The 143,477-nt window shown below is 43.6% G+C and overlaps 4 protein-coding genes and 2 long non-coding RNA genes across 17 annotated transcripts; 2 read left to right on the plus strand and 4 right to left on the minus strand.

Moving 5' to 3' along the window:
* Positions 1-5,715: 5,715 nt before the first annotated feature.
* IFT52 (intraflagellar transport 52) lies at positions 5,716-23,061 on the minus strand. Of its 2 annotated transcripts, XM_079980656.1 has the most exons (14): positions 22,906-23,061; positions 21,044-21,168; positions 17,861-17,948; positions 16,664-16,793; positions 15,608-15,683; positions 15,427-15,498; positions 14,083-14,209; positions 12,791-12,877; positions 11,913-11,981; positions 10,723-10,877; positions 9,479-9,566; positions 7,381-7,489; positions 6,784-6,929; positions 5,716-6,050 (listed from the first exon to the last, which is right to left on the minus strand). In XM_079980656.1, the coding sequence occupies exons 1-14, from the start codon at positions 22,921-22,923 to the stop codon at positions 6,003-6,005; spliced, it is 1,338 nt and encodes a 445-aa protein (XP_079836782.1). In that variant the 5' UTR covers positions 22,924-23,061; the 3' UTR covers positions 5,716-6,002. The 2 variants fall into 2 exon arrangements, with proteins under 2 accessions (XP_079836782.1, XP_079836783.1); XM_079980657.1 differs by lacking the exons at positions 14,083-14,209; positions 15,608-15,683; positions 16,664-16,793; ... (1 more) ...; positions 21,044-21,168; positions 22,906-23,061.
* A 2,139-nt stretch (positions 23,062-25,200) lies between these two features.
* SGK2 (serum/glucocorticoid regulated kinase 2) lies at positions 25,201-60,052 on the minus strand. Of its 7 annotated transcripts, none has more exons than XM_079979694.1 (15): positions 59,907-60,052; positions 52,747-52,886; positions 42,159-42,228; positions 40,455-40,509; positions 40,150-40,199; positions 37,959-38,016; positions 37,069-37,152; positions 35,769-35,900; positions 34,766-34,878; positions 33,970-34,006; positions 33,710-33,796; positions 31,911-32,006; positions 30,536-30,691; positions 28,688-28,777; positions 25,201-27,629 (listed from the first exon to the last, which is right to left on the minus strand). In XM_079979694.1, exons 2-15 carry the CDS (start codon positions 52,796-52,798, stop codon positions 27,477-27,479), a joined length of 1,233 nt encoding a protein of 410 aa, XP_079835820.1. In that variant the 5' UTR covers positions 52,799-52,886; positions 59,907-60,052; the 3' UTR covers positions 25,201-27,476. The 7 variants fall into 7 exon arrangements, with proteins under 7 accessions (XP_079835820.1, XP_079835822.1, XP_079835821.1 ...); XM_079979696.1 differs by having other exon boundaries at positions 60,003-60,023; XM_079979695.1 differs by lacking the exon at positions 59,907-60,052 and adding an exon at positions 56,897-57,018 and having other exon boundaries at positions 52,747-52,968.
* A 77-nt stretch (positions 60,053-60,129) lies between these two features.
* Positions 60,130-67,647, plus strand: LOC307218107. Its single transcript, XR_013839776.1, has 2 exons — positions 60,130-60,306; positions 67,483-67,647. It is a non-coding gene; the product is annotated as an uncharacterized lncRNA (long non-coding RNA).
* Positions 67,648-70,815: 3,168 nt separating this feature from the next.
* L3MBTL1 (L3MBTL histone methyl-lysine binding protein 1) lies at positions 70,816-117,786 on the minus strand. Of its 5 annotated transcripts, none has more exons than XM_079979116.1 (24): positions 117,383-117,786; positions 116,719-116,810; positions 115,156-115,201; positions 102,528-102,691; positions 100,250-100,473; positions 99,348-99,495; positions 97,965-98,109; positions 95,098-95,224; positions 94,407-94,494; positions 92,254-92,345; positions 88,051-88,155; positions 86,206-86,341; positions 85,214-85,314; positions 83,595-83,746; positions 81,683-81,759; positions 81,017-81,102; positions 80,454-80,564; positions 80,095-80,209; positions 79,339-79,435; positions 78,709-78,906; positions 77,254-77,300; positions 76,101-76,216; positions 75,553-75,615; positions 70,816-73,234 (listed from the first exon to the last, which is right to left on the minus strand). In XM_079979116.1, the coding sequence occupies exons 3-24, from the start codon at positions 115,161-115,163 to the stop codon at positions 73,100-73,102; spliced, it is 2,535 nt and encodes an 844-aa protein (XP_079835242.1). In that variant the 5' UTR covers positions 115,164-115,201; positions 116,719-116,810; positions 117,383-117,786; the 3' UTR covers positions 70,816-73,099. The 5 variants fall into 5 exon arrangements, with proteins under 5 accessions (XP_079835242.1, XP_079835238.1, XP_079835239.1 ...); XM_079979112.1 differs by having other exon boundaries at positions 76,101-76,258; positions 117,383-117,785; XM_079979113.1 differs by lacking the exon at positions 115,156-115,201 and having other exon boundaries at positions 76,101-76,258; positions 117,383-117,784.
* LOC307218362 lies at positions 109,259-110,124 on the plus strand. The gene is made up of 2 exons (XR_013839947.1): positions 109,259-109,438; positions 109,818-110,124. It is a non-coding gene; the product is annotated as an uncharacterized lncRNA (long non-coding RNA).
* Positions 117,787-137,348: 19,562 nt separating the features above from the next.
* On the minus strand, positions 137,349-143,165 carry SRSF6 (serine and arginine rich splicing factor 6). The gene is made up of 6 exons (XM_079982504.1): positions 142,899-143,165; positions 142,413-142,561; positions 140,812-140,933; positions 140,402-140,610; positions 139,942-140,025; positions 137,349-139,758 (listed from the first exon to the last, which is right to left on the minus strand). Exons 1-6 carry the CDS (start codon positions 143,003-143,005, stop codon positions 139,395-139,397), a joined length of 1,035 nt encoding a protein of 344 aa, XP_079838630.1. The 5' UTR covers positions 143,006-143,165; the 3' UTR covers positions 137,349-139,394.
* Positions 143,166-143,477: the final 312 nt, after the last annotated feature.

The following is a 143,477-nucleotide window of genomic DNA, read 5'->3' on the forward strand; positions in this document are numbered from 1 at the left end:
TAATCACTCATCCATATTATTACGGCATAAGCATTTGTGGACTAGATTGCACATGGTGATAAAGGTTGAGCAGTTGTAAGCAGTGAGGCCAGAGGGAATAAAATGTAAGTACTGTAATAATATAGGGACGCAGGTGGCGCTGTGGGTTAAAGCCTCAGTGCCTAGGACTTGCCGATCGAAAGGTCGGCGGTTCGAATCCCTGCGGCGGGGTGCGCTCCCGCTGCTCGGTCCCAGCCTGCCAACCTAGCAGTTCGAAAGCACCTCTGGGTGCAAGTAGATAAATAGGGACCGCTTACCAGCGGGAAGGTAAACGGCGTTTCCGTATGCGGCTCTGGCTCGCCAGAGCAGCGATGTCACGCTGGCCACGTGACCCCGAAGTGTCTCCGGACAGCGCTGGCCCCTGGCCTCTTAAGTGAGATGGGCGCACAACCCCAGAGTCTGTCAAGACTGGCCCGTATGGGCAGGGGTACCTTTACCTTTTTACTGTAATAATATAATGACAGTTCAGTTACAGCTAAAATGCATGCACAGGGACTCTTGACAGCAGAGGTGAGAGGTGATAAAACAATCAACTTAGTAATGGCCAAATTAATTAACATCTATAATGGGGAAAAGGAAATATGGCTTCTATTCAGACCCAAATGAATGGAGCTGAACTTCTTGATCAATTGCAATTCAGTTGCTTCCGTCCTCAGGAAATAGTTGCAATTACAGTGGTACCTCAGGTTACATATACTTCAGGTTACAGACACCGCTAACCCAGAAATAGTGCTTCAGGTTAAGAACTTTGCTTCAGGATGAGAACAAAAATCGTGCTCTGGCGGCGCAGCGGCAGCAGGAGGCCCCATTAGCTAAAGTGGTGCTTCAGGTTAAGAACAGTTTCAGGTTAAGTACAGACCTCCAGAACGAATTAAGTACTTAACCCAAGGTACCACTTTTAAGCTCTGCTGGTTCAAAGATCCAGGTTGTATACTTAAGGGGAACAAAATTGTTGCAGGGTTGATGGCTAAAACAGTTTCAGGTGGTGTCTTCCAAGCACCCTTGCAAACTAGCTTAATTAGAAAATCAAGAAAGTGTGCCACAATCTGTCATGAGGATTTAAAAGAATCAGCTGCAGTGGTGCTACTTAAGAAGATTGCTGTTTATGAGGGGGGAAAGTAAGTAAAACTCTTAGAAGTGGGTTTTGATAAGTAAAGAAACCTACAGTATTAAAAATAAGTGATTGCCTTTACTAGTTTCTGTTTAAAGGGTTTTTTTTTGGGGGGTGGAGTAAGTATAGCTTAGTAGTAAAGTATTGATATTAAATTAGGAAGCTATCACTTCAGCCCTAAGCCAGCAGAACTTCAGTTTTCTAGTTATTAGCCAGATCTCTTCCCTTGACTCATGAGTTCAGCTGTGAAACTATATTAGCTCTTTCTGAACTGTGTCTATTTTGGGTTATGATCATGGGCCGAAGAAATAACTGCTTTACATATTCTGGGGAGATTGAAATATACCCTGTTAAGTTCTTGACTTTTTTTTTTTTTAATGTCTTTGTCCCCTTGTCAGCTTCCTCTACTCTAGGCTTTGCAGAGAAACTTGCCTTCGTAGAGGAGTATGCAGATTTCAGGCTACTGGGGGGCAGTGTGAAGACTTGGCTTTTGGCTTTGCTGTGTTGCAGGGCCAACCCCCTAGCATTCAATGGAGTGAGGCAACTGCCAATAGGCAGCGGCAGTGGCAAGGTGTCATAAGGCTAGGGCTCTGTGGGCGACACACAGCTTGTCATGCTCCTGTTAAACTAGTTTAGTATAATATTTTCTACATTAGTTGGCAGCGGCTCTCCAGGGTTTCAGACAATAGACTTTTCCCAGCCTTACATGGAGGCCATAGGTTTCAACTCCCTGGGACCCTGGGTGCCCAAGAACCCACAAAATTCTCCATGAAGGGTCAGGGCACCCACAAATTTTGATGCCAAGGAGCATACATGCTGTATGGCACCCACGGCCCCTGGCACCCATGGTCGTGGGGCCAAGTTGGCACTCCTGGTGCAGGCAGCAGGGGGTTGAATTAGGAATCTTCCGTTTGCTCCACTTCTGAGCTCTGACTCCCCATTGCGAGTGTTAAAGCAAGATTCTGCTCCCAGTCCAGTAGTTCCCTGCCCACAGAAAACTCTCTCTCTCTCTCTCTCTCTCTCTCTCTCTCTCTCTCTCTCTGTGTGTGTGTGTGTGTGTGTCTGTCTGTCTGTCTGTTTTGGGTGAATGCCATATTGTCTTTTACATCAGGCAGCAAAATGTTTTGGGCCATACCTGCAAGGTTGGAACAGCTCTGACGCCTACAAAAATGGCTGCCCAACATTGTTTCAGACAAGTATTGGAGCAAACTTGATTAATTTAAACCTAAGTCACAGGAGCCAGCTCCTAGGGGCCGAGATCCCTTCGCCCCCACAATAAAATATTTGAGGGGGCTGCACCCCCAAGTTGATGGGCAGTGCCATTCAAATGGTGTGTGTGTGCCGTGTCATGTGATTATATGGGGCACGGCTTACCTGCCTCCCCACCCCAATATTTTATTTAAGTTGACACCCCTGACCTAAGTCCATTTTAGTGAATGCACATTGTTCCCTAGTGTTAAATTTTAGACTGGAGGCTCTTGATCGCAAAAAACCTGCCCTCTTCGACTTTTAAGTGCTAGATACATAATACCTTCACTACACAGTGGTACCTCAGGTTAAGTACTTAATTTGTTCCGGAGGTCTGTACTTAACCTGAAACTGTTCTTAACCTGAAGCACCACTTTAGCTAATGGGGCCTCCCGATGCGGCCACGCCGCTGGAGCACGATTCTTAATCTGAAGCACTATTTCTGGGTTAGCGGAGTCAGTAACCTGAAGCGTATGTAACCTGAAGCGTATGTAACCCAAGGTACCACTGTAATCCTATACATGCACAAAGCATATTCTGAATAAATAAACTTTGGATCACGCTGCATGATGAAATAAAATTATCTGGCATTAGTGGAGAAAAAGCAAGTGTCTAAATCTAGTTTGTAACTTGGGGTGATGGGTAACTGAATAAACAAAACTCCTTTGAATTCCATCTCCAGGTGCCCCTAGGATTCTGAAGACTGACCTCTTTTCCTTGGGAACCAAAAAATGTCTTCTCAAAACTGTTCTAGTTCTCTGTCACTGAAAGACATATTCGAAAATGGATTTCTGATTGGTGCTTCTGGTTACAGCATCTCTCCGGGTAGCAGCTGTTTCCTAGAAATGAGCAGCATCCCCCAGCCTGATGCATGCGACAGTGCAAGCAAGATGCAGAATGTGACAAAGGGAAGCTCTCTGGCTCTAAAGGCAACAGACTCCTCCATCAGCAGCTCAAAGGAGAATCTGCAGGCCTCATCGGATGCTCTTGCATCTTTCTGCAAGACTCCCACCCAGCCATGTGCCTTTGACTTGTCAAGCTCAAGCTCTGCAAATGACAGCAAAACCAATTACACAGAGGGTGTGTTCCACAATACCAAATCTTCTACTCCATGCAGGGAAGATAATCCCTCTAAACCGACAACTGAGAATATGTCGAAGAGCTCTGAAATAAATGATGTTGCAGTCTTCAAGAAGCCGCCACCACCGCCACCAATATTGGAGATCTCTGGAATACAAGCCACTCTGGGCAATGTACTTTCTCCAGAAGCAAGCTTAGAAGAATTTGGGTCCCTGGGCTCTGTGAAGCTTGATACACCATCTCTGGAGATGTCAAACCTTGCCATGCCTCTGGGTGGTGGTAGTGCTGTGTCTGTTACTATTACAAGACACTAGACTCCTGCACTTTGATCTAATGTTTCACTGGTTGGGCAAAAGCTTCAGGTGGTTTGCACCATCCAGCCGTCTTGCTATGTTTCTTGCATTCTCTTTTTCCAGCTAACAAGTGAAGCATAAATGCAAATAAAGAACTGGTGACATACGGCACTCGTGCTACGTCGACAAAGGCATGAAACCATCTGATAAGGAAGCACCTGGACAACTTTGTCCTTTTCTTGCTGAAGGTAACTCAGAGGCCTGTGTGGTCAACCCTAACTGGTAGCTGAACAGCCATACTTCAGAGCTGAACAAGCTTTAGGGGATGTTTAACAAGCCCCAACAGCCAAGAGGCAACCGCCGCTCCCCCCTCCAGCTGGTGGTAAATGGTTGTTGCTCTGCTAATGACTTGGAAGTGAGACTTGCGTATGCTGTTCAGCTTGTTGCAAGATTAGGTATTTTATGTAAACAGGCAGCACCATTTTTCTGGACAACATTCATACCGTCTACTGTAAACAGAACGTCATTGATTTCCTAATTATCATGTCTAGTCTACTCTGGGCTAGTTGGTACAGTGCCACATGGTTTTTGATCACGTGTAGTGATACCCGCATGATTGAAAGCTTATCTTTTTTCCAGTGAGCACTTTTTCACATAGTTCATTTGTCATGGCTTCCCCATACAATAATCACCTTAGTACAGGGCAAAATGATTTTACACTTTTGCAGTTCTGCTTTGGGTGACTGCCATCTTAAATACAAAGTTAAGTTTACACATGCTGCAGTGGTTACTGTAAACAGAGGCCTGTTCCCACTAGAAAGAGAAGTTAAGAAACATATTGCAACTGTTATTCTAAAGCCCATTATCCCAATTGCATATTTTGAGGTGTGATGTCAATAAATTGTGCTCATCTAAAATGTGGGTTGCAACATACTTGTTCCCCCAGCCTACTTCAGTCTCGGTTCACCCTTCACATCTATTTACTAATTCTCAGGGGATTGTAATAATGGCAAGTGGATCATAACCTCTAGAATGAGTCTGTGAAGTGTTCTTCAAATTGGCCATACTCTCAAGATCATAGCCTTAGTAACAGAACACAATTCTTTTCATCTTTTATGTTTTAGGTTTCACTACCGTTATATTTTCAATTATCTCTCGAGGAGGGACTGAGGCTTGACTGACCAAAATTGCCAAAGCAAAATTCCATATTCAAAGCATCCTTTTGAAAGAGGCATCTTCTTCTTCTTCTTCTTTTTTTAAGAGGATCAGAAATCACCCATACTGGTGAGATGCCATGTATGATTCAAATCTAAAAGTGAGAGTTTATAGATGCAGTTTACAACTTTGTAGCTTTCCAAGTCTTAGTATTCACCCTGCAAACTTATATCATTATGTTGCTAAAATGCAGCAGTTGGAATGCGCATCTTTTGATTTCTTAAAATTGTATGCATTTCTCATGGCTTTTGACGGTTACTTTTAAGTATTCTAAACTCTTACAGTTTTGCCAGCTCAGCAATACATGCATCTGTCAAGGCAGATGAGTAACATTAATGATCTGAAAAGGAGCAAGTGCCCAGATGAGGTTGGAAAAACCACACACAGTGGGGGGGGGGGGGGAGACATACATTTGCCTTTAGAATATACCCTCCTAAGCATCCTCTTCAAGGCAATTGCTAACTTGCAAGAGGATTTATAGGACATGGTTGCAGCAGGGGAGCTACAGTAAAGACCAAACAAGGCCATTAGTCAGAATGTGCAAAATCTTGAGTAAAAAGGAGCAAGCAAGCTTGTGACAACACCCACCCTACTTATAGGTATATGCTGTTTGTTGTATAGCCATGCTTTTACATTCTAGAAGATTATCTGCCTCTTCCCCACTGTATATGCATACTGTATTAATCCACACACAGAGATGCACTGAAGGGTGACAGCTAGAAACAAGAATTTTAGGTTGTACAAAATGTGATATTTATTTGTTTATAAACAGAAATATTAAATATGGAATGCTTCATACATAAGAAATTATCAAAATTATTGCTGCCTATAAGGCAATCACTCACTAAAACGCTTCCGCGTTTTAGACTATCTACATATTTGTAAGGTAACATAGGGTACAGAAAATGGCAGGAAGAAGCAAAGCAAGCCAGTTTATTGAAGAAAAAAATCCAAAACAAAATAAGAGAATCTGTTCTATTATCCTTCCCTGTGACATCAAATTTCCTTTCAAATATTCAAAAGCCACCCTGGAATCCAGCTTCACTTGTATCAATATCGTGCTCCTTTAAAGAAAAGAAAAAGGATATTTGTCAATACATACAAATGACTCTAGGCTCCTTTGCATTTTCAGTGTCCAAAAGAAAATTTAAATGGTCTTGAAGGTTTTCAGCTCCTGGACTTTATGGCCCAGGGTCGATAGAATGTTCCCAAACTCTTGCCCATGTTTAACAGATTAGGAGCACCCTGAAGGCTCACACACACACTTCTTCCCCACTCTTCTTATGTAAATTCCTCTTCCTATTTGCATAGCTGACTATCAATGTCCATAAAAATGTTACCACTAACCAGTTTGTAGTCACAGCTAGAAATGGGATTGCAAACTCTGGGTTTAGACAGCCCTGGTTAGCATTAACATTGGTGCACATATAACACTGCCCGAGGGTTGCTGCTAAAATGAAGGAGGGAATCTGGCAGTCAAGGAAGGAGGAAGCATAAAGTCTAATATGCTCAACTATCAACTAGGTATTTAATATTGCTTTCTATAAGGAGCACACAGAATCACAAAAAAGCTAGGAAGCATTCTCTCCACCCATCTTTTTTTTCTTCTGAAAGAGGTGTTGGAACAGAATACTCAATTAGATAAAGCTCAAGTCCTATTTTATTATTAATTTTGATGTGACGCCTCCTCTATAGATCACTGAGATAAGGAAGGAGTCTGCTTTCCCAGAAATCTGGCTTTCATACCTTCCCAATGATCACTGGACAGGGCTTCAAGAAAAATGTCCATTAGTTTACCTGATTTAACTTCTTGAACTCAACCACTTGGAAGAAAATGTGCTCCAGGATATGTTTGGCATCTTGCTGCTCCTTTGGTAGTTTATTAGTTACCCCTAGGATGTCCCCACATTTTCTTACATAGAATTCCAGATCATCTTCAGTGCCTAATAAGGACATAAAAGTAGCATAATACACACAAAATTTGCCAAACCATTTAAAGATATTATATGGGTTTCCACAAGCAGAGAAGGGATGCAGAGCCTATATGCAGCCACACATTACTAGACCACAGGATCCTTCATCTCTGACCACTGGGGCTGGGCTGGAGGTAACTGGTGTCCAATAACATCCAGAGGGCCACATATTATCTATCCTGATCTAGAGTACCTCCATTAGCATGAGGAAATAGATTTAAAAGATCTGGTTTTCTTAACAAAATGCAAAGTATTTTGGAAAAATTTTAAGGTATGCATAATATGGAGGACCTCAGTAATTTTCAGCTTTCTAAAGTGTGCCCTGAAGATAAAAGTTTGAGAAGCTCTTCATCTAGAAAGTTCCCCTGCCCATCCCACAAATAGTTTAGCAATCCCAAGTTCAAATGTTTGCACTACTTACATTTGTTTGTTATTTGAGCAAGGCGAGCTTTCTCAGAAGAGAAAGTTTCATCCAAATCAAACAGGTCCAGGCTGGGAGGAGGCAGCTCTCTGAAGGCCGGTGGAAAAACCTAGTAAAGATTAGGCAAAACTTAACATGCTGAGTCTGCCCATACTTGTTCAGAGTAAAAAAGCATTGGTGCAGGCTCTAATTAAACTACTCGCATGCTGTAATCTTGTTTATACTATGTAAGCCTCAGAAAGTAAACTATTCTGTTTATAGCCCCTTCAAAAACATATACAGGTTTGACATTTCCAATTTCTACTTTGGGAAAATCAGTGACATTCAGTTTAAGCATTTTGGTGAGAGGAAAGCAAGCACCAGATTACTTGTTTCCTAACCACAGGATGTCAGGTCTTGGAAAAGTGTGTTCAGGGCATAGCCTGAATTGAGAGAAATGTGATTAGCTGCAAGGACTGGACACATAAAATAAGTTAGGCTGTCCATGTAGGGAATTTCTAACTTTGAGGAATGATGGGCAGAACATAATGTCTGGGTTAAACTTTTCCTCATTTTTTACTGCCTTCCTTTGAAAAATAAACTTTTGGTCAGCTACAACAGTGTTTCCCAACCGGGGCCCATATGCCCCCTGGGCCCTTCTATTTCAGGCGTCGGGGAAATGGCTTCCTCCCCCCCCCCCGGCTGTGCATCAGAAGAACAAAGCAGTTAAAGTCCCTTGCAAGTTTAAGAGTGTTTAATGATCACAGACAAATAAAAAAACAGCCATTCTCAAAGTTAAGGTGCTGCCAATTAGGTTTTCCTCCTACTTCCACCCCGAGCCATCCTCGTCACTTCCCCTTCTGGCAACCTGGTCTTGCAACCACTGAGCCTTCTGCGAAGTAACCTTATCAGCTCTCTTTGCCCTTGGAGAGAGAGGCTGGACAATTTCCAGCGAAGGGGAGTCAGTTATCTCACTCTCTTCCTGTTCTGTTTCTCCGTTCCCCACTCAGCTCTGCCCAGCTTTTGTCTTCCGAACTATGTCCCTCTGCAAACCAATTCTCTATACGGCTCTACTGTTCCTGGGCAGCTTCAGGATCCTGGTCAGGAGCAGGAAAAGGGAGAGGTTCCCACCATTCCTCATCAGAGCTGTAATCCTCAGTCTGGTCTCTGACACCCCAGGATATTCCAAGGGGTCCACAGGTGAAAAACGCATAAATGGGACACCATGGCATGAGACTAGGGAGCAACAGAGGGGAAGTGAAAAGTGAAGAAAACAGAAAAGTGACCAAGAAAAGAAAAAAGAAAACAAAGAAGTGAAGAAAAGAGAAAACAGAGAAGTAGAGGGAGCAGAGAAGTGACCGTGATTCCCAATGGATGGAGTGCCACCCGCACTTTGCAGCGAAGTCGCTTCCAGTTCCTTCTCCCTCCCACTTCCGCACTCCACTACTGCATGCACCAAGCTGTCCACATGTCGTTTGTCACAGGCAAGATGCGTGGCTGCAGCAGTGTTAGTGTGTGGGGGGTGCTGTTTCTTCGTGCAAGTATTACTGTGAAAGGAGGCATGTTGCTGCATGCAATTGTTACTCAGCCTCACGCAGAATCGGCTCAACGTAATGGACAGAGGTGATCTTCAGTTATCCCTCACAGCAAAAGAACCAGATATAAAAAAGCTTGTTTCTGGTCACCAAGCACAAGGGTCACATTGATCGAGAAATACTTAAAGTATAATTTTTTATGTATTTTGTATAAATTATAAATATATATATAAATATAACATGTTCTATTTACAAACAAAACATCTGAATAGCTACCCTTTCTGCTAGTAGGACAGGGGGGCCACAGGAAGGAAACAAGGTCAGAAGGAGGACGCGGTCGGAAAAAGGTTGAGAAACACTGACCTACAATTCACAGACCTGCTTCAACACACATTGAAACGTTCAGTCATTCTGCCAAGATGATCTGCCTGATCCTCTCTTCCTACCCCGCAAGCCTTGAACTCTTCCTGCACTATATATTGTGTTGCCTCTTCTGTTTCTGAAATCACCCAAGACCCATCTGTTCACCCTACTCATAAATGCTTGTAACCTTATTTCCTTCCTCTCCCAGGACAGTTACTTACAGCTGGCTGAAGTGCAGGCAACGGAGTTTCAAACTGAGGCTGAATTAGTTGGAGTGGTTCGTATTTCACATTCAGCTGCTCATAAGACCTGCAACATATAACAATGTGTAAAGTTTGCAGCATTGGCTAAAGGTTTTTTGCTTTGGAGTTTTGGCATGTGTTAACAACTTTTACTATCACCACGAGTCCAGGATAGATATTAATTTAACTATGCCAAAATTATAACTAGGATTAGAAGTGTACATGGGCAAAACCCCAAATTTAACCACCTTCCTGCTGATGGTGCATAACATATTGAAATTCAAGTCAAAGTACGATACTGAACTAGACTTTTAAAAGACATCTGAAGGCAGCCCTGTTTAGGGAAGCTTTTAATGTTTGATGTATCACAGTATTTTAATATTCTTTTGGGAAGCCCAGCCAGATGGGTGGGGTATAAATAATAAATTATTATTATTATTATTATTATTATTATTATTATTATTATTATTATTAAAAATGCTGAACAGCTTGGGGCCATGTTATATGAAGGACTGCATCTGCCCATATGAACCTTGAAGACAACAGCATCAGAAGCTCTACCTCTGTGCCACCTTTAAGACTGTTAAGATTGGCGAACACCAAGGATAGGGTCTTTGCAGTAGTGGCCTTCTGTTCTTTGTAACTCCCAAAGGATACACAGTGGCCCTTTCAGTCCTGGCATTCAAAAAGACTTTAAAAACCCTACCTGTTTCAAGTGGCTTTTACCTGATGCACTTTGCTGCTGATTCTATTGCCTTGTTATATTCCTGCCTACTGTTGTATATTTTAAATTTTTAAGAAGTATTTAACAAAATGTATTTTTATTGTAATTTAATGTTTGTGTTATTGTTCTCCACCTTGTTCTCCACCTTGAGAGGACTCTGTCCTCAAAGAGCCTATAAACAATGAAAATAATGCAATGAATAGGCCCTAAAATCTATTAAACTAAAATGAAGAAGAAAAAGACACTGACTTGGATCCAGACTTTGCTGTCTGCAAATGGAAGATCTCCTTTTGTACACAGGAAACTTTTGATCAGGGGTGTGTGTGTGTGTATAATGTGACTTCTGGTGATTCTCCCAGCCCCCTATCCTCTGGAGCAGAGTTTCACAGGGTGCAAAGTGATGGGGAAAACTGGTAAAAGTTGCCTCCTCACTCCTGCTGCTGGCAACAAAATCTGGATTCAACCCATTGTTTTGGGAAACATAAATGAGGTCACCAACTTGATGATTTTCGGAAGTGCAGTGGTATCCAACTGGTAAATAGACATGTCAAAAAGTGTTGTGAAGTCTCGTGGATTTTCATCTCCCTCCTGCAGGCAAACTCGCAGTCGCTCTGACAGGGTTGCTATATCTGGAAGCATCGTATAATCAGATATCTGGAGGAAAAGCACACGGAAATTGCTGTGAACAAAGAGACAGCTCACACTAAAAATGGAACCTTTCCAGTGAGCTAAACAACTACATGATAAAAGAATTGCATCTTGAATCATATATCCAAGAAACAATACACTTAAGAGTGCGGATTTTAATTTAGTTTGGCCAATTTTCTAACCGTCATAGTTATGAGCACTTATATACATCTCTTGATATAGGAAACGGATTTCAAAAGCTTCTTCAACAGTGTGGTGTAGTGGTTAAGAGCGGTAGTCTCGTAATCTGGGGAACCGGGTTCGCGTCTCCGCTCCTCCACATGCAGCTGCTGGGTGACCTTGGGCCAGTCACACTTCTTTGAAGTCTCTCAGCCCCACTCACCTCACAGAGTGTTTGTTGTGGGGGAGGAAGGGAAAGGAGAATGCTTTGAGACTCCTTAAAGGGAGTGAAAGGCGGGATATCAAATCCAAACTCTTAAATAAGTTTGGTCGAAATAAATTTATCTTCTGTACGTACTTCTAAATTCACATATATTATGATACCTCTTTATTTTTCATGATAAAACCTATTTGTTGATGGCAGACATCATAGGAAAGAAAATTAACTTTAATTTTTCATCTTAGTGTATTCTTCACAACATGACATTACTACAAACTGCTAAGTAATTTTAAAGTTTGGATAATTGGAAAGTTGAAACAGTGATAGAACCGAATAAACTTTACAGAGCAAGTGTAAAAATTAACAACTCAACTTTTTGTCTTTAAGTTAAGAGTAGTCAATGGGGTCCACTCTAGATGTTATCGAACTCCCAACCCACATCAGTCCCGGTTCCCATGGCCAATGGTCAAGGATAATGGGAGTTGGAGCCTGCATCTAAAGGGCACAGCACCAGCTACCCCTGCTTTCAGCTTATCAAGGCTTTCTTCTTGGCAGGGACAAAAGTAAAAGATGCAAAAATAGAAATTCAGCAAAGTTGGCAGCTATACTTTATGATATACAAAGCTAATGTCACTAAATAATGTTGAATTAGTTCCCCTTACCTCGGGATCTTCTGCATCAATCTGGTTTAAATGGATGTCGCTTGTTGTAAGCCACTGGAACAGTACATCCTAAGAAACCAAAGAGCCCAGTTATAATTGTGGAATTCTTTGAATTATCAAGATTAACAGTGCAAAACAACAACAACAACAACAACAACAACAACAACAACAACAACAACAACAACAGAAGTTCCTTGGCATATTCAAACAATCACACTTAGGAGACGACACATATAGGTAAATTGGCTGGAAGCAGAAAACATTATTTAGAGTAAATGATTACAAGAGAGGTGGTGGCTGCATTCTGATGTCACACTAAACCATTCCTGTCTTGCATCCCTTTCCTAGCCACCATTGGCAACCAGGAATTCTAAAGTGGAACTGCTTCCAGGTGAGTGAAAGCAAGAGAGTGCTCTGTTTTGCCAGCCCAATCATCTTCACTACTGGCTGCAGAGGTCTGTCACCGCCTTCATGGCCGGTATGGAATCTCATCTGGCTGATGAAGCAGAGTGCTCTGTTCCATTTCTCTAGCTTGACCAGCTCCTGCAGCCAATCGGAAGCCGCGGAAACTCCGTCGTATGTTTGGCTTCCAAAAATAGTTCGCAAACCGGAACAGTCACTTCCAGGGTTGCGGCGTTCAGGAGCCAAAACATTTGAAAACTAGGCTGTTCGAAAACCAAGGTACGACTGTATTGCAAAAAAGACTACATACCATAGCGTCCAAAAGAATAAAGTAGCAAAAACTTCAACTTAATATGGTTGAAAAGACAGCTCACTCTGCTGAATAACTCCTAAGCTTCAAATAAACCTGCTCAACTGATCGTTAGAGGGCATACATTATTAAAGTATTAGCAGTGAAGTTGACAACAGAGGCTCACCATAATCTTGCTGTTTTCTTCTTTTTCCAAATATTGGTCACTGAACATATGACAAGATCCTAGTACAGCTAACTTGCCACCTTGATTCTATCAAAGAAAAAATCAGTAGAACACATTCAATAACTTATACTGTACATCAATGCTTTGTCTTACCAGGTGTACTTTTTATATTACACTCTTTAACATTCTGCATTACTTTACTGCAGGATTGGGGAATCTGGTCTGACCAACAGGCCAGATCCCTCTGTCCACTACACCTCACAAGCCAGATGTGACAGGTGACCGTGGTATTTTCCTAGACTGGCTGTGTGGGATAGGTATTGGAGGCACAGTACTACAGTAGCTCTTTGAATTCCACCTCGTGTCTTGAACAGATTTTAGATTTTCCTTCTGATCATTTTCTCTGCCCTAACAGACATTCTACTATTTTCTTCAGAATCCTCTTGCACATGTTCCAAACTGCCAATATCCCTATTATACCACGGTCCCCAGAACTGGACACAGTACTCCTGATCGGGTCTGACCAAGGCAGAACAGAGCAAACTAATACTTCCCTGTATCTAGACAATATATTTCTGTTGATGCAGCCTAGAATTGGCTGGGACACTACAAATTAATTTGTCCAATAAAAGTCTCAGTTTTGAGGACACCATACACTCATATTACATGTTTCTAAGAAGGCATTAAAAGCTCATAGAGTTTATGAATGCACAGACACTACTGGGGCAGAATAAAGAAAAGATAACAAGGCATACTTGTTTGGAATGCCTTTAATAACTGGGATAAACTATGTGTACAAATGTCAAGTTATCTTGTTTTCTCCATCTCAGTTGAATTTGTATGGATGCTTAACATGCTGTTCCCTTTTCCAAATATTTTGGGATAAGCTAAGAAAATAAGTAAGTAAATTCAAATGAACATATTTACCATACATTATTTAAAGTTAGTAAATTACACTAAAAATGAAGTAAAAGTATGATAATGTAAATTTACAACAGGGCCTATCTTTAGTTTTATTCACTTTTCAGCATTTTGTCTTCGAAGTGTTTTAGAAATGGTATAATTATTATTACTAATGACTGATAAAACTGGGGAGGAACTGCAATAACAGTTCAATGTGCTTCCCTACCCCTGTTATAGGTCAACTCTTTTCAAAGGTTCCAACATAAAGGAGCTTTTATCTGAATGCTTTCCTGCTAAAGTTGCACAAGATGTGCAAGTAACAGAAATTATGAACAAAGCTACAAAATATCATGTTTTACAAGTATTTGATGGCTCATGCAGTTATGTACCTTAAAGTGATAAAAAGCCAAGATGGGTCTATTAAGAGGAAAGCAGACAGATCCCGTGGACAGAACAGCCACTGCTGGTTTCATCACATTAAGTGTAGCACCAAATGGATACACAAAAGTGAGAGCCCTACAAAATAGTACAAAGACTGTCATAAGCATTTTCTATATTTCACAGAATTGCAATGCTGTCAAACACAATCAACCATTCTCTTTGTCCACACCCCTTCATGCTCTTCTGCTGGTAGGAGCTTTTTTTTCTTTAAAAAAAGAAAAAAGATACCTTGTCTTTGTAACACTCTAAAATTGTGATGGCTTAGATCCAAAGAACCAAAAGTGGACGAAAAGTGCATTTGTACTGCTCAGCAAGCATTCACAGAAGTCTTCTACTTCTCCCGGGGCAGTACCACAATTTAGCAGAGGTTACAATACTGTATAGGCAACAGACTGAATAAGGAAGGAGAAAGGCTGAAGTTTATAGACTCCAGGCCACAAGAAAGTCTTGAGAAAGAACCTGTGCTTCAAAAAGAGCTTGTGACAATGCAATAACTTCTTGGGATTTGGGTGTCTCTTTTTAAAAACAGTACTCTTCCATTGCATTGTGAGTGGAAGAGGCCTTCCAATAGTGGATAAAGGTAAAGGTAAAGGTACCCCTGCCCGTATGGGCCAGTCTTGACAGACTCGGGGGTTGTGCGCCCATCTCACTTAAGAGGCCAGGGGCCAGCGCTGTCCGGAGACACTTCCGGGTCACGTGGCCAGCGTGACATCGCTGCTCTGGCCAGAGCCAGAGCCAGAGCCGCACACGGAAACGCCGTTTACCTTCCCGCTGGTAAGCGGTCCCTATTTATCTACTTGCACCTGGAGGTGCTTTCGAACTGCTAGGTTGGCAGGCTCTGGGACCGAGCAGCGGGAGCGCACCCCGCCGCAGGGATTCGAACCGCCGACCTTTCGATCGGCAAGTCCTAGGCGCTGAGGCTTTAACCCACAGTGCCACCTGCGTCCCTTCCAATCGTGGATACAAATCAGTAATTATAAGGACTATACTTTACGATGTATTAAAATCCTGTTTTTCTTGCTTTCTGTGGTGACATGTTTAAAGCATGTATAAAAAATGTCCATAAACCCTAAAAAAAAAAAGAATCCAGAACACTGCAAAACTGTTCCCTTCCTTGGATTTTGTAGCATTACTCCACTTAAGCAGCATTTCAAGACGCAAAATACAAAATCTTAGGCATTAATTAGAATATTCTACATATTTCAAGAGCACTTCCCACACAATGCTTTATTATAACTTTTCAGAATGAACATTGATGGCATTTGTAACATGGCTGGAAAGAAGGTACTTACTGTGAATCATTTCCACTGTTGTCTTCATCTATTATCCCAGACACTGTTTTTCCAGCAGCTCTACTTATTTCCCTTATAGATGGAAACCCAAAAATAACTGATTTGTAGTTGCAAAATATAGCTAAGTTACGCAAGATAAAATGTGAATGCACCCACACACCATCCACTATCAAATACTTACCGATTTAAAACTCCATTGGAGACCAAAGCTTCTTTAGGATGGAAGTATTTATAATACACATTTCTCACCACAGAGTCTTAAGAGAAATGAAAAATAATATTTTTTCCAGTAAGATGCAGCGCTGCAAAGTATGGGCTATGGATTCTAGATCCTGGTTCTAATTGTATGAAGGCTGATGTTGCCAACAAAGCACCTTCTGACTTCATATGACCCGCCCCTCACAGCACCCTACTAAAATTTGGCTTGAAAGAAGAATAGTAGCCAATTAATTGGCTGCAGTGTGTGCCTGGCTGAGGTGTGCATGTGATGCCCACAACAGTTTCTGTTTGCAAATGTGCCCATAGTCCTTAAAAAGCTGGCAAATCTCTCATATTTTCCTTGTGGCAGCCCATAAGAAGATGCAGATGTACAATCATAGCAAAAGTACAAATGGAAGTCACAAAGAAAGGTAAGAGGTGCAGTGGCTCTTTTGCTGTATCAGAAGCAATTCATCAAGCTATTCACTTTAGGCCAAGGCAGTTCTACATCGCACATGAATCCACCTTCCCCAAGCCCTTGCACTGCTCTGCTCTTGCATCCACTGAATGCAGTCCATGCACTGAGGCCACAGAGAGGAGGGGCTGCTGAATATTCGAATGTGCAGTGCACACAATGGTTTAAAGAAAAATGAAAATCACAGCACAACGGTACGCAGCAATACAGCAAGAGATGTTCACTTAGAGCCTAACAGACAGAAACTCTGTGGACCTTGCTCTCTGCTCACACAGAGTTCAGGCCTGCCGCCATACCAAATATCCCTCAGACTTGGATGTAATTTATCGTAGTACTGTTCACTTGCTTAGTATTTTCAAAATCAGCAAACATGGAAAAGGGAAGATGGCACAGCTACAATCATACTCTGTCACTAGCTCTTTTGGGACCTAGCAATATCAAATTAATAAAGCACACTCAAATTGCTGTAAATTGGGTCACTTGTTTGTGGTTTCTGACTATATGATATGCAAACATTCTCAAGACTGACCAAAGAAGAAAGCTTGTCCTCAAGTCAGTTATTACCATTATTGACCATGATCCCATATTCTTCCAATAAAAAGTTGATGTTGGTGTCATATCGAGATTCACCACCTTCTCCCAGCATCACCAGGATATCCCCACCACTTTCTAGATACTTCTTCAGAACCTCAAACTGTAAAGGAAAAAAGCAACAAAGTCTTGAGTGCCAGGATGAAAGGTTTTCCTGCTTTTACACAATTTAACCCTTGAAAATTAGAATAGCAACACAACACAGCTTGCACATCCTTACAAAATACTAAGTCCCCTTTGGTAAAGAAACCCCATCTTATTATTCTTACAAGACAAAGGGGAAATTAACCCTAAAGATGGTTAAAGTTTAAGCAGTGCAAATAGGCATTTAAGCTAACAAACTACCTGCTGTTTGGCATACGGCAGAACAGGGCTAACTTTAGTCTTTCATAGTCCACTTTCTTTTCTTTTCTGTTTTTCATCTGTGAGTCCACTAATGTGTTTTAAATTTGAGTGCATACTCAAGGTCTCTTTACAAGTTATGGCATAATTAATCTGCTCTAAGCAATTCTGAATAGGCATTCATGTTTAGTGCTTTAGTGGATTACATTTAGGCCGTAGTCCTAAAACTACTTACCTGAAAGTAAGCCCCATTGAATCCAACAGGACAGACTTCTGAGTAGACATGATTAGAATTGTACAGTTAGGGCGGTGTTCAGCTAAATAATTTAGTGATTGTCCCTCTGCACGCTGTCTCCAGATTTGCTGCAGAGGACTGGGGGAATGCGTAGAACAGATTTATGGGGTGCACAGGGGAGGAGAGGGGGAGAATGTTCCACTGCATAAGGAAAAATCCTTGCACTGACAGAACGTGAACCTTAACGCTGCACTGAATTCTGCCCTATGTCTAGCACTCTTTGCAAAAATCCCAACAAGGCATTAGGTAATCCATTAGTAAACAGTGAACAGCCCACCTAACATACATACAGGGTACAGCACTGTGGCTCAGACACATTTGCAAGGCACCAATCCTGCCCCAGATCATACAAAACAGGACAGCCAGAGTGTGCATCATCCTGCTCTGCTTCTATGAATCCAAAAAGCCTATAAGATGTGATGCAAGAGAACCACTGAATCCTGAAGAAGTTCACAGGATCAAAATACTAGACAAGATCAGAAAGGTAAATAGATCTTTAAACAGTTATTGAGGTATTTAAGACAATTACATACTTCAGCAGCTGTGAACTTTTCCCTAGGTCCTGATGTAATCCAGAGTTTTACTCCAGTCAGCTTCTCTGAAGTTATTTCATCTTTTAAACTATGGACAAATTAATAGAAGACATGTTACCCAATAACGCATATCATTGGCAAACCACAATTCCAGGATTGGACATAACACAAAGACAGTGATCGTGTTTTGTTTTTTCTCAGCAGGGAGAAGGAAAAGAGCCATTTTAGCGGTGTTCAGGGTGAACTATGGCTTACTGTGACATGCATGCTGGGTCAATACCTCAATTGTCTAGGCAGATGTTGCATTATAATGTATTTTTAATTTTCTTCTCTACTTTGAAAATGACTACAAAAATAAGAAGGTATTCAACCCTAAAATAAAGACTGATGTCCTGAACAAGATTACCAAATCTCATTCTATTATCAAAATGTTCAAGGGAGATATATTACAAACCACGAAGACCTAATGCCAAATGCATATAGGTATATTAAGCTAAAAGCCTCATTTCACCTGCACAATTATCCCCACAATGAGGTTGAAGGGCTGATGCTTTAAAGAACAGGGGCTTAGACCCATCTTGAAAAGCTGTGGTTGAGGTAATAATAATAATAATAATAATAATTTATTATTTGTACCCCACCCATCTGGCTGGGTTTCCCCAGCCACTCTGGGTGGCTTCCAACAAAGATGAAAAATACACTAAAATGTCACATATTAAAAACTTCCCTGAACAGGGCTGCCTTCAGATGTCTTCTGAATGTCAGGTAGTTGTTTATCTCTTTGACATCTGATGGGAGGGCGTTCCACAGGGCGGGCGCCACTACCAAGAAGGCCCTCTGCCTGGTTCCCTGTAACTTGGCCTCTCGCAGTGAGGGAACCGCCAGAAGGCCCTCGGAGCTGGACCTCAGTGTCCGGGCAGAACGATGGGGGAGGAGACGCTCCTTCAGATATACTGGACCGAGGCCGTTTAGGGCTTTAAAGGTCAGCACCAACACTTTGAATTGTGCTCGGAAACATACTGGGAGCCAATGTAGGTCTTTGAAGACCGGTGTTATATGGTCTCGGCGGCCGCTCCCAGTCACCAGTCTAGCTGCCGCATTCTGGATTAGTTGTAGTTTCCGAGTCACCTTCAAAGGTAGCCCCACGTTGAGCGCATTGCAGTAGTCCAAGCGGGAGATAACCAGAGCATGCAGCACTCTGGCGAGACAGTCTGCAGGCAGATAGGGTCTCAGCCTACGTACCAGATGGAGCTGGTAAACAGCTGCCCTGGATACAGATTTGACCTGTGCCTCCATGGACAGCTGTGAGTCCAAAATGACTCCCAGGCTGTGCACCTGGTCCTTCAGGGGCACAGTTACCCCATTCAGGACCAGGGAATCCTCCACATCTGCCCGCCTCCTGTCCCCAAAAAACAGTACTTCTGTCTTGTCAGGATTCAACCTCAATCTGTTAGCCGCCATCCATCCTCCAACCACCTCCAGACACTCACACAGGACCTTCACCGCCTTCACTGGTTCTGATTTAAAAGAGAGGTAGAGCTGGGTATCATCCGCATACTGATGAACACCCAGCCCAAACCTCCTGATGATCTCTCCCAGTGGCTGCAGGTAAATGTTGAAAAGCATTGGGGAGAGGACACAACCCTGAGGCACCCCACAAGTGAGAGCCCAGGGGTCTGAACACTCATCCCCCCCACCACTTTCTGAACACGGCCCAGCAGGAAGGAGCAGAACCACTGTATGACAGTGCCCCCAGCTCCCAGCCCCTCAAGACGGTCCAGAAGGATGTTATGGTCGATGGTATCAAACGCCGCTGAGAGATCCAGCAGAACTAGGAAACAGCTCTCACCTTTGTCCCTAGCCCGCCGGAGATCATCAACCAGTGCGACCAAGGCAGTTTCAGTCCCATGATGAGGCATGAATCCCGACTGGAAGGGATCCAAATGGTCCGCTTCTTCCAGGCATGCCTGGAGTTGTTCAGCAACCACTCGCTCAATCACCTTGCCCAAGAATGGAAGATTTGAGACTGGGAGATAATTGGCCATCGTAGCCGCAGCTAAAGATGGTTTTTTAAGAAGCGGTTTAATAACCGCCTCTTTCAGCGGGTCTGGGAAGGCTCCCTCACGGAGGGAAGCATTCACCACCCCACGAAGCCCATCGCCCAGTCCTTCCTGGCTAGCTTTTATAAGCCAGGATGGGCAAGGATCCAGGAGATAGGTGGTTGGCTTCACTCGTCCAAGCAGCCTGTCCACATCTTCGGAGGTAAGAGATTGGAATTGATCCCACAGAACTTGACCAGACAGGACTCTAGCACTCTCCCGCCCTGGCCCTGCTCCCACGGTGGAGTCTACTTCTTGCCAAATCTGAGCGATTTTATCTGCAAAAAACTTTGCAAAATCATTGCAGGAGATCATGTGGCCCGTACTGGGCCCCTATGTCACAGGTGGTTCCGCTAAATTGTGAACCACCTGAAAAAGTCTCCTGCTGCTGTTTTCTGCAGATGCAATAGAGGCGGCGAAGAAATTCTTCTTTGCCGTCGCTATCGCCACTTGGTAGGCTCGACGTTGAGCTCTAACCTGTGTCCGGTCAGATTCGGAATGAGTTATCCGCCACCGGCGCTCTAGCCGTCTCAACGATTGTTTCATTGCCCTCAGATCCGTGGAAAACCACGGGCCTGTCCGGGCTCCATGCAATCAGAGAGGGCGCTTCGGAGCCAAACAGTCAATAGCCCTGGTTAACTCCACATTCCAATGGGCCACCAGGGAATCGGCTGAAAGGCCATCAACATGGGATAAAGCATCCCCTACCACTCTCTGGAAACCATTTGGATCCATTAAGTGGCGGGGGCAGACCATCCGAATCGGTCCCACCTCCCAAGGTAAGGCTTGAATGAAAGACTATGAAACCCACACTCTGCCAATATCCTACACTAACAAAATAAGCTTGTTTAAAATCTGCAATCAGATATACAGATATTGTACAAGATACGAGGAGAGCAAAAATTTAACTGTTATGGGGCAGCCATTGTACTGGGTACTTTCAAGCAATTTTATGCCTTCATCAAACTTCAATGCTGGTCTAGAAACAAAAGATGGCTCGCCTTCTCCTCTCAGAACAGCAGTAGTAAAAAGCAGGAAGCTAACACAGATCAGAAAAAAAGAAAACAATACATACTCCACTCACCTCTGTATCTTCCAGTTGCTTCGAAGCTTTTTTTGTAGAATCCTATAACCATTGTTCATAGTAAAAATTTCCTTTTTAGAAGCATTGAAGACGATTATATTACGAAGTTCTCCCTCCATAGTTACCTCAAAAATGAAAGAGCACAGGCAAATAAACAAAAAACAAAGCAAAATGAAAAAGTGTTATCATTATTCAGAAATTCTAAGAAACCTTCCCAGATTAATGTAGAATTAATGAATACCCACAATTAACCAAATAACATTATGTTTTATTGATTGATCTAGCACGGTGGAAAGAAAGAAAATCTGGGTTCTTTGCAAGGATTTTTGACTTCCAACTTTCCAAATGCCCGAACCTGCCAAAAAGAATGCTAGTGAAAATGAAGAAAGCTTGGGGCGACAAGTGTATTTTGGAGCGGTATGTCAGCTTTGTTTGGTTCTTAGCTATGACTTTTGTGTCAGGCTACAGCTGGTGGATCTAAGAGTTCTAGAAAGCAAAGCCACCCTGTTCCAGCAATTGGGACAATAAAATAGTAGGCCAGAATCTCTTGTTCTTGAGCTATATTACTACACACTCTCTCCAAGGGCTAGTTCCCAGGACTCTTTTGGGAGAGCTATAGCAGTGAATAAGCTGGCATAAAATCATTACAAGCTTGCAGTGCTGAGATTTCCTAAGCATTTGTAGTTCGAAAAATGAGGGTAATTCTATCAGTAAGTCTATGATTTGGCACTGAGGAACAGAAATACAGTAAGTAGATTTGGAAGCAAGCAGGAGTTGCATCTAGTAATTAAAAAAAACAATCTGCCTGAAATTGCATTTTTACAAAAGTTTATCTTAATCCCATTATAGAATCGCCCTCTCCAGAGGCTGAAGCATGAAGAATCATGATGTAGCTGGTGATTTCTGACACAGCCATGGCACGAAAACATGGATCTGAGGCATTGGGCAGATTTTTCACATAGGTTTTATACAGAATGCCACCAAAACCACTATGACGTCTGTTGTCACAGGCACCTCAAAACTCAGCGTAACCAGCACCTCAAAACTCACATTAACAGCATTACCCATTGGATCTAGCCCTAGGGGGCACAGATCCTTACAGATTCTTGAACAGGAGCCTCTCCCTCAAACCACCATCAAATCACATTACATCTGTATCCTCAGACCGTGCCACAATGTTTCTGGTGTTGGCTGACATGTTACAGATGTCATGTTTTTAATAGTAGGGGGGGGGGGTTGGGGGGGGGAATCAGTATAAAAATATTGCAAGTTTGCTGCACCACAAAGTGTGGGATCTATTCCTGCACTGCAGGAGATTGGACTAGATGATCCTCAGGGTTGCTTACAACTCTACAATTCTCTGGTTCTGTATAATTCAGTCTGTTAGGCGCAGATATGATCTGTGATTTGATGGTGGTTTCCATGTATCCTATTTTTAAAAAAATCAAATTCAAGAGGACTCTTGGACTGGGGTAATGTTTGTTTGAGGGGGCTTTTGTTGCTGCTACTGATTTTTATTTTTATTTTGTACATTTGTTTTGGATCTTATTATGATTTATGTGGGAATTTTCCAATATGGTTGCATGCTTTTGGATGTGTTTTATTTACTGCTCCTGCCTGCTTTTGCTGTGTTTGTAATTATGCAATTCCCGCCCCGTCCCCCGTTTGTAAGCCGCCTTTCAGCATGGTTTTTTCTGGCTACGGAAAGGCGGGAAGCAACTAAAATTTACCAGCTCGGACTTCTACAAGGTCCCAAGGTGAGGGGAGCCAGGGTCGTGCCTACAAAGTAACCCTCCGCCTCCATAAATGGTCCCGAGGGAGGGGGAAGCACCTCTTCACCGCCACCACAAAAGTTGACTTACCTGCGGGGTCGCCACCATCCTTTCCCCGTCCCCTCCAACCGCGGAGCAGCAGCAACGCGCGGTAACTAAGGGCCTTATCCCTCCTTAGCAACGCGAGCCCTTTCCGTCTGCGCAGGCGCCCAAAGCGACTTCGCTGGCAAAAGCAGGAGGCGGGGGAGAGCAAGAGAAAGCCGCGTTGCGTCCGACGTGATGACGACACAGGCCCGCCTAGAGTCTCCTTGAGCTACAGGGAAAAGGCTCATTCAGCGGTGGAATCTTCCATTCTCGATGGTGGAGGGGAGTCCGCCAACGTCGGCAGTGGCAGGAGCAGGGAAAATCTCCCTTGGCAACGTGTGTTGTTGTTTTTTGCTTTGGAAGAGATTTGGAAACAGCAGAGGACACTGGATGTGGTGTAGTGTGACTTGAAGGGTTAGACCTAAATCCCAGAAATCTCATTCTCCCCCCTCCCCACTTTCGTGCTGAGTAGCAGCATGTTCCTAACATGTACTGTATTATTCTGTTGGTCATTTTGTCACTATTTCTTGTGTTGTCGCTTCAGCTCTCTTGGGAACTCGTACCCGTTTATGTTTTATGTTTACTGGCAAGCAATTAATACATAAGCAACAAATAAATAAAAAGGAGTCTCCCTCCTACATAATGCAGCTAATTACATATTGCAAAAAAAGAGGAAATGGATCACACCCACCCACCCACCAACACCCACAAAAGGGCAGATATTGGCACATGCTAATTACTATGTACTGTATAGGTACAAATTCAGGAATAGTTGCTGTGTTAAAAAGAGAAATACAATATATCTCACCACCGTGGGGAGACGATGACCTGTGTTGCTTGGTCGGTCTGTTGTGCGGGTGCTGAAAGTTGTTTCTCCCTTGCCCTCCTTCCTTAAAGCTCTTTTATCTTTAAACCGGACAGCTCTTCAAGCAGAGGACTGTCTTTAGTAAACTAGCACACATGGCCATTTTGAGCCCTCACTCTTTCCAACACACACACACACACACACCACACCCTACACCTGCTTATTTCATGCCTATGGTTTGTTCTCACCTGCTATGGAAGAGAACACTCCAAGAGAGTTTGCAATTGCTTGCAAGACAGAACCAAGGGATGAGAGGCTTTCAGGTCAATATGCAGAATTGCAGCCCCCTCTCTAATGTATTTCAATAATGACCATTTGAAGATGGGTGCATTACTTGGCTATACAGTGGTACCTCAGGTTAAGTACTTAATTCCTTCCGGAGGTCCGTTCTTAACCTGAAACTGTTCTTAACCTGAAGCACCACTTTAGCTAATAGGGCCTCCCGCTGCCACCACACGCCAGAGTACGATTTCTGTTCTCATCCTGAAGCAAAGTTCTTAACCCGAGGTACTATTTCTGGGTTAGCGGAGTATGTAACCTGAAGCATCTGTAACCTGAAGTGTCTGTAACCCGAGGTACCACTGTATTGCAAAACATGTAGGCTAGGGAACTGAATCCCAACCCATTTCAATTATTCTCCAATACTACTCCAATACTACTATTCTCTCAAGACTACCTTGTGTGTTTTCAGGTGAGGATAAGAAAAAGCATTGGGTCAGGCCTGTGGCCCATCTAGTCCAATATCCAGGTGCTTGTGGGAAAACTGATTTCCATTAACTGGTGTTCAGAAGCATACTGCCTCCACCACCGCTAGTAGACGTTGTTAGACAGATTCATGGCGGTCTAATTGTATATGAAAGCCATTATAGCTCCATAGTTTAACTATGCACTGCATGAAATATTTTCTTTCAGCTGTCCTTAATCTCCCGACATTCAATTTCATTGGCTGTACACAATATCATGAAAGAGGAAGAAAAACCTTTCTGTATCCATGCCATGCATAAATTTCTATCATGTCACCTCTTCATTTTTTCTCTAAACTAAAAAGTCCCAAAGGCTGCAAACTTTCCTTATAGGGGAGTTCTTCCACCCCCTTGATAATTTTGGTTGCCCTTTTTTGAAATTTTTTGAACTCCAGAATATCCTTTCTGAGGACAGCTTTAGTTTTCATTACTTGCATTTTGCTGGTTAACTAACCTGTGAAAATGATTATCACTAGTAACAATTCTGTTTCCCTACTTGTATATTTATTTATTGGTAAGTTTGTCAGATGTGTGCTCCTAAGGGTTTCATCGGGTAGCATTAAGAGTGAAAGGGAAGCGATGTTTGCTTCCATACAATGATGCAAATATTATTTTGCAGCTGTTAAAGAAAAAGCAGATACGTCACATTAGAAAGGCAAGACTATGCTTACTAAAACAAGCAATGTGCTTCAATTTGTAGAATACCAAAACAGTTTATTAAGTGCTTTGCTGAGACTCCCAGAAATATTAATTAAGTCTGTGAGCAGGGGTTGGAATTCCAGTGTAGGGAAAGGTAACTTAGCTAGGCTGATGTGTACACAGTTAAATGGAGAGTATTAAGGAACCTTGTTGTTCCCTTTACTGTCTGGTTTGCATTTAGTACTTAAGATCTTGGACAGATATTAAAAAGGACAGAAAAATATGGTTACTTTTTACACAGCCACCTAAACATTACCATAAAAAACACCCACTGTGTTTTTTATCAGTCATGCAACAGTTTGCTTTAAAATATATTATTTTATTTATTAAACTCTTAAATATTCAACAAAATAAAAACTGGGGTTAGGAAGAGAACATAAGAGAAAATGCAAGGATCTTTCAACATGATTATGGAGTTATATCAGCATATCCACGGCACTCAAAGAGGAGCAGTCATGCAAGCACTATTATATTTCCCCCCACCATAGCCTTGACAACAAACGCAAGCAAGCAAGCAAAAAGAAAATCCCGCAGCAAGCTTGGACACTAGACACATTTCTTAACACATATCTAAACATCCATAGTGTCTAAAAATTAAAATGCACAGAGATGGTGGATGCTTTTCAAGCTAAACATGGACATAGTGTGTTGTTTTTAAAGGCAGGTGTTTAAGAGGTACAAAGGCACCAAAACTGGCAGTTATTTCTGTAGTATATATTATCACAGTTGAATCCTCCACACCCCAAGTTTGCACCTTGATCCTTGTGCTGTTTTAAACAGCAAAATAAAAATTATCATTCTGCATTATTTCAGGTTGGCAATGACATTCACACTTGTGCTTATATGTATACTGGCAGCCCATTCTAGTCACCTCAACACATCCCACCTTCATAATTCATCAGGGTGGATGTGTTTTACCTTTAGCTGGTAGCAGGGGAAATTTATTTCCAGAATCAGCCTGCTTTGTTACTTAATCCATTACCTTTATATCCATGCTTTGTAGGAAGATCCCTTACCGGCATAAGAAGAATATATAATTTTAAATGATTTTGACTAAGAGATCAATGATTAACGGGTTCCATAGAAACATCCTGGGACAGGTAACAATTTTGTATAAAATGAGGGTAATGACACTACTCCCTGTGGCAGCTATAGTTGCACCAGCTCTCAGTTTTGTAAATAAAAGATCACACATTGGTACAATTCATCTCTGCTCAGGAGTTCTTAATAGGCAGGTCTTTTAAAAAACAGACCTATATTTTTCCTTACTTTATCTTCGTAAAAAGAAAATCCATTGGCTGTTCTCTATGCAGTAAAGAGGTAGTTATGACCAGATGCTTATCACTACACACCTTCCAGATAAAAGGGGGAAATAAATACAATTACTAAAAATGTAAGCAGTGTGCTATCAACATTTCCAAGTTAAAATCACAAATCACTATATCTAGCGCAGGTGTGGTGCGATAGAGCTGCTCCCATCAGTGCCATTTAGCTGGAGAGCAATGCTTTCAGCTGTGAAAAGAAACACTCATGCAAATTGTAGGTGGCATCACCTGTGGTTCATAATACTGAAAGGAAAAAAAGAAAGAAAGAAAGCTCCAGAGGCAATCAATTTGGAAATACACAGTTCTGTGCAAAAGCTGTAAAAGGACCAGCTACAAGGAATTGGGGAGGGGATTCCTGGATTCTCTGGATAGTTCCAAAGGTCTTTTCTAAGAATCCCCTGTAGCAGCCAATGTTGTTGGACTACATCTCCCATCATCCCCTGCTCACATGTCCAAAGCTTGGGGATAATGGGAACTGTAGTCCAAAAACATATGAACTACATTGGCTAAGAGTATGTAGCCAGAGTAAGAGTATGTAGCCAGAACATGGACCCAATTGAGGTGAACCACTAACTAAGGTGACAAAATATCTGAACAGGTTGTGTACCTACTATAAACCCACTAAGCCCAGAACAGCTGGTTATCCAGAATACCTTGGGTGGCAATTCAAACAGAGGTTAGCCTGCATTCTCATAAGAGGACATCAATTTTGGCACAAGATTGTATCATTAAATGTGTTCAAGTTTGTACAAATAAAACAATTCTACTTAGAATAATCAGTATTTCCTCCTTTAGAGGAGCATTCACATTATGAGGTCTTATATGTCATGGAAGGAAAGCTTGGTTCTGTTCCAGTTAGAAGATTAGTCAGAGGGTAGTGGCTTCCTCTCTGTTTAAATAGAGAGCAAAAACTGGGTTTCTCAAGCCTTGTTGACATAGGTTGCTTTAGTCTTCATCATTTGGTGCATATGAAAATCCCAAAAAAGCATCTGTTGCACTGCAACTACTGGTAGCAAAGTCGGGGGTACGGATGATGGAGCTGGAGACCGCTTCCTGAGTAAATTCTGGGTCAAAATGCCGTAGATCAGCAGGACCAGCCTTGAAAAGGAACAGCAAGTTATTTTTTCTCTATTCTGCAAGCCTCAGCTTATGACAGCAATACTAATACTGTTTTTATTATTACCAATGACAGAGGAGATGGTAACATAGGAAGATCCCTGCTGGATCAGACCAAAGGCCTGTCAAGTCCAGCATTGTATTTTCCACTTTGGCCAACCAGATACCTGCTGAAAGCCCACAAACAGGACACAAGGGCAATTGTTATGTAATGTTATGTCAAGCCTGAGCAAACTATGGCTCTTCTAAACCAGAACTGGATACCCTTTCCAACCCTGGTTGAGAGGCAAATGATATTATGCAACCCCAATGACCAACACATGGCTATGATGCTTGGACTTGGCCAGCATATTTCAAGCTTAGCTCCGATTCCTTCATCACAAGCGGTTGGACTAGATGACTATCAGAATCCCCTCCAACTCTACAATCCTATGAAGTCAGGAAGCTCCCTGACCAGTTATATCAGGCATGAGGAACCTGTGGCATTCCAGATGTTGTTGCATGCCGACTCCCCCTGGCTCCAATGAGCATGGCCAATGGACAAAGATGGTGGGATTTAGAGTCCAGCAACATCTGAAGGACCACAAGTTACCTTGACTTGGATTGTATGATCTTGCCCCAGAAATCCTAAAAGAAGATGGAGCAGGTGATCTCTTTAAGCATTTCTTAACGTTCCATCAGGATCCTTCCCCAACTGCGGAATTCCATTAGGCTCTAGGAAAGGGGAAGATGGGACTACAAGGGCTCTCCATTGGCTCCACTGAAAATACTAGCAACTCTTGGCTCATCCTATCCAAATTGTTCCATTCCAGCTGGTTATCACAATAAGAAGCAGTGCCTGAACTTGCTACCTTGCTACCCCATCCATTTTCCTCTTGTGTCTTTTTAGACTGCAGGCTTGATGGCAGGGACTGTCTTACCCCTTGCTATTTGTAAGCTGCTCTAGAAGCATTTCCTCCTGAAAAGCGGAATAAAACAGTTCAAAATAAATAATGCCCAGTCTCTATTCATCGTTATGAAATAGAAAACTTTCCACTTACCACTTTAGGGTCAAATGGAGGTGTGATCCTCTTACTGTACAAGTCGTCCCAGTTTATTGGACTGAAGAACACGTGGTTCTTTATCTCGAGCTGTGAAGAAAATGAATGTCACTCCAGAGTAAGCCATAAATTCTTAGAACTTATATGTTGGGCACATTCACTCACAAAAACCTGTACGTTTAAATTTCCATGCATCTCCCCCCCACCTCAAAAAAAAAAAACAGCACCACCATGGCCATCTCTAAGCTCATCTGAGATCTCTTAAGCATTTCCCTTCTGCAGAGCTCAGGTGAACACAACTTTCTATAAACACAGTCAGCAATATGTATTTGCATGCATATAATTTCCAAAAACAGTACATTAATCAAGAGAAAGCAGCAGCACCGACATACAAAATCAAGCTGCAATGTGGGCAAAGCAAGAAATGCATACGAAAATGTCGACATATTTTCAAGTATCATAGTATGCAAGGAAAGTGATCACTAGCAGCCAATTAAATACTGCTAACTATGAAAGTTAGCAGTAGCCCTCTGTACTGAATGTGTTGCCTACTCTGATCTTATCCCCATACTGCTTCTACTCGTCCTTGGGTTTCCCCAGACATCCTTTTTATGGTGCATTCATGATGATTTGTGCTCATGATGGTATCAGGGCAGTTATACGTGGTCCTGCTTTCAAAAGCTTTGGTGTGTACATACTGGGTGGTATTCAGCTATTTCAGTTTTTACTCAGAGTAAACCCATTGAAATTACTGGGCATAACTTAGCCATGTTCACTCATTTCAGTGAGTCTGCTGTAAGTAAAACTTAGTTGAATACCACTCATTGCTTCATTTTCAATCAGTGCATACCTCATAAATACCTGCTGTGGTATAAAATGTCCCCATGTTTTTGGTCTCACTTTTGTTGCACCAAAGTGCAATAGTGCCCTTCCAGATAGCAATAATAGGGTAACATTGGAGGAACACTGCGAAACAACTAATATAGCAGAATGATATGTGAACGAGTCTGTATTAATCCACCACTAAAGTACTGTTATTGTGCCCATGGCATGTTGCAGAATACATCCACATTTTTAAAAAATACCAGTCTGGAAGAGTTATTATCCTTGGAGTTATTATCACTGCTGCTAACAGGAATGGGAAAAGGAAAGGGAAAAGAATTTCAGTTCAGTTCACATTTAAAGGTGAACCTATTTCATTCACCCTTTCCAATGCACCCAAAGAATTCGCACTTCTACAAATTTTGCAGTGCAGTTCTCCAGTCAAAGAATGTGTGCAAAATATGCATATACTAGGGCAAAGCGTGCATAAAAATGCATATATTAAGGAAAACAAGATGCAAAATGCATTTTGGTTTGCAAAAATATTAGGAGAAATTCCATAAAAATGTGTTAGGAGAAATTCATGCTAAAATGCCAATTAATTTTCATGATGACTTTTTAAAAAAAATGTAAACTGATGTGAAAGACTGAACTTAATGATGGAAAATGAGAAACTGAGAGAAACCAAGACTGACAGATTCACCCACTGCTAGCTGCTAATATGAAACATTGATTACACAGCAGCAGCAGAGTCTCTAGTCCCCTAAAACGTAGAAATGACATGTTCACATCTTAGGGGTTTTGCAATCAATGCAAGGCAGAAGGACAAAAGTGAAGGAGGTGGAGACAACCTGACAAGAGAGCAGCAAAGATGACAGGGGACAGCACAGATCAGCCAATAACTGATACAGAAAATGGGAGGCTGCAGGTGTTTCAACAGGTGTTGAAATATTGCTCTCTCAGGGAAGGATGAAATTCTTAGTGAAAGCAAGGAATGAGTAATGGTGACTAGTACTCTAAACGTACAAAGTCTGTCTTGGCTCCCAGCCTCTTCTTCTGATCTTTATGGAGAAGTCCCTGCAGGATATCACAAGCTGCTATGGTCTTGGTTCCTTGAATCTGAAGTGGCTTGTGCAGAATATTATCATACATCTGAGACACATCCCGGCTGTAAAACGGAGGCTGATAGGAGAGAAGTGGGAGGGGAGAAGGAGAAGGAGAAAAGTCAAGTTGCATAAGCATGCATTGCAATATTGCAGAGACATCAAATTCATGCTGGTTGTTTTTTTCGAAGTTCAACAGGAGAGCTAGGAAATGGAGGGGATAGTGCTTCTTAAAATTTTGCTTTATATACTACTGTGGAATGTTTCAGATAAATCATCAGTTGCTTAGCAATGACTAAGCATGCAGTGCACAGCTTGCTCTGTTTTATTAACACAACCTCAGTCTAACCTACACTGAAGCAAAAGGTAGCCAACACAGCTGGGAATCAAATACTTACGGTTCATATATGGTGCACCAATTTGTGACACTGTTTGCAACAGATTGCTACAAACCCAAATCAACAGTCAGATACAGGGCAGTGTCAGCAGCTGCTGAACGGTCAACTTTTGTCCCCAGAACATAGCTATGCCTGGGCTAATTGAGCTAATTCCACTGGCACAGATGAGTAAGGAGGAGCCAGGCTTATGTCAATAGTGTAAGACTAGTGTGAGTTAGCATATGGCAAACTTCTGCTGGATCAAAGTCCAGTGTTCTGTTCCCACAAGTGCCTAAGGGAAGCTTGCAAGGATGACATGATTGCAATAGCCTCTCTCACGTGTGATTCCCAGCAACTGGTAGTTAGAGGCAGGCATATTGCACCTATGGGGTCATGAAGAGTCGGACACAACTAAACAACAACAACATATTGCATCTGATACTGGAGGCAATATAGCCACCATAACCAGTAGCCATCAGAAGCCTGTGAATTTGTCTAAGTCCCTTTTCAAGCTGTCCAAGTTGGTGACCATCGCCACACCTTGTGGTAGCAAATTCCATTTTCAAACTTTGTTGTTTCTGTGCTTCCTGTGTCTCCCCAACATTCAGCTTCATTGAATGTCTCTGGATTATAGCATTATTAAAGAGGCTGGGGGCGGGGTGGAATGGGACTTCTTCCCGGAGAGTTGAAAGTGGCTTGAATGAGGGATCATTGTAAATGGGTATAAACACCTCTGCTTTTTGCATCTGGTTAAACAGGATGACAGCTTTTTCTGTTGCTCCAAACCACCTGTAAAAGCCGTTTGTCCCACTGTTGCCTGTGGTCTAAATCGGCTTGCCCACAGCTTAGGATTCTCTTTCAAACCACTTTCAGCACTTGAACTGTTGCCTGCAAAAGCAACATCAGTTTTTGAAAGCTCACCAAACCAAACAACATTTCGTAGAGAACAGCTCCAAGGCACCACCAGTCTACAGTTCTGTCATAGGGCTGTTTCTTCAGCACTTCTGGAGCCAAATACTGTGAAAGGACAAGAAGATTTAAAAACAGAGCACACCACCACGAAGTGTCCCTGTAACTTTCCAGAAGCCACATAGGTAAGGTGAAAAAGGTAGAGGACCCCTGGATGGTTAAGCTGAGTCAAAGGTGACTATGGGGTTGTGGCGCTCATCTCGCTTTCAGGCCAAGGGAGCCGGTGTTTATCCACAGACAGCTTTCCGGGTCATGTGGCCAGTAGGACTAAACTGCTTCTGGAGCAATGGAACACCGTGACAGAAGCCAGAGCACACGGAAATGCCATTTACCTTCCCGCCACAGCGGTACCTATTTATCAACTTGCACTGATGTGCTTTCAAACTGCTAGGTTGGCAGGAGCTGGGACAGAGCAACGGGAGCTCACCCCATCACAGAGATTTGAACCGCCGACCTTCCGATCAGCAAGCCCAAGAGGCTCAGTGCTTTAGACCACAGGATCACATAGGTATCCTTGATTGGTAGTCCAGCAACATCTGGAGGATTCAAGCTTCTTTATGTGACAGACTGTTGCCCTGTGTTGTCGTATGGAAACATACGACTCCCACCATCCCTGTCCATTGGCCACGCTGGCTGGGGTTGATGGGAGTCCAACAACATTTGTAGGGCCACAAGTTCCCTACTCCTGTCATAAAGTATAATGCTTCTAAATTCTCACTGGAGTACGGGGTGGGGAGGAAAAAGGATAGGAGAAATTCAACCCATCCAGTTTCAAGTTAAGTTTAACAACCCTTTTTTGTTTTTACCGTGGCTTGTTAACAGATTACTCAGCATGTTTTAAATAGGAGCATAGCCTCACACCTCCAATTCAGGCCTAAATTCATAGTTTTGACACTTTCAGCTCCTCCTAACAGAATTATAAGTTACTTCAGCTCATGATGTCCACTGTCCCTACAGAGTTCACACAACTGGCAGAGAAGAGAAGGGGACCAATTTGCAGATTCAGTACTTTGACTGTTGTTTGTTTTAGATTTAGAGCAGATGTCCTCAACTTTTGGGGGCCAGGTAGCACATTCAGAAATGTAAGTAAGTGTCATGGGCACCACAGAATACCCATTTCACATATGGAAAAAGGGCAAACAATAAGCAAAACATCCACCCACACTCCAAAACAAACACAGATTAAAAAACAACAACCAGGCAGCAACCCCCAAACAAAAAGCACCTTCCAGCAAATAGCCAACCCCCGAAAAACCAAAGCAGTCAAAACATCCTGCAACACCCCCCACAAAAAAATCAGGCAAAACAAATGGGCAAGCAGAAAACAGGCAATGCATCTCCATATGGGTCCCATAAGAGCATGGGTATCTGGCTGTTGCTTGCATTTCATTTTCCATCAATCCTACTATCACTTATTCTAAAGAAGAAAAAAAGAACGAACACCTAACCTGAATTAAAAATAAATAAATCACAACTTGAGAGGGGCAGAGGGCTTTGGCAGGCACCAAGGGGTGTCTGATAGTACCACAATGCCCATGACCACTAGTTTCGTGATCCCAGATTTAGAGAATTGCATTGTGTGTCATGGCACAACAACATCAGTAGGGGCTACTCCGTGTAAGCCTACAGGACTAAAAAGCCTACTCAGCTGGCACAGTCCATTCTCAGTGGTGGTGCTCAGTTCCTTGGAAAAGTCAAAGCAGAGACAAAATCACCTATTGAAACACATAGACGTGTTTTCATAATCATACCTCTGGGGTGCCGCAGAAAGTAGATGTTGTTTCCTCTGGCTCCATTCCTTCTTTGCAAAGTCCAAAATCAGTCAGTACAACATGGCCCTAAAAGAAAAAAGAGAAATACTGAGCTCCTTAGGAAGCTGTTTTCCATATTTTGCCACTTTTGCATTCCTATTTGACTTGGTTGTCCCAGTATAATTACAAAACTTTTCCTACCAACAAATAACAACTGAAGTAGATCACACAGTGATGTGCAAGAATCCATAAATACATACCTGACAATCCAAGAGAATATTTTCAGGTTTCAAGTCCCTAAAGAAAGGAGGAAAGAGAATAAGGGAGGTGGGAATATGGTGATTAAAATCTGGTGGGATTTCAGGGAATCCTCCTCTCCAGCTTCAAGTGCTTAGATGTATCTGTTAAAAGAATTACATCTTGCAGATTCCAAAAAGTCTCCAGAGTTACCTTTCACATACCAATGAAATCAGTTCTCTTATACACTTGCTTTATTTTTTAGCGTTTCTAGATCATCTGTTCATTGGCACAATGTTTGGTCATTATGCCACACTTTTTAGTGCAGACATCCTGCTACTCTTCTAACCTTGAAGGGGCCGATAAAAAAAGTGATGGAAAATTGCACTGCTGTGTGAGACTCAAGCTTCCATCAGCCCATGCCAACATGGCCAGTTGCCAGGAATAATGGGAGCTGTAGTCCAACAACAGGAGGGGTATAGGTTTCCCACCCCCCTGTTAAGTGGCTCTGGGGTGGGAAAGAAACACATTAGGACAAACAGGGAATGGTTAGTGATATGGAGGATTGCCTCTTGACCGCTACTAATCTAGTTCATCAACTCTTTAGCGGCCGGGGTGGGGGGGGGGAGGTTGACATTCCAAACTCTATTTTTTTTAAAAAAAGAAGAGTTAAATTTTTATCTTCTTTAAAGGCAACACTATTCTGAAACAAAAACACTCCAACCTTAATGTATGACAGCATCAGCATCATTATTGAAATTGCTTCCTATGAAACATGTCTTACTAAAGCTACCTGCTGTTATTGCAAAAATACTGTACCGGTAGATGATGTTCAGTGAATGGAGGTAGCCCACCGCACTGGCCATTTCGGCTGCATAGAATCGGGCTCGAGGTTCACAGAAGCAACGTTCTCTTTGCAAGTGGAAGAAGAGCTATGAACCAAGATGGGAGAATTTGAGGCTGGAGAAAACTTATTCTGTAAGTACTTCTATGCCTGAATCAAGAGACTTAACAGGTTGCTTATAACAGGGTCATCTGGATTTGACACACTTTCCTCAGAAAACAGCTTCATTATTCCACACTCATGGAATACCGAGTATTCAGTATTCAACCCGATGCCCTATTCCTCGGCTATTTCAGGTACACAGCAACCTGGTGCCCTCCAGATGTTTTGAACCTCAACTCTTCCCATCAGAGATGCAGTACAAGACATCTGGATGCAGTGGGCTGGGGAAATTATGTAGCTCATATAAATTATGTAATTAATTACGTACATTGTGTTGTCATGTTGTTCTACACCATTCATTTCAATGCAAATGGGGGGGGGAGAGAGAATGCAATCAGTGATGTATCATTTGCAAGAACAACAATAAATATTGATCACATTCAGTAGACCAATTTCCATTCCTGATACGGGATGAATAAGTGACCACAAGCAATTTCTTTACCTGTTTCCATTTTCGCTGGAATTCTCTAACATCCCTCACTGTCCCTTTTCCCTTGTCTGTCATGTTTTGTTAAGACTGTAAGCCTGCAGGCAGGGACTGCCTTGTTTTGATTGTTTGTAAGATGCTTTGGGAGATTTTTTTGGCTGAAGAGTGGTGTACAAATGGTCTAAATGGATGAATAAATAAGTAGTCCTAAGTTTGAAAAAGACCACAGGGGTACAGTGTATTAAATATGATAACTAGAACTGAACATATGCCGAATCATTCAGAAGACTTTTAATATTGCACCTATTCACTTGGAAGGTAAAGCCCAGAATGATAGCACTGACAGAACCCAATGCTCTGCGTGATGCAAAAAACTGACACTCACTCACCTCTCCTCCGTTTACATAGTCCAGTACAAAGTATAGTTTCTCTTTGGTCTGGAAGGAATAGTGGAGCCCCACAAGGAAAGGATGTTTCACATTCTTCAGGAGCACATTGCGTTCTGCCATTATGTGATTTTGCTACAAAGAACCGAGACAGAGAGAGGGGGGGGGGGAGGAAGGGCTAAGTTCACAGATCAAGTTTTGTTTCGCTTTAAAATTAAATTCACTACAGTCACACACATATACATAAATGTTTTTAGCAAAGGCTAACAGCAACTTCAAGGGAAGGAGGAATTTTAAATGGATCTCTGGCATGGGAGGAATGGTTACACCCCCTCCCTCTCCTCGAGCGAGAGCTGGGGTCCTAATTGGAGCCATGGATGGGATTTTCTGAAAATCTTGATGTTTAGCTTCTATACACTGATTTTAATTTTCTAATCCCCACCTTACTCTTTGATCTCAACAAGAAGAGAGGGGGTTGTTTTACTGGCTCCAACAAAAATGCAAAATATTCTCGTATATTATTTGCATTGTTATACATACATACAACAATGCATACAACTGTATGAAAATGCTTATTATTTTACAAGGGCTGACTCTCATGCATATTACAAGTATAATGTATGTATAATTTTGCATATAATTACTCAGGCTTTAAAAAAGAAAAATAAATGCATGGGTGCTCAGACATAAGCGGAAGCTCAATGAAGCACAGTCAGGTTGTGACTGCCAAATTTCTGTGTATAAACCCATTTGAAATAGATTCTTTTTCCATCCCTGAGACCCCCACAAGTGCAATTTATAGAGTAAAAGAAAGAAAGAAGAACGATTCATTCATCTACAAGGGACACATTTAGCGTTGTGTGCACTTTGGCCCTCAGACCAATGTGATGCAGTTCACCAATGGCAGACCATGTTTTTTGGTTAGGACAGAGGCTGGATCTAGACACAAGCAAAAAACATTTCAGGAAAATGTGTTGTAAACCTCGTAATGGGAAATAACGTTGCTGAAAGACAGAACTCCACAGCACCATCTAGTGTCACAGTGTTACAATGCATTTTAAACACTTTTTTTTAAAAAAAAAACTAATGTAGCTGACTCCAGGGAGATGGCAAGTATAAAATAGCTTTCAAAACTGAGAAATTATTCCCTTGAAGAGCTATTAAGAGTTGTTCTCCTGCAGATATAGACACAGATAGAATCTCTCACGCACACACAGAGAGGGGGGCACGTTATACAGAGCATGGGGAGAGAGTAATAAAACTCATTTGCTGAAAGTGAAACTAGATTCCTTTGAAATGATACCTCTTTTTTCTTGAGAATAGATTTCTTCTGCAGAACTTTCACAGCATAGAACCTCCCGTCAGATTTGCGTTTCGCCAAAAGGACCTGAAGCGGGATTGAAAGACAGAGGGGGTAAAAGAAGTGTCCAGCTTTCACATCCTTAACTAATTGGTCAGTGTTTTATGTTCACATTACAGTGGCATGCCAAGTTGGCAGCTGCACAATGTACAGGGCAGGGAGACTTTGCTTCCTCCATTGTGCCAATCAGCAGGCCCCATTCCTAGGAACAATTTGGTGTTAGTGTTGGGGTGAATCAATGCATAACTGAACATATTTTGGATTTCCAATAATCAAGAGCAGCAACAGCTTATCACTAATTAATCCATTGCACACAGTAACTGCTCCCTACTTTAGGCACAAAAGTAAAATTGAAAAGAGAATGGTATTTAAACTTCTTAATACGACTTTCATTATTAAAACGGGCCCTTTAAAGGTATCACTGAGATGCTGTGAGAGAGCATATCAGGCTAAGACTTAGGGAGTTCCAGTTCAAATGCCTGCTAAGCCATGATGGTCACTTAACAGGATGGTTGAGAAGATAAAGATGGGGGACTTGGTTCAACACCCTGAGTCCCTTGAAGGAACCATTCTCCAGATTGCGTTCTAGCTCCTTACTTTAAGATGGCAAAAGGGAGCGGCAGACTAAAGAGCAGGAATAGCAATAACAAATGGGGGAGCGGAAGAATCACATTGTGGGTACAAATGCTAGAATTTAGGGCACCATTTCAAAAGCACCAGAAGCCATGCGTATGAAAGCAAAGTGGGAAAAGAAATGGGATAATAGTTGCCAAGTGTCATTGACACAGTAATAAAAGTAAATAAATAGAATTCTTCCAAACTAGGCCACTTACTTTTCCAAAGCTACCTTTGCCAATTATCTTTAGGAAGTCAAAATCTGTTGGCTTGGCACTGTTAGAAAAAGGAAACAGAGTAAAACACACAAAGCTCTTTTCTTCACTCAGCTAGATTCTCTCCACCACAACCAATGAAGAACATCAGAAGGACACAAAGCTGTATTTTATTCTTTCCTCAATTTCGTCATTCTGTCGTGGCAGATAAAGACACGGGATGGTAGTCAGCTAAGGTTTATTCAGAGTGGAGATTAATGGACCCAACTTAGTCATGTTCATTAATTTCAATAGGTCTATTCTGAGTAAACATCAGCTGACTACCACTACCGTTCTTACAGACATTCAACTCTTCATAACCAGATAACCTGCTATTCTCTTGGGTGATTACTTGGCTAAGAGTTCAACTAGTGCATTGTTGTAGCTTAAGGTACATATTTTGGAAAACCAAGCAGAAAATAGGAGCAAAAGGTTCAGATACAAACACAGTAAAATAATCTCTCACATGGAAGTGATAGAAAGGACATTTGGGTTAATGGCTATTGTATCAGGGATTATCTGTATACACAAACCTGAAGCCCTCTTTACTTCCAAACTTGAGTACCAGGGCTGAGGAATCTGTGACCCTCCAGATGTGGTTGGACTCCAACTCCCATCAACCCTGAAAATTTGCCAGGCTGGCTGGCAGCTGGTGGGAGCTGGGAGCTAAACAACAGCTGAAGGGCTGCAGCTACCCACCCCTGCTAGAAATGCTAATTATTAGGAGTAGATGAGCATGAGGGATCGTAACATGGATTCCAAAGCTGTCCTACTCCACACAAATCTGTTTCAGAGCTCCTAGAACTGTATCAACAACAACAACAACATTTCTATCTGGCTCTTCCTTCCAAACAAATCCAAAACAACACCAGGGATGGGCAGAATATAGATCTCTGGGTGATCCATAGTAGATCACCAAAGATTTTGGATTCCCAATTCATTTAACAATAGGAGCTTTCCCCTAAATTAGTCCACTATAACAAAGAAATCTGAGGCTGGAGGGGATACCCAGAATGTGTGTGAAAGGCCCATCATCTCAGCACTGCAAACAAATGTCTAGCCTAAAGTGCACCCAGATGTGCCCTCTTCCTCAATTCTATATGCATCTCTGTCCATTGTCTCTAAGCCACTGTTTTGTATTTCGGTCCAGCTAGTGGATCTTGGGGTTCTAGGGGAAAAGCAAAGCAGATGTTCTCAAGCTTGATGCCCACCCACCTTTGTAGGAGACAACTCGCAGCCAGAGAATGAAGAAGCGACTGGGGATTTCACAAACCCAGGTTTCCCAAAGTATTAAAGCTGATCCACAATCTCTGATCAAGAGTGTAGTTAGAGCTCTTCGTCTCTCCCCAGTAAAAGAAGATTGGCTTGTCTTGATACTAAGGCTTTATATTTCATTGTTTGAGAGCTGTATGTGCTGGGGTTACACAGCTTGTGGGGGTGGGCAACAGGAGGACAAATGCATTTTTAGGAGGATAAATAGATCACACAATTGTTGGGATAAGTGGGGATGTTTCCCTTGAGGCTGTGCTTTTGTTGCAGGAATGTTGTTGCAATAACCAATTGCGTTCGATTTTCTTCACAGAAACACAGATTTTTTTCCTTCACAGTTAGTACATCCATTGCTGTTGTGTGACTGCAATATAGTATGTCCCAAGCACCTACTGAGATAAGGGTTGTGACAAGAATAGTGAGAACAAGCAACATAGCTATACCCCATTCGATGCTGTTATGCAACCTTTATGAACAATATTGATTTGTTGCACACAATACAAATGTCTTAATTTGAGGAAGCACTTTTGTTTTAGTGACATTGCATTTTCCCAGCTCTCAAACCGCAATATGTCATTGCTGGAAATACATGATCCCCCCCCCCCGCCCCACAGCTAACAGTGGCACAGCTACCTGGAGTGCTGGTAGGAGTGGGGTTGCATGTATTTTGACCATATACTGGCTAGTGTCTGTGACGTCACCAACAAGGTACGATAAAACTCCCACCACTACCCTGCCTTGCCTACAACCCAACACTTCGCTTTTGCAAACAGAAGATGTGTTCAGGAGCTCCAGACACCTCAGAAGAGCAAATTAAGGAAAGTGAAGTAGAGTTTCATTGCATTTCTTAACCTTGCAAAATGTGTTGACTTTTGCATGCACTCACTTGGGGTTAGCAGAAGGTCCAAGGTTGATGTTGTCCGTTGGTGATGAAGGCTGAAAAACGACAGAAGTACAGAGCTGACATTAGCTAAGACCGCCAGGGTTGAGCAACAGTGTGAGAGAAAGTGGAGCTTTCTGGTACAGTAAATGCATACCAGCAAAACCTACTGCAATGAATGAGGCTTTCCAGTCCCCCTCCCTACAGACACCCTTGGATGGGTAAGGAACTGACTGAGCTTCTTAAAATTCTCCACCTTCATATTTGAACCCATCTAAATACATTTAAGAAAGAAGGTACCAGGACCTTACCTGGCTGTCATCTTGGCTTTTGGAACGGTCCATTAAGGTGGCAACCCTTTCAGCACTGTGAAAAACAAGACAACAGTCAGTTTTGGAGATGTGGAGAGCAGGGCAACTCTAGCCTCTGCCTCGACAGGGAGAGCCCTCAAGTCGCAGATGTTATTCTAACTTAGAGGGATAAGTTGTCAACCATAGGTGGAAAAATAACACCTGAGGGAGCTGTTTATTAAGTGTGTATTCTATCAAGCCCATAACTGAGATTTTATTATTAGTGAATACAGATGATGTAGCCGGCCCAACTGACTGGCAAGACAGTGCGCAGGCAGGTAGGGTCTCAGCCGCATACCAGATGGACACAGAATTAACCCCTCTCCTGTCTCCATGCAAGACAGTAAGAAACTAAACCCTCAGCAGCAAAATAGTTATATGTCCTCTTTCCTGCTTTTAGCACACAGTGGCTGGTACTGTAGATGCAATGTTTATGCATGCTGTGCTATTTCTGATGCCATATCCCTATTCTAGGTGCCTTAATTAGGGGCCAAAGTCCACACAATGCCAGTGTCATTTTCAAAGTTTAAAAGCAGCCCCTGGGAGCTGGCAAAATTGAATCAAGGGAAAGGTCCAACCCTTCTCCATCTGTAGCATTTTGCTGATCAAAGGCAACCTCCAAGTAGCAATTAGACCCCCTTATTAGTGGGTGGGAGACAGACATTCATATTGTACATTCCTTCCCCCTGCCCCCAAATAAGGAATATCAGCCAACAAAACCAGGTGACACAAACTGTAAGGTAAAAGGTAAAGGTACCCCTGCCCGTACGGGCCAGTCTTGACAGACTCTGGGGTTGTGCGCCCATCTCACTTAAGAGGCCAGGGGCCAGCGCTGTCCGGAGACACTTCCGGGTCACGTGGCCAGCGTGACATCGCTGCTCTGGCCAGAGCCAGAGCCAGAGCCAGAGCCGCACACGGAAATGCCGTTTACCTTCCCGCTGGTAAGCGGTCCCTATTTATCTACTTGCACCCGGAGGTGCTTTCGAACTGCTAGGTTGGCAGGCGCTGGGACCGAGCAGCGGGAGCGCACCCCGCCGCAGGGATTCAAACCGCCGACCTTTTGATCGGCAAGCCCTAGGCGCTGAGGCTTTAACCCACAGCTCCACCTGCGTCCCTGACACAAACTGTAGCACATGAATATAAACAACGTGAATATTCATCCCCCTTACTGATATGCTGATAGGAAGAACACTCTTGCTCTTAAAGCCCCAGGGGAAATCCTGACCATCAAGCTTCCCCTTCTACCTAGCAGGAAAGTTACAAGACAAAACCTTTTGACATTTAATACTCCCCACCCCCTCTCCACAAGAGATTGCGAGGCAGCCCAAACCCCTTCCCTTATTTTGTAAGTCCTACAGTTCCACAGAAGCCCCTTATTTCAAAGCAAGCCATGAATAGACATCACTGCTCAAAAGGATTGCATTTTGAAACATCTCATTTAGCAGCGTTACTTACATCTGCATGAGTAAAAGCCTTCATCAGAAGCAGAGTTGAGCAACAAAGCCATACTGAGCAACAAGTCCCAGTTTGTGCAAGAGATGCTTCCCTCTGCAACACACCCCGTGCCAGCCAGCTCAATTCACTGCTTATTGCTTGTGGGAGATTATGGTCAGGCTCAGCTTTAAAGCGACAGTGACCCCCTAATAGAAAGAGCCTTATACTCACTAGGAACACAGTCTGGAACTGGAGGTCTTGATCGTCTGTTCTAACCTCTCTCGCCTGTGCTTTATGAGATCTACAGGAAAGGGAGGAGGAAAAAGTTAGCAAACTGTTCCACTGACAGCAATCACAAGAAATACACACAGAGATACATTTGTTCTGCAGTGACCTTGCCCTTCTCATGCATCCACCCACAAAACAAAATAAGCAAACTTTATTGGAGCTAGGGAAGAGACTCGGTTGCTGCAAAAAGAAGCTTCTAACCTTATTCGGACAGGAGTGCAGAAGCAAAATTCGGAAACCAGCGAGTGATGTCCTGTAAACGACAGCCTCCCTTTCCAAGGATACTACCCGGAATTGTCCTGCCTTTCTGTGAGACACAGATCACAAGGCAGAGGAGCTGCCCCTTTGATACATCATACTTGGCACAAGCTCAGTCCCTCTCATTCAAAGCTTTCCAAGCATTTTACGAACATGCATTGCGCATCACAGCGCAAGCACTATCCTCCTTTCTCAAAGGAGAATGCTGAAATGATTTGCCCAGGTCAGTGAGACATTCAGTAGACTTGTATAGATTTTGCTGCAATTGTTGTGGTTGTCTATTAAAGAGTGATGAACTGAACTGGGCTGGCTTGTTTCGTTTTAGTGCATTAACACAACCTATTCACAGAAGCAAGGAAAATTCCTATGAAAGTTAAATTTACCTTAAGAGTGAAATTGACTGGACCAGAAGTTTCTTCCAGTCCAATCAAGAAGCTTCACCATGATAACCTAAAGGAAGCCATATAGTTAAGAAAACTCGCCTTTTCTTCTACAATCACAGTTCCTCCCGCCCTGCCATGATAACTGCAGTTATATTGACAATGCTGGATCAAGGCCAATGTCACAGAAGGAGGAAGAGAGAGAGAAAAACAGAAAAGCAGGCTTTTAAAAATCCCTCCCCTCCTATGTGCAAATATGCAATGGACAATGAAGAACCTGAATGGTCACCAAACTGGATGACTTTAAAAGTGAATTAGACAAATTCGTGGAGAATAAGGCTACTATTACTGGCCACTAGCCATTTCTTCCAGTATCAAAGGAGCATGCCTCTGGATTCCAGCTGCTGAGAAAAATGAGTTAATGAGCGCTAATGCCCTTCTTTATTTTAAAAAGTCCTCCCATGTGATATTTGCCTGGTCTTTTATTTTGTCTCTCCCAATAAAAGGACAGAACAGCACCTCCGAATATTTAACTAGTGAAACCTACTGTGGAATTTGTTTTGCCCACATTTTGTCATAATAAAGACAGCAATAAAATAAGACTGCTGGCCTGATGCCCTGAGAAAGGAGCATGAAAACAAACTTATTCAGAAGACAGTTTTGCTATGGGAAAAACACAAAGAAACCCATTGCACTTTGACTCAAGAGCTTGAAGAATTAAAAAAAGGGTTCTTCTACTCCAGCATTCTGCTTGTAGCAATAACCAGTAACATGCCCTGGAACTTCAGGCAAGGCATGATATAGTACCACACTATATTTGCTCTCAGCATCCATACACTGCAGCTAACCATGGAGGCCCCATTTGTCATTGACCATATTCAATGACAGAACTACCTTGAACTTGAAGTGCGAGAACTTGAAGATATGTCTCCCAACAAATGGAGATAAGGAGATATGGCAAAGGGCCTTCTCGGTAGTGGCACCCGCCCTGTGGACATCCCACTAGATGTCAAAGAGAACAACAACTACCAGACTTTTAGAAGTCAGCCCTGTTTAGGGAAGCTTTTTAATGTTTAATGCATTACTGTCTTTTAATATTTTGTTTGAAGCTGTCCAGAGCGGCTGGGGAAGCCCAGCCAGATGGGCGGGGTATCAATAATAAATAAAATTATCATTATTATTATTATTTAAAATTGTTTGTGCATCAATTCTCTGATCAATGAAAACTTATGGCACACAACTTATTCATGTTCTCTATCCATATATACAGGTTGAGCATAACTGAAGACAGGGGTGCCAACTTGAATAAAATATGAGGGGGGGGGGGAGGTAAGCCCTGCCATCCATAATCAATCACAAGATGTGGTGCACACACAGCATTTGAATGGCAATGTCCATCAACTTGGGGGGGATGGCCCCCTCAAATATTTTATTGGGGGCCTCAAAGGGACTTCGGCCCCTAGGAGTTGGCTCCTATGGGTTAAGATATAACTTAACTCCAAAAAAGGTCCCAAATGCATAGCTCCTCATCAGATTTCTAGGGGGAACTGCCAACACTATCAAATTCCTTACAAAAAAGCCCCTCCCCCTTCTTTTTAATGCAGACTGACATGGAAATGTGAAAATCTGAACTTAAGATTGGAAATGAGAAGCTGAGAGAAAGAAAAACTGACATATCCATACATCCCTACTTATCTTCAAGAAAGTATTTCAGTAGGAGCAGAACATAATCGAGACCGGTTACTTTCATAACTTTAGCTTTTCACTCTTCAGCTTAAAAATTCATGTTTTGGGCATGGAGCCTGGGATTGCCTCAACCACAACATATCTACTCTAGAATTTCTACCAGCAAAACTGAAGTTCTATCTAAATCTTAAGCACAGCTCATACATAAGAAAGCAGCTCATCCATCTTCGTTTATTCAAGGGCCAGGCTAACTCTACCACCGAGTATGTGCTGTAAATAATGAGCCTCTTCCTCTGCAAGGAAGTGCTGGGTCAAGTGCAGAGAGATTGTTTAGAGAATCAGGATGAGATGTTTTGGAGGTGAAGAGGACAGCTTGACCCAAAGCTGCGTCAATCTCTTAAGTTTCACTCCAGCTGCAACTTTACGGTGAAAAATTTCACATGGAGTCCCCTAAAGCCTCACTTTCCCAGACTGCTCTGGTCCACATCCATCTTTATTAGGATTCCATCCTGACTTGGATAAACTTGACGTTCATCACCAACTGTCCTCCTACAATGTAGCTGGGATCTAGCCTAGGGACAGGCAAATAAGTCATTTTCAGTTTCTCTCAACATCTCGTTTCTCTAATCTTAAACTGAGTTATGTACATTTCCACAGAAATTTGCCACGGTTAAAAGAAAATCACAAGAATGTCAACTTTTTTTTTTACTGTGAATCTCCCCTAATAAACACATTTTCACTAATATTACTGCATACTTTTCCATCTTGACCACTGAGATCCTTTCATGGGGCACTACTTGCAGTTCCCCACTCTTAATATTGGCGGAAAGAACCTCAGGGGAGTAAGCGATAGGCAGGAATCATTCTTTCATTGTTTTAGACATCTCCAAAAAAATACTGTCATTCAGACAGGACTCTTTCTTTTCGCCAACCAATATTTACTGATGTTTTTATTGTGCTTATTGCAATTTTGTAAGATGCACACCGCCTTGCTGTATCCTCTATCCAGGCAAGCTGGAGGCATTATCGGAGTTCAAGGATACATTCCAGTTAGGAAAAAAATCACTCAAGGAGGGTGCATCTCAGGGCCCGTGTGAGAGCTGTGATTTGGGGAGAGTGGGAGTGAGTGAGGAGTGAGAAAGAAGAGTAACCAAGGGTGAGTCTCCAGGGCAAAAGTGCACTAGAGGGATGTATTTGGCCCCTGGGCTCAAATCTCCCCACCCCTGTTCCCCACTGACTCTCACCATAGTTTGAGAGTCCTACCTGGAGATTCTGGGAATCAAACCTGGAATCATTTGCAAGCGACACATGTGCTTTATCCTGAACCGCAGAGCCCAGCCTTAGTGATCACGTGGGGTCCCCCAAACATTTTCAATTGGAAAATCTTTCTATGCAAATCACAGTAATCTCCACCGGAAATTTTACATTAGAGTGGTCTAATGTTGCAGGTTCGTTTCACGTGCATTCAGTAAACCAAGCTGACAACTTTGAAATTGCCAAGCTTGCCTAATACAGTGGTACCTCAGGTTACAGACGCTTCAGGTTACAGACTCCGCTAACCCAGAAATAGTACCTCAGGTTAAGTACTTTGTTTTAGGGTGAGAACAGAAATTGTGCTCCGGCGGCAGCAGGAGGCCCAATTAGCTAAAGTGGTGCTTCAGGTTAAGAGCAGTTTCAGGTTAAGAACGGACCTCCAGAACGAATTAAGTTCTTAACCAGAGGTACCACTGTATTGCATTCGCAAATAGCATCAGTTCATTGTTCCTAAGAAGAGAAGAAGACTTTGGATTTGATATTCCGCTTTATCACTATCCAAAGGAGTCTCAAAGCAGCTAACATTATCCTTTCCCTTCCTCCCCCACAACAATAAAATTGTTAATAAATTAATGAAACACAAACTTCATAGAATCATATTAAATAAACACAGGGGGGGTATATTCCATTTGGGGGAAATTTTCTACCCCCAATCCCTGAGCCTTCCTGTAAGTCAGCTAAAGTGCCCCAACATTTTAGCTTTTCATCATATGGAAAGTGCTCCCACCTCTTGATGTTGTTTGTCTTTTTCAATTCTACAGCCAAATGCAGCCACCAGATATTTTTCTGCAGACATTACAATACTGGCTGTTTAATTTTCATTCCCCTCCTTACTCATCCCTAGCATGGAATGTATCTTTCCTTTGCTGCCAAACACCTTCTTGACATTTCCTTACTAACCAACATGATGACCCCAACAGCAATTTCCCAAGCAGTTACAGTTCAGATCCTATCGGTGTATACCTAAAGTTGGAAACATTGGTCCCAATAAGCATCACTTTGCAGTTCAAACGCCCATGCCATTGTGCTGCCCTTTTCATTGACTGAAAAAAAGGGAAGAAATCCCTCCAAGGATCAAGATACAGCTTAATTTTTGTCTATCAACATACACAGATCCCATTTTAACAGCTAGTGTTTTCTCAAACCACGCTTAAAAGCAGCCCATTGATTCCAAGCTTATAATAAATCAATTGAAAAAAGAATCAGTTTGCAATACAATTCCTACCTTACAAGAAAAAGGCAGCCTCAAAGTCTCATTCTGCAAGCTTCCCCGAACCCCCACCCCTCTCTTCCCCGATTATCATCCGCCTTACTGCATCATCTAACCTAGATTGTAAACTTCAAACACAGATCTCATCTGCAGCTTACCCAAGAAGCACTAACTTTCACTTCAAGATGACAAGCACTGAGCTATTTTCTACTGCTACTCCAGAGGGAGAGCCGTGCCTAGTCTGTTACAGCACATGCAAAAGGGTCTCGCAAGTGTGGGCATTAATATATTTAAAAGTCAGAGTTAACTATTATGTCCAAAGCTCATGTTCTTGGAAAGGCATTTTTAAATATTAAGGGGTTGCCCACTGGCACCTAGATGCACACAACCAATGATATTGCTAGTGCTGTTGCCCAGTTTTCAGTAGGAGGATTCACAGTAGATTTTCTTTTCTTTTTTTACACCAAAGGTCACCTTCATAACTTCTAGGCACATATGTAGCCCAATTTCACCCTGGACTTTGTCTTCACATAAACTAATACTGTACAAGCCTGCAGCTTAAGTGAGTCAGAACTACCTGGTCCCTATATTTTTATTTTTATTTTTTATACCCTACCCATCTGGCTGGGTTTCTGCAGCCACTATGGGCGGCTCCCAACAGAATATTAAAAACATGATAAAACATTAAACATTAAAAACTTCCCTAAACAGGGATGCCTTCAGATGTCTTCTAAAAGTCAGATAGTTGTTTATTTCCTTGACATCTGATGGGAAGGCGTTCCACAGGGTGGGCTCCACTACTGAGAAGGCCCTCTGCCTGCTTCCTTACTACTTACCTTTGCATTAGTCAGGAGGAGGAGGAAGCAGCAGCAGCAGCAGGTGTTGGAAAGAATTATTATTAAATTTGTATATCACCCTTCATCCAAAGATGAGTGGTTCACAACAGAAAAATACAAAACGAGAAGACAAGCAGACCAAGGCAAGCCAGTACTAGAATTATCACACTTTTTTCCTAGCCATGGGCTCCCAAAGCACTTAATAGTTAAAATCTACTGCAACACAATGTAATGTGTTTGTGGGTGCCAGACACCCTAAATTCCTGGGTCCAGTAGTTGGTTAGAATTTAATCAAGCTGAAATTTAAAATAGAAGCCAAGACAGTTGGTGATGGGACATTAGGAAGACAAAGGTAATGAGCTGTTAGGAGAGCCAGATGGCAAGCAGGTGAGACCTTGGCTCAGATGTAGTGTTGAAGACAAAGCAGAGTTGGAAAGAGAGTTTTAGAGTTTGCTGTGATATGACCTGGAGGGAAAAGGTTACACTCTGGTAAAGGCAGCAAGCTGAAAAAAGGGTCAGAGCACAATGGCTGATGTTTTGAATCCATGGCTGCAGCTATGGGAAAAGAAAGACCTTCTTGGATTGTTGTTGCTGTGAACACCTCCATCGTAGGCTCAGGTTGTATATAAGTGTAAATAAACTATATATCATATATCACTGTGCCTCATTTCCAAAAGAAAACACAGACCCTAGGTAAGAAGAGGAGTTTGGATTTGATATCCCGCTTTATCACTACCCTAAGGAGTCTCAAAGCGGCTAACATTCTCTTTTCCCTTCCTCCCCCACAACAAACACTCTGTGAGGTGAGTGGGGCTGAGAGACTTCAGAGAAGTGTGACTAGCCCAAGGTCACCCAGCAGCTGCATGTGGAGGAGCGGGGACACAAACCCGGTTCACCAAATTACGAGTCCACCGCTCTTAACCACTACACGATGCTGGTAAGCGCCTTAAACCCCAGGGTCTTGTTTCTCCTATAGCCACAGCCCTAGATTCAACAGAAGTTAACCATTGTGCTTTGATCCTCTCTGCAGCTTGCTATCGTTACCAGCCTGCAACCTCTTCTACCTCTAAGCCACATCACGGCCAACTCTTAACTCTGCAACCACACCAACCTGCTCAACACCTGATGTCATATAGAATATGAGATCTGGGGCATGTACAGTCAGCTGTAAAGAAACAATTGGAAGCTTAATGTATGCCCTAGATTGGTCTTTGAGGAGCAGGGTTTTCTGACAGAGCTGACAGTGAGCACCTTTGAAGTTGTCCCTTTGCAGATATGGTTCAAATTTAAACCACACCGGCAAATGCACAAAGTGGGGCTAAAGACAGTTCTACACCCCTGCAGAAAATCATGAACCGTCTGTTTCTACACTCCAACATTTGACTCACTATTCGCCTTATCTTGAGCAAACTGGGATACAGTTAGAAATCCAGCAGTGGCATATTTCCTATCACAATTTCAGTGCCATGCCTTGTTCCACTTGTCGAGGTTCCTTTGCCACTTGAAGTAGTTCATAAGCACTACTTATCCTCAGCACAGAATTAAGCAAGCTTACTTAGCTTGCATGTACCGGTAAATCTTGCATGTAATATCTCCCACATCTCAATGCATTCCTACATCACAGTCCTGTGGACCCTCCTGTCTGAATTATGGAAATAAATGGAATTAAATCTGTGCAGATGGCAACATTGCCAAATTGTAAATTAAATGTAAGAGTAAGGAACAGAGAAATAAGCACACACCTGTCAACCTGTCACAGCTTCTGTCAGGTGAGTGAACATCCTGGTTGAGTAAAGAAAACAAGCAAGTTGCTAGCTGCTTTCAAGTAACCTACAAGCCATTCTCTGTTATGCTACCCAAAGCAGCTTTTCTAAAGCCACCAGTTGAGATTCCTGCATTGCAAGGGACTGGACTTGATGACCCTCAGGTGCTTTCCCAAAACTACAGTTCTATGAAATAATAAACAAGGGGATTATTTCACTCCACTTTGATGTGTTTTATCCTCTGGAAGTTTTTCTTTCAAGCTTTTCTCCTTAGCCACAAGGGTGTGAGATATGTTGAATATTCGCTTTGATGAAGTAAAATCAATGCAAATATTAATTTCCATTTTGCCTCACTGGAATTCTGCCTGGGCCTCAGCATGCTCAGAGAAACTTGCAGCCTGTGTTGTTCTGCACAGCTCAAGGTCATGGCCTGGGGTGGGGTGAGTGGCAGAACCTGATTAACAACTGCTTCCTGTAGCCCCAGGTGTAGAACTCGGCACTCACGTCCTCTCTAGTCCCACCACACTGTTCAGCACAGTTGTGTCCATGTTCTGCACAGTATGGGATATAAATCCAATACATGCTCCTTGAAACTACTGGGAGAGGGCAGAAAAGGATTTTCTCATTGCCAGATTTGCATGCAAGCTAAGTAAGCTACGGCTTATTCGGATTATGAAGGGCCTCTAAATAATAATGGAAGGCGGCTAAATTTCAAGATTTCCACAAAAGAAAGTGTTTTCTGTTATGTGCAAAATACACACAGTGCTTGTTGCATTTCCTCTTCCGTTTAGTAGGCGCTAAACTGGGTATGTGTAACTGCTACTGCATGGTTGCACATTAAAATTTTAATATATGCAAGGTAAAATAAATAAATCACAGTGTCTTTTCTTTTAAAGGCGATTTGTATGCAAATAGGTAATTGAGAGGGGGGGCTGATGCTGTTGTGATGCTGCTATGTTGAGGCAGAAGTGTATGCCAAACCATCTAACATGACGATGCCCAAATCCAGGACACCATCTCCCGGGTTTGAAATCCTGCACAAGTCATGTGACCTGCATGAGATTGTGGACCTGGAAAAAGCGCTTTTCCAAAATGGTCGCTGTGCTCTTGTGGGAAAAATGGGATGTCCCAATTTTTCTGGGGCAGTTGATGGGTGTGGTATGATGGGTTTTTAAAATTTGTTTCTGTTCTTGTTTTTATTACGTATTTTGTCTTCTCATTTTGTATTTTTATGTTATGAACCAGCCTGTGATCATCAGATGAAGGGCAGTATACAAATTTAATAAAAAAAAATTAATAATAAAAAATAAGTATTCCCACCATTGTGAAATCATTGGCTCCCTCCATGTGTGAGTGGTACATAAAACCAGTTAAAAAGCAACTGCACTGGTTGCCAGCTTAATTCTGGGCCCAATTCAAGGTACTCACATTAGGAGTTGAAGCCCTAAACAACTTAGGTCCCAAATATCTGAAAGGCTACCTATGAACCCACACACATTATAATAATGACAAAGCTGAGCTGTGTCAGAAGTGGTAGAGTAGGAACTGATTTGTGACTTCTTCTGATAATAGACAAAATTAGTAAGGTATTTGGGGAAATGGGCACTCCTATACAATGCAAGAAATTCATGGGGGTGGGAAACAAGGCTCCACCACTAAGTAGCAGGAAGATGGGACACCTCAAACTAGGTCAATTATACAATATTTTTGTGTAACAAACTGAGAAAGTTACAGAGTGAGGGACGCTGTGCAAATTGCTCCCTCTCTGCATGAATATGAGGGAAATTGCTTGTCTGGACCTACTTTATGTGCCTCCTTTCATATATTTTAAGAGCTGCTTGCCACTTAAAGAGGTATTGCACATTATAGCACCAGTCACCCCCTCCCACTCAAGTCAAGAGTGGACACTGAGGTCCAGCTCCAAGGGCCTTCTGGTGGTTCCCTCCCTGCGAGATGTGAGATTAGGGAACCAGGCAGAGGGCCTTCTTGGTAGTGGCACCCGCCCTGTGGAACACCCTCTCATCAGATGTCAAGGAAATAAACAACTATCTGACTTTTAGAAGACATCTGAAGGCAGCCCTGTTTAGGGAAGTTTTTAATGTCTCATGTTTTATTCTGTTCTTAATCTGTTGGGAGCCACCCAGAGTGGTTGGGGAAACCCAGCCAGATGGGCGGGGTACAAATAAATTATTATTATTATTAACCTGTTATCTGAAATTACTGCACTCAGAGTGGCCTTGCATCAGACACAATAAAACAATTAAATTTGTTACATGAATCGTCAAAGCCAACAACCACAGATGAATACAATACTCAGTTCCTAACTATTATACCAGAACAACTAACACTACTATGATGACAGCATTCACTAGAGTTACAGAGAGTTACCCAAGCAATTAAAAAAAAACATTCAAGAGAATCCAGCAATAAAAATACAATTAAGCTGAGATAAAAACGTAACAGGTGCAATGAGGGTATTAAAATTGACTGCAAAAAAACCGAACAAGCCCTAAAAACGCACAGAGTAGACAGATATTTTTCAAATGAAAAGGAGTATGGCAGAGAGGCTGGTTTAGGGCTGCTAACATTTTAACAGCAGCACGATCTGAAAACATCAGCAGGTGATAATGCCCCTCTCCATGCCATAAAAACCTTCTCCTACTGATTTCCTTAATGCTGCTAAAGGCAAAAGAGCTGGCCAGACTGGATTTCTTTTAGTCAGTTGCAGGCAAAAGAGCTGGCCAGACTGGATTTCTTTTAGTCACCTTGCAGATGCCACACACAAACAACACGATTTGCATGCAATGATAATTACCACTCAAACCCCTAAATGTTTATTGTGGCTCCATTTCACCCATAAAAATGAGCTGGAATTGGTGGGAAGGAATCTATTTTTATTTTTTTTACCACTTTGAAACCGTACTGGGCCAGTGCAATGTTATTTAAAGGATGTTAAAAGGCAAGCAATCCATGCTAGTTCTTTTAAGAGTACATGCTGTAAGTCTTAGAGTCCAAGAGTTTACCTGACATTAGAGATCAGCTCCTTCGTCTTTTTTGACAGGTGTGCAATAAGCTGGACTTTACCTTTTGCCTTTCCCAGTGTTTCAAAGACGGTCTCTATCCCAGGTGGGTGCATCAAGTCAGCCTGGAAATGTATATGCTGGGGTTTTTTTTTGAGAAATTCTGGGTCAGCTTTCTTGTCCAATTGACCTTATCCAAGCAGTCTCAGCAGCAAGGAATACAGAGAGGTAATTTGAAGGTCTCTGATCTTATGTCCTTCTCCTGCAAACGTTAAGGTCAGCTCTCCTACAGGTAGGAAGTAAAAAGCAAGAAGTGATTATGCATTGGCTGGATGCCAGCAATTGAGCCTGAACACAGGTGGAAACTCATTATCATGCTAAGGCCACATTCACACCATACATTTAAAGTGGTATGATACCATTTTAAATAGTCATAGCTTTCCCACAAAGAATTATGGGTGCTGTAGAAGAAGGAGGAGGAGGAGGAGGAGGAGGAGGAGGAGGAGGAGGAGGGTTTGGATTTGATATCCCGCTTTATCAGTACCTGAAGGAGTCTCAAAGTGGCTAACATTCTCCTTTCCCTTCCTCCCCCACAACAAACACTCTGTGAGGTAAGTGGGGCTGAGAGACTTCAGAGAAGTGTGACTAGCCCAAGGTCACCCAGCAGCTGCATGTGGAGGTGCGGGGCCGCGAACCCAGTTCACCAGATTATGAGTCCACTGCTCTTAACCACTACACCACACTGGCTCTCTGTAGTTTGTTAAGGGTGCTAAGAGTTGTTAGGAAACTCCTATTCCCCTTGCATAGCTACAGTTTCCAGATTCACTTAAGAATCCATTCCTCTTCACAGGGAACTCTAGGCATTCGTGATTATTCCCATTTCACCTTCGGCAGCAGAACAGGATTCACTGCCCCTGTGGCAGAGGGACACTACTGAATCCAATGCCTCCCCAGCCAAGAAGGGGGGAGAGGTTGGGCTGCTCACTTCTTCTCTTAATTTTTTTTCTGGAAGAGATCTCAAAGTCTCAGAACACAGCACCATTATGACCTCAGTAGGTGCTTCTCCCCCTTTGGCAGGGCAGCAGTGGTGATGGACCCAAACTTTTTGGCACTCCACCCATCTAACTTACTTAGGCACTACCATACAAATTCAGCAGTATTTTAAATGCTGAAAGATCAGAACCAGGGCAGCAAGGAACACAAAGTAAAATGAAATCAAATGAAATGTGACAAGAGTGCTGGTCTGGATGCACCATGGGTTGGAATAATTCCCAAGATGCTGTTGACCCTTAGGCTAGTTTCCTGTTGGTCTCTCAAGCTTTCGGGAACAGCTGTTCCAAGAAGACAGCTGAAAATGTCTTTGCCAGCTCATTGGGGAATCTATAAAGCATCCTTTGAGACAACTAATTTTTTTTTATATAAAAACAGAAAAATGGTATAGTTCAATATAATACACAAGAAATGCAACCCAATTGGAGCATGAGCTATTCAGAATTTCTCTTGACCCACAATGCCTCTCTGCTAGTCCTGCCTGGCATGGTGAAGTCGTTTGAAATCCAAAGAGAGATGTGAGAGACAAATGCATTTCAGATAAGCCAAAGTCCTAGAGAGGTGCATGGTGATACTCGGTTGTGGCCAACACTACTGTTCTTCTTGTGCAGTGGATGTCTGCTTGCTCTCTTCTCCCCGGCAACTTCCCTATGCACCCTCAAAATCTGTTCCAGAAGATTGGGGGACTTCGCTTGTACAGCATTAGACACAACCCAATAATTCACCCCCCCCCACCAATGCTTGAACATAAGTTTTGTGAAGGGTCCTGAACCCTGAGTGTATGTACTCCAAAAAAGAAGCTTTTAAAAGATACAAACTTAACCAAAACATTACATGGAATCTGCCCCATCTTCTGCCAGCATGGGTCTCAAGAGGCTATGATATATACCAAAACCAATTTTTTGGCAATAGTTTAAGAACTGCAGCCATATGGTGAACTGTGGAAAGTTTTCCACGCTTGGAGGTACTCGCATGTCAGGAGCAAAGTCCTGTGCTTAAGTAAAGTGTTACTGTATTATCGTGCTGTGTTATTAACTCTGACTAAGCAAAGGAGCATATCCAGTAGCAGAGCTTCTGCTTATCACATGTGGTTGCTGTTGTGCGTCACATGAAGTCACCATTCCCTGGATTTATTCCAGAAGGATACATACAAGCGGCTAAGTATAAACAGAACTGGTGCTGCTCTTCTTTGCCACCCATAGCATTTGGCCTTGAAACAATGAATGAATTGATTAACAGAGAATGGGAAACCTGTGGCCCTCCAGGTCTGTCTGGACTCCAGTTCCCATCAGCCTCAGCCAGCAGGACCAACGGTCAAGAATGATGGTAGTTGTGGTGCAGCAACATCTGTTCCCTATTCCTGCTTTAAAAGGATTGGTTGACAAGCATAGCAAGAGCAGTATTTATGCATGCCTTGGATGTTCAACCTTGAAATCTTGTTGTGGTCTCGTTTTGTCTGAGTGTACAGTACTGTGAGCAATTCATAGCTAAGAGCTGCTGCTGCTGTGGGAACCGAAGCATCAGAAATCTTCAGCTAATTGCCGTCTTATGTTTGGACAAATGTCAGCCTTGTATGCACTGTTTTCTTCTTCTCCTTTTACTAAGAATCCCTGTGGTCCACTGATATGTCTTAAATGTGCAAAGTAAGGGTGCGCCTTCAGGATCCCTTAGCAGCTGAGGCGTAACTAAATGTGCTAAGTGACCTTGAGCATTCGCTCTTGTGTAAGAACACAAGATGTGTCTTGCTGAATTAGACTATGGTTGATCCTTCTAGTCCAACATTGTTTCCAGGAATCCTAGCAACTAGGAGGCTGTAGGAAGCTCAACAGAAATGGGTCACTGTTTCACCAGCCTACCTCCCCCCCCCCCCATAAATGGCAGAATGGAGGAGGAAAGAGGGGCAGGAGGGAACAGGAGGACAAACATGTGTGAACCAAAGGGAGCCGGTATGGTGTAGCACGGTGATTTTTCTTTCTTTCTTTCTTTTCCTTCCTTTGGCAGAGGGACACCAATGCCATGGCTCTTGTTAGCGCAATAAAAGTTTATGAATGGTGAGTAACAACAGGCTTGAGGCGGTGGTGGTGGGAGAAAGAGCTGTGTTCAAATCCTAACTCAGCCATGAATCTGAAAGGTGACTTGGGTCAGTTTTTGTTTCTCTATTTAGCATGCTGTTTGGCAGGGTGGGACGCAGGTGGCGCTGTGGGTTAAAGCCTCAGCGCCTAGGACTTGCCGATCGAAAGGTCGGCGGTTCGAATCCCTGCGGCGGGGTGCGCTCCCGCTGCTCGGTCCCAGCGCCTGCCAACCTAGCAGTTCGAAAGCACCTCTGGGTGCAAGTAGATAAATAGGGACCGCTTACCAGCGGGAAGGTAAACGGCGTTTCCGTGTGCGGCTCTGGCTCGCCAGAGCAGCGATGTCACGCTGGCCACGTGACCCGGAAGTGTCTCTGGACAGCGCTGGCCCCTGGCCTCTTAAGTGAGATGGGCGCACAACCCCAGAGTCTGTCAAGACTGGCCCCTATGGGCAGGGGTACCTTTACCTTTACCTTTACCTTGGCAGTGGAATGGACTGCCTTAGAAGGTGGTGGACTCTCTTTCACTGGAGATTTTCAAATAGAGGTTGGGTGGCCATATGCCAGGGATTCTTTAGCTATGGTACCTGCATTGCTGGGGGTTGGACTAGATGACCCTTAGGGTACTTTACAACTCTACAATCCTATGATTTTATGCTACAGGCATAGGGACCCAGCGTGGCTATTGAGGTGTTCAACAAGTGTACAACCCACATACACAATAGCTGAGCTGTGCAAATCAGCAAATGCACATTATTTCATAAACACTTGGACACGTGCAGAGACAGCTTGTACCTGCATTCAGTGGAACTTGTGAACAAGCCTATAAAGCCCTGCTTTACCAAGGACAGTCATCTATTTGAAGCGCCATCTGTTCCCAGTTCAGTTCAGAGATAAAGAACCATAAGTAGAGCACACACACTACATTATATTTCTAAAATAATTACAAGGATGGAGTCGGGGCAGTCGATGGAGACAGAGACTAGGTTTGGCATGCTCTCTGCCCAGACAGCTCCCATTTGTTATTCTGGTATCAAGACAGTTCTCAGGGTAGTAAAATGCTTAATCAACAGGCGCAAGCTGTAAATTATCCTACCTGCACATTTTGTCCTCTGTGCTGATAAACCACAGCGCATGAGATGTGGCAGCAACTGTGGGAGTCCCCATTTGCCATGCCTTCTTCCCTCTTGAGATCAACTTCAAGTCAAAAGAAGAACTAGGCTGCTTAATAATTAAACTCAGAAATTAAATATTAAGCAGCCAAGATTGTTTCAATGCTGACGGAACTCCAGAGACAAAAGGCCAAAATTACAGCTTTGTATGCCTAATATAATTTGGCCCACCCTCAAAACTGATCTAAGGCCTGCTCGCACATTTTTATTTTATTGTTTTTAGATCCCACCTTTTCCTTCGAGGAGCTCAAGGTTCCTCATTTCATTCCCACAACAACCCTGTGAGGTAGGCTAGATTGAGAGGCAGTGACTGGCTCAAGGTCACCCAGAGAGCTTCATGTCTAAGTAAGGATTTGAACCCTGGTCTCCCAGGCCCTAGTCCAATGCTCTAGCCATTGTACCACATTAGCATTAGGGGTGAGAACCCTGTGGGCGCCATGTTCTATCTATGTATCATTTACCAGCATTGAATATATTTTGACTGGACAACACCCCTAGATATGTGTTGCTGAGAATGGATGAATAAATTTGGGCTGGGTCCAGTGGTTTGGAGAATGCCTCCTTTCAGTGCCCTTGGCTGCTGCCAGCACTGTTATCTATTATCATCATGTTTACTCTCTCTTTTTGTACATGAAAGGCGGGGAGATCAAATGGTGGCGTGCAATAAGCAACACAGGTCAGCAGCAGGGTAGGGGAACCTCATGCATCATCTGCACCATCAACTTACTTTGCAATCAGGGTCAGATGCTTAGCCTGGAGGTCCAAATCAGTCACATCAAAAGAAGGCCCACAGCTTAAACCATGCACATAGGCCACTGGTGCATACTTCTACACAAAGGGTAACACATGGACTCTCACGGGCCCCTGAATAGAAATGCACGAGCTGTTAGCACTAAAAATGAATTGCCGTGCATGGATTAATATATTTCGGTTCCTTGCAGTTTGGAGATACTGGATGCTGCCTCCTGTACCCGCCGCTGTTAAGGAAGGGTAGATGTGTCAATGTCACTTTCTCTCAAGTTTCTTATTTGTCTGCTCTTAAAGTTCCATTCTCCTCATTTCCACCTCAGTTTGCAATTTAAAAACAAAACAAGTCATTGTGAAAATTCAGCAGCATTTCAGAGTGCATGTCTTTAAAAAAACACACCCACATCTCTGAAAGAAATTTTGCCTAGTATATGCATTTTTGCAACGCAATTTCCCCTTATACAATGGATTTCTGCATGCTATTTCCACGGATATATGCATTTTCATACAAATGACTTGGCTGGAGAACTGCATTGCAAAATTCAGAGAATTTCAATGGACGGCTGTGTTTAAGTTGGTGTATTGTTTCAGAAAGTATGGATTAGGTAGGTTCCCCTTTAAATGCAAGCTAAATTGAATTTCACCTTCATCCCTAAACTCAATGCAACGATCTTCCTTGCAGTCGTCATAATTATCTATTGCCCTCATGTTTGCTTTTTTTGAACATGCAGTGAGCAATAGGGGTCAGCATCAGGGAAGGATGTACTGAACACCATGCAGTTCTCCATCATCAGCTTACTTTGTTATCAGGTGTTGCTTCCAGACTGTCACTAATTTCAGGTAGGATTCAGTCGCAAAGCAGAAAATTCAAGTTTGTGCAGTTAAAGCTGATTTGGAGCTCTTGTGCAATAAACCTGCTTCCTGCCCAAAACTGGACTTATGCAATAGGAAAAGGGGTGGGGAAATGCACTGAAAAGTGTGGGATAGCATTTGCTTGACCCAACATCATCAAAACTTCCCACAAACAAATCAGAATGAATGCTCACTAAACAGCTGACATCATCTAACCTAATGTTTGGGCAACAGAATGTACCTCAAATTAATGGAAGAATAGCTGAAGGAGACTCTACAGAGGCTAAACATTTTTCATTTTCATTTTCTGAGTAATTAAAAAAATTATTATGAAATCAACAGTTTCCTCCTTTTTCTTACTGACAATTTTACTATGTGGCCCACTCCAGAGAGGTAGTCTCTTCCTTTCCACAGTCTAGTTCCCAGAGAAATAACAATAAGTGAAGAGAGATTTCCTCAGTTCTCATGCCCCAGATGTTCTCAAACATGCTACTAAGGAAGCCTTTGCCCACCTAGTGATGTTCAGGTGTTTTGGACTACATCAGCCCCAGTCAGCACAGCGATCATTGGTCTAAATTACAGTCTGGAAGCCCTGCTTTGCTCTTGCATGGTCTGTCTATATCACTGCCTACCTGAAACCATGGGGTCTGTTCTTCCAAATGATCCTGCAACTCCTCCTGTACACAACCACACAACCACACACAGAGAGAAGTTGCACCCTTCATCTGAAAGCAAGAGCTTTCAGGAGCATAAAATGGAGAAGCCTGTTGCCCACAAAACCTCAAACCCAGTGTGGAAGAATGCAATTGTCCTACTTCAACTGCCTATTAAGGCATAGCACTCTTTTTGAGCCAGGTTTATGCTTGCATGATGGAACCTGTCTCCCCTCTCCTCCCCTCATTCCTCTTAAATCTCTTATGGGTCATCCCCCCCCCCCCCCGCAATCCCCCTGAGCAGATCTGGGGAGGACACAGGACACATACAAGCGGGGAGAAGAGGAGAGAGGCCTGTTCCAGAATTATAAATCCTTGCACTGATGGGACTGTTACTTAACACTCTGTTGGATAAAAGCCCAGGTCTTTGGGGCAGAAGTTCAGGGCTTCAGCTCAACAGAATGAGCAGCAGAGCCCCAAACACAGCAGAGCTGTCTTACCATTGCAAATGAAATCACATACAGGTTAGCACTAAAGACAAGCACCCCAGAAGACCACGACAGCTGGAGTTTAAAATTACCTAACTGTCCCACTGTCCAAGCAGATCCATCTACCTATATTCTGCATGGTTTTAGGATCAGTTTATTCCCGAAGCACTTCCTTGGTGAGTCTTCAGAAATACCTGAGTAAGTGTGCAGATCCAAAGTTTGCTTATTCGGGGATGGAATTCAAGAAGGCAGGGGTCTCAAGGCCTCTCAGGAAGCTGAAGAATGCCAACCTGTAACTACAGTAGTCCTGCTTGCAAGACTCCCTCTCCCCGGCTCTGACTGTTGTTTTCGTTTTTATGAATTAGCATGAAGGTCACAAGTATATTTTCGAGGAGTGGCTTATGCCGGGAAGTAAATTATTACCCTGCTATTGGCTTGGAGGGGTGGAAATGCTGCTGGTGGTGTTGGTGGAGGAGAGCAGCTTTCCTCACCATAAGATTAGAGGCCAGCTCAGCCCCTCAGATGAAAATGAAAACTGCTTAAACAAAGTGCACCGTTGTCTGGAAGCGAGTCACATGCTGGGGCCAAACGGAGGTAATTAAAGCTTGCAGTTGCTTTTTAAATGCCGGCAGCAGTGACAGTTTGGGAACTCTGAGTGCTACTTCACCCTGAATACCTTTGACTGTGCCAGCCATGTCTATGATCTCAGGAGTTCCACCATCAGCCACGCACCATAACCCAACCAGATTTTTATGTAGTGTGGCTCCTCTTTGTGTTCCATGCACCGTACAGCTCTCTTTTTGGTCACCTCCTGTTGCTTCCATTACCTCAGGCTTGTTTTTCACATTACACTGAACACAGGGACAAGCCATTTCTGTGCCATGTACAAGCGTTTGGGTGAAGGAATGAGCACTTGTTGATTTGTGCAGCTCAGCTATTGTATATACTGACTGTGCACTTGTTGAACATCGAGCACGAATAACTGTATGAGTGTGCAGCTGAACTATTGTGTGTACAAGTATACAGACTGTGCATTTGTTGAACGTAATGTACGAGTACCACTCTTGCTAAATGTACATCCTCTGTGAGCATCATATAACGGGTATTCTGCAGAAACTGAGCTACCACAATCCTCACAGTTTAGCTGCTATTAATGCTCTTTGACTTCAACCTTCCCATATGTGTGTTTGGTTATCTGGCCTCCTCCAGACAGCCTCCTCATTGAGCATTCATCCTGATCTGCTTACACAAAGCTGACCCAGAGGTTATATTATTTCTGATCTTTATTTGACCATTCATTTTAATGTGTTTGCAGAGAGGTTATACAACAATGAACATTCCTCCTGATATGCCACGCTTTTTTCAGAGGACTTCCTTGTAACTTTCCTAACAACAAGAAGTTAATTTCTTTTTAAAAACTGCCATAGAGCACTTCCATCCACTGGTATATGCTTGAATCTTTCCTGCAAAATACTGACAGTCAGATAAATCAACAAGCAGTTTGATCAAACCGCTTGTTGGTTTATCTGATCTATGACATCATGTGGATTTAGCAAAAAATAATTATTCCACAATGAACACCCACCCGGGAATATCCTTAGAAGCTTGCTCAGTGTCTCATTCATCCCATTTAGCCAGTCCTGCCTTCCCAATGCCATTAAACTGTGCCTATTTACTTGGAAGTAAGCCCCACTGTCTTCACGTAAATCCCTTTGTAGCCTAAGCCTCTCGGAATCTCAATCCTCCATTGCCTAATTTCCTTGATGCTTAAAAGAAGGATTGGTCTACCAAAAAAATATTATAAGCCTGTCACACAGACCCAGTCCCCGTGTCATTTGGGAGCCTGAGCTGTGGATTATGGCAAGCCTCTTGTCCAGAAGGAATTGCCATTGTTTTTGTTTTCTGTAAGTGGCTAACTGTAAGCCTGCCTGTCTTACCAGACAAGTCTGAGTATGTTGACTCAGAAGAAATGCTGCAATTCTCACCACACTTTCCTGGGAGTACGTCCTAAATTTTGTTTTAATTTATAACTTTACTTCTTTAGAGTGGTGTTTAAAAAAGTGGCCAACACCAGCACCATTTACTTCCTCCTCCCCAGCCTTGTCTCCTAAACCGACCTTTCTTCAATTTCATTGGACACTATGCATTTCCTATTTCAGGATGTAAAGAGCTCATTATCTCCTGATGTTCTTTTTTAAAAAAATATTTTTCATAGGTACATCTATCCCCTTCTTTTATGTGTGGCAGGACATCACATGACTGACACCAGATTGCCATCAATGCAATAATTGGACTAATTAAAATAATAAAAGCAGGGTTTTTTTAAAAAAAAAAAATGTCTGGAAAGGCCAGTTAAATAACAGCAGAGAACATTCACCACAAGAACACACATCTAGTCATCAAATCCAGCTCACTTTTCTCAATAAAAAAACAGCATACCTGGCCATTGCCTGTAGCCATGGGCACAAGCACTTCCAAAATGGCGGCTTGTGTCCTTGCATATATTGTTAAGCAACCCAGATCAGTCGCTAGCCACAGATACAAGCAAGGGTTAACAAGTGGAATCTTTTATTATCTTGCTCTGTTGTCTCGCCTTAGTGAAAACAGAGACTGCCCTTTTTCTCATAGCTGCTACAAGTTCACATAAACAGTTCTTAATATCAGAAACAAAGAGAAGGGAGGTTTTCTCAAGACTAGCCAGAGCAGGCTATGTCTCACACAACTGGCATGTGAAAACATGGTTTTGTGTTTAGGACAACAGCAGGGGTATCAGCTCTTATGAGCAGAACCATCATCACTGCTTAATTACTATAATTACATTGGTATACCTACTTCCTTCCAAGAAGTTTGTGGTGGTGTCCATTTATCCCTCGGCACCTCCATTATCCTTGCAAACCCCCCCCCTGTGAGGTAGATGCAGAGAGATGGTGGGGGACCCAAGAGAAGTTTGTGTTTGAGCAAAGCTCTGAATCTGGTTGAAGTCTAAGGTGTCATACTACATTGGCTCTAGTGACTAGAATTCTGGGTCAGTAAACTGAGTTCAGCATACTGATGCAGGCATTTCATGCTCTTTTTTTAACAGCTAGCTACAGATGACTGGAGAGATGCAGGTGGCGCTGTGGGTTAAACCACAGAGCCTAGGACTTGCCGATCAGAAGGTCGGTGGGTTCGAATCCCCGTGACGGGATGAGCTCCCGTTGCTCGGTCCCTGCTCCTGCCAACCTAGCAATTCCAAAGCACGTCAAAGTGCAAGTAGATAAATAGGTACCGCTCTGGCGGGAAGATAAACAGCGTTTCCGTGTGCTGCTCTGGTTCGCCAGAAGCTGCTTAATCATGCTGGCCACATGACCCGGAAGCAGTACGCCAGCTCCCTCAGCCAATAAAGTGAGATGAGCGCCACAACCCCAGAGTTGGCCATGACTGGACCTAATGGTCAGGGGTCCCTTTACCTTTACAGATGACCGGAGGAGGATGTGCAAGGAATTGGAAAGAGGGACAAAGGAGTCGTATTAACTTGGTGGAGATGTGAAGAAGTTAGGTACTTTTACAGAAGAAAATGATGAGCGTAAGGTGTGCACAGAGAAAATATCCAGGTTGTGTGCATCCACTATCTATTTCAGAGGGTATTTCTGCTTGTAAAAAGATTACACCAGGCATAGGCAAACTCTGTCCTCCAGATGTTTTGGGACTACGACTCCCATCATCCGTAGCCAACAGGACCAGTGGTCAAGGATGATGGGAATTGTAGTCTCAAAACATCTGGAGGGCCAAATTTGCCTATGCCTGGATTACACTAACAGTAGGCAGCAATTGCCTCCTGGTTCTTGCTTACGTCTATTTATACTTAGAGGAAAGCATAGTAGTCACACTCTATAGCATAGAAATGAGTGGTGAAGTATAGTGCAATCATAAGCTGACAGAATATATTGACACTTTGGGATTTCCATAGGCCTCCAAATGTTTCTAAGAGCAGGCGCAGAAGCATTTTCAAAGATTTTGTGTGTGGGGGGGGGGGTCCATTACAAAAGGAGACACAGAGAAGATTACCACAGCTGCTTTGGCAGTTAAAGTTCATCTCACAATATTTCCATCCCTAGGTGTAACCCATGCAATCTTCCAAGTGCCTCCATTGCAGATGTTACATTGCTCACACAAGGCCACTTGTGTGAATTATGGTGATTTGATGGTGTTTATGTTTGTAACTGTATGTTTAAAACATTCCCACTTGGATACATGGAATAGAATACATCTCTCGTGGTTGGGGAGAATGGCGGCGATTAAAATGACCTTACTACCTAAATTACTCTTCCTATTTCAGAATATACCGATAATTAGAGGAACCTCAATATTCAAAGAATGGCAGAGATTACTTTCTAAATTCATTTGGCAGGGAAAGAGACCAAGAATCAGATTTAAATTGCTCACAGACCAAAGAGATAGGGGTGGCCTTGCGGTTCCAAACTTGAGGTTATATTACGAAGCTGCATGTCTTTGTTGGGTAAAAGACTGGATTGTCATCAAAAACAAAAATTTGTTAGATCTAGAGGGGTTTAATCTAAGATTCGGTTGGCATGCCTATTTATGGCGAGACAAGGGAAGGGTTCATAAAGGTTTTTCTAACCACATTTTCAGAGGGCCACTGCTGGAAGTGTGGGAAAGGAATAAAAAACTGTTGGAGCAGAAAACGCCCTGGTGGTTATCACCAATAGACATTTTAACAATTAAAAAATTAAATATAGAGGGGGAAAGATGGACATATGAAGATTTACTAACCAAAACAGAATCCGGGTGGAGGATTAGACCTTATGAAGAAATAAAAAGCAAGCTGACTGGCTGGATTCAATACCATCAAATTAATTCAATGTGGAGGGAAGATAATAAGATCGGAATAAATGATAAGAAATCTAGATTTCAGATTGAAATAATAGAAAGTAAAACAAAATTATTATCAAAAATGTACAACCAGTTACTTGAGTGGGACACCAAGGACGAGGAAGTAAAGGATGTAATGGTGAAGTGGGCGGTAGACCTAGGGTACAACATAGAGTTTGACAAATGGAAGGCATTGTGGTGTAAAGATATGAATTTTTCAGCATGCACGACACTAAAGGAAAACATGTATAAGATGATGTACAGATGGTACATAACGCCGGTAAAACTACATAAAATGTATAGAACGGGCGATAAACTGTGTTGGAAATGTAAGAGCAAGGAGGGCGAATTCATTCATATGTGGTGGACGTGCGAGATTCTCAAAAAATTTTGGGAATCCATCTATAATGAATTAAAAAAAATTCTTAAATACACGTTTGTTAAAAAACCCGAAGCCTTCCTGCTGGGGATAATTGGTAAGGATATCAAAGAAGAAGATAGAACCTTTTTTCAATATGCAACGGTGGCCGCCAGAACCCTCATAGCACAGCACTGGAAAACACCAAAAATCCCAACACTAAAGGAGTGGCAACTTAAATTATCTGATTATTTGGAGCTGGCTAAATTGACACAGAAAATAAGAAATCAAAGAAGTGCAAAATTTAACAATGAATGGGATAAATTTAGGATATATATGGAAATAGAGACAAGGGGAAAATTAAAATGTTGATCAGAAACACATATGTACTTATAGAAATCACAGTAGGCATGAGATAACGCTTACTACGTAAAAAGTTTTATCAAGGAATAGACACAGCAGATAGATAAACAAGATAATAATTTCCGAAATCGAGATAAAGGGAAGTCGATCAATGTCATTAAAGTTGTATGTATTTCATGTTTTGTTTGTTTGTTTTTTTCTCTTTTTCTGTTTTTTCTTTTTCATTTTGTCTTTTGTATGTTTGTGAAATGTATTTATGTCAAAATTTAATAAAAAATTAAAAAAAAAAAATAAAACATTCCCACCAACCAAACAGTGCAAAGAATAATAAAGGATAAAAAAACACAAGGGAGAAATATCAGACTGGGATGCCTCCCCCTTGCATTAATTTTATTCATGGGAAAGCGCTTCAACTTGCAGTTAGCTAAAAAGAATGTTTATTGAGATGCCTCCTGAGACTCCGTAGGGAAACTGAGGGACTGCCAACTTATGACTGTTACTGCTTCTTTCCCTGCCAGCTGGAAGGTTGAGGGGCCCCCGAGGCTTCCCTTACCACCTCAACACTCAATAGATTGGTACACTGGTTATGACCTTAGTGTGTCCTAAGAAGGTAGAAGTAGCAGAACCACTGGGCATGTTACTTTCCTAGCCCCATAGCCTTGAGAAAGGTCCCGTACCTACGGGACCGCCTCTCCTGGTATGTCCCACAGAGAAACTTACGGTCTTCAAATAAAAACATCTTGAAGGTCCCAGGCCACAGAGAGGTTAGGTTAGAGCCAGGGCTTTTTCAGCTGTGGCTCCGATCTGGTGGAATGCTCTGTCACAAGAGACTAGGGCCCTGCGGGACTTGACATCTTTCCGCAGGGCCTGCAAGACAGAGCTGTTCCACCAGGCCTTTGGCCAGGGCACAGCCTGACTCCCTCCCTCGGCAATCTTCGTGGAGCTCTGGCCCAATGGTTGCCAGTGGCTTGATTTGAATTAATTTTATAATGAATGATTTTAGAGTGTTGTTTGTGTTGTACTTTTGTACTGTTTTATTGTTGTTAGCCGCCCTGAGCCTGGCTTTGGCTGGGGAGGGCGGGATATAAATATTTATTATTATTATTATTATTATTATTATTATTATTATTATTATTATTACTGGGTTGCCATAAAAGCTGGGGAGACCCTGTTATCAACCAGCCCAGCACACTGGGATCAGACTGAATTGTAAGGCTTATGGCCAATGTAGCACCAAATACCGGTCCCACCAGTGCAGGGATTTACACTTGTGCAACAGGAATTTCCCCCCTTCTCCCTCTCCACGTGTGTGCCTGACACCCTCCCCCAAATCTTCTCTGGAGAGGTAAATCCCCAGAACAGATTTAGGGTTAAGAAAGGGGGGAAAGTTTTGTTGCATGAGGGTAAATCCTTGCACTGATGGGGGGGTTACTTATTGCTAAACTGGATATATGCCTCTGGTGAAGACCCCAACATGGAGAAAGGCATGGTGGACATCATTAAGGACAGGCTATTACGCTTGTATTTTGTTGAGGTTCTGGCCTGTATTACTTGAAGGAAGTGAGTGTACTATGTGACAAAGTCTCAATAGAGTTACTACACTCAGGTGTATGTCGTCAGCAGTTTGGGCTCATGGTGGGCATATTCCCCCATTCAATGTGCCATTCCCCCATGATAAGCACACACGCCTTTAAAAACGCAATGAATTCCAGGTTTTGTTTACTTTGAATATTCATTTCAACTTTATTTTACATACATCATCATAACCATTATTAAATGATTCATAATAAAATCCCTGAAAACAACAAAAACATCAACTCTATATCATTTGTATAATTCCGTAATTCACATTTATTGTTATTGTAAAACACTGACGAAACATATCACATCTTGCTTTTTTTAATATATTAACCTTCTGTATACTCAGGACACAAAGTTCCAGAATAGCTGCACTGGATACAATTATAGTATTTCCATCATGAAACACAAAGGTGCAAATATCAAAAGACAAATTAAACAAGTGCAAATGAATGAAAGTGCAAAAAAGCTTCGGTTCCATGAAAATGCTTCTTCTGAAAACTCCGCCTCTGCCCTCTGCGAAAGCTGGTCCCTAAAACAAAGGGCATTTGGGCAGGATTTGTCACACCTACCTGACTTTTCCCTCCCTCCCCATTTAGGGTGAACCCAGCAGTCCCAGGGAACATGGGGAAAGGAAGAAGAAAAGATGGAGATTGATCAAGGGTTTTTGAAGACTTCCTGTCTTCCATTGCACTCAAGCCCCAAATAAGCCCTAAACAGTAAACCTGCCTTATCATTTTGATTTGGACTTTTGCATTTCAAAAGTGCTTGAAGTTGATGTCGAAACTGGATTTCTAGGGTGGGAGTAATCAAGGGTAATCAAGGGTGCAGAGGAAGGAATGCACATTCCTGTTCTGGCTGCGACTCAGCAACAGGAACATCCATCTTTGAGCAACATTATGTCATTTCTGCAGCGTGAAAGGGATCCTTAGCTGGCCCACACATCTGCAATGAGTACCAGATCTCCTGATAAAAGATTTCCTAAAGGAGTATGAGTCTTGGGCTAGCAGTTAAGAAGGCCTTTTAACGTGAAGAGTTTTCTAGGCAGTAAATTCACATTTGTTCCACGCAGCCTACCCAGATTTCAAGCTAACACAATGACATTTTCTGAGCAATCAAACCAAACTATTTTGTAGCGAAGAAGAAAATGCACCCCCCCCCCCAGATAATACACTCACTGCTAGAGGTCCTGATCCACTTAGGGAGAAATTCATGTGCAGCTGCACAAGGAACTGTGCAAGCAAAAGTTCTCTTGCTTTTTTTTGCTTGCTAGCCTGATACTGCAGTGAGGGCTACTCATGAATAAACCCAATCAGTAACTGAACTAACTGCACCAACCAGCTTGGGGCAGTAAACATGGCACCTGTCAAATCCTGCACTACAACTCACATCATCCCTTATCATTGGGCAATGCTGTCGGGGGTGATGGGAGTTGTAGTCCAACAATAGGTAACTGTTTGCTGCATATATATATGACTGGATTGTGGCAATTGTGAGCAATGATACTGCTTGCGACTGGGGATAGCTTGCATCTTAATTACAGATGAGTAACAACTCTCACACACCCCTCCTGCCATACACACTAGCCTTCACCATATTGTGAATTGATTCTTTATAATGTAATGTGTTTTTAACAAAAATAAAAATGAAAAACCTTTAGAGGTTATGCGGTCCCTGCTCTATACCCCTCTACGGTACAACTCAGCCATGATTCAGTGTAAGATTAGGTGCGCTTCTACCCATGTATTTTCACGGGTTAAGAAGCTAGTGTCCTCAACACAAGAATCCCGCTGCAAACAAGTAATTCTAATGCCTTTTCCCCAGATTTTCTGGCTTGATCTTTTATGAAATCTGATGTTCCATATCACAGAGTGACTCCAGAATTAGGGTCAGGGTTTTACCGATTCCCATCAGTTCTTAACAAGAACAGGGATCTAAATCTCTTAATGGGCTACATAAATCATTCCAGCAACAGCAATGCAAAGAATAATTAGAAGAACTCTCTGTGCAGCACCCTTGTGAAGTCATTGTAACCTTTACTCTGTATAAGCATCACTCAGTATATTGCCATTAGCAAATCTTGGGGGGGGGGCCTTGCTCCTCGGCCCCTGGGATTGGTGCCTGGCTGATTGTCTCGCTTGGTCTTAGAAGAAATGACCTCAAGCCTACTAAGGAGGAATTGACTAGGATACAAGTACAGAACCTGAGGACTGATGGGAGTATTCTGCTCAGGAGACATTTTAGCTGCCATTAGCTCCCCGCAAAAAGGAGCTATTATTTAGATGCTTGAGACAAAATAACTCCTATGGTGTTTCAGCTAATACATAATTCTACTGACAACAGTAGTGCCAGAGCGGGAAATGGCCTACTGAGGTGAGGTTCTGAGAACCAGTCTGGTGCTTCTCTTAGTTCTCCAGTATTCCTAAACACAAGGAAAACAAGAGCGGTAAATGGAACTGGACATACAAGCAGTATAAAATGGGCTGCCTTATATATTGCAAGATCTATCTAGGGTCCTGCCATCTGTTCAGATTGGCAGAAGCTCTCTAGGGCCTCTGGCCGAGGTCTTCATCAGCCCTGCCACTTGGAGGTGCCCAAGGTTTCAAGACAGAATCTGGTGAGGCCCAGGCTGCCTCCTCTCTGACACTCGCTGCCTTTCTGAGCAAATGTTTGGCAGCAACATGTGCAGAAATAGCAATGAGCAAACACAGGAAAGGTAGTTTCATTTTAACCCTCCCTCACATACATGCACACATGTAAGATTGGGGTTTAACTTTGGTTTCTTTATACCAGGGGAAGCCAATATGATGCCCTCCAGATGTTCTGGACTCCAGCTCCCATCTCCCCTGATGGTTGGCCATGCTGTCTAGGACTGATGGGAGTTTGAGTCCAAAACATCTGGAGGCCATCATATGGGCTACCCCTGCTTTACACCAAATATAAGGTTCCAACCATATTATAGCAGGAAATATCCCTTAGCCACCTGTGCAATTGCCTCAGAAGAACAAGAAGTATGAGGTTGCACACCTACGACAGTAGATGAATGGGAATGGGTGGTGAGGGCTGGAGTTACTTAAAAGTGTGCATATTCCTAACAACTAAAATAATTGTTTCTGTCTCCCACACATACATACATACACAAAAACACAAGCACACAATATTAGATCACGCAATTTACACACTTCCAATTGAGGATAATTTTCTTCTCTGGAGGAACTTGGGGTCAATGGGAACAGTGCACTATCTAGACTCCATTCCTGGTGCAAATCGAGTTCAGCTTGCTCAGTAGCCAGCATGACAGAGTGGGGAAGAGGGATTTGGTGTGAAATCTAGGACAGATTATGTGCCCAAGTCCAAAAGCCTACATGAATAACCATTTGACACCGAGGACCTCAAGGGGCCACCTGTTGCAGTTCAGCGTACAAGACCCATCAGAAAATTACATTTCACCTGAGCCAAACAACAGAGGCTCAAACCTTTGAAGAGGCAGAGAGGCAAACTGGCCCATCACTGTCTCAAAATGGCACAAAGGAAGCCATTTTCTTCATGGCTATAGTTCCAGTAGGACAATAGCAAAGATGGCCTCAAAACCATTAAACACTTCCTGTTTCTTTCAAGTGGTCTTAACAGCACCCAAACACCTCTGCTTAGCAGAGTATGTCCCAAACCAGCCATATTCCTCATCTAGTTTCAAATTCAGAGACAAACGCCTTGCAACTCCCAGCAATCCATCCACTGAGTTGGCAAAGTCCCTGTCTCAAATACAAGAGGAATGTATACATAATTGGAAATTTAAAATTAATGTTAATAAGAAAATTCATAATAAGAATGTTAATGATACAAAATCTTGCTTTGTAGGGTTGGTTCCTACAAATATGCTGACTGATCTTCATATAAGCAGCTAAAACAGCAAACTGGACATTTTTTAAAAGAAAAGGGGGGAAGTTTTCCTTTTAAAACCCGCCAAGAATCACCTGGGCATGTCAAGTGGTTCTTTCCTTCTTCATCTTTCCTGGCTGACTAAAAAGAGCATCTCTTTGGATATGGGGATAGTTTGGCACCATCCAGCAGCATCTGTTAGAAGGATTTGATTCAAAAATGAAAAATGTCCTTCCCAGTAATCTGCCTCCTAACAAGTAAACAGAAGGGGGAGTCAAACGAAAGATATTTCACAATCAGCAGGAAACTTGCTAAAAAAAGAAATGCTTGCCATGACCATGAGAGAGAGAAATCAATATATAAATTTATCTTGGAACAGCAAGCAGCCAGCAGTTAAAAAAGAGACCTAAATAGTGACCAAGTATTCAATAATATCAGAGTCAAATTGCTGGATTTCCATGGGAAGCTTAGCGTGAATTTGACCCAAATATTAGAAAGTAGACTTCACAGACCACACTGCTATGAGACAGGTTGCTGGTGTATGTATGGTTAAGAAACTTTAGACTTTCCTTCACAGACTTAAGGGGGACAAAAAACAACAACTTTAAGTTGGTTTTAAGGAGGTTCATACACTAAGAAATACACTTAGAATGCTTTGTAGCAAATGGGAAGAGGGTTGGATTTGGGTCTAAGAAACCTAGATCCAAATCAGTGCTTGCGTATGGAAGCCTTCAATCATAATTTATTACATGGGACCACCGTCAAGCGAGATGACTGATGGAGAATGGAGCGGAAAACGTCCAGAATTAAATCTAGGACTGCTGAAATTAGAAGGGATTCCCCAACTTCATAGGACCACTCCAAGATATTTTGGCACTGGAGGTGGAAAATTCATATGGCATTCCAACCTCCATCAAACAAACAATAATACATTAACAGGATAGTAGTTGTCCTTTAACGGCATTCAGAAATATGCTGCCTGAGGCCAGTTCCTCACTATCTAAGGGTAGAACTGATGTTGCAACCTGAGCCTTTTAGTCACATGGCTACACTATAGGGAAAGTAGCTCATCAGAACAGCCTCTGTCATTGCTTCATTAGTCAACATCAAGGGGGCACAGGAAAAAACCCCATGTAGTCAACAGCAGAATTATTTTCAAAAGCTTGAAAGCTTAGGCTCACATTGTATTCATATGGTAAAAAACTTCTTTTTTTTTAAAGCCAGCTTCTCCTTTTCAAGGGACACTGTCAAGCAGCTGAATGTAAACATTTGGCACACACTGAACTAAATATGGTTTGATGGGGCACAGCTGATGCGTCCAGAAAAAAAAATTAAGAACTGCTGCATTGTACAGAATCTGTTTTCTTTTTCTCATACAATACAGCACCTGCCAGGCCAGAATGACGTTAGCTGGCTATCCCTAAGAGCAGTCACTCCTCCCATGGATCAGAAGAATGCTTTTGCTTAAAGTACAAATGTTGCTAGTTTGCTTGTTTTCTGTGACGCTCTGCTCCACACATTTTTTTTTATATTAAAAAGAAAAATTGCTTGAAGTGCGATTTGCAGAAGGAACAGAAGTTAAACCAAGGAACATTATTACATGATCTTCTTTGTTTCTCTCATCCTCCACAAGTAGCATGGCAATATTACAAGTCTATAAATTCTGAGCACCAATTTTTTTTTGCAACAGCAGAAATGACTCCAGAATGGTTAGGATGGATTCCTTCATCAATAATGTACTTAGTCCTGTAGCCTGTCTTGGAAGGACCAACACTTACTTAGTGCTTCAGCCAGTCCCTGGATATATTGTAGAAACTCTGCCCCTTGTGAAGTTCACGATCGAATCCCTGATTATTAGAGACTGACATTTGCCCTGAAGCATCAGAGGTGCTTCCCAGTGCGTGCTGCCATTTGGTGATCACGCCGGTGGTCCATTTGTAGATATTTTCCTCTTCTGCATCATGTGAATCCAGGCACGCTTTATAATGTAAGAACCTGGGCAGCTGAGTAAGTTAAATTCAAGGCAGGTTAAACCCGATAGCAAACCAAATCTCCAAATTCCTGTTGCGTGTGCCTTTAAAACCATCAGAATAGGGTCTGTGAGATTGGGCAGGTCAGTGCTGGAGCTCCACTGCTAGACAGGAATCAGGGCAGTATTTGGAAAGGCTGGCTGGAGGAAGACAGACAGGGAATGGATTTGGCATGTAAACAAAGACGAAGACTCGAAAGAGAGAGCAAGTTGGCAGGATTTTACAGCTGCAGCAGCCGGGAAGGTCTCTACTCTGCCGAGACAGAGAGTTTGGCAGCTCCCACGTGGGAGAAAAGTCAAAGGGTGGTTCACTTCAAGGTATCATCAGCGTTCTTGAACATGAGGATGGCGTTGTAGATTTTAAGCGCTGGGCCAAGTTTGACGCTCATGATCTTCACGATGTCAGTCTGAGTCAGCAGAAGGAATGCCTCACCATCAATCATCTGGGGAGGAAAAGAGAGATGGTTGAAGGTGCCTGTTTCTCATGCAAGGGTACACAAAGCAAAAATGTTATACAACAGTGTTTTCATTGCTGGATTTTATTGTACTGAACCTTTATTGTACTGAACCTGTACTGATTTTATTGTACTGAACCTTTCAGAATTCTGTCGATATGCCAATAAAAGGTTTGAGATTGAGATTGCAAGCTATCTGCACTCAATGCTTCCTCTGGAATAAAATGCAGTTTTTGTAGCAGCGCATCACATCCCAGCATCTGACCAGGAAGCTTCATCCCAATCTGATCCACCAGGCCATGTATATAGCTAATGACTCCAGGATATGCCTCGGTTGTTTGATAGTTATGGCTGGCATCCAAAACTTGAGAAGGGAATATTGTGGGCAAAGTGTTATCTGTTTTTCCAAGAACTGGCCAGTCTATGTTTGCATGCTGGATTTCCCAAAAAAGAGCAGATGTGTGCCAGGAGTCAATGGATACTTTTGAAGCACCAACACTGAGCTAAATTCAATGGGTACATTTGAAAATATTGTCAATGACCTGGAATGGGGAAGAAATTTGATTCAGCTCACATTTAAAGCAGATGCACCTAATCTGCACTGCCAATACAATACACAAACTGAAACACAGATGCCCTTCAAAATCTACACCTTCCAAATTTTGCAATGCAGTTCTCCAGCCACATAACATGAACAGAAACACATATACTAGGGTAGAGTGTGCACAAAAATGCATATGTTCGTGAAAATAACATAAAAATGCATGATATTCGGGGAAAGCGCTTTGCAAAAATTCGTACAAGAGGCTGGAACTGTGGACGGTGGATTTTCATGAAGCTGCCTTTTTTAAAAGAAAAATATTGTGAACTGATGTGGGAATGTGTAATGAAAGATTAGAAAAAATGAGAAAATGAAGCTGACAAATTCACCCATCCCTATTGATGACCTTTCAGTATTTGAAAACAGGACTTTGCAGACCTATGCATAATGTGGCTAAGCAACTGCTGATCCCCGATAATGAGCCCCTCTTGCTGGGTTTTTGCCAGGTGTCAACCCAATGATGGTACCACTCTTTTTGAAAGCTGAGCCCCAATTCCGTTGCCATTCAACCTCTTTTTCCCACTCAGCCAGTTTTACAATGTATGATAATACAGTGGAATCTCGGGCTGTGGACGTAATCCGTGATGGAGGCACGTCCGCAACCTGTAGCGTTCATAACCTGCAGCACCGTGTCTGTGCACACGTGTGATGTGGTTTGGTGCTTCTGCGCATGCACAAGTGGCGAAACCCAGAAGTAACCCTTTCCAGTACTTCCGGGTTTCCCGTGGTACACAACCTGAAAACATGTAACCCAAAGCATCTGTAAACTGAGGTACCACTGTACTCTGGATCATGTAAAAATACTTTTATAAATAATTTAACCCCTTGCAGTCAGAAAGAGGTGATCACGTGGCCACATTTTCTTGCATGCAGCATCTTTTGCTCTCTAGTTCTAAAAGGCCAGGGATACTGCAGTCATTTCTGTTTAGTTTGTTGTAAATTTATGAAGATCAGTAAGATCAATAAGAATTAAATTCATAAAACTCATTGCTTTGTAGCTATACAGTTGTACCTTGTTTTGCGACTGGGATCCAGCCCCAGTTGTACCTTGTTTTGCGACTAGGATCTGTTCCGGAGCCCCAGGACGCATGCATGGAGCGGTTTGCAAACCCAGAAGTAACCCGTTCCGGTACTTCTGGGTTTGCCGCAGATGTTTGACGGAATGGATGCTAAACGAGGCGGACGGAACGGATACTAAACAAGCAGAAGTATTGCTGTATAGTGGAAGGAGCCACTGGGCCTCCTGCTATCCTCTCTCTGGACCAGCTCTCCTCTCCTGCTTGCTGTGGGCCAAAACTAAATCATGTTTGATACAAAAGGTAGGGGAGCAGCCTTGTCTCCAGGAAGGTGGTTGCCATGTAACTCTCAGCCAGACCAACAGAAAAAGGCTCCTGGTGGTTTTGCCTTTTTGTACAACTCCTGAGTGTGATCTTCATGGTGCTATTATATATGTTTGCACATGAAAATATGGAATTCACTTCACAGACATCAAATATTTAAAATGTTAGCCACACTGTATCAATCCCATCTCTTTTGGTTTTGTCTCTGAGAAAACGGAACAGAGGGGAAACTATATACCAAACAGGATGCGTTGTTGCCAAGATGGGCTTTTAGGACCAGCCTGCAATTGATGGTTCTACTACTGCATTGTTCTCCAAATACCAATGGAATTTCCACTCCAAGAGACTATGTCCCATATCTTTACCTCGTCCTTGAAGAGTTTCGCTTGGTCCTCACAACCTGTCAGTGTCTGTACGAAGCTGAAGACCTTTGCAGAAAAGACACAACAGGAAATAACTGAGGGAATGGAAACAAGCACTTCCCTTTCTTTCTTTCTCTCTCTCCCTCTCTCTGCCTTTCAGAGAAAACCTATGTATTTGTATTATTATTATTATTATTATTATTATTATTATTATTATTACCATCTATTGAATTTGTTAGTCATTGTTTTTTGCCCAGGGCAACCTAAAACAACTTACAACCTAACCAACAGCAAACCCAAACGCCCAAATATTCCAGATGGTTTTATTTAATCTGGCCTTTGTATAAAATTCATGTTATTGTGTGTTCTAGTGTTGCTTAAAATTCCTGTTCCGTTTTGTTTATCTTTTTTTTTGGGGGGGTGTACCTGCATGTTTTACTTTGCTTTGTACTATATACTGATGTGAACTAAGGCATCTTGTGTGTGTTTTCTTTACAAAGTGGGGTCCAAATCAATCAACAGTAATGATAACACCAAGAGGAATGGCTCACCTCATCAATGGTCCACTTGGCTACAGTAGATGCTGTGATCCCAGCCACTCCAGGCAGGAGCTTACAGTGCTGTTCCCAGCAGAGGGAGAGGGAACGGTCTGGGTGCGCTGACAAGGCTGACATAAAGAGAGACTGGTGCATATTGTCTGAAGAAATAGCTGGCAATGACATTCAAAGCATCAAGTCAGGCTAACGTGCAAAGAAAGAGGCCCCTTTTCTTCTTCTCTTAGACCTTAAGGTCTGAATGATTTGTGAAGCCTGGAGAGATTCAGGGCCAAGCAGGACCTAACAGCACAGCAGCAAACCCATGTGTTAAAAGCTAGGCTTGCTGCAAAATAAATCCATGGAAGCGGTACATGAGTGAAGCTAAATTCTTCCAGTGCCTGTGCACACAGAATCACTTCACCCCAGTTGGGCTATCTTTCTTCTTTTCCTCCTGGTTCTGCTCCATCCATCCAGGCGATTTGCAACCCGTCAGGGATGTGCATAGGCACTTATTTAAACTGCAACCTAAATGTGCATGTGGCTGGCTAGAAATGGTTTAACTTTTGCTCCCATAATCCCCAGCCAGCTCTGCTAATGGGCAGGGATGAGGGAAGTCATCCACCATCATATCTGGAGGGCCACAAGTTCCCCAACCCCGACATAGACAATCGTAGGACTTAATGAACCTATCAGGAATCACCAGCTGGTTGTTGGGAGAAGCTTTCCTGGAAACTGCCTAGGCTGACAGCTGTTAGCGCTGAAAAGGATGCAGTGCAAAGGGCGAAGGGAGAGGTGGCTTGCAGACATGTGGGTGCAAGCTTCTGGCTTACAGAAGTCCAAGAAGCATCTCAATAGCATCTTAACCCTTTTCACATTCCATTTTAGGAAGATTTTAGTCACTGGTGATACGCACAGTAATCTAAACAGCATAAACATGCATTTATGTGGGAAGCATCAGTCCGTATCTTAACAAACATACTCCTCAAAATATAAAATAAAAATCATATTTAAAATGCATGTCTTAGGTGTGTTGTTTCTAATTTAAACTGCAATTTTTATATATTTTTTACTAAAAAGTGCATTTTGTCCATTTGTTAAGGATCTAAAAAGAGTCCCTGTTGTATTGTCTGTCCACCTTTTAACACACTCTTATAGGAGGAGCTCTTACTTTGGAAGTCTTCCTGCTGGATTTTCCGGTATTTCGGAGGTCGTCCCCTAGAGAAATAAAACAAGCTTCATCTTCAAAATCCACAATGCATGGATTGAAAGATGACAAGTTCTGGTAAATCCCATTTACTGAAGCCTGGTTCACACATCTTTTTAAGGTCAGGGGAGAATTGTCTGAACCAGGTCTCCGTATGTCCAGGCCAGGCATAGGCAAACTCGGCCCTCCAGATGTTTTGGGACTACAACTCCCATGATCCCTAGCTAACAGGACCAGTGATCAGGGATTATGGGAATTGTAGTGCCTGATCTAGGCATTTGCTTAACGCATCTGGTTCACATTGAGGATTATCACTGTAACGGAGGGGAATGGGGGCAAACTTGCTCCTTCAACATGCAAGGACAGTGTGTCTCGCTGCAGAAATAGGGCTGGATTCAGTTCCATTAGCAGAAGCTATTGCAATGGGGCTCCACCCCATCTTTCCTCCCCAAGACCTCCCCCAAATCCACTCTGAAGGGTTGAAAGAACCCACAGAACAGCATGGGGGGGGGGGCAGAAATCTTGTGTGGATGGGAACAAGCCTTTTAGCACTATGTTGAGTTCTCCACCCTGAAGCAGGGCAGTAGGCTAGTTTCTACACACAATTGCACACCCATCTCTAGCCTCCCAGCAAGCAAGCAACAAGCGTTATAAGAGTTCAAGGACACATCCTACCGGGGGGGGGACACAAGGAGGGTGTAAAACAGGGCTAGTAGGGGGCATGGCCTGGGGGAACAACATGGTCCAGACAGGGAAGTGTGGAGTGGGGGCTTGCCTTCGGTTTGTGCACCAGAGGTTCCCCAAACTTGCTATAGATATGGAGGGATAATATAAAATGGCTAAGCTCTATGGAGCATCCACAGAGCAAAGAAGAGAAAAACTGTAGGAATGATCGCTGGGTCCGGAGCACACTCCCCACCCGCAGGCAGCCTCAGGCTGCCTGCACGCGTGACCTTGGGGTGCGGGGCACACTCCCCCTCACAGACAAAGCCACAGCTGTCTGAACATCGTGCCCTCTGTCTAACCTTTTGCGGCCTCAGTAGTCTGCGGTGCCCTGTCTGTAACCTTTGTCTCTCGAGACCTTTTGTCTCCTTCGTCATACACTGTGCAAGGGGAAAATGACACGGTGGAAACAGGTGCCGAAATAACTTTGTACCACCCCACAATCTCGGGACTGGAAGATGTGTAAAGGTCACAGCCCAAAATGTATCTGCCTGGGTTTGCATATTTGTGTGAATGAAAGGAGGCTCCACAGAGCTGGCCGGCAGCTTGCTTGAAGCTCACCTGTGCGCAGCTCACCTGCAATATCAACTCCTTCCTCATGTCCTTCACTTCAAAAAACGTTTCACTTGGGTGTGATAATATACTAATCTCAGTGTGGAAGTCCAAGTGTATCACCAGGGCCAGCTGCCTTCTTACCTTCCATGGTGCCGTGATTTCTTCCGCTGAGAGAAGCCGATCAAGTTCCTCTTTCGGACGGAGTTTTCTGTGTCTGAGAGATCTGCCTTCATTCTTCCCTGGTTCTTCTCTGCCAGGGGGCACCCTGAGATGCAGTAATGTGCTGTAAATCTCCCGGTCACATGACCTGAGCCATCGCAACCGGGGGTTGGACACTTCCTGGAGAACAGGGGAAGCAGAAAGGAGTGCTTAGTTCTGAGTATTACTGACAGCTGTCACATATAGGGGCAGTTGCCACATAAGGCACAACCGCGTCCAACCTCTGATCTATCAAGCCAAATGCAACCCAACCACGATGTAATGTATCTTGCCAGGGATTGATAGCCCCACATGCTTTTCCAATCTGTGACAGCCCAACAACGACAGAAGCTTGTTGATCCATACATGGCTGGTGGATACAGTCTTGGTGAGCCACAAGTTGTGCAGATACAGCACAATTAACTTACATTGACAACCCATATTCCAGGTAAGCTGCATGGGCCATCACAGTACTTGCTTCCTTGGCTATGGGTAGTGGGAACCTGGGGGGATGTAGCCTACAGCAGTAGACTCACCAATGAGTTCCCTCTGTACCTTATGGCAAGAGCTCACCTGTGAAAGCTGTATTTGGAACTCTTGGTGGTGGGGAGGGTCTTACAGGCCAAAGTTGGGCAGCTCCCATTGGCAGAAGAGACAGGTTCCTTTGGCCCTGCACAAGAAGGGGAGGAAAATTATCCAGATTAAGATTTCTAGGGGAAGGGCATGTGCTTTGCATTCAGAAAGGTCCCTGGTTCAATCCGCAGCACCTCCACATAGGATTAGGAATGTCCCCTGTCTGAAACCCTGGACAACCACCAAGATGGTCATAGGCATCCTTCAAACACCACTTTAAACCATAGCTCAGTTGTGGCTTAAAGGTGAATGCATGCTATGGATTGCATGAAAGAGGAAATGTGCAGTCCGAAAATTACCTCCCACTTTCCCTGCTCCTGACCCACTGCTGGAGCTAAACCATTGGTTTAGCATTATGTTCAAAACTGGGTGCATGCTTTGCTTCTCTCCAAACCAAGAGCTATAACCATGGTCTGTTATCGGCTTACCACTCATAGCTTGTTGGGGAGAAACAAACCAAAAGTCTGCCTTTGGATGTAACGCTAAGCCAAACCATGGCTTAACTCCCAACAGTGCGGCAGCAGTGAGACCAGAGGAGAAGTGCCCACTATTTTTAACAGTGTGACCAACACACTTTAAATTGTGGTTTAAAACTGATGTGTGAACTAGGCCTTGGGGACCTGAGTTTGCTACTGCTGCTATATGCTAAACAGAGCTGCAGCGAACGCTTGCACCATGCACAATATTTGTCCTTACTGAGAGGAGGCTGCAGTGGATGCCCCGTTTTTGAGCACCACCCCACTGGGTGAATGTCTGGGTGGTCCGAGTCTATCCAGAAATCGTAGATATGGCTCCAGCCATCAAAATGGATCTGTAGGGCACAAATCAACAGGTTGCCATTAGACTTAGAAATCCGTCTCCTGAGCATTAAACCAGCATGGAGGAAGGCAACAAACATGTTCTGAGACACACATGCATCCAGGGCTGCTTCTTCAATGTTATATCAGAAGATTTGCTCTTGCTTCCAATGTAGGCCAACCACCCCTATTAACAACTGGCCTATATTTCAGTGATTCACCAATAAGGTATAAGTACTGAGCAAGGAAGAAACCCACCTTTACCCTGTAGTCTTCTACATCCTCCACACAGGCTGCTCGGATCAGGGAGGGAGTTCTTCGGTCCACTGCCTCCAACCTCATGTTGATCAGGAAGCCATGGGGCTGCCTCTGGAGAGGGAAGAGAGTGGGGTGGTTAGAACAGTTATCTATCCATCCATATCTGCAGAATGATGGACTTGGAGAGTTTACCAGTTTGGCAAGAGTGTGAAGCCTTGCAGATTGCTAAAATTCAACCTGAATTCAACCCAGCTGGATTAGACTCCCACACTAGCCAATCAAATGCTTATTAGAAACTCACAGGCAAGACATGAGCCCAATAGCACTCTCCTGCTTGGGATCCTTAGCAACTGATATTGAGAGGCATACTGCTTCCAATACGGGAGGCAACAGACCCATCATGAGTCATAGCCACTGATAACCCTATCCTTCATGTAAAGTTGCATCGTGAGCATTTGCACAGGACATGCATCAAGGTCAGATTCCTCGCCTGTACCCAATTCACCACCATTGCCACAACCCTTCCTGGAAATGTTTGCTTATATATGGTAGAGACTACTCACCACCTTAAAGGCCCAAGTTGGCACCGCAGAAGCACCTGTTTCTGCCAAGTATTTTTCCCAGCTGAAGTTCTCAGGATCAGGGTAGTCTGGAAATGAAAGGGTCTGCCAGATGACAGGCTTTTGCTAGAGAGAATCCTTCACTAGTTGCAATAAGCTCTCAGGAACTCAAGATGGTCAGCAGCAGCTATGTGAAAATCACTGACCTATAAAGTGGATTCCCCCGCAATGTCTGTCCACCCTGTGACCGTCAACCCATGCTATACAAAGGTAGGCTTTACAATTGATTTATGGCTGTTCAGCTCTATTTCTAATTGAAATTTAAGAAATAAGCAATACACTGATGGGAATGCAGGCACCAGCTTTAAAATCTGCCATGAACTGAATAATCATAGGATTTTTGAGAGATTATTCTGACTCTGCTCCAGCAAATTCTGCACTGATATCCATTTCAACAAAGACTTTCAGCTGCTTCACTTTTTCTGATGTGGAGATCATGTCCACATGGATGTGTAGTTTGTGTGAATGCTACTGTGAGTTTCTAGGTGGTCAAAAACTAAAAACTTGCAATTGATAATAGTACCAAGCAATATGGCCCAATGGGCATGTCTTGTGTGGTGTGGAAGCAGCTGCAGTAAGAAGCAGAACAGACAACAATTGTGTATTCACCTTGTGGAGGAGTGAGGGGCTTCCCATGTTCCTGACACCAACCAACCGGGTGGATGTAGGGACTGCTGGGGTCACACCTGCAATACAAATAGTGGCGGGGAGAAATTTGATTAAATCTGCATTTAAAGGCAAGGCTACCAAATGTACACTTTCCAAAAGTATATGCAGACTGAAACACAGTCATCCTTCAAAATGCACACTCTTCCAAATTTTGATATGCAGTTCTCAAGCCAAGTAGTGTGTACATAAATGTATCTACTAGGGTAAAGTGTACATATAAATGCCTATATTGGTGACAATAAGATACAAGAACACATTATACTAGGGAAATTGCTTTGCAAAATTACACATGTTAGGCAAAACACAGAAAAGAGTCAATTCAGAGAAATCTCACGGCAGGGAATTTTCATTGTCTTTTTTAAAAAATTGCAAATTGATACAGAAATACGGAGAAATGAACTTAAGGTGGGAAAAAGGAGAAAGCGAGAAAGCTGAGAATGACAGATCCATCCATCCAAAAATGCAAATTAGATTAGTTATGTAGCATGAGCACAACACACACTTGCTACCATGGCAATATATTTGGAAAGATGGCAGCTGTTAAAAAAGAGGCTCAAAATATTGACCCAAAAGTGGAACGTTTTAAAAGCCCACTCCCTCACCACCTGGAACAAAACAAGTATAAAGGGTATATGTTAAAGGAGGTTTATTTGCTGATGTTGATTTAACTTCCACTCTTTATAACCTTTAATATATATTTTATTATACTTTCTAGTCATTGGCTGTGTGGCGGGGAGGAATCACAGATCTGCCCTCCCAACTCTGGTACAGCACTCATTTCACTTCAGACCAAGGGAGCTGGTGTTTGTCCGCAGACAGCTTTCCAGGTCATGTGGCCAGCATGACTAAACTGCTTCTGGCGCAACGAGACACCGTGACGAGTGCCAGAGTACACAGAAACGCCATTTCCCTTCCTGTCGCAGCAGCACCTATTTATCTACTTGCACTGATATGCTTTTGAACTGCTAGGTTGGCAGAAGCTGGAACAGAGCAAAGGGAGCTCATCCTGCTGGGCAGATTCAAACCGCCGACCTTCAAATTGGCAAACCCAAGAGGCTCAGTGGTTTAGACCACAGCGCCACTCACTCCCTACCGGTGTTACTACACTTACCTGGATTGGGCTTAGGCAGGGTGGCAGTAGGTTTGGGCTATGCAGGTGCACCCATGCCACCGTGACCTCACCTCCATCCACCAAATCTACAGTAAAGCTGGGGGCAGAGGGGCAGCTCCATGTCTCTGCCCCACAACCCAGATTGCATGAATTTGACCAAACTGCGGGAGGCACTGGAAGACAGGAGTGCCTGGCGTGCTCTGGTCCATGGGGTCACGAAGAGTCAGACACGACTAAACGATTAAACAACAACAGACCACCTCTTTTAAAAGAGTTCATCAGATGCTTCCAAACCATCTTTAATGCCCCCCCCTCTCCTTAATCAACTAACTAATGCCCAAATACCCTAACAGGATCAATAATGTTTGGGACAGGGAAGTTGCACAGAAATTGAGTAGGTACAAAAAGGCCTGCAAACAGTAACTTTGTACAAATTACCATGTAACAGCTGAGTGGAAAAAAATGTGACTAATCTTTGTAAATGATAATACTAATAAACTTGGTTCCATTTCTGAAGTGTTACAACCAAGATTCCAGCAAAATACAAAATGATGCCCCAAGACAGTAGACTTGATGGAACAGAGAGCGTGGCTCAATGAGAGGTTTGCAATTGTAATTCTCATGACAATTTCATGTTAACGTTCCTCGAAATTTTGAAAGGCTTTTCTCAAGCAAGATACACCTACAGCTCAGCCTAAGACTGCTTTTTCTATGCAATCTTTCTACTCCTCTCTCACCTACCAGTAGTCATATGTGTCATCCCAGTTGTCAAAGTGCACCAAAAAGCGATTGTCCACCACATCTGTCACTGTGGCAACGCATATCAAAGAAGGATTCATGCGGTCCACTGCTTCAAGCTTCATACCCACTTGGAACCCTGTAGGAGCAGCGTTCTGAGGAAACAGAAGAAAGAAAGAAAATGGGCCCTTTTCATACATGCACCCATGTGCTGCAATCCTGAGGTGTAGCAGTGATGTGTGAATCGCAAGAACATGTGAGTGGAGCTGACGGTGCACCTATCTCACACTTCCTTCGGGGCATCAACTACAAAAACAACAAACAGCTATAATGCAGTATTGGTAATTTATTTAAATTCCATCAAGTAATCAATCTGTGGAAGGCCACAGTATTAATCCAATTCAATTCTTTATTCTGTTGAGAGCCTTATTTTTATGATGGGCTCCTCCAGATAACCTGTTTACTGAGCAGTTCTTCTGGTTTCCTTACACAAAACTTTTGTGGAGATCAGATGATATCTAATGTTTATTGAGCATTTGCTCTGATTTGTTTGTGGGATGTTTATATGATGATAAGCATTCATCCTCCATTCATCCTGATCTGCTTGAGGAGTGTTGACACGACTTCCTGTTACTCATTCCTGCATTCCACACTTTTCAAGGCATATCCTCGTCACTTTCCAAGAGTTGTTGTTTTAAAAGGAGGGGGAACTTGCTGCAATAGGGCCTTAATCTACTTTAACTGCAGAAACCTTAATTTCCAGTATGCCGGAAATACTGACAGTCTGGTGGGGTCCTGCATTTGCATCAATACTAAACTTACTCCTCTGAACCTTTCCAATCCTGGGGCCACACAAATGGTGCAGGCTAGGTTCTTTTGTGTGTCGTCGTATGCAGAAATATTTCTATTGCCACAATTTCCAGAGCACAGAGAATGGGGCTAGTTTGTAGGCAAACAGGTCAGTTACTGTCATGGTATTGCCAGAGAATGCAGGGGAGGAGCAGGAACAGGCAGAGGGAGGGGGGCAAGAAGTGGCGATTGAGGAAGGAGGGGAGAGCCAGGAGGCGGGACAGCTCTCAGATGTTGAACCAGAGCCTCAGCACCACACAGGAAGTTCTGGCACAGACAGTGAGACAATGCCTATTCTGTCTGCCAGGGAAAGGAGAGAGTTAAAGAGGAGGGAGGAGAGGCATCACTTGAAACTTCCCTGCTTTTTCTGTTGGAGAAGAAGCCGGTGTAAGCCACTCCCAGAATCTGAGCTGGAGGATTCAGATGCATGATTGTAATGCGCTGCTTGTACATATGTAAAATAAAGACTGTATACAGTGGTACCTCGGGTTAAGTACTTAATTCGTTCTGGAGGTCCGTTCTTAACCTGAAACTGTTCTTACCCTGAAGCACCACTTTAGGTAATGGGGCCTCCTGCTGCTGCCACGCCGCCAGAACACAATTTCTGTTCTCATCCTGAAGCAAAGTTCTTAACCTGAAGCACTATTTCTGGGTTAGCGGAGTATGTAACCTGAAGCGTATGTAACCTGAAGTACCACTGTATATATATATATCTCTGAGTGAGCAGAGGTACTTCTTGCGAAGAGCATTCACAAGCCATCACAGCTACTCACACTGTCTGGAGTGAAAAAGAGGTGCTTTGGAGCAGCCTGAGCTTTGGTTATCCTCAGATAGTTGGCCCAGTTGAAATCTTCTTCCTTGTAGCCTAGACACCCTAAAATTAAAAAAAACGAGGGGAAAAGAAGCATTTCAGTGGGTGGCCACACCTCCCTCTTTGACCTACGGAAACAAGTGAACAGAGGTGGTGCTTCTCAGCTTCCTCAAATGCCAGCTTCTTTTGCGATGGCACTGAGATTCCTTTAAGGCCACATTCACACCATACATTTAAAGCGCTGTGGTACCACTTTAAGCAGTCATGATTCCCACCCCCCAAAAAAATTATGGGAGCTGTAGTTTATTGAGGGTGCCAAGGGTTGTTGGAAGATTCCACGTCACCTCCCAGAGCTACAATTCCCAGAGCAGTTTAACGATCAATCCCTTTTCATTCTGTGAATTGTAGCTCTGTGAGGGAAACAGCACCCTTAACAAACTATAGTTCCCAGAATTTTTTAGGGGGAGCCATGCCTGTTTAAATTGCTACCATGGTGCTTTAGATGCACAGTATGAATGTTTCCTTAAGACACTGATGGGGAACCTGTGCCCCCCCCCACATTAATGGACTCTAATCCCCATCAGCCCCAGCCAGCACCATTAATGTTTAACTGGATTTCCCCCCCTATGTTTCCAGCTGTTCCTATTTTAGCTTTAAGCCACCTTGAGTCCCTATCAGGGAAAAAGGCTGGATAGAAAGAGCAACCACCACAGCATCTAGAAAGCCACGTTTTCCCCACCCACACCTTGAAAGCTACTGAGGCCCCTCTCTCAAACCAATTTACCTATGGTGCAATTTACACAACTCAGTTATGCAAATAGGGCTGTGATTCAGGTTCCCACATGCCAGCAGCCACTCTTGCTTGGCTATCTTCACACTTGGGGAGATGCTGAGATTTCTCCTGCAGCAAGGATGGAAGCTGTGCCTGCAGATGCACCACCCTAATTCACTCACCTTTTGGGGGCTGGAGTTTGTGTCCTGTTTTTTCAAACCAGCCGGCAGGATGAATGTTGGGGGAGTCAGCGTTCAGCCAGAAATCATGGCATTCAGAGTAGCCATCAAAATGAAGGCGCATCCTATATCCACATACCTGTATGCAGGAAAAGCAACAGAAAGGGACATGCCATCTCAATAAATGGGTTTTCATTCTACAACTCTTTCTGGATAGGATAAACCAAACTTACTGGTTATTTCCATCCCTTACCGGGCTGGTGCGTCAAAATTCTGACATGCTGGGTCCAGCAACCAGTTATTTTTCTACCTCCTGAGAGGTAGGAATCTGGCACAGGTAAATGATGCTTACATCATAGTTCGTACATTTCCCAGTCTGCGTGTAAAATCTACAATAGTGTGAGCATTTACATTTGATTTCTAACTGGTTCATAGCTGCTTTCTATCTCAAATTAACAATGTCTAATGAAATGGGTTCTGCAACACAGGGATGGATCCGAAGTTCAGTGGGTCTAGTCTAACCCCTGGCAGGCAGCAATGGGGCTTAACAGGGAAAAGCATTCCAATATATAACAGCGAGACTGTTATATGCACAAAGATGGAAAGATACAGCCTTACCTACTATGGTGGAATGGTTTATAACATTATTGGACTTAGCCAAGATGGCAAAGTTAATTAGAGACGAATCATTACTGACATTTATTAAAGATTGGAAACTTTTCCTGGACTTTTTGAGTAAAAGAGAAAATGAACTTGTAATATCTGAATTTGAAGATTGAAAAAATATTTTATTTTATTTTCCATTTTATTTTCTCTCTCTTTTTTCTTTTTCTTTTCCTTTTCCTTTTTCCTTCTTTTTGCTCCTGTTTTTTCTTTTTCTTTTTTTAGATTAGATTTTAAATGTGTTTTTTTTTATTCTGGTGTATTATATAAAGATACTTTGTATTGGGCCTGAACTTTTGTATAAGTATCAATAAATATTGATATGTCAAAAAAAAAAAAAAAAAAACAGAGCAGAAGAGCTATTGTCACATTCAGAACCCTGCCAGCTACAGTTGGCAGGTGGGAATTAAACTCCAGTATTTTTTGCTATGTCAGCTCCAGGCAGGTGCAGCAGAGGTCAGGTCCTGTTGCATCAACCTTCTGGTAGCTGGACTAGCTCAGAATACAGTGGATCCCTGGCTAGCCCAGCTTGAGCCTGTTTAAGGGATATATTCCAAACACCAGCAGCCAGACCTGTGGTAGGTGCTCTTGGGAGATTCACAGTGGCCAAAGCCCCAACCAGCAGATCCCAACCCAGCCCAGCCGAGTTTGACAAAGGGCACCTCTGCCTCATCCTAACCCCTTACAGTACAGCGGTTTGGGATTCTGGATTGTTCTGCAAGTTTGGCCTGAACCCAGAGCCCTGGAGTGCTCCGTGAAATGAGATTCTACAAAACCCTTTGCAAGGATCTGATAACTCCATTTCAGGGAGATCTGTGACTTATTTAAGCCTTGTACTTCAGCAAATGCTCATAAAACAGATCTGATGGTGCTGTGCTCTAGTTGTATTTAGAACGGCCAGAAAGAAACCCAGAGGGAGGCAGTGGGTGGTATCCTACTAACATGTCCTGTCAGCACAAGGATTTCAGCATGCCCCCTGGCCCCCTGCGTCCTCCCCCAATATGCAGGTCCTCCTAGAACACATTTAGGGCATATACAGGGGAAGGAGACGGAGGGAAGTCCCATTACACAAGCGGAAATCCATGCGCCGGTGGGACGCATTACTCAGTGCTACTTTAGATGCAACCTATCATGGCGTTCAGCAGCTCAGATGCAAGAGAATGCAAATGGACAGACCCATCTCACCTCGGCCACAGTCAGGATGAAGTACATAGAAGGGTGCTGAGGATCGATCCCCTCCAGTTTCATCCCCACCTTGAAACCATTCTTGTGCTGGGGGGTCAACTGGTGCTAAAAGGAACGAACCACAGGAAAAGGTGAAAAATGTTTTATTGCTATTGCTGGGCTGCTTGTCTTTTACACCGTTCACCCAATGGAATTCTGCATTATATCAGGGGGGAAATGGTTTGCAAACAAATGTGTGTATTGGGGGAAACAGCATACAAAAATGTGTGTATTAGGAGAACTTATCATTAAAATGCTGTTGGTTTTCATGGGAACTTAAAAACAACAACAACCTGTAAACTGATGAGGACATGTGTAGAACTGAACTTAAGATTGAAAAAATGAGGAACTCAGAGAAACCAAAACTGGCATATGCATAATAAAGAATTGGCTTGCCAATCATGGTTTGTTGGAGTGAAACAAAGCATGAACCTTGGGTTTGGACACAGCACTAAGTCAAGGATAATAGTTAGTTTTTCCCCTGCAGGAATAAGAAGGCCCAAACCAAGCACCCATTATTTGCCTAATACTCCATGCTTTATGTATGAACACAGCCTTTATTAAAACACACACAAAGCAGCTCCAGAGAGGTGTATGCCTTGAGTGATGTCACAGGTACTAGTCAATAGACCCCTGCAGCAGCCATAACACACAGCTTTTGTTCTCCATCTGGGAAGAGGAATCAGATTCTCTCAGGCTTAGCATGAAGTGTGCTGAAAATGTGGAAGACTGGTTTATTGAATGTGTTGGCCTAGTGTGGGGCTCCGAGGAGAGCTTGGCTGTCTGGCTGGTGTACCGGCCACCTAGCGCACCAGCAGCCACCCTGTCAGGCCTGCTGGAGGCGGTGGCCGGCTGGGCCTTGGAGTTCCCTAACCTATTGGTATTGGGAGACTTCAACTTCCATGCTGATGCCACTCCCTCCTCACAGGCTCTGGACCTGGTGTCTTCCATGGCGACACTAGGGCTCTCCCAGTTTGTTTCGGGCCCCACACATCAAGCAGGCCACACGCTGGATTTGATCTTTGGTGCCGGTATAGATGTGATCATGTCTCCTTCGATGAAGGTGCCATGGTCTGATCACTACGCTCTGAAAGCCAGGATTGACTTTCCACCCCCACCCTGCTTAGGTGGCGAGCCAATTTGGGCTCGCCCGCAGAGGCTGATGGACCCTGATAGATTCCGTCAAGCCTTGCGGGACCTTGCTCCCCCTGGCGACTCATTGACTGAGCTTGTTGAGGGCTGGAGTACCCAGCTCCTGGCAGCCATCGATGAGATCACACCTAAGCGCCCTCTGTGACCCCGCAGAAACCGGGCTCCCTGGTTTACCGAGGAGCTGCGGAAAATGAAGCGGGACCTCAGACGGCTAGAGCGAGTATGGCGGGCTGCCCGTGACGGAGCCTCAAGAACATCTTATAGGGTTTTTATGAAAACCTATGAGATGGCAGTGAAGGCCGCTAAGAAATCTTACTTCTCGGCCTCCATTGCATCCGCTAGCTCTCGCCCGGCGCAATTATTTAGTATAATTCGGTCTTTAACGTCCCTTGAAGGACAGCCAAATTTAAATAACAATCTGACACACAGCTGTGAGGCATTTGCGAGCTTTTTTGTGGAGAAGGTCCTGTTGCTCCGCCATGACCTCCCTGCCAATTTGGATACAATAAAGGAACTGGAGGCCCCTCGACTGTCCTCGGGTCCAGTATTGGACCACTTTGACCGGATATCTCCAGCCGATGTGGACAGACTCCTCCGAGCTGGAAAGCCCACCACCTGTCCTCTTGACCCGTGCCCGTCATGGCTGATTAGAGCGTGTCCAGACGAGGTGCGGGCCCCCCTGGGGGATATCATCAATTTGTCCCTTGGCACCGGGATATTCCCAGGGGAACTGAAGGAGGCAGTGGTGCGTCCACTCTTAAAGAAAACATCATTAGATCCCTTAGATCTATCCAATTACCGCCCGGTCTCGAATCTTCCATTCCTGGGTAAGGTGATTGAGAGAGCAGTTGCTGAACAGCTTGGTAGGTTTCTGGATGAAGCATCTGCTCTGGATCCATTCCAGTCTGGCTTCCGCGCTGGTCATGGGACCGAGACGGCTCTGGTCGCCCTAACAGATGATCTCCGCAGGCAGCTGGATCGAGGCGGGTCGGGGCTGCTGATTCTTCTAGATCTGTCAGCAGCCTTCGACATGGTCGATCACGAACTCCTGGACCACCGCCTTGTCAACGTGGGGATCCAGGGCACAGTCCTTCAATGGCTGCGCTCGTTTCTCTCTGGTCGGGGACAGAGGGTGGCGCTTGGGGGGGAATTGTCATCGTGCCACTCCTTGGTGTGTGGAGTGCCTCAGGGTGCGATTCTCTCCCCGATGCTTTTAAACATCTTTATGCGCCCCCTCGCCCAGCTTGTCTGGAGTTTTGGGCTGGGTTGCCATCAGTATGCTGATGACACCCAACTCTATCTGTTGATGGATGGCCATCCTGACTCGGCCCCAGACACACTGGCGAGACGTCTGGAAGCTGTGGCTGGATGGTTACGTGGGAGCTGGTTGAAGTTAAATCCTTCGAAGACAGAGGTCCTCTGGCTGGGGCGGGACGATATGGGACTGAGGGGGCAACTCCCATCTCTTGCGGGGGTGCAAGTAGTGCCAGCACCGTCCGTTAAGAGTTTGGGTGTAATCTTCGATACCTCCCTCTATGGAGGCGCAGATTACAGCTATAACAAAGGCGGCATTTTTTCATCTCCGCCAAGCTAAGCAGTTGGCCCCTTATCTCTCTCGCCCTGACCTAGCCATTGTGATCCATGCGACGGTCACCTCCAGACTGGATTATTGTAACTCGCTCTACGTGGGGCTGCCCTTGAGACTGACCCAGAAACTCCAGCGGGTGCAGAATGCCGCGGCGAGACTCCTTATGGGGTCTTCGCTGCGAGATCACATTCATCCGGTACTATACCAGCTGCACTGGCTCCCGGTGGAGTACAGGATCAGGTTTAAGGTGCTGGTTTTAACCTTTAAAGCCCTATACGGCCTAGGACCCTCGTACCTACGGGACCACCTCTCCTGGTATGCCCCACAGAGAAACCTACGGTCTGCAAAGAATAACATCCTCAAGGTCCCAGGCCTCAGAGAGGTTAGGCTGGCCTCAACTAGAGCCAGGGCCTTCTCGGCTATGGCTCCAATCTGGTGGAACGCTCTGTCACAAGAGACTAGGGCCCTGCGGGACCTGACATCTTTCCGCAGGGCCTTCAAGACAGAGTTGTTCCACCAGGCCTTTGGTCAGGGCGCAGCCTGACTCCCTCCTCTGGCAACCGCACAGAATTTTGCTTAATCGGTTGCCATTAATTTGATTTTAATTAATTTTTATAATGAAATATTTTTAGAATGTATGTTTATTTGATTGTTTGATTATTTGATTATTGTTAGCCGCCCTGAGCCCGGCTTCGGCTGGGGAGGGCGGGATATAAATAAAATTTATTATTATTATTATTATTATTATTATTATTATTATTATTATTATTAATCTAGAACACCCAGCAGGATGGGGAAAACGTGTACAAAAATGGGGAGTAAGTGATGCAGCCTCCTCACTAATCCAAAAATACTGCCTACATGGTCAAATCAAGTTAATCTCAAACAGAGCGCTTCCAATGGATACATTAAACTACTATGGATCACTTAAAAAACATGTAATGTAGATTCATTTTATTCCCTCAACACCTTTTTAGAATTACTCTCCCATGTGATTTTCCACTGACAGAAAAGCAAAACACACACACACACACACAAAAAAAAACACCAATTGAAAATAAATGGAAGTGAGAAGAATCACATAAAAGAATAATTAGACTTTTAAGGAAAATAAAGCAGAATCCATGATTAAATTGTTGAGTTGGAAACAAGGACACACGGGTGGAAGGCAGCAGAAGATAGAGACTGACTCCTAATGGAATAAGAGGCTTCCTCACACTTGGCAATATTTACATTCCTAATTTACCCAATTTTTATTTCAGTCTAACTGCTACAGATTCTCACATAGGGTCCTGCAAACTGTGGTCAGAAGATGGTGCTAAGAATTCTTTGACAGAAATCCCTCTCATTTAACTACAGTTCCTAGAATTTGCTGGGATTAGGTACACCCACAGATGACAGAAACAGGGACACTGTTAACTCACTTCCTGGAACAGATTTAGAGGGGCAGCAATGGCTTTCTGTTCTTCAAGGTAAGATGCCCAGGTCCAACCTTCTGTCTTCTCCTCGCTGGAAACTGAGAACAGCAAGAGGCAGACCAAATTAATAATAATAACAATAATTTATTATTTATACCCCACCCATCTGGCTGGGCTTCCCCATCCACTCTGGGCGGCTTCTAAAAAAATATTTCAAATATTAAATGGTAAAAGCAATAATAGCGTCATTGGCATTTAGACATTTTGGGGTTCCCCTGTCTTGTACTCTCTTGGTGCTGCCCTTCTGCCACACATACAGTGGTACCTCGGGTTAAGAACTTAATTCATTCTGGAGATCCGTTCTTAACCTGAAACTGTTCTTAACCTGAGGTACCACTTTAGCTAATGGGGCCTCCCGCCGCCGCCCCGCTGCTGCCGTGTGATTTCTGTTCTCATCCTGAAGCAAAGTTCTTAACCCGAGGTACTATTTCTGGGTTAGCGGAGTCTGTAACCTGAAGCGTCTGTAACCTGAAGCATCTGTAACCCGAGGTACCACTGTACTGCCATTTATGACCCTCAACTACTTCCGCCTTTTGAAGACACAGTAATTGAGGGCAGGACAAGTGATGTATGTTACCCAAAAGCATTGTATTCTGACTCTGATTCAGCAGTTGCGCTCTTGTTGGTCACAGACACTGGGAATATAAGAAAAATAGCTGCTGGATTAGACCAAAGGCCCATCTAGTCCAGCATCTTTTTCTTACCATAGGAAGCCCACAAGCAGGGCAGGTGAACTGTAATGTTCTCCCCCCCATGTTTACCAATAGCTGTTATTCAAGTGGCCATTGATAGCCTTAACCTTCATGAATTTGGGTCATCCCCTTTTAAAGCTGTCCAGCCTGGTAACTATCACAACATCTTGTGGTAGCAAATTACATAATTAATAATCATAATTTTATTATTTGTACCCCACCTGCCCACACCACTCTGGGCAGCTTCCAGCATAAACAGAAACATAATAAAACATCAAACATTAACTTGGTGCATAATTTAACCATGCACTGTGTGTAATAAAAAAAAACAACCCTTCCTTTTCTCTGCCCTGAATATCCCAGCATCCATCTTCACTGGATGACACCAGGATTCTAGCATTAGGAGAGATTGGAGGGGGGAGACTTCTATCTAGTTTTCCTCCACATTATGCATAATGTTACTCCATCATGTGACAACTCAGTTAATGGGATGCTGGCCAACCCTTTATAATCATGAGTGGATTGCATTTCTGATGCAGTATATAAGGAAAGCACTTCCTATATTGAGCTTCCCCTTTTTCCCAAGGCGGCAGACAGAGGGCAGATGGGTGGACCCCTCCTAGAACGTTTAGTTTTCATTATGTTAATTAAGACTTTGGTCCTCTCTCTACTGAAGCATCCGCAAAAGCACGCAGGCCGTATTCTCCCCACTTGCGCAGTATGAAGTAAACCTCTTCCTGCCTCCCAGTGTGCTGGTCAATCAATGCAAAGGGATGACTTAGGAGACTCAGCACTAACAATGTAACTGCATTACACTGTTGCTTTATTTAAACGATTCAATCAATTAAATAACTTTAAATGTAATAGACTTAAGTATTTCATTTTTGCTCTTTTACATTGACTTACAATAGCCTCCAACAGCATCACCACCATCTCTCCTCTGCACCCAAACTACTAATACTTTCTAGCTAAATGCCTCCCGCCTCCAGCTGTAAGCTAATGGCAGGGACTGCCATACAAAAATATTATATGAAGCAAAAAATCCAAGTTGTGTAGACAGATACATGCACTTGCTTGAATGGTTTAACTGCTAGATATAAATGTAGGAAATAACAACGACTGCTTCTAATAATGTCTATTTTATGGTTTCAGGTGTTTCTCTGTGTTATGTAATCTCTGCAGAGTTCTGAAATGAACCACTGGATCATTAGACTCTAGAAGAACTCTTGATTGACTAGCTTAACTGGAACTTTTAAACCAAACCCACTCCATCCTAATACAGTTTAGCCTCCACCTTCCAGAGAACAGGAGTAAATAAGGAGTGCCACACTTTATTTACGCAAGGAATCATCTTAGTAAACAGAAAATCTGAATGGCTTGAGCAAGAGATCTATGCCATGAGCTTACCAGGCTGGCTTGTGTTCCATTCTTCATGCCCCATGCTGCCAGCAGGAAGTTCTCCTCCAGAGCCATTGGTCTCCTCTTGCTTCACTTCCTACATCATACAAACAAAAATCAAACCTTCCTACTCTGAATTAATTTACTGCTAACTTCAGACTCCCCTATTTATCCAAGTGAAATGAAGTCCTGGGGTAGTTGCTGTAAGATCAGTTTCCCCATGATGAAACAATACCGAAATTCTGCATCGTTTTTATGCTATCTGTGGGCTCCTCTAGACACCTTGTTTATTGTCCATTCATCCTGATTTGTTTGCACTGAGCTTATGCAGAGCTTAGACTATGTCTGGTCTTTATTGAGCATTCCCCCTGATTTGCTTGTGGGGCATTTATATGCCTTCTATTCAGCATTCATTCTCCCCACACTTTTCAGTGAATTTCCCCATCACTTTCCAAACTGCAAAAAAACCCAGCTATTGTCAAGAGTAGATTTGTTGTACTAGGACAGAAGAGAGCTCTAATCCACTTTAACAGTGCATGTACATTTGAATCCCTCACACAAGTTTTGACAGTCAAAGTGTTTTTAAAAAATCAGTTAGAAACAAGTCAGTCAGGTCAATGAAATGAGGAATTGTATTTATGAAAACAAAATGTTGCTTAGGGACCTCTTGCACATATATGGAAGAACACCCCAGCTGTACCATTTGTTCTGATTCTTCCTCTTCCTCCTCGGAGGGGCTTTGGTAATCTTTCCTCTTCCGCTTCTTCACTGGCTTGAGGATTTCAGTAGAGTTGGTGCTGCCAGCAGAATTCTCCACGATGACAGACCTACAAAACAAAGCAAACCTTTGCAGACTCAGGACTTCTACCGCCAACTGTGTTTTCCATGCAATGGGAACCGCTTGGCCATGAGCACAAGAATCGGCTCCTGCAACAATATTGTGATCGCTGTAGAAACTGAACGGAGGAGGCAAAGCCTCACTTTGGAGGGGATTGACTTCTTAGGGAAGCAAGACCCGTCTGTACCAACCAGATAATATTGTGTTGAGCTAAGAAGAAGAGAGGTTCAAGTCCCTGCACAGATGTGAAGCTGACAGGGAAGCCCATAGTATGTCAGCATTTGCTCCGGCCTACCTCACTGGCCTGTTTTAAGGATAAAATGTGATACCCCAGCCCTGTCCCAACAGGCAGCCCTGTTTAGGGAAGCTTTTAATGTTTAATAGGTTATTGTATTTTAGTGTTCTGTTGGAAGCCACCCAGAGTGGCTGGGTATAAATAATAAATTATTATTATTATTATTATTATTATTATTATTATTACCACTCATGTAAGTCACTCTGGACTCCCTGGAAGCATGGTAGGACACAAATGCTATAAATATTGCTCTTAAAACCCTCCTAGATGTGTTGCCTCGCTTTCATCCTACAAATCAAGTCACCAGCAGTCTGTGCTCTGCCCACCTTCTCAGATGCCGACACTTCAGCTAAAAGCCAAGGAGAAGACATCATGAGGTAACTTGTCCCATGGGACCTTTTTCTGATGAGGAAGTGCAGACAGTCATGGAGGTGGCAGAGTGCTGGAGAAACGTTTAATGGAAAGAAGAAACACGCACACTACTCTTGGCCCACTTGTGAGTTCAAAATCCCCCTGAATTCTTGTGACTGAGGCAATAAAAATGGACGTCTCTTCTTCTTGAGAAATTGGGGCAGGAGCATTTCAGCACAGGAGCAGGTTTAATATACCGTATTTTTCGCTCTATAACACGCACCTGACCATAACACGCACATCGTTTTTAGAGGAAGAAAACAAGGGAAAAAACATTCTGAATGAAACAGTGGATGTATCATTTTTGTGCTTCATGCTGTGGCCACAGACATGTGATCTGATGGTGAATTTGGGGTGACCCAATGCAAAAATCCTGAGAATACCTGTGGATCCATGCTTTGTAACCACGTTTTTGCACCATTGCAGCCCCAGGCAACAGTGGGTGCGTGATTTTGGGGGGGCAGGCTGTAGCCATGGACATGCTATGTGATCTGATGGTGAAATTGGGCTGACCCAATGCAAAGATCCTGAGGATCCATGTGGATCCATGTTTTGTAACCACGTTTTTGCACCATTGCAGCCCCAGGCAAGAGTGGGTGCGTGATTTGGGGGGGGCAGGCTGTAACCATGGACATGCTATGTGATCTGATGGTGAAATTGGGCTGACCCAATGCAAAGATCCTGAGGATCCATGTAGATCCATGCTTTTTAACCACGTTTTTGCACCATTGCAGCCCCAGGCAACAGTGGGTGTGTGGTTTTTGGGGGGCAGGCTGTAGCCATGGACATGCTATGTGATCTGATGGTGAATTTGGGCTGACCCAATGCAAAGATCCTGAGGATCCATGTAGATCCATGCTTTTTAACCACGTTTTTGCACCATTGCAACCCCAGGCAACAGTGGGTGCGTGATTTTTGGGGGGCAGGCTGTAGCCATGGACATGCTATGTGATCTGATGGTGAATTTGGGCTGACCCAATGCAAAGATCCTGAGGATCCATGTGGATCCATGCTTTTTAACCACGTTTTTGCACCATTGCAGCCCCAGGCAACAGTGGGTGCGTGATTTGGGGGGGCAGGCTGTAGCCATGGACATGCTACGTGCTCTAATGGTGAATTTGGGCTGACCCAATGCAAAGATCCTGAGGATCCATGTGGATCCATGCTTTTTAACCACGTTTTTGCACCATTGCAGCCCCAGGCAACAGTGGGTGCGTGATTTGGGGGGGCAGGCTGTAGCCATGGACATGCTACGTGCTCTAATGGTGAATTTGGGCTGACCCAATGCAAAGATCCTGAGGATCCATGTGGATCCATGCGTTTTAACCACATTTTAAGTGGGGAGGGAAGGAAAAACACTGAAGGGACAAGGAGCAGGAGAGGGGTGTGCAGAGAAGCAGCTGGCTAAGAATGCAGGAGAGGGGTATAAGGGGGGGGGGGAGGAAAGGAAGGCAAAAGTTTTCCCTCACCTACCCACCCAAGCCAGCCAGCTCGCGCTCTCTCTCTCTCTCTCCATCCTGCATGTTTTCACTCTGCTTTCCCCTCTGCTTGCCTGGAGGGGAGGGGCTTTCCCTGCTCTTTGTTCCGTTTGAGCAAACACAGCAAGGAAACAGAGGTGGGTGGACAGTAAGACCCTGAGGCAGAATGCAGGAAAGCAGCCCCTTCCTCTTTTCAGGTTTCCCTTCTAGGAGACGCGCGATTTGATTTTTGCCTGCTTTTTTTTGCCTCCCCTCGCGCCATTTGGCTCCAGGGACCACACATTCGCTCAATAACACGCACAGACATTTCCCCTTCCTTTTTAGGAGAAAAAATCTGCGTGTTATAGAAGGAAAAATACAGTAATCCACCCAAAGGAAAAAGAGCTTCCAGTCCTGGCAGATACACAGCAGCATTTCTTTCTCTCCATTTCTTCTCTCTCCAAATCAGAAGAATTAGGAATATGCAGAGCTGCAAAATTCCTCCCCTCCTTCTGCCTGTCATGCAAGGATAGCATCTCCCCCCCCCCCTTTTTTTTTTTTTTTACCTTTCTTTGAATTGCCGGTGGCAGTTCTCACTGCAAAACCCTCTTCCTTCCTGGGCTGACCCTGAAACGTTTCTTCGGCCGCAGGTGCTGCAATGGCACAGGCTGTCCACGGTTGGCAGCTTGGGAGCCTCTGGGACATCCGAGTCTAGGGAAACCGAAAGAGAAGCAAAAACTCAAATGGGCCACATTGGTCACAAGCGAACTCAACAGCAGCAGGCCGGCCAAGATTCTGGCATGGTTGTCTGAGCACTCGTGTCAGAAGCACAATGCTAAGAACTAGCTTTAGGTTGTCTGCACAGTGACGCACAAGCTCAAAATTTTGCCTTGTAACAAAGCACTCAGAGACTAGATAGAAAATAAACTCAGGTAACCCGAATAACTAAGATTGCATAGATTAGTGGGTCCCAAACTTTTTCACCCCCACACGGACCACCTGAACCTTGCTAGGGGTGAACAACTGAATGATTTTTCCGCCTCTTGCAGCTCCTGTAATGTACCGTGCTATCATTTATATTTATATTTTTATTGCTTGTGTTATTTCTTATGAATTGGATTTGTACTGTATTGGAGTCACAGGGCAGTCAGTCCAAAATGTGCATTTTTTTTCACATTGCCCCTGCCTTTCCCTCTGCCATGTGTGATCTGCCACATTTTATTTCAGACATCATGTGAAGGCATACATATTTGTCCAGGTTTTCCCCAACCCATAAGATTGGATCCTTTCGCCTCAGTTTTTATGTTGCTGGCTTAGTGTTTGTGACCTGCTGAGAGATTTTAACCATTAAGCAATTTAGAAATGTTTTAAAATCAATCAATCAATGATCTTTCATACACACACCGCCGATTGTGCTATTTGACACAGACACCCAGTGTTCTCGAACAACAGTTAGGCCAAATTCACACCATACCTTTAAAGCACTTTAAATCGTCATGGCTTACCCCAAAGAATTCTGGGAGCCGTAGTTTGCTTGCTAAAAGTTATTGAAAGACCCCCTGTTCCCCTTACAGAACTACAACATGCAGAGTAGTATAACAACAAATCTCTCTTCACAAGGAACTTGGAAAAGTAACTCTGTGAAGGGAATAGGGGTCTGCTAACAACTCCCTACCAGGATTCCTTAGAGGAAGACACGCTGGTTTAAAGTGGTATCATAGTGCTTTAAATGTGTGCTGTGAACGCGGCCATCCAACAGAAAAAAAACATCTGAGGAACCTGTAATTATACATTTAAATCACACATTTCTTCACATGTGTGAAGCCAGAGAAGCATTAAGAGGTAGCAATATCACCCCAGCGTTCTCATTATCACTATGGCCCAGCAGGGGCTTCTACAAGTGTAATTCCATGCAAAGTTTTGAACCCTTGCTGAGGAGCAATCCTCACCTTGAGTCACGGTGGGATTATCTTTGCTGAGAGGTGCTGCTGCCTCATCCTCTCCCTCTCTTTCTGAGTGGCACTCCTTTAGGGGCTCTGTTGGCAAAAGCTTGTCAGCACTGACCACTTTCAGCGTCCCATATTCATTTATCCGAAACTACATCAATAAGAGAGGGAAGGTAACAAGTTACAGGAGGGGGAAAAACAAGAGAAATCTAGGCGCAATGGCTGTATTGTGCTGGAATGAAATCAAGGCAGTATCATCAATACACCTGTATCCTGCCTTTGTCCCAAGGAGATTAGGGAAAATGAACATGGGGGCCCTCTGCTTCATCCTCACAACAATCCTGTAAGGTAGGGTAGATTGGAAAAATAGCTCAAGAACAAGCAGTGAGTTTCGTGCTGTCACTGAAGATTCCAAAGGGGAAGTTTAAAGTGCCACATTCCAGCAAAAAAAAAAAAAAAAAAAAAAAAGCTCAGAATGCAAGGACCTAGCCTTCCACTATGTATAAGCCTTTGTGTAATGTTAAGAAGCCTCTGGTGCTACCATTACTACTTTTAGTGTTGCAGCTCCATCCCTCTGGAATCAGTTACCAACTAAAATTAGACAAGCACCCAGTGCCTTACTATTTCAGCATCTGTTAAAGATATTTCTGTTCAAGAAGGCATTCCTGGAAGTGTGACCCAATGATTTTATGGAATAATAAATTGTACAATACTTTTATTGTTTTTAAAGAGTTTGTAGTGTCTTTTCTTATTTTTTCCTTTATTTTATTATACACTGTTTGAGCAACGTTTGCTTCTAAAGCGATTTACGAATTTGAAACGAAGCAATAAATAAACCCAGTGCTCCCTTAGAAAGCTGAGGAGAAAGGGATTTAGGAACAGCAAAGAGACTTTCATCCGCTTACCCTCAGGTTGCTTCCAGGGAGAGTGGCCACTCCATCTTTCCATTCCAGAACCCGGATGGTGTTGCAGGTCTGAACTCCGCTGATCTGGGGGATGACTGTCGCTGTGATCGGCTCGCTTCCCAGGCCCTCTCTTTGCCTCTCGGACCCCACGCTTTTCTGGGGTTCCCGAGGGAATCGCTGGATTTCTAAGGTGCTTGTTGGAAGGTTTACAGTGGTTGTATTTGCTTGTGAAGAGGGGAAGGAAAGCAGTGTGTCACCACCATCTCCTGGCGCATGCATGTGCAAAACATCTCCCACAGCAGAGACAGTCAGAAGATTTCGACACAAAGGAGGGACACAGCATTACAGTCTGGGCAGAGTAGAAGGCTGGAAGAGAACATGGGTAGGGAGGATATGCCCAAATCCTTTACTATAAGGCAAAGGTGGGTGGGGGACCTGTGGCCCTCCAGATGTTGCTGGAGTCCAACTCTAGTAAGCTGGGTCAGGGATGAAGGGAGTTGTAGTCCAGCAGCAACATCTGGGGGCTGCAGAGTTCTCATCCCTGCTATACGTGTAGGTGATGTAAGATTAATGACTTCCAGAGGGATAGCTCAGTTGGTAGAGAATCAGACTCTTAATCTCAGGGGCATGGGTTTGAGCCCCACGTCGGGCAAAAGACTCCTGCATTGGATTAGATTGCCCTTGGATTAGGTTGGATTAGATTGCCCTTGGGGTCCCTTCCAACCGTACCACCCTATGAGTCTATGAAGCTTGCCAAGGCTTCCCACTCACTTTGCATAGTTCCGCATTACCATTATTTGGTGAGAACAGCTTTAGGTCCCAGCAAAACAAAGACAAACTTGATAGTTAAGCCCACAAGCTTAAATTGCTCTCCTTAGTCTCAACATGTTACAGTCTGGATGCATGAAGGGAAAGTTGCTTCTTCCTTTCCTACCCCAAGAACGCCGTGATCAATAGATGCAGAGCAAATCCAAGTCCTAAAGGCACATGTCTACTGCAAGTTAGATCATTACATCTTGGTTCTTGTTGCTTTTCTACGCCATTAGGTTTTTCTACAACTTTATCTGCTCTCATACCTGATCCGAGTTTTAAATGAATGGGCTGTATCCACAGCAGCACAGAGTAATGCTACTCATCAGCGCAAGGATTTCTGCTTGCATAATGAGACTTCCCCCTGCTCCCGCCCTCTATTTGTTCTGGGGGTTCCCCCAACCCTCCAGAGATTTGATGGTACAGGGTGTGTATGGCTGGAGGAGAGAGAGGGGGAAATCATGTTGCACAAATGGAAATCCATGCATACAGTGGTACCTTGGTTCTCAGACTTAATGCGTTCCAGAAGTCCGTTCCGAAACCAAAGTGTCCCAAAACCGAGGTGAGCTTTCCCATAGAAAATAATGCAAAACGAATTAATCTGTTCCAGACTTTTAAAAACAACCCCTAAAACAGCAATTTAACATGAATTTTACTATCTATAGAGACCACTGATCCATAAAATCAAAGCAATAATCAATGTACTGTACTAGAAAATAAATAAGACAGTATTGTAGATGATAAAAATTAAAATTATTTTTTTTCTTACCTGCACTGATGATAGTCATTGTTTGGATGGTCATTGTTTACGCAGTCACACAATCAATCAATCAATCAATCAATCAATGAGTAGCTGTACTGGGTTCCACACAGTCACAAAAACAAATTAACCGAAAAAGCCTCAAAAACAAAAACACAAAGCAAATAGCAAAAACAAAAGCGCCAAACTTAATTTGTTCTGGAAATCTATTTGACTTCCGAAATGTTCGAAAACCAAGGCGCAGCTTCTGATTGGTGCAGGGCCCCTGGAAACAATAGCAGACAGCTGCATCAGATGTTCAGCTTCCGAAAAACGTTGGAAAACCGGAACACTTACTTCTGGGTTTTAGGCGTTTGAGAACCAAGGGGTTTGAGAACCAAGGTACCACTGTAGACGGGATGTGTTAGCTGGACGCCGCCCTCTACTTTGCTCACAAGCTTCAGAGGTATGCCTGAGTACTTGGCAGGGGTCTGTGGGCGGGGGTGGGTCCTCATTCACCACTGCACACAGGCCAGCTTTGAATAACGTACCCTGAAAATACATTCAACTGCAAACTGAATGACCAAACACACAGAACCCAATGGACAGAGCAGGTGGGTATTAGCTTTGCCTTTTGGGCCATAAACATAAGTTGTTGCCTTTTGGACCAGAAAGAATGGAAGGAGACTCTGAAAATACAGCGAGATGCTTCAAGTTCCAAGTACCTACCTGGTATGATGAAGGCGGTTGCTGGTAGGTGGGCATTTTGCACAGTATTCTCATTGGCAACCAAATGGACACTGACTTCCCCTGTCGCGTTGCCTTTTGTGCTTCTTATCACTTCCATCTCTGCTCGTCCATCCATCACCTTGCCTAAGCCACACAGAACAGAACTGGAACACAACCAGGAAGAAGAGATCCCATTTAGCATTTGGGAGGAAGTGTAAGTGAATCACAGGCAACAGAGGCTGAACTTAAGATGTATCACCATTATTTTTCTTTAAAGAAGAAGAGAAGAGTTTGGATTTGATACCCCGCTTTATCACTACCTGAAGGAATCTCAAAGCGGCTCACAATCTCCTTTCCCTTCCTCCCCCACAACAAACACTCTGTGAGGTGAGTGAGGCTGAGAGACTTCAGAGAAGTGTGACTAGCCCAAGGTCACCCAGCAGCTGCATGTGGAGGAGCGGAGACGCGAACCTGGTTCCCCAGATTACGAGACTACCGCTCTTAACCACTACACCACACTGGCTCTCAAAGGGACAGATATAGACAGCAGAGTCCCCTCTCATGCGAGATTTTGCATGCACATCTCTCATTTGTTTTTGCACACATGAATGGAATATTGGATGATCAAATTAACTATCCATAATGGTTAATCAATGTCTGTTTTTAACCTTTTTATGGTTTTATTCTTGTAAACTGCTTTGTTATTTTTTATGATATAGCAATATGCAAATACTTTTATAAATAAATAAACTCCTGCGCCAAGGATAACTATGACCATGAAATAGATACTTGTCCTGTTCCTGATGGGGCTGTACTTTCCTAAAGGATCAGGTCCACAACTTGGAGATGCTATTTGATCTGGCTCAATGAATGGATGCATAAAACAATGACCTCGGTTGCAGAAAGTGCCTTCAATCATCTTGTCCGGTGCACCAGCTGCAATCTTCCTGGAATAACCCTTCCATCTTCTGATAACATACAGATTACATTACTGGAATGCATTTTGTGTAGCACTGCCTTTAAAGACTGTTTGGAAACTTCAGCTGCCTGCTTCCTGGTGCAGCTAGAAATGAACTTTTCTGATCAGTGCTAACAGAGCTTAATTTGCTGCCAGTTCATTTCTAGGCATGAAAGTGTTATTTTTTTTTCTCCGAGGCCCGAATGCTGTGAGCCTTTGCATGTTTAAAGGTAAAGGTAAAGGTACCCCTGCCCGTACGGGCCAGTTGTGACCGACTCTGGGGTTGCGCACCCATCTCGCTTAAGAGGCCAGGGGCCAGCGCTGTCCGGAGACACTTCCAGGTCACGTGGCCAGCGTGACGAAGCTGCTCTGGCGAGCCTGCACCAGCGCAGCACACGGAAACACCGTTTACCTTCCTGCTATAAAGCGGTACCTATTTATCTACTTGCACTTAAGAGTGCTTTCGAACTGCTAGGTGGGCAGGAGCTGGGAACGAACGACGGGAGCTCACCCCGCCATGGGGATTCGAACCGCCAACCATACGATCGGCAAGTCCTAGGCGTTGAGGTTTTACCCACAGCGCCACCCGCGTCCCTGTTTACTCCGAAACAAATGATGCTATGTTCAACAGCGCTCGCTCTCAGGTAAGTGTGTACAGGATTGCACCTCAACTATGCAATCCTACACATGTCTACTTGGAAGTTAGTTCCACTGATATGAGTAAGGGAGCTGAGGTTTACTTCTAGGTACAGGGATGAACAGCTTTTTAGTCCTCAAAGGACGTTCATCCCCCATGCACTGTCCTTCCCTTATAAATCACACTGGCCCAGTGCAGGGAGGGCAGCAACATTCAGCAGCGGTTGGAAATTTTGCAGGTGTGGGTGTGTGCAGTTTGGGTACCTGCACAGGCTTCAATGAAAACCCTTGAAGGCTGAACACGGTACATAGGATTGCAGTCTCCCAATCCTGTGGTAAACAGGACTGCAGCCCAATCAGTCACCTACTTATCTATGCAGCCCTTGGGGGCTAAAATGTTATCCATTCCTGTTAGGTAAAAGTAAAGGGACCCCTGACCATTAGGTCCAGTCGTGACCAACTCTGGGGTTGCAGCGCTCATCTCGCTTTATTGGCCGAGGGAGCCGGCGTACAGCTTCCAGGTCATGTGGCCAGCATGACTAAGCCACTTCTGGTGAACCAGAGCAGCACACGGAAATGCTGTTTACCTTCCCGCTGGAGCGGTACCTATTTATCTACTTGCACTTTGACGTGCTTTCGAACTGCTAGGTTGGCAGGAGCAGGGACCGAGCAACGGGAGCTCACCCCGTCGTGGGGATTTGAACCGCTGACCTTCTGATCGGCAAGTCCTAGGCTCTGTGGTTTAACCCACAGCACCACCCGCGTACCACCCATTCCTGTTACACACCCTCAGATCTCTTACTGAAATCAATGGAACTTACACCTGAGTAGACATGTATAGGAATGCACATATTTGAAGGACCACCTTCTCCCAATACGAACCAGTCTGGTTATTGAGCACCTTCCCGGAGACCCAACTCAGGGCACCTTTACTTCTGAGGTGAGCGGACATCAGAGACAAGAACACAGATGGCACCACACCTGTTGTATGGAGTTTCTTCTCCTTACCACTTCACCTGACGCTGACATTTCGGCAGCAGGTAAAAGTGACTGTGTTTTCCGCGGGGGCGGAGTGTAGATTAATTTTATTTATTGAGTAATTGATCTTGATGAGTTTATGGCTGCTGGAAAACTCTGCTGTTTTATTTGGTAATGGTTCTAAACCTAAGTTGTGAGCTGCCTTGAAAGTATTCAAATGTGGGATAAACATGTTTATATAAAACATAGTGAAAGAGGAAAATACTCAAACACGAACTCTCCCAGGCTTCAGTAGCACAAGGGAGTGCTGCCATAATTATAACTTTTTTAAAGTCACAAATGGCATGACATTGGTATGGAGAGGGTTGTGTCACTCATCAATTCTGGCATCATAGCAGTGTCCAATAAGTGTTTGTTCATGCAATCATATTTCACGCAACACTGGTATGAGTGTGGAAAGCTGAGGAATCTCTGCAAGAAAAATGTAGCATGGAGCTCTGGATCCCCTGCAAAAAAAGGGGGAACAATGCTGCATTTATCATTGCTCTGGAAAGCTTCAAAATCCCTTTGGAAGCTTGGAGTCAAAAGCACAGCTGATCCTCAGTGTTCTTATGGCCACTGGAGGGCAACAGAAGAATACAAATAGATGGTTATCAACTCTGTGGAGTTAAGAGTGCACATGTGTTATCAGTATGTTCTGATGAACATCCGAGCAGAATAGAAAAGAATACCAGAAACTGGGGTGAGAGGGATGTTGTCAGGGATACTGGACCAAAGTAGCATAGGGCAGTCTGGCCTGGTTATAACTTATCTTATGAAACATTTTAAAGAGTGAATTTGTCTGCATCTTTGCTCACATGTCACTGATACTTGAAATTGAGTATGAGGTTTTCCTTTCCACATGAATGGTGGGCTGTGTCCAAATTGAGAAAATTTGGACATAGCCCACTATGTCCCTCCAGCAAGTAAATGTTGGCATTATAAGCCTGCACATAATGTTTCGTTTGTTTGCTTTTTAATTTAATGTCTGGTACTCCATAATGGAGTACCATAATGTCTGGTACTCCATGAGTCTGACCAAACTGTGGGAGGCAGTGGAAGACAGGAGTGCCTGGCGTGCTCTGGTCCATGGGGTCACAAAGAGACGGACACGACTAAACGACAACAACTCCATAATTCTAATCTTATGGGAGTACAGGAGATCAGAAGAGAAATCTTCGGGTCTGCCTGAGCTAGGGTGAACCTGGTTCTTGTGATAAAAAATTTGTCTGCAGCTAATGGCTGCTGTTATAGCCTCAGGGTTCTGTCCTCTCCCCCATGCTTTTCAACATTTACATGCAGCTGCTGGGAGAGATCAGGAGGTTTGGGTTGGGTGTTCATCAGTATGCGGATGATACCCAGCTCTACCTCTCTTTTAAATCAGAACCAGTGAAGGCGGTGAAGGTCCTGTGTGAGTGTCTGGAGGCGGTTGGAGGATGGATGGCGGCTAACAGATTGAGGTTGAATCCTGACAAGACAGAAGGACTGTTTTGGGGGGACAGGAGGCGGGCAGGTGTGGAGGATTCCCTGGTCCTGAATGGGGTAACTGTGCCCCTGAAGGACCAGGTGCGCAGCCTGGGAGTCATTTTGGACTCACAGCTGTCCATGGAGGCACAGGTCAAATCTGTGTCCAGGGCAGCTGTTTACCAGCTCCATCTGGTACGTAGGCTGAGACCCTATCTGCCTGCGGACTGTCTCGCCAGAGTGGTGCATGCTCTGGTTATCTCCCGCTTGGACTACTGCAATGCACTCTACGTGGGGCTACCTTTGAAGGTGACTTGGAAACTACAACTAATCCAGAATGCGGCAGCTAGACTGGTGACTGGGGGTGGCCGCCGAGACCATATAACACCGGTCTTGAAAGACCTACATTGGCTCCCAGTACGTTTCCGAGCACAATTCAAAGTGTTGGTGCTGACCTTTAAAGCCCTAAACGGCCTTGGTCCAGTATACCTGAAGGAGCGTCTCCACCCCCATCATTCTGCCCGGACGCTGAGGTCCAGCGCCGAGAGCCTTCTGGCTGTTCCCTCATTGCGAGAAGCAAAGCTACAGGGAACAAGGCAGAGGGCCTTCTCGGTAGTGGCGCCCGCCCTGTGGAACGCCCTTCCAGCAGATGTCAAAGCGATAAACAACTACCTGACATTCAGAAGACATCTTAAGGCAGCCCTGTTCAGGGAAGTTTTTAACGTGTGATATTTTACTGTATTTTTGGTTTCTATGGAAGCCGCCCAGAGTGGCTGGGGAGGCCCAGCCAGATGGGCGGGGTATAAATAAATTATTATTATTATTATTATTATTATTATTATTATTAGAAGTACTTTTGACTCAGTACCATTGTCTCTACCTGCCATGCCTCTCTTCTGAACTGAGTTTGCAAACTGACAGCTCTCACTGTATCAGATTTTAATGACACCCCTTTATAGATGCTGGCAGGAATTCCACTGAACAGGAATGACCCAGCGCCTACTCAGAGGGCTTAGTACTCCTGGGAAACAGGTTTCGTCTCAAGGTCTCAAACCAATTGCTTCTGGTAAAACGAAACAAAACAAAATTCACAACTCACAACTCCTGAAATCTCTCCACAAATTTCTTTGCAGCTAGCCTAATAAAAGCAGCTGTTTTCATATAAACAAGCTTGTGCTACGTTTAAAACCCATCTGTCAGCAGCACGCAGAGCGTCAGTCTTCAAACCTTGTTCCTACATCAAAATGCTTTGAAATCCACATACCAGCATTTGTCGGAAAGGCCTGAGAGACACCTCCAACAGCCACAGGCCTGGCTAGCCCCAAATATTATCTATTCAGACAGTCACAACGGGAGGCTACTTGGGGGGGGGGGGGAGACTTAAGTTCAATTTAACAAGGAGTTAGATCTGTCACATCCCCACCAAGCCCTTTCTGCTGTACCTTTATGTCTTCCAAGGCTGAAAGAAATCAATTCAGTATTTCTTTCCCTTTGGAGAGGATGCAGAGATCAGAGCTCCTTCTCCTTCACCACATGTTATATGTGTTTGCCGATTCTGGATTACACTTCACGTGCCAGATAAAGAGAACTGTGATCCACAATACATCTGCTCATTTCTGAGGTGCCACAAGACAACTCTTTGTTGGTTTTGCTACAATGGACCAACATGGCTACCCTTCTGGAAATTAACTCCTAATAATACAGTGAGAACTGCCTTGATGAAGCAGAGCAAGGTCCCATATATACCAGCATTATTGTGCCTCCAGCAGCCAGTCAGATGCATTGCAGGACAATGATGGGCTAGCCTATCCCTTATTGTTTGTCCCTGCTATTGCACAGCACCATTCTATTTTGTGGTGCCGTTCTCAAGACACCAGATATAAAAGAAGCACACAGGCAATCACCGCAGCCTTTCAGAAGAGAACGAAATAGTTATTCAGTTGCCCCAGTTACAGAAGACAATACTTTTTTAAAAAAACAACCTATCTGATAGTTCAATTGTTGCTAAAATTGTGCAAGCACCAAGTTAGTAATTGTAGCATTATATTCCAATCCCTGTGTAATAGATTTGGCAGCTTGCTACTCGGAGGATATGTTTGCTACTCTATGAATAAACATGTTTGTGTTTGCGTTTTCTTTTAGTTATTCATCAGGGGAGATGCATAGTGATGGAAGGGGGAATGATTGTAAAGAAGAACTTTGGGGGGGGAGCAAAATGTGTGTGAGGTGTGGCAGAGCACTGTGATGCTGGGAAGGCTGGTGTCTGCCGTTTTTAAGACTTATATCAGCCTTGTAAATAAGCCCACAAGAGTTACTAGCCTGAAAAATGGTTTACCAGCCTACTGGGAAGTGGAACAGAGAGCTCCATCCCTCTTGCAGCTATCCACTGCGTTTCTATACTGGGCACAGAGGAGAAACTAAAGAAGTTGTGTTAAACTAGATGCCATGAAACGGGGGGTCATATTACTGACTTATTTATTTACATATATTTAGCAATATTTATATATAATTGAATTGGTTTACATGACATAGTATGTAATGTTCATTCAAAAATGGTAAAAAAGCACACTTTTAAAACAGTCAACATAATAGCATTCTCAAACTATAGATAAAATCAACAACTTTAAAAACCAATGCATATCACAAAATTTAAAATCTGAGCAGGCTTCCCTAAACAAACAAAAAACATGTTTGTCAGGCATCAAAAATAGTACAACAAAGGCATCTCCCTTACAGGCTGTTCCACAGAGTGGCTGCTGACTTGAAATGTATTGGGCCAAATAATTGACTTTCAGTGCGGCTTTGAGGTCTTGCTACCTTTGTCTTCTTCCTAAAGGTAAAGGTAAAGGTACCCCTGCCCGTACGGGCCAGTCTTGCCAGACTCTGGGGTTGTGCGCCCATCTCACTTAAGAGGCCAGGGGCCAGCGCTGTCCGGAGACACTTCCGGGTCACGTGGCCAGCGTGACATCGCTGCTCTGGCGAGCCAGAGTCGCACACGGAAACGCCGTTTACCTTCCCGCTGGTAAGCGGTCCCTATTTATCTACTTGCACCCGGAGGTGCTTTTGAACTGCTAGGTTGGCAGGCGCTGGGACCGAGCAGCGGGAGCGCACCCCGCCGCAGGGATTCGAACCGCCGACCTTTCGATCGGCAAGTCCTAGGCGCTGAGGCTTTAACCCACAGCGCCACCTGCGTCCCTAATGTCTTCTTCCTAGAGTTGGCCTAATCTGCACACAGCTCAGGTTGCAACCTCAAACATGCTAGCTGAGAAATAAATTCGAATGGAATCACCAGGGCTCACTTTCTAGTGAGGACCAGGTTGTCAGTTTTGCTCCATGTCCAATTGTTTCTCTTCGCCAGAGGCTCAGATCTCTGTGGTTTCAGTGACTAGGAGGAGGAAATGTTACACTTTTGGTTCTAAAGATGCTCTATACATATCCCAAATTGCAGAACTCTCAGATCTAGATTATTTAGTTTTGCTTCTGACAGGAAATAAGCCTGTCTCCTGCTTCTGCTTTTTCTTCTTCAAAAAACGGAGCTGAATGCCATCCCTCCTCTGGCAAATCATTTGTTGTAATCAGTGCTTTTCTTCTAGAAAAAAGGTGCCGGGACTGTGTACCTTTCAGTAGCCCCAGGAAAAAAAACACTGATTGTAACACAAGGTACAAAGAAAGAAAAGTTGCCTTACACTCCACACGTACTGAGCTAAGCATTATGAGCATCGCCATTCTGCCATGGGGCACAGCACACAAAACACTTCATTACCTTGGCGCAAACTGCCGTGTGCACCAAGCATGGAATATACACTGACCATGGAGCCTACACAAACGCTTGGACATTATACACAAACGTGCACACACAATGCAGCAATTCTGCACGCACCCACCCAAAAAAAAGGCAAAAGAAGCTGCAGGTTTGCATAAAATGTGCATAATGATTTACTCTAATTTGTGTTGAAATTGTAGCAAGGAGGTCTGTGAGTGGTCACCTGCTAAGTCTCCTGCCTGTTTGCTAAGTGCTGGTGAGCAGCTTCTGAAGAAGCAAAGCAGTTTTTCAGCTGATATACGAACTAACAAATGAAAAGGGGGGGGGGGCATTCATTCAATGGGGTTGGAAAGAGCTAAAGCCCTAGGGAGAAGAAAAAAACATTTCCTGCATTCCCCTCCCCTCTGGACTTTTGCATCTGAACTTCCCAGTTGTTTTGCCTTCAGCTTCCTGAGATCCCACACATTTGTCTAGCCCTTTTAAGATCCTAAGAAAGCCCTGCTGAGTCAAGGCAGTGACCCATCCAGTCTATGTAGCATCCTGTTCTCACAGTGACAAGCAGACATGCCCCAATGGGAAGCCAGATGCAGGACCTGAATGCAACAGCATTCTCCCCAGCTGTGATTCCCAGCAATACAGAGGCATACAGCCTCCAACAGGGAGGCAAAACAGAACCATGCTGGCTAGCGGCATTGAGAGCCTTGTCTTCCATAAATATTTTCAACAGATGGAAGAAGTGATGTGTGGAGCAAGGGAGATGGGTGGTGGTGATGGCAGCTCCTGCCTCCAATTTAAATGCATTCAAATCTAATGAAAAGACCCTACATGTGTGCCACTGTATGTCTGAAGTGTTCTTTCCCATGGCACAAGTATAAATTGTGGGTGGCTCTTGCAGCCACAATCCCAGTCCACAAACACATTTGCATGTTACACACTCAGTTTCTCAGCATTGGATGATTGGAAACAGCTTTCGTAGGAGGCTGAGCTCAGCTGTGGAAGCCTGCAATGGTGTTTTTTTTGGGTTTTAGAAAAATCCACACACTCCGATTCAGGTTGTACATGCACCACACAATGCGTTCACAGTAAAGCAATCTGCTGTCATGTGGAATTTAGCAATCCTTCAAAGCACTGCTCAAATATAACTACAGTGGCCGGTAATAAGGAGACCTCAGGAGACCCAGACTACTTGGTTGCTGAAAAAGTGAGTATTCACATTATCTGAAATGGAATTAACAGAACTCACTGTCAAGGCTGCAACACTTCCGATGAAAGATGGAGGTCTCAAACTGCCTATTCTTATTTGCAAAAGTGTGTGTGCCTGCTTTTTGCTTTTTTCCTTTCAGAGATATAATATGAAACAACACGTCTCTCCTTTTTCATATCTATTGTTTCCAATGGCCTGCATATATCCTTTCTCCCAATACCAAAACCTGATGTCTTCTATCCATATTCATTCTGCTTAATTTCCAAAACAAGAGGTTCTTCAGTTCTCTTCTGATCATGAAAGCCCTCGTAATAATTCCAAATGTGTTGTTCTTGCTGATCAGTAGTAAGGCACAGGTATGCTACTCTGCACATGCTCAAACACTTGATTATCCCACTCCTCTCCCAGTATCCCAGTATACACAGGCAGGGGCAGCTCTAGGTTTGAGGGGTTCCTGGACAACTTCACTCTTGTGGGTCCCTCACATACCTCTGGCGGGTTCAGGGGGACAGCAGTATGGGCACTTGGGCCTAACCACCACTTTAATTTCCCACAATACCTAAAAGGAACATCGGGACATTGCTGGAAATTAAAATGGAGGCTAGCTGGCCCTAGCAGCCAGGGGCTTCTTGGAGTGCAAGGCAAGGAGTAATTTAAGAATGTAGGAATGAATGAATGGATGAATGAGGGGCAGATGCAGGGAGCAGGGGGTCCTGCTGAGGGGCTGGGGCCCTGACAACTGTCAACAATGTCAGCTGCTGACATCAGCTCTGTACAAAGAATTTCCTAATGGTCTCTCATCCAGTCAGTTTACAAAACCAGAACTGCAGCACAGTGGCATTGTACACCTGTTTCAGACCACTCCTGGGAATGATACCAAGCACCAAACTGTGGCTCTGTTGAAATTCTTGCAATAAATTGCCACGACAGTTACCTTCCTACTCCTACCCTCTCCAGCCACTGAACAGCTACCAGTGGTTCCCGCAAAGGATACTACTGTTTGCAGTCTGTATACAGATAACTTATAAAGCCCTGAATGACTTGGGACCTAAATGCCACTCACTATATAATCCTGCTCAGCAATTAAGCTCTAACAGGTAGGGCCTCCTGAGCACCCTACCATTAAGGAGTGATAAATCTGGTGACGGTGCACAGTCAAGCCTTCTTTGCATGGCATCCTGTCCCCCTAAAGAAGCTTTGGAACTCCCAGCCCCTTGAAATATGGCCAGTGCCCTCCCTTTTGATATTTAAGCACCAGATCAAGGCATGGGTTTTTAAGGGGGCTTTTGAAGGGCTATTGTAAGATGGTACATACATTGCAGTTTTTAAAAGCATTGTTGATCTTACTGAAATGATGAAATATATTTACGAAGTTGTCACGACTCAGCCTGTTATCTATGATACAAGCATGTGATGGAAAAACACTATTAACCCACCACTGGACGCCATGCTATTTTCCAATCTTCACCGCCCCATACAACTTGTGACCCATCAAAACAAAGGCAGCCCTCACAACAACAACAACAACAACAACAACAACAACAACACACCATGTACATAGGCTGGTTTGTCAATAGCACAATAAACTGAATGGTTTATGTTTGGTGCTTCCCACTCCCACCCCCCACTTTCTCCTGCAAAAGCCAGGGGGTGAGCACATCTCAGAGGCCTCATTACAAGCTGGTCCGTTTTGTTCATTTTGATGGGTCGCAGGCCTGTTAAAGGGCAAAGGCTTCTTTTTTCCTTCCTTCACCCACTCTTGCTCCCAAACAGCATAAACACACAAGACAATACATTACTGGAAAATGAACTACAGTGGTACCTCGGGTTACATACGCTTCAGGTTACAGACTCCGCTAACCCAGAAATAGTGCTTCAGGTTAAGAACTTTGTTTCAGGATGAGAACAGAAATCGTGCTCCGGTCGTGCGGCGGCAGCAGGAGGCCCCATTAGCTAAAGTGGTGCTTCAGGTTAAGAACAGTTTCAGGTTAAGAACGGACCTCCGGAATGAATTAAGTATTTAACCCGAGGTACCACTGTAAAAGCAAAAATAAAAAATCATAAGCAAAAGATCTGACAGGGTGGAATTGTCAAGCTACCACCACTGGTTTTGTCAGAGAAAGTGGGAAAATGAGAAAAATGAACAGAAAGGGAAGAACAATCCTTTTCCCCACCTGCAAGGATGGAGCAGCTGGCATCCTCTAGACGTTGCTGGAATACAACTCCCATCATCCCTAAAAAGTGGCTGAGGCCCTACTGAAATGGAGTCGAAGTATGTGTTAAGTGGTATAAATGCATATTCATCTCCTGATTACCCCAGCTTCAGTTTCCTCCTCATCTTCTGTTGTCTTCCCTGAGACAATTTTTAGATTGTAAACTCCAAATGGCAAAGTCCTGTCCTTTTCTACTTTGCACCATGCTAAGTACAGTATATTGATGGCACAACATCAGAAGAAAGGAAGGAAGGAAGGGGGGAACTCTGTAAGCATAAAGTTGCATACAAAGTTAGAACTGGAACTGCTGTGATAGATTAAAATGGAAAGTGGTTCCCAGATCTAAAATAGGGTGAGGGAAAACCCACTATTTTACTCCACATTTCTACCGGTAGTCTGTAAAAAATGGACAAGGTTTTAGGTTATCAATTTCATACCCAGGTTCTGGACCATAAGCCTCTGTACAATGGAATTCTGTTTATATTGCACTACATGATAATCCACCCTGAGCTGGTGGGCTATGATGGGCTATAAACTGAGATAAACAACCAGCAATTTAAAAGGAATTCAAACAAAAGGAATCAGTAAGCGTAGCTCAGTCTTCAGACATCACTGACGTAAGCCACGGAAAGGAGATGGAGCACTGAAATCTCCCTTTACGAACATTGCAAAAGTTGAGGGGAAATAATACATCCTTGCATGTTTATTCAATGAGCAGCAACTCTGAACATCACCAGCCGCATAGATACACATCAAAGCTCTCCACGTGGGGGGAAAGCAAACAAAAACAAATCCAGATACCTCAAGAATATGTAGTGCTTGGAAATACAGTAGTTGTGCAATGCCCATTAATACTTGATTTTCCAAAGACACACCCCACGTTCGAGAATTAGTAGTAAAATAAAAATCCAATAAACAGCAAGAAGGGCATTTACGCCATTTCCCAAGACTGCCTGTAGTGTGTTGTGGGCACATAAAATGCCATTAAATGTCATTGCAATAAAATGGTCCAATCAGGCACTTTATCCACTCTTGTGATTGATGATGGTTTTATTATATAATTTGAAAACACAATTCCCAGCTATTAAACAATCATCACGGCCATTTCCATTTCTAGCGCTCTCCTTAACAGAGGACTCATAAGGAAACAGAAGAGGAAAATACCACGATTTTGGAGTGAAAGCGGGAAAATCTTGTTATTTCTAGGTAATGGTCTTTTGTAATACCTAAACTGTGGCAGATCATGTTTTGCATAAGCCATAAACTGACTGCTACAAACGCCTGGCTCCTTATCACATGTATGACATTGCCATCAGAATTATTTTCAGTGTTAAGCATTTTGAGTAAGTTTCAATAACAGGTGCTAATCTTACCTTATCATCTAGCTGCTCAATTCTACAACCACTGTGGCTGTGATCTCTATTAATAATATAAAGTTCCAACGTTAAGGATTAGCAATTAGCACTACACTATCATTAGTAGCATTCTGGAAGCGTGAGTGGTTAATTAAAAGGAAGCCTCGTCCAAGACCATTCAAACAAGCAACCGAAATCACCGATTCTACACAAAAGCATGCTTCTCCCCTCGACTTTCGCAAACAGCAAGATGATCACACCTCATTGCTATTTAACAAGCAGTTCATAAATATGTTTCCAGTGTGATGTACTTCACACAAAACCCCAAACCACTTCCTTCAAGATCAAACCAATGGGGAGTAAAACATTGCAGAAGGGGGCAGGATAGGGGTGGCAGAAAGGGACGCAGAAATTCCTGGGACCCTTTATTATTGTTAAGAGATGGATGATGGAGTCAGGTGTGTTGAAACCCACACGTTTAAACTGGCAGGACAAAATGGGCCCATGTCCTGGAGGGAATATGGTAATAGCCCATGCACACTTCCAGAATTAAAACCACAAATGAAACACAGACAAAAAAACCAAAAAACTTGGGCCAATACTTCCAAGGCAGCTCAGACCTCAAGGGAGATGCTATTGGTACTGCCTGTGCGCCCCCATAATAAAGTACCTGGGTTGCAGAAATTGTTCTCAGCAAATATTCACTTTCAGAATCCCAATCTTCCAAGAGGTGAAAGGGAGGCTCCCCCCACCTTAAAATGAAAAGGCGAAAGACCTCGCTGCACACACAGGCAAAGCTTGAGTTGGGTCCCTCTCTCTGGTCTCCAGCAAAGGGCGGCTACTACAAACCCGTCAAAGTCTTTACTTTTAAAAAAACATCAAAATGGCGGAATTCTCCCTCTTTTTATTCTGTTGCACAGACAGAGATCCCCTTTATTGGAAAGAGAGGAAAGGCATGAAATTACTCGAAGGAGAAAGTTTGTGAAAACGACCCCTTTTCTCTCCCTCCCTTACAAAATCATTGCCCACATCTCATCTCCCCTCCCCTCGCCCCCCCCCCCCCTTTCTGCATAGCTTCATCCCAACTCTTTTATGTCGTATTTATGGGAGAGGGGCTTCAAATTATCATTCCCCGCCTATAAAACATGGAAACTGCAATATGGAAAAAGCGCCCAGAATTTTGCACAGCCCAATTTTGCAACAAACCCGGCCACTAAGTCTTGGGGTGTTTTTTCCCCTCTGTTCCCCCTCCCGCCTTCTTTCTCTCTGTCTCTGCCAATCTTGCAGATTCCCCCCCCCCCTTTAGTTTTAACTACATTGTTCCTTGCAAAAAGCAAATGCAACTGAAATGAATTCGCGGTCCCCACTCGAGTGGGGTGGTGGGAGGAGGAAGAAGGGGAGAAAATCAAAATGCTGGCATATCCACTTGCAAAATATATATATATATATATATAGCAGGCAGGCACCACAATTTCGAATCGATGCATTGCATGCAAAGCAGAGCACGCGGCGGACCTTTACCGAGCTGCATTTTGATGATGTAAAGAGGTTTATAAATTACTTTCTTATCTGATTCCTTACCTACAATCATCAGCCTGTGGTCACTGAATGCTGAGCCTGCGGGAACCTCAGGCTGGCCGCGCCTGCGCGCACAGGGGGCGGGGCTGCCTTCCCTGCAGAAATGCACAGGGCGATGAAATTGACAAGCAAAGCATATTTAATATACAGAAAAAGAGAGAGAGAGAGGGAGAGTGGAGGGGGCGGGAGAGAAGGAGCCGAGCATTATCCACGCTGCAATCCCCATTTTCATAGAAATATAATATTAACCCAACTAGTAACCCGTCTTTTTCCCACCCTGTACAGCAAGCAGGCTTTCTATGCTGATGCGACCGTGCTGGGGAGGGTTTCCTCTGATGCACATCCACATCCCTCCCCCCTTCGCTATATCTCAAATAAAATGCAAACACCGTTTTTCCTTTTTGAGTGTGTTTACGTGCTTGGGTTTTTTTGTTTTTTGAAGCATCCTGTCAACGCATCCAGATTTTAGTGTCATGCATGCACCAAATTATAGGTGTCTCTCTTTCTGCATTGGGGTCGGAGGAGGCGAAGAGGTTTCTTTATTTATTTTAACTGTATCTAAATGATCCTGCCTTGTCTTCTCTCCCTCCTTCTCTCTCCCCCCCCCCCCCTCCTAACTAAGCTTCCCAATTCACCCTCCCTGGGTTGAAGATGGCCAGCTCCTTACGCTGCGCAAACGTCGCCTGGTTCCTGGAGGATCCCGGTGCCTTGGAGGTGCGCAAGGCACCCCCTCCTCCCCCGTTTTCAGGGCTCAGTCCCTCCGCTTTTTACCGCATCCTGCCCCTGCCTGCCGCCGCCGCCGCCACCCCACCAAAATCCGGCTCCCCGGATTGTATTTTAAGGGCTCGTCCGCCCCGGTTGCATCGCGGGAGGAGGCGCATTCTGGAAACCTGTCGAGAGCGAGGGGGTGGCCGCGGAAGCAGCTAGATCCGTTTTCGAGGGCGCTGGTGTAAACGAGAGCGGAGCGAAACCCGTTCCATGGAGCCACGAGCCGGCTGCCCGCTCTGCTAGGAGCACCGTTTCCAGCACAGCAGAAAAACGCAGGGGCCTTTGGTTTTTGGGTCCGTCCGCTGCGTCGGGCAGAGGTGGATTTAAGGGAGCGCGGCCGCTGTGGCCGCACTACACACGTCTCCGCCAACATGTATCGGATGAAAATAGGGAAGTCCAACATTTCACTGATGAAAATAGGGACGCCTTATTTAACAACAACAATTTTGCTATTTACACCCCATCTATCTGACTGGGTTGCTCCAGTCACTCTGGGTGGCTTCCGATAGATATAATAAAACATTAAACGTGTATTTTATATATATATATATGGCTCGGAGATTGGATAAGTCCATACCCTCCAACATTTCTCCAATGAAAGCTGTGGGTTAAACCACAGAGCCTAGGACTTGCCTATCAGAAGGTTGGCGGTTCAAATCCCGGCGACGGGGTGAGCTCCCGTTGCTCGGTCCCTGCTCCTGCCAACCTAGTTGTTCGAAAGCACGTCAAAGTGTAAGTAGATATATAGGTACCACTCTGGCGGGAAGGTAAAAGGCGTTTCTGTGTGCTGCTCTGATTCGCCAGAAGTGGCTTAGTCATGCTGGCCCCATGACCCGGAAGCTGTACACCGGCTCCCTCGGCCAGTAAAGGGAGATGAGCGCCACAACCCCAGAGTCGGTCATGACTGGACCTAATTGTCAGGGGTCCCTTTACCTTTACTTTAAGGAAAAGCAGGAAATTCCAAGATCAAATCAGAAACCAGGACGGCTTCTCTCCCTGGAACATAGGGACACTTGGAGGGTCTGTGGGCACTACATCAGGGAACACCCCAACTATGGTTTAGAATGGAGTGTGAGAAACAATTGGTGCACCGATTTTGGGCGTCACACAGGCACCACTGAAACTTGAGACACCCTTTACAGATAGGTAGCTGTGTTGGTCTGCCATAGTCAAAACAAAATAAAAAAATTCCTTCCAGTAGCACCTTAAAGACCAACTAAGTTAGTTCTTGGTATGAGCTTTCGTGTGCATGCATCTGAAGAATCTGAAGTGTATCTGAAGAAGTGTGCATGCACACGAAAGCTCATACCAAGAACTAACTTAGTTGGTCTTTAAGGTGCTACTGGAAGGAATTTTTTTATTTTGTTTGAGACACCCTCGTATATGTAACACGTGTACAAGTGTTGGCTGTGAAGATGGAGCTTGTATGGCGATCCTTTGTGAAAGGGTCCAGCCAGAAGCACCACTGTGCACATGCTATACCAGGGGTAGGCAGCCTAAGTCCTGGGGGCCGGATTGGGCCCAATCACCTTCTCAATCTGGCCCACGGACGGTCCGGGAATCAGCGTGTTTTTACCTGAATAGAATGTGTCCTTTTATTTAAAATGCATCTCTGGGTTATTTGTGTGGCATAGGAATTTGTTCATTCCCCCCCCCCCCCACAAAAAAAAAAAATAGTCCGGTACACCACATAGTCTGAGGGACAGTGGACCGGCCTACGGCTGAAAAAGATTGCTGACCCCTGCGCTATACCTTTAAAGCCCATTCCTAGCCCATTTTCCCTGCTCAGAGAAGTCTGAGCCTTTTGGCTTGCTAAGGGTTGCTGGTATTCATAAATCTGTGAAGGGTAAACTGCAGCACCCATAATCCTTTGAGGGAAAGAACATAATTCGAATTGGTTTTAAGGGATTAGTAGTTTGTTTTTCAAGATTTATATACCACTTGATTTACAAAAGGAATAAAACAATATAATTGTCAATTAAAAAAGCAAAAAGAACAATTTAAAACATTCAAAAAATAATTGAAACCAACAATAAGCTAAAAATCAGGTTAAAATATGGCAACGTTCTACATGTCTGGTATAGGCTGCTTCCAGACAATCTCTGTTTTTGAGGTTAGGATTCAATTACATGCCTGCAAATTAGGTTGGGCAATTAAAGTTGGTTTTGGAGGTCTTGCGCAACAAATCCGCTTCTCCAAAAGATTGGACTTTTTGTAAGGAACAGCTGACGTCATCTAATCTCTTTGCAAACAAAGCTCAATATATGGGTTATTCAGAAGCAACCAACAAAATCCAATTTGGGGGAGGGGGGAACCAGGTTTGTTGTGTCAATGAACTGTAAATGTGCAGCCTGAATTTGCAGGTGTGTGACTGATTCCCACCCCAAAATAGTGACAGTCTAGAAGCACCTGCTCTGATACTTCAAAATGATGGAAAGAAGTGTGGGAGCACGTTTGCAGAATGCAACATTGTTTAACCTTGTTGCATGCAAGTCAGAATGAATGCTCAACAACAGGGTTGCCATTATGTCCTTCTTTTTCCAGGACGCGAATGCCATATTACACTCGTGTAGGGATGGCGTGTCAATTTTGTTTTTTTCTCTGTTTCTCATTTTGGATTTAAATACTTTTTGGTAAATATTTTAAAACTACATTTAAATCCAATACAGTTGGATACATCAGCATTTTATTACAGATTTCTCCTATTATGCACATTTTGTATGCAATTCCCCCTGACATAATGCATTTTTGTATGTTATCCTCATATTTCACTCTAACATATAGAGCATGGGTAGGCAAACTAAGTCCCGGGGGGCGGATCTGGCCCAATTGCCTCCTAAATCCAGCCCACAGACGGTCTGGGAATCAGCGTGTTTTTACATGAGTAGAATGTGTGCTTTTATTTAAAATGCATATCTGGGTTATTTGTGGGGCATAGGAATTCGTTCATTATTTTTTTTCAAAATATAGTCCGGCCCCCCACAAGATCTGAGGGACAGTGGACCGGCCCCCTAATGAAAAAGTTTGCTGACCCCTGATATAGAGAGCTGCATTGCAAAATTCAGAGAAATGTAAATTTGGAAGGATGTCTCTGTTCCAGTTCACGTATGGTTTCAGACAGTGCAAATTAGAAAGGTTCACCTAAAATGCGAAATGAATCAAATCTCTCCCCCATCCCTATTAACCAGACACCAAATCTGAAAGCAGCAGGCTAGCTCTGGGGTTCACAAAGCAGACCATGGAAGGACACCAACACCTCGCCACCCTTCCAGCAATTGCTGCCTCAAGCAGTCACTTCATTCTGCCTAATGGTAGGGCCGGCATTGTGTAGCATCATCATCAGGCTGTTAACCTTGTGTGTTTTTTCCACACTTCTACTTTTTTCCAAACTGCAGATACTCCAATTGTTGTTGATGATGAAAGTGTGGAACTGAAGTGCAAGCTCCCCTTAATAGCCTTCATACTATTCTTCCATTTTTATTTTTATTTTATTTTTAAAGAGGTGTGATTTTTATGCGTGCAGTGACCTGTTTGGGGACAAGAGTTGTGACCCTGTCGTCATGAATCTGTTTCACTGCACCTTCACTATTATTTTTCCAAGTGGCATAATTTTATCAACATGGTTGTTTTCATTTGTGCTAAAATATAACCTCACACAATATAGTCACACACTATAAAATATAGTCACACAATAGCACTAAAAGTGTTTTAGCCCAAATTTAAAACTGATATAAATAAGCATGCTGCCTTTTCCAGTCTCATTAGTTAGCATAATTTTAGCACCATGTTTATCCCCATATTCTGATTCTGATGTTCCTTAAACCCTTTAAAAAGCTTTAAGTCATAATGTAAAAATGATTAAATTAAAAGGGCACTTTGGCCAAAATGTTTTTTTTAAAAGGTGTATTCAGCAAAATTGTTTGTTCCCTGCCCACATACCAACACACATAAAAATGTGCATCTTGAGAGAAAATACTTTTGGAAATTCATATTTTCAAAAAAACAAAAACAAAAAACATTTAAATACTTTTAAGTAACCATTTTAAAACTGCATTTAAATCAAAATTTTAAACACACACACACACACACACACACACACACATATCAGATTAATGTGGAATTATGAGTGAACATATGGGAAAGTGACAAGGGCTGAGAATACAGTGATTTATCCATCTCTTTCTAAAACACACACACACAGCAGCAACAGCAAATAACCTTTAGGGCGCCAAATTTTGGCCTCGCACAGGGCACCATATTATGAAAGATTACCAAAGTCCACCCCTGCCTAAAATTGTCTGTTATTCAGGATAAATAGATTAACCGGAAGACAGACAGTTTGCTAATCTTGAGTGATTTTTGTTGTTGTTACACCTTCAAAAGAACAGCAGTCCCTATTTCTGATTTTTTGAGAGTCTCTTCTCTCCTTCCCCACCCCTGGATTTTTCAGCTTTAAATGTATGTATGTGTGCATGTGGAGTTTTAGCTGTCCCAGTTTCCATAACGACACAATATACTTGTTCTTCAGGACTGCAGTGTCAATTTTTAATCATATCACATTATTTTGGAATTTGATTGCATTGGTGTGGAACTTGGGTTGCTATAACAACTGTGCAGTTAAATATATATATACAAAATTCTACGTTGTGGTAACATAGTCCTAACACCTAGATAGGTAACAGGTTTTGTGTTTATTTAAATTTGCAGTCTGCTTCATCCCCCAGGGCTTCAGGCAGGTGACTCTTCACAAACTCATAAATGCCTGTATTTTATTTTTAAACATATACGAAACTAATATGGGGCGGAGGAGGGAAGAGAGCAATCACAGTCATCACCCTTTTTTTAAAATAAATAAATAAATTTTTATTCACTTTCTTTTCTATCATTACATACATCTCATATCAATAACATACATATTACACCTCTTCACCCCTTCCCTCCCAGGCTTCCCTCAGCTTCTTATTACATACTGCTGTTTTTAAAAATCCACTATATCATTTCTTCATGATTTTAAATGTTTAATGTTAATAAAGATGTGAGTGTTTATTTAAATCCTGCCATCAAGTCAATGTTCTTTCTTTGTTTCTGCAAATATATTATAAAAGGTTCCAACTCTTTTTCAAAGTCACTCTTGTGCTTTTCCCGTAGTCTATCCGTCAGTTTTGCTAGTTCTGCATAATTCATCAATTTCTCTTGCCGTTGTTCTTTTGTTGGAATTTCTCCAGTCTTCCAGTTTTGTGCTATCAGAATTCTCACCACTGTAGTAACATACATAAAGAATGTCCTTTTCTCTTTCAGCAGATCTTGACCTAAAATACCTAACAAGAAGGCTTCTGGTTGTTTAACAAATGTCATTTTCAACATTTTCTTCAATTCATTGTGTATCATTTCCCAATATATTTTTACGTTTTTACAATCCCACCACATATGAGAAAAAGTACCTTTAGCCTCACACCTCCAACACTCCTTCTTTTCATTTTTATACATTTTTGCTAATTTGACTGGTGACATATACCATCTATAAATCATCTTCATGTAATTCTCTCTCAGCAATATACAGTCCTTAAATTTCAAATTTACTTTCCATAGTTTTGTCCAGTCTTCAAATTGCCTATTGTGGCCTATATCTTGTGCCCATTTTATCATCACCGACTTTACTTCTTTGTCTTTAGTTTCCCATTCCAAAAGGATATTGTATGCTTTTTTAATAATTTAGAATTTTCTTCTTATCACTTCCTTTTGGAATTTGGAAACCGAATATGAAAAACCTTTCTTATTATCCTCTTTGAAAATATCTTTTAGCTGTCTATGGTGCAACCAACTTTGAAGATGTTCTTTTATTTCTTCATATTCTTTCAGTTTTAGTTTCCCCTCCTGTTCTACCAATAATTCTCTATATGTTGGCCATTCTCCCTTTCCCCCCAGTGTTTTAAGTGACAATGCCTCAATAGGTGATAGCCACCAAGGTGTCTTATATTCTAGTAATTCTTTATATTTTCCTCAAACTTTGAACAATGATCTCCTTATTGTGGAACCCTTTATGTATTTTTGCCTTTCCATACCATAGATAAGCATGCCATCCAAACCTGTTGTCGTGTCCGTCCAGTTCTGTTATTTCCTCCTTATCTAACCACAGGCATCACCCATGAGCAACTTGGAGGAAAAGCTATGGGAAAAGTGTTCCTCCTCTTCCTCCTCTGTGCAGGCTCAGCCACTCAAAGTCAGCTCAAAAGCAAAGATGTCTTGAAATGCTTCTAGAAGGTGCAGATGGTTCAGCTTTGGTGAATCTTCAGGAAGAGGGAACCTAGGATTCCTGCCTTTTCAAGTGGCAAATTATGATGTAGAACAGCGGTAGGCAACCTAAGGCCCGGAGGGCGGATCTGGCCCAATCGCCTTCTAAATCCGGCCCGCAGACAGTCCAGGAATCAGTGTGTTTTTACATGAGTAGAATGTGTCCTTTTATTTAAAATGCCTCTCTGTGTTATTTGTGGGGCATTGGAATTTGTTCATTCCCCCCCCCCTCCAAATTACAGTGGTACCTAGGGTTACATACGCTTCAAGTTACAAACGCTTCAGGTTACAGACTCCGCTAACCCAGAAATACTACCTTGGGTTAAGAACTTTGCTTCAGGATGAGAACAGAAATCGCTCGGTGGCAGCAGCGGGAGGCCCCATTAGCTAAAATGGTGTTTCAGGTTAAGAATAGTTTCAAGTTAAGAACGGACCTCCTGAACAAATTAAGTACATAACCAGAGGTACCACTGTATAGTTCGCCCCACCACATGGTCTGAGGGACAGTGGACTGGCCCACGGCTGAAAAAAGGTTGCTGACCCCTGGTGCAGAAGGACTCCAGTTCTATATCCAATACCTCAAAGATCGCCTCTCTCCATATGAACGCACCTGGACCGCTGGGGTGGGTCTCCACCCCCCACTGCTACATAACATGGAGGTTCCCCAGCCATAACTGACACTTGCTTATACAGCAAACATTACTCAGGGTTAGAATAATAGAATTATAGAGCTGGAAGGGACCACAACGGTCATCTATTCCAACCCCTGCAATGTGTGAATCTTTTGTCCTACTTGGGGCTGTAACCAATGTTAGTCCTACTCAGAGTAGACCGATTGAAATTCATTGACATGGACTAACTTAGGTTCATTCATTTCTTTTCTTTTTTAATTTTTTTTGACAAAGTAATCATCATAAATAAATAAGAATCAAAATATGCACCCCACCACTGAGACCATTCCATTATAACTATCCAACCTTCCAAAATTTCAATACCTCTTGCGATGGTTTGACCCCTTTCCATTTTAACAGTACAAATTCTACAAACACCCTCCATATCTCCTCAAAATAATTTCTCCTGCATGTTCCCCGTGTTACCTTAACGGTGCATATTGTTGTTGCTGTTTAGTTGTTTAGTTGTGTCTGACTCTTCATGACCCCATGGGCCAGAGCATGCCAGGCAATCCTGTCTTCCACTGCCTCCCACAGTTTGGTCAAACTCATGTTCGTAGCTTCGAGAACACTGTCCAACCATCTCGTCCTCTGTCATCCCCTTCTCCTTGTGCCCTCAATCTTTCCCAACATCAGAGTCTTTTCCAGGGAGTCTTCTCTTCTCATGAGGTGGCCAAAGTACTGGAGCCTCAGCTTCACGATCTGTCCTTCCAGTGAGCACTCAGGGCTGATTTCCTTCAGAATGGATAAGTTTGATCTTCTTGCAGTCCATGGGACTCTCAAGAGTCTCCTCCAACACCATCCCGCACCTCTTTATACCATTCTTCCATTTTATATTCTGCTTGCCCCTTCCACTTCTTAGCTATAATAATTCATGCAGCTGTCAATAAATTTGTGAGCAAGTCCTTCATAGCCTGTGAACCTCCACCCCATCGTAAATTGATAATAATGCTACCTCTGGACTTTTGGTCAGCTTTAACCCAGTGATTTCTGTTATCTCCTTAAACACCCATTGCCATTTTATTTTTTTTACATATTTACACCCTACTACATGTGAACATAAGGGACGCAGGTGGTGCTGTGGGTTAAAGCCTCAGCGCCTAGGACTTGCCGATCGAAAGGTCGGCGGTTCGAATCCCTGCGGCGGGGTGCGCTCCCGCTGCTCGGTCCCAGCGCCTGCCAACCTAGCAGTTCGAAAGCACCTCCGGGTGCAAGTAGATAAATAGGGACCGCTTACCAGTGGGAAGGTAAACGGCGTTTCTGTGTGCGGCTCTGGCTCGCCAGAGCAGCGATGTCACGCTGGCCACGTGACCCGGAAGTGTCTCCGGACAGCGCTGGCCCCTGGCCTCTTAAGTGAGATGGGCGCACAACCCCAGAGTCTGTCAAGACTGGCCCGTACGGGCAGGGGTACCTTTACCTTTACCTTTACATGTGAACATAATTCCATTTCCTGGCATCCCCTCCAACATAACACCGAATATTCCTTGTTAGGTTCATTCATTTCAAAGGGAATACACTACCCCAAAAAAATGTAGTTGGATACAACCCTCAGCACTTAAAGTTTGCTATCAATATCAGATGGCTTACTGCAGGAATGAGGCAGCTCAGGGGCCTCTCTACCTGGCCCATGGAACTCTTTATTTTTTTATCTTATTTATTAAGTTCCTGTACCACCCTTTATCCACAAATTACAGGGTGGCTTATAGTATAAAAACGCAGAATACATAACAAAATAACAAAAACAAGCCAATAAAAATAATATTCCCTCAGGAACCACACCTCTCACTCACCATGCTTCACACCTTAAACATTTGTACTGGACTGGAATGAGCCCTTGAACTCTTACAATGCCTTTTCCTTGTCTGGATGGATGTAGAAAGGATTCTAGGTAGGTAGACTATGGTATGAAGGTAAAAACTACAATAATCACTCCACTCACCTTTGCTACCTGTCCTGTCTGTCACTGTGGCCTATGACCCTCAGAAAGTAGCCCACAAGGAAATGCAGCTCTCAGGCTCGGAAAGATCCCTCACGCCCAACATATACAGTGAGGGGGGAAAGTATTTGATCCCCTGCTAAATTTGCCCGTTTGCCCTCTGACGAAGAAATGACCAGTCCATAATTTAAATGGTAGGTTTATCGTAGCTGTGAGAGACAGAATAACAACACCTCACATTATATTTCTATGCCATTAGTGACATCCTCTAGATGTCAGGCTAACCATCTTGCTCACTGAATTTTGTGGGAACGTGGATCTTTCTTGCTGTCGCTGCTCATTGCTTTGTTTTAACTGCTGTTTTATATTGAATCTTGTCCACTGCTTCATTTTTTATTGTTGCCATTTGTTATCTAAGATTATCCACCTTCATTTCTAGCAGTTTCCAGAGCAGTTAGGTCTGTTCATAAGTTGCAGCAGAAGAGCAAAGAGACTAGCGGTACCTTAAAGACTAATACAGTTATTAGAAGACTAAAACAGTATACAGTACACTTCTTTGGATGTGGGAAGTATTATTCTGAGTCACAGAAGTGTGTGTTTCTCTCTCTCTCTTTCTCTCTCTCTCTCTCTCTCTCTCTCTCTCTCTCTCTCTCTCCCACACACACACACACACACACACACACACACACAATCACTTACTTACCAGGGATTATGAACCAGTGAGGTCAGAGAGAAAGAAAATGTTTTCTCTCTGGCCTCACTGTTTATAATCCCTCTTTCAACAATTTGTGTGTGTGCATACTTACACCCAAGCGCTTGTTATACAAAAATCAACTTATCCAAACACAAGAAATGAGTATCCAAATCTTGATATACACACCACAGATTCAGATATCCAAACAGCCAGACCTGCTTCTAGTACTGTAAGCAAATAAGCAGCCTAAAACAAGGTTTACTTTTTTGTGCTTTGCTGGTATACGGCAGCCATTTTGCCAGAAACCATGGTGGGATGGAGGGGGAAAGAGGGAGAGGTCAGACAAATAATTGATTGCCTTTTGCCAGGTTTCAGAGGTTTTCCTGGATTTTCCCTGTGTTCTTTTGTCATTCTGGGGTCAAAATTCTATGGTCAGGAATGCATTAGAAATTTCTCCATAGGAAAAAAAATGGAAATTGCCTCATTTTTATGCAAACGTTTGCCTAAAGAAGGTTTCCTGAAAACGCATTGTGTTTATATAGCAGGACTTGCACTTAATGTAGCTGATGAAGTGGACCATCATTCTGAACCATAGTCATTAAGGTGCCATCAGACTCTTTGTTGTTTCTCCAACAACATGGCTGCCTCTGTGGAAATTTACACAGTTCTGATGTTCTGTAAGATTGTGGGTAAAAAAAAACCCTTGTAGTCCCCTGGGATGGGCCCCCTCAACCTTAAAGTCAATCCTGGCTGTGGGGGAGGATGCCTGGGAAATAGAGTGCTTCCACTTGGCAGCTTATTATGGACTTCATATTTCTTTCCGGGCACAATTCAAGGTGCTCATTTTGCTCTATGGGTGCTGCTTCCACATAACAGCTTATTGTGGACTCCTCAATGCTCATCCACACAAGTTTTGCATGACTTCACCCTCATCAAAATGCCATATCCCTGCTCCCCTTCTCACTTTAATCCAGATTTACTTTTCTTGTGAGCCTTTTCCCTCCCCCCATACTGGATTTTCTGCAGAAATGGTAAAGCTGAATCAAATGGGAACATAATATAGGATGTCATTTTGATGAGGATGTTGTCATGTGAAATGATGCACAAAAGATGCATGCATGAGCAGCCCCAAGTCCACCACCGGCTGCCATGTGGAAGCAGCACTCACAGATCCAAAGTAGCCTAGAAGACAATAGAAAGCCCATGGAGACCCTGGTTAAATGCACTTTTGTTGGGACTGCTGCTTCCTTCACCATTTGGAGCTTTTATATCAAGCACGTTACAATAACTATGCCCAATGTTTTGAAGTGTAATCTTGTTGAAATACAATTGTTAGTCTGAATCCTACAACAAAATCACAGCTTTCCCCACAAATGGATTTGAAAAGAGCTTCAAGTTGATAACCAACCACTTCAGATATTGCAGCGAGTGCAAAGACAATAGTGCTTCACAATTCCTCTCTCTGCCTCTCATCAAAAGGGAAAAGAAATGCATCCACCCAGTTTCAGAAGAAAATATACACCTCACATTATTATTATTATTATTATTATTATTATTTATTTGTACCCCGCCCATCTGGCTGGGTTTCCCCAGCCACTCTGGGCAGCTTCCAACAAAGATTAAAAATACATTAAAACATCACACATTAAAAACTTCCCTGTATCATTCTCCCCTACCGCCATTGGACTTCAGGAGATGGGAGAGAAACCATAAACCCACTCTCTTTCTCATGGTTTCTTTAGCACGCTCAAAGAGACTCTGATATATCTTGGAGTCTCAGGTATTATTGCAATGGATCCAGGAATATTTCAAATTTAAGAAGCCAGTACCCTGTCACTAACAGGAGTCACTATTTTTCCCAGTTCAAAAGGGCTTCCTTTATTATTGTCCATATTCAGCATTAACTGGATCATCTGTACCCAGTCATTGGGTAGCTGGGTCCAAGCCTTGTTTTGGATAAAAAGGTATAATGAAGTTTTTAGTGCTATCAGAAAACACTAACGCTGGACTTCCCCCTTTTTTTGCAGTGTTATCCAACAGCCAGATAATATACAGCCATACCTTGGATCTCAAATGTCTTGGCTCCCAAACAAAATGACTCCCAAATGATCGAATCCTGGAAGTGAGTGTTCCCGTTTTTGAACGATTTTTGGAAGCTGAATGTCTGGTATGGCTTCCGCGGCTTCTGATTGGCTGCAGGAGTTTCTTACAGCCAACTGGAAGCTGCGCTTTGGTTTCTGAATGTTTTGGAAGTCGAATGGACTTCCAGAACAGATTTTGTTTGACTTCCAAGGTACGACTGTACACTGAATTGTAGAGGGAACAAGATGGGGTCTTGCAGCACTCCACACTGATCCCAATGTAAAGGAAGGCAGGAAGATAGCAATTGCTTGCTATCACCCTTTCCCTGCTAGGAATGGCTGTAATCATTTGAGTGGTCCTGAAAAACACCCGACCAGGTCTTCTCATCGTATATCCCCAGCCCTCATGATAGTATCAAATCTTGCCCAAAAGATCTACTATTATTGATGACATTTATAAAACAAAGCAGGTATGGTTTCAAATTCGATGGGAGACCATGCGTTGAGATTCCTGCACTGTAGGGGGTTGGACTAGATGCCCCCAGAGTTCATTCCCAACTCTATAATTCTATGAGTCGATGATCTTAAGATTGTCAACCAAAGTACATGACTCCTCCTCCCCGTCCTCCTTTTTAACACAATACATTTGTAATGTATTCTAGTGTTCCCTGCTTTGGAATGCATCATTTCAGAATGAAATGGGCTATACGAAGTGAAAGGCTTGTATTTAAATCAACTGCACTTTCTAATTCACAAATGTGAGAAATTAAATACATATATTTAGCATCACCTGTGAAACTCCCTAGCATTATATTTAATTTGAAAGCAGGATTAACACATTTGATAGGAGGCTACAGAGTTCTGAAGAAATGTTTACTGAAAATATATACACCACTCTCTGCTGCTTTGCAACGAGGTGACATGAGAATGTGGCAGAAAACTGGGTGCCTCTTTAGCAGAGGAAGAAAACGATCGAGAAATCAAAGAACAGATTTCAGCACAGCACTATTTGGTAGCAGCTACTTGCTCCCCTCCACACACATCTGTGTCCAGGTTCTTGATGCTTTGGCCAGTTAGCACACATGGGAGGTGGAAAGTTGTCACTTTGGACAGCACCTTGAAGCATTAAAAGAGGAAGAGAGTGACTTTCTTTCTTTCAGTCTTCTAGGTAATGTCCAGAGTCACTTCCAGACACAGCACTGAGAGCCCCTAGTTCTCACGTCCTTGAGATTCCACAGCAAGCAGGAGATTGTGCAACTTTGTCTGCAAAATGGTGGACAAGCATAAACTTCATCAGGTTGTTCATCATCCCCGGCACCTTGACTAGGTTGGCTCTTTACAGATTTAAGGGCAACTACAGCTGCCACAAGGGAAGCGGGTGGTGCCGTGGGTTAAACCACAGAGCCTAGGACTTGCCAATCAGAAGGTTGACGGTTCGAATCCCCGTGACGGGGTGAGCTCCTGTTGCTCGGTCCCTGCTCCTTCCAACCTAGCAGTTCGAAAGCATGTCAAAGTGCAAGTAGATAAATAGGTACCACTCCTGCAGGAAGGTAAACGGCATTTCCGTGTGCTGCTCTGGATCGCCAGAAGTAGCTTAGTCATGCTGGTCATGTGACTCGGAAGCTGTACGCCGGCTCCCTTGGCCAATAAAGTGAGATGAGCGCGGCAACGCCAGAGTCGGTCACGGGGTCCCTTTACCTTTTCACAGCTGCCACAGCAGTCTATGTAAAGTTAACTCTGTGGCAAGTGGTTGAGCACTGTGTGTAGTGGAATACAATGTGTGTTTTAATAACTTACCCTCCTGGCTCCATCTGCCTGAGAATGTCACTAAATCAGAAGTACTTGGACTGGAAAGCTGTGGGAGAACATACCTGAGAAAAGCACTGGCCATGGCCAACATATTGTTCCTCAGCTTTTGACATGGCAAGAATTTTAGATGCAAAGGGTGCAGGATGCCATCAATATCAGGGGGTGGGAACTCCTCAGGGAATTCTGGAATCCAATTGACTCAAGGGTCAGACTAAAGCAACCAGATACAGTGGTACCTCGGGTTAAGTACTTAATTCGTTCCGGAGGTCCATTCTTAACCTGAAACTGTTCTTAACCTGAAGCACCACTTTAGCTAATGGGGCCTCCCGCCGCCGCACTGCCGGAGCATGATTTCTGTTCTCATCGTGAAGCAAAGTTCTTAACCTGAGGTGATATTTCTGGGTTAGTGGAGCGTATGTAACCCGAGGTACCACTGTATAAAATACCAGGATAGCTGGTTCATTGGTTTGACCTTGAAATGCTGTTGTTGCATTATGGAGATGATGATAGCCATACAAGATTGGTAAACAAAACTGCATACAATGGAACTCCCATCATCTAAAGTCTAAATATATTGCAGTGCTTTTTGTATTCCGTTCACTGTGTTTCCCTCATGCAGCTTTAGGGCAAAGTGAGGACCCTTCCCATTTATCTAAACCTCACTGGTAAATTACAGCAGATATTGCTGGATATGCATGCAAATAGCTTTAGATACAATAAAACTTAATTATTGCACTGTTGATAAAAACCATTAACATGCTATGTCACTGATAATTAGAGTAATAATGGTTAACATCTCATCTTGTGCCTGCCATGCATTTACTGAAAAGCCAAATATGTGTAACACAGCCACAAAAGGAAAGGGGGCTGAGGGGAAAGATGACCAGAATGCAATCTCTTTGGGACAAAGGAACAGTTTTCAGGTGTCACAGCTCTTTGGAAACACACAGTGTGATCCACAGCGTTTTTGGGAGGAAAAAGCTATAATTATACTTTTACAGGTTGCAGCACCAACTGGATATTTATTTAATTAACTTGTATTAAAGAGCACATCAATTAGGATACGTGTGCCACCCTGGGCTCCTTTAAGAGAGTGAGATATAACATTTATTAATAAATAAAATGTGTGTGTGGGGGGGGTGTATCTGTGCCTTGCCTAAATCAATTGCCTGAAGTGCAACCACAGAATTAAAACAGCACCAGATGCAGTGTAGGCTGGCCCATTAGGGCAAATGGAGCAAACAGGGAGCTGCCCAACCCTCTGCCAGCCTTATCTGCTTGTCATCTTCCTTACAACTACTCAGGGTGTGGGTGTAACTGCCTATCATTGCACAGGGCACTGCTGAACTGGGACAACCCCAAGGTCTGCCAATGCTGGTGACACCAACCATAGGATGGAAACCAACATTGAGCAAACAAGACTTCCTTCCTTCCTTTCCTCCTTCTGCAGCTCCTGGCCTGCCGCCCCAATCTTCCAGAGCAGACTTTGGCAGATGTTACCGAGGGCTGCAAGGGGAAGGAGAGGAAGGGGACATTCAGTTGCATGAGCTCATGCACTGAATTCAGCCTGGCGGATTTCAGTTTGGTCGATGAATCAAAACATTTTAAGATTTGCTGCAGCCAAGGTTCAAATGTCTAAGCTTGGATGAATTCAAGATTGAATTGTTAAAAAACAGCAAGTGTATTCAATTTGCTACTAGGCCAGGTTCAAGGTTCCTGCATGAACATTGCTGCAAAGCACCTTCAGGACCATCTGTCTTGATCACGGAGATCCTCTGACGACTTGTGGTTCATCACACTCCTGAAGGTTTATTGGCCTGTTAGAAACTGATCCCTGTTGCAGGTCCCGTCCTGTGGAACTGCTTGTAGAGATTCCACAGGAACCATTCATGTCTTCTTTTAGACATTTCCTAAAAACTGTGTTACTCAGTTGACGTGCATTTATTCTTTCCAATGAGAATTCATTTTTAACAACCCAAATTTATTGATGTTTTTGTTGCTTTTATTGGAACGTTTATGCTGTGTGCTGTCTTGCTGTGTTTTTATGCGATTGTGGTCTATTGGTTTTTCATAAATTGTAAGAGCATTTTGTGTTGGATTTTGAAGAAAGAGGGGTGTGTGCCTCTTCCTCTTCGCCAGTCTTCAGAAATAGCCATTGCTGCCGCCGCCGCATCTCCTGGGGCCAGTGTGCCATTGTGTGTCCCTGTGAGTACAGGAACAGGGAGGGGATGGCAGTCCTACACCAGCCCATTCCCTTCGCCAGCTGCAGCTATCTTGTTAATGCAGCAGTGCCTCATTTACGCTGGCAGTCGCTGACCTCCCACAATCAGGCAGAGCTCACTGCTGCCAGAGGAAAGGAAGGACAGCTGCTTATAAAGATAGCCAGGCGAGTATGGAGAGGAAGACTGAGTTGGTGTGGTGTGGAAAGTGCTGCTGAGAAGCATGGGGCAAGGAAATGCAATGCAATCCAGCTCTCTCCTCACTCCAGCACTGAACTTCTTTCACCACTGGAGGAAGACAGACTATTCCTTGGTTTTCCAAATAGGCGCACAGGACACCAAGCCTCATACTTCCTGGTTAGGACAGTTCGCGGACTGATCCTAAAGTTTACGAAGCTTGAAACAGAATCCCCTCCAATGCACTCTGAAGAGTTTTGAAGACTGCTAATTAAAAAGATTTCTAATTCTGAACCATAGTTCCGCTTGTCTCTCAAGACAGAGAGAGTAACACCATGGGTCGTAATGCAGAAATGTTGACTTTCTGCATTAGTCAATTTGTTATTTTAATTCTGAATAACATTTTATTAACTTTACATTGATATAACAATCCAGCCTCAAGGGCATCCTTATTAAGCGTTCCTGAATTCTGTTCTTAATGGCAAGCCAAATTGCTATGCTTTTATCCTTTCCTCTTTGATTTATAAAGCAAGCAGTAATTACATGTGCTGGATGCGATGCCAGCTCAATCACAACTGTTCTTCAGAGATGTGAAAGCATTTGATTGGGGGGGGGGGAGTTTTTCCAACTATTAGTTTCCCATTTGTAGAGTGGGACCATTCATGCTGCATGTGGACATCCTGTGTGCCAGAAGGGACCAAGGAAGGGGAGAAAGACTGCACCCCCCATGTTCTGTAGGGAAGTACTGAATTTTGAAAAAGACCCTCAAAACTATCAGAAGTGAGGAATGTACAGTGGTACCTCGGGTTACAGATGCTTCAGGTTACAGACTCCGCTAACCCAGAAATATTACCTTGGGTTAAGAACTTTGCTTCAGGATGAGAACAGAAATCGTGCAGCGGCGGCGCAGCAGCGGGAGGCCCCATTAGCTAAAGTGGTGCTTCAGGTTAGTTTCAGGTTACGAACGGACCTCCGGAACGAATTAAGTACTTAACCCGAGGTACCACTGTATATGCACACAGCCAATGTGACACAGTGATTAGATAAATCTTCTGCAACCTGGTGTCCTCCAGATGTTTTGGACTATAACTACTCCTTTAGATGAGTTGCCCAAAACATCTGGAAGAAACCAGGACTGGGAAACTGGGTTAGAAGACTAAGACCAGTAAGATCCAGTTTCTGATCAGCCTTCTTCCAACCTTGAAGCCATTGCGAGGGCTGGATGGATGCCAACCCTGCCTTTCTCCTCAGAAGAGGCACTTCCTAGGTGGAACAGCAAAGGCTGCAGCCATCTGCAGAACTAGTTCCAAACTTAGGGAGACCTTCAAACCTGTGAGCTGGGCAATTCTCAGTTCAAGAGATCCTGCAGCAGCTGAACAGCTTTGACCCAAGTAAACAGAACCAATGCAAAATTGTGTTTGTATCACCCACTTGATGAGAAAATAGAAGCAAATTGATGTACACCCAAATAAGCAGGATGCTGTCCAGCTGCTTTGCATACTGAATGCTGTACTGAAATCAATGCAGGTCAAATAACCTACACTGAGACTTTGATGCAGATTTAGATGCAATCCACAGTACTGCCCGATCTTAACTAAGCATTAGCAAGCTTGCCCTGGTCAATTCTAAAGCCACCAGCAGCCACCTGACCAGGGTTTCCATGGGACTAGAAGGGCAAGAGATAGAGTTGTGTGTCACCATCATCAAGTTCACACTTTATACCAAGCCTCTAGGAAATTGGTCTTCAACTTGGGAGGACCCAACACCAGGTTAGAGATGGTATTACCATCTAAGATGGGTGGCAACAGCAACAATGCCACCATGTATCTATAGGGTAAAAAAGAAATGGATCCCCAAATGAATGTTTGGCTTAAAGCTGGGCCTCAGGTGGGAAACTATTGAATACTGCTGATTTAGAAGACTTCCCCCAGTAGTTTCTTGTAGATGTTAAAAAGCATGAGGGACAACATGGAACCATGAGTCACTCCAAAGACCAGCAACTATGAGGTGGAACAGAAGACTACTGGAATTGATTACAGCAAGTTATCTGTGGGTTCCACCTTTTTATCTGAGCTCCCAGAGGCTCTTCACTACTCTAAAGCAATCCATTAGCTCACATTGTACAGGTGCAACATTGACAAAGTAGACAGGTAAGGATCTGGTCCTCTGGTTGAGATTCCCCACCCTTGTTTAGCACGTTGTTCTTTTGTTGGTTTGAAACCAACCAGGTCATGGGACAGCGGCATTAAGAAATGGGTCTCCAAATGCATGTTTGGGTTAAAGGTTGCTCCCAGGTCTTGAAAAAGTTGAAGACTACTGGCAGTGTTGCATGCAAAGCAGGCCTGTGTGTCCACAATATGCAGCATTCACAAGAGGTGGTGATTGCCTGTTCTGGATTTTTAGACAGTCTGTACAAATTGTATGATCATTAGGCCAATCAATGGATATTAGCCACAACAGCAAAATTCACACCCCCATATTCAGAGGTTTCCTGGTGTGGAGGAATGAGCCTAATCATGTTCTGCTTGTGATCTTCCAAGGTACTGGGAAATTATCTGAGGCAGCATAAGCAGTTTTATTCTGATATATAGTTCTAGTATAGCTCCCATAATATTAGAACCCTGGGCCACCAATGAAGCCGAATGTTAGAAGATTCAATCAAGACAAAAGGCAATCCTTCACATAACCAACTATGGCATTTGTCCCCCAAGTGGTGATGGCCACCTTGCACAGCTTTAAGAGAGGGTTAGACAAATTCACAAATGTGTCAGACTCAAGCCTATCAACAGAACATGGCCTTGTTGCATCAATACTAGACTGCTATAATGTGATCAGAATGGGTTTACCTTTAAATAGCATTTAGAAAGGGAGGTGGTGGAACTAAGTCACCTGTAAGCCATCTTGGTTAATGAGTAGGGAAAAACATTTTAAGTAGGATGTAGTAGTACTGCCATTCACTTTTTCCTAAATGGAACAGGAACATGCAACTTGAAATACTGCATCTGCACCCACTTATGCCTTCAGGTTGTTTGGCTTCCAAAGCCTGCCTCAAGATTCATCAGACTAGGTAAAGGTAAAGGTAAAGGTACCCCTGTCCGTACGGGCCAGTCTTGACAGACTCTGGGGTTGTGCGCCCATCTCACTTAAGAGGCCAGGGGCCAGCGCTGTCCGGAGACACTTCCGGGTCACGTTGCCAGCGTGACATTGCTGCTCTGGCCAGAGCCAGAGCCGCACACGGAAACGCCGTTTACCTTCCCGCTGGTAAGCGGTCCCTATTTATCTACTTGCACCCGGAGGTGCTTTTGAACTGCTAGGTTGGCAGGCGCTGGGACCGAGCAGCGGGAGCGCACCCCGCCGCAGGGATTCGAACCGCCGACCTTTCGATCGGGAAGTCCTAGGCGCTGAGGCTTTAACCCACAGCGCCACCTGTGTCCCTATTCATCAGACTAGCACCCACTAATCACAGGGCCTTCTCAGTAGCAGTCAAGTTCTTTGAAACTCTCTTAAAAGGAGCATGCAGGGCTGTTTTTGCTAGTTTTCAAGCAGCCCTTAAAAACTTATTTGCTTAAATCTGGATTGTATTCATAATATTGTAATCTGGATTTTAATCAACTGCAGATTTTTTTAAAAAAAACTGTTTTGTTTGTATTTTAAAATTTGTTTCAATAGTCAGGAGGGCTTAGCCCTCAAACATGGCCCCTTAATTCCACCAATTACCTGACAGACTTTATGCTGAAAAGTCTGCAATTTCCTAGATTCTCTGTGAGATAAAAGCTTAATGAAATGGTATTATACGAAATTCGAGTTTTAACTATGATATATTCAGATGTTGCCTGATTTGTTTAAAAGTGTATGAAGTCTTTCAGTGACAGCCATGCTTTGCTCCAACCCCAGCAGAGTAAAATTAGGATGAACACAGGTAGCAAGCTGTGGAGAAAAAAGTATTTTATATGGGTTTTTTTGCACTGGAGGTGAACAGATGAGAGCTTTGCCAATGCAAGCTTTTATTGCAACTCACATTTCAAGACTTCACAACTATGAATCTATGGCAGTTGTAAAGACATATCTGTAGCTATGATAAGGGTTACTTCCTTACAGGTGCTGATCAGAAAGTAATTCCTCCGACTGAAAACATTCAGATGTCCTGGCAAAATACATATAAACTGCTTGAATCTATTCGCTTTTATGTACCCAGTTTTGCTTTTCAGCAAGTAAGGTTTCCTATGTGACAATCCTAACATAGTTGTTGAACAATGATCCACACTAGTTAAAAGTCTATTTATTCTGAACAATTTCAGTCATGGTCTGGAATTGGCACCTTAAACTGGACCTATAAAAACATGAATTACATTAATTCAAGAGAAGGGACAATTAAATTCTAGCTTATGGCCTAATTGGCCCCTTTTTTCCTGCTTGAAGCTTATGCTGAATACTGTATTTCAACAGGTATTTCGTTATGCCATCTAAATGGTATGCTGCATTGCTTCAGTTTCTAATTTTAGGGCTGCATTTTTGATGTATTGTATTCTTTGGCCATGTACACCACCTCTGAACATGCTTACTCCCCGCAAAATACAAAATAACTTCATAAACACAAAGAAAAACAACCTTATGGAGCTCTCATTATAGTGCTCTCATTATAGGTCAGAAAAATACAAATGATTCTAGAGAATAAGGTCCCTGAAAATGTATCAGCTTATCACTAGAGCTGAAGTAAAGAAGAGGGGCTGACCAATTTCTTGCATGATTGTTAAGCATCATCAGGGGAGCTGTGGGGCTACTGAAACTTGCACTAACCTGAACTATTTCAGTTTTCAGGGCTTGGATTGCTGCTAATTGGCAGCTAAAGAGTAGACATTGTTATGAGTTTACCCAAAAAAGCATAAAGTTTGATAAACAATCTAAGTAAAAAGAGGAATCTGTTTCCCATTTCAAATAGTATTAAATCATTTGTGATAACATTTGCAATAGACCAACATTACAGGCCATTTCCAATTTCCTTTACTTGCATACCAAAGCTAAGGTTAGACTACTCTATAACATCATCTAGCAAATAAAGCTATGCTACAAACACTGGAGTCAATGATTTAATTTTATACAAGTCAAACTACACATTGTATAAAGGTTACACGGCTGTGCTAATATTCTGTTATTGTTGCTAACTGGTTTGCTACAAACATTAGGGGAACTGATTTTATTTCTAATCCAGATGCACAAATCATAATGGGAAATCTAGTTCTTGACTACCCATTAGCACTAGAACTTAAGTTCAGTACAAGAAGTTTCATCAAGTGCCATCAATTTCATGGGAAGTTAGCAACCTCTTATAATGGAGATGCAGAATGTGGCATCAGTTAAAACAACAAAACAACCAACCAAAGAACTTGGCAACTAAAAAGTAATGTGGTACCTTGAATTTCACTTGATGTTAGCTTTATTTTGTTAGGCAAAACTGCAGCATGCAAAGTTAGAGAGGATCATTTTTATTAGGTTGTCAATACTGCCTCAAGATGGTGACAAAGGAGCAAAGAAGTAACTTCTGGCAAGTTTGGGTACAACACAGAAGAAATGTTCCAATTCAAACTCATAGTTGGCTTATCAGCTTTATAAGCATCTCTGACCTGTTCACTAAGGCTCTCATGCACTTTTAGAAGCAAGCCATAGCCTATTAATTCCAGTAATTTTAAGTAACGGAAACATTTATGAATAGTTACCTTTCCAAAAACCTTCTGCACTCAAAAGATTTTATATAAAACTCATTTTCCACTGCCCAGATTTCTGATGGGGCACTATTAAAAAATAATAATCAAGGATTTGCCCTAATTTCTACAAAAAGATAATCTTTTCCTGCTCTTTACCACTTTCATAAAAAGTTTTAGATATTTCAAACTTTTGCGCCTCGTTTATGTGGTTTTCAGACTGCTTGTTTCTGCAACTAAGCAGGCCAACTTCGCCAAAACTAACATAAAAAAGACCTCTGGCCTGGAATACAAATGTTCCATAATCATGTGAAAAGGGAAATGAGTTCCAGTATTAATCTTGTGAACTGGATCGTGAACGTGAGCGGGATTTTGAATGTGATCGTGACCGGGATCGCGATTCATTCCTCTTGGGTGGGGATTCTGACCGTGCCTTTGCTGGTTCATCCTGCATTGGCGAATTGGAACGAGATCTGCTCCTTGACCTTGATTTAGACTTTGCTTCTCCTTTACCATTTTCTTTTGGCGATCCAGACACAGACCTGGATCTGCTGCGAGACTTCTCAGACTTCTCTTTGGATCTGCTGCGGGATTGTGAACCCCTGTCAGATTTCATCTTAGACTTGCTCTTTGATCTCGACTTTCTACTTTTAGATCTGGACCGTGAACGATCTTTGCTTCGAGACCTAGATTTAGAGCTTTTCAAAAGAACAAAAGTTATTTACTTATTGCAAGTCTACACACAGAAGCCCATTTGTTTGGACGCATAGTAATTTAAATACCAATGAACAGTGTGAGCACTTAAGCTAGGAGAATATTTCTATCGGACACACCTCCTAATGCTTTGTTGGCAAGACAGATAGATAAATTCAAATTCTCACCGAGATCGGCTTTTTGAGGCACTACGGGATCTACTGCGGCTGCTCCTACGACTTCTACTACGTGATCTCCTTCTGGAACGGGACCTGAAAAAGAAACACAGCAGCTATTTGGGCACCATGCACCATTGGCACAACAGGACTTCTTTTTCTTCTCTCTCCCCCCCCCCCCCCAATCTGCTGAGAAGGATGTGCTGGGGACAAAAGCGGAATTTAATTGCACATACAGAAGTCCCAATCCAGAGTTCAATATGTCCTGAAGTTCCCACAAATTTATATTCTTGTGCACATATTAGTACAGCCAGCTAACTTGAGTAGTATAACATCTGAAGTGGGGACCCCTGTTACCCAGCACTGCAAGGTGTATTCTTCTCTATTCAGGGAAATAACTGCTGCATATCCCCATTTCCGGATTTAAGTCATACGCAGAAAATCTTACAAACCACATCAGCACCAAAGATACCTTGATCTACTGCCAGAATAAGATCGTCTATGGCTTGACCGTGGCTTGTCTTCAACCAGCCTGATCTTTCGTCCATTTATCTCTGTACCATCCAATTTGTCCAGAGCACGCTTCATGTCAGAGTAAGAACGGAATTCAATTACTCCTTCATTTGTGCGTTCTTTGTGAGCATCCGCATAGGTTACCTCACCTGCTTGCCTCATAAAATCCTGAAAGAGAAAACTGAAGTATTAAGTCTCTCCACAAACATAGGAAGGACACTACACTAGCTTCAGGAAAAAATCTCAGCAAGTTCAGCAAACTCAATACACATACTTTTCAAAGTGAACTGGCATTCTTCAAAGTTTATGGGATTCAAAGAGCTGTTTGATAACTTGCTTTTTTAAAAAAAAAAAATTGTGTCAACGTACTTTCAAATCCTGCCAACTACAGCGACTGGAAAGGTTTTCAACAATTAATCTGTATTCTGTGCGAACAGGTGGTCCATATTTATCTCTTCCTGATGCTCTTCGACTGCTATATCCTCCTCCACCTTTATCATACAAAGATACAAAGTTAGCAACCTTGTATAAAAGCAATGAAAAGTTAGTTTACTTTAGTTCACAAATTGCATTTACAGGAGTAGGACTTTATCTTTCTAATCCTGCAACAAAAATTTTAATTCGCCACATTTTATATATTAAGGGCAAATCAAAGACTAAAATCCTACAAGACTGTGCTCCTAAACTCTGTTAGAGAGTGACTGCTCCTTATTAGATTTACCTTGCTAAGTTTTATTTTACAGAACATTGTAAAATATAAAACTTAACTGATTACATGCATTTCTACATTTTACAAAAACGATTACTAGATTACACTAAGTACTTACATCACAGTATGAGGTATTTGGTGGTGGTTTGGCCACAACACACGCAAGGTAACAGTCACCTAGTTCAGTTTAACCAGTTTTGTCTAACCCTTGGAATCCTCACCATCACCCTGCGTCTAATGGCAAAAGGCTGCTGTCGTCATGGCTTCCGGTAAGGTCAGCCAAAGGGTCATAGGGCAAGGGTCACACAATGTATGGAAAAGCCATGGCCAATCAGGAAAGGCAGTCATCTTAGCCTCAGTGGACACAGCCTCAGCCCCACTGGTCACTTTTAAATTGAAACATCAAGGACTTGTTAAAAAGTTTGAATTGAACATGCAACAACTTTAAAAACAAACATACATATTTGCAAGAAATCCCACCCCCACCAGCAACAACCCATTAGAAAAGATATTTGACTGCCTTACTGCTCTTAACCATTATATAAATAAGTCTGATGCGTTCCAGATCCTTTCCAGGAAAAGCTAAACAGAATGGGCTTTGCATCAGCATGTAGTCATTTTATTTCCAATTCGAAATAATCCGTTTCTGTGTAAGTCAGCTATCGCCACCCTCAAAAGCCCCAAGTTACTTATGCTCGGGAAAAACGAAGCAAAGTGCTTCTGAAGACAATACTGCTTAAAGAGGGCTGTGCCTGTTTTAGGTTAGCTCATCCACAGCACAAACTTTCTCCGCAGAGTTGCAGTTTTTGCTATGCAATATCTGCACGGAATGCATTCTGATTAAGAGCAGTGAGTTCTTAATACAACCCCCCCACAAACGTCCCCCCCCCAAACCCCAGCCTAATAAATAAGGACCCTAAACTTTTGGAGTGCAGCTTGGCACTGCGGGTGCCTAACCCCCACCAGAAAACTCCCTAGGCTATGTACCCAAAGGGGAAGAAGTGCAGTAAAGCCCCTCCTAATAACCCTGCCCAATCCACCCACCCCCCAACCAGGGGCCTACGATCCCTTCCTCGCCAAGCCCCGCCGTGTCCCCTCCCTCCGCTTTCCCCACATCCCACGGGGCCAGTCCGACCAAACCCACCCCCCCTTCTCTCCCCGCCAAACCTCCCTCCCTCCCGCCTGATCCCTCCCCCTCCGCGTCCTCCCTTCCCGCCTCCGCGCGCCTGCCCGAAGTAGGCCGCGGCGGAGCAACACTCACTGCGGCTGCTGTAGCTGTAGCCGTCCCTGTCCCGGCGGGGGCCGCGGGCGTGCTCCACGATCACCCGCTCCCCGCACAGGTCCTTGCCGTTCAGCTCGTAAACGGCGTCCTCCGCGTCCCGGGAATCCTCGAATTCCACAAACCCATACCTGGGGGGGACGGGAAAGTTACCCTATAGGCGCGTCCCCGTGTCATATACGTCTATTCACAGGCATTCTTATAGGCATAAGAGCACGTCGGCGTCAGGCGCGCGCGAACAACAACGGGCCCGGCCTGGTCGCGAGTCCCTCAGGCGCCGCTGTCAAAGGAGGGCCATTCCGTTCTCCCTCTCCGCTTCACTCGTTCCCTCCGCTGACGGGACAATGGGGGCTGCCGCCATTTTGAACGCGACGCCACGCGGCATGAGAGGAGGGGGAAAAAGCGGCGCGCCAAGCCCCCCCCCCCCGCCTCACTCGAGGAAGAAACCTTCCCCGCCCGCCGCCTCACCCGTTTTTCAAGTCGACCTCGAGCAAGCGGCCGTAGCCGCTGAAGAAGCGCTGCAGGTCCTTTTCCCGCACATGGTAGCTCAGGCGGCCGATATAGACGCGCGGCATCTCCCGCGACCTAGAAAGGGGAGAAAGAAAAGGGGGAAAGAGAGGGAAGAAGGCGTGAGAGCCGAAAAGCAAGAACGGGCGCCGGCGGGACAAAAAAAAGGCCTCGGGACCCTCGCGGCTGCGGCCTGCTCCGCAGCACAATGGCGCCCCACCCCCGCGAGGGCTTTTATAGGGGTGGGCGGGGCCTGGGCCGGGTCAATGGCGTGCGAAGGCGTCACAAAAGGGAGCCGGTGGAACGAGGGAGTGAGAAGAACAAGAGGCGATGGGGAGTGCGCGTGCGCGCAGCTCTCCGGACGCTTCCATCGTGCCGTATCTTAAGTTTGCGCTCCACCTGGAGGAGGGGGGGGGGCAGTTGAAGAACATGTGAGGTGGTAGTAGAATCGCTAGTTTGCGCATGCGCGTTGGCCCATGAGTCTAGAGCCGTTCGATTTGTGCTACGTGCAGGCTTTGCTTTTAGAAAGCGATAGACAGG

This window comes from Podarcis cretensis, assembly GCF_951804945.1.
Source record: "Podarcis cretensis genome assembly, chromosome: 6".
Taxonomy (NCBI): Eukaryota; Metazoa; Chordata; class Lepidosauria; order Squamata; family Lacertidae; genus Podarcis; species Podarcis cretensis.

Bases quoted from the DNA above. Each gene is read 5' to 3' on its own strand.
- IFT52 (XM_079980656.1), bottom strand. The intron at 17,949-21,043 runs GTGAGTGGAGTA...ATTTGTCCATAG, and splicing joins AGCAACTGGAAGATACAGAG to TTTAAAAGATGAAATAACTT. The intron at 14,210-15,426 runs GTAAGTACCTTC...ACTATTTTGTAG, and splicing joins AACAGTGGAAATGATTCACA to GGCTCTCACTTTTGTGTATC.
- SGK2 (XM_079979694.1), bottom strand. From the start codon at position 52,798: ATGCACCCACCTGGGATAGAGACCGTCTTTGAAACACTGGGAAAGGCA. The intron at 37,153-37,958 runs GTAAGTGGCCTA...ATCCCGCTTCAG, and splicing joins GCAAAGGTAGCTTTGGAAAA to GTCCTTTTGGCGAAACGCAA. The intron at 34,879-35,768 runs GTGAGTGAGTGT...CTTGGTTCATAG, and splicing joins ACTATGTAAACGGAGGAGAG to CTCTTCTTCCACTTGCAAAG.
- L3MBTL1 (XM_079979112.1), bottom strand. The intron at 92,346-94,406 runs GTAAGCTCATGG...TGCTGTTCTCAG, and splicing joins ATGGAACACAAGCCAGCCTG to TTTCCAGCGAGGAGAAGACA. The intron at 73,235-75,552 runs GTAAAGATATGG...TTTCCTCCCCAG, and splicing joins CGAAACTCTTCAAGGACGAG to ATGATTGATGGTGAGGCATT.
- SRSF6 (XM_079982504.1), bottom strand. From the start codon at position 143,005: ATGCCGCGCGTCTATATCGGCCGCCTGAGCTACCATGTGCGGGAAAAG. The intron at 140,934-142,412 runs GTGAGTGTTGCT...TGTATGATAAAG, and splicing joins CTACAGCTACAGCAGCCGCA to GTGGAGGAGGATATAGCAGT. The intron at 140,611-140,811 runs GTACGTTGACAC...TTTCTCTTTCAG, and splicing joins GTAGTTGGCAGGATTTGAAA to GATTTTATGAGGCAAGCAGG.